Source organism: Halictus rubicundus, chromosome 4 (genome assembly GCF_050948215.1).
Source record: "Halictus rubicundus isolate RS-2024b chromosome 4, iyHalRubi1_principal, whole genome shotgun sequence".
NCBI classification, from domain to species: domain Eukaryota; kingdom Metazoa; phylum Arthropoda; class Insecta; order Hymenoptera; family Halictidae; genus Halictus; species Halictus rubicundus.
In genome coordinates this window covers 1,503,981-1,648,159 of record NC_135152.1, presented here as the reverse complement: position 1 = coordinate 1,648,159, position 144,179 = coordinate 1,503,981, and the positions used below count along the sequence as shown (strand labels likewise).

Below are 144,179 nucleotides of genomic sequence, written 5' to 3'. Positions count from 1 at the left end.
ATTGCAAAAACCGCCATTACTACTCCCTTCGGACTATTCGAGTTCCCCTGTATGTCGTTCGGGTTACGAAACGCGGCACAGACGTTTCAGCGTTTTATCGACGAAGTGCTACGCGGTTTAGACTTCGTATTCGCGTATATCGACGACATACTGGTGGCATCATCGACAGAAGAGGAGCACTTGCGCCACTTGGCGGAGGTTTTTGCGCGCCTCAACAAATACGGCGTAACCATCAACGCGGCAAAGTGCAATTTTGGCCAGGCGCAGGTCAAATTCCTGGGATACGCCGTATCGTCAGGAGGCACCAGCCCGTTGGAGTCCAAGGTTGAGGCCATCAACAACTACCCGCAGCCGACCACCGCAAAGCAGCTGAGGCAGTTCCTGGGTATGCTAAACTTTTATAGACGTTTCATGCCCAGGACTGCCCAGGTACAAGCGCCTCTCAACGACCTGCTTCGGGACAACCTCAAGGGCAGCGCCAGGTTGAGCTGGAACAGTGAAGCCGTTGCCGCCTTCGCCGAAGCGAAGGAAAGTCTAAGGCGGGCAGCGTTATTAACGCATCCCCGGGACGACGTACCGCTCGCCCTGTTCTGCGACGCGTCCGATTTTACAGTCGGAGCGGCCCTGCAGCAGCAGATCGGAAAAGACTGGCAGCCGTTGGCGTTCTTCTCCAAGAAGCTCAGTGCCACCGAGCGGAATTATGGCGCATACGACCGAGAAATGTTGGCCATATATTTGGCGGCCAAACATTTCCGGCACATGGTGGAGGGGCGAACGTTCACGGTCTACACAGACCATAAGCCCATAACGTTCGCCTTTCAGCAGAAGCCCGAGAAATGTTCACCCAGGCAATTCCGATACCTGGATTTCATCGGGCAGTTTACCACCGACATCCGCTACATCGCCGGGGAGGAGAACGTCGTCGCCGACGCGCTGTCCAGGTTGGAGGAGGTCACAGAGCCCTTCAACTACGTCGAGTTGGCGGACTCTCAGCGGCACGACGCAGAGTTCCAGGCGTACCTGTGCGGAAAAATAAAAAACAATTTGCGCCTCGAATGGACGCGCCTTTCCGGTTCGGATACCGAGGTGGCTTGCGACGTGTCGACCGGAACTTCGCGACCTTTCGTCACGGGACCTTTCAGACGAGCCGCGTTTGACTCCGTGCATCGCCTGGCGCATCCAGGTGTTAACGCGACTGTAAGGCTCGTGACGGAGCGATACGTGTGGCCGTCCGTCAAAGCCGACTGTCGGAGTTGGGCTCGCGGGTGTATTCCGTCCCAGCGCGCCAAAACAAGCAGGCATGTTTCCGCGCCGCCGGGAAGTTTTAACGCGCCGACCGGAAGATTCGAACATATACACATAGACATTGTGATTCTTCCGGTCTCAGAAGGGTTCAGGTATTGCCTGACCTGCGTCGACCGATTCACGCGTTGGCCTGAGGCTTTCCACATCAGGGATCAAGAGGCCTCGACCGTGGCACGGGCCTTTTACGAGGGATGGATTTCCCGGTTCGGAACCCCGTTGCGCGTGACTACCGACCAGGGTCGGCAATTCGAATCCCGTCTGTTCCAGGCATTGTCGCAGCTGACAGGTGCGACCCACTGGCGGACAACGGCCTATCACCCGGCAGCAAACGGGATGGTGGAAAGATTCCACCGTCAATTCAAGGCAGCAATCCGCTGCCAGCAGAACGTCCGCTGGACAGAAGTCCTTCCCACCATCTTGCTGGGCATCCGCGCAGCCTGGAGGGAAGACTTGCAGTCCACAGCAGCAGAGCTGGTCTACGGCGAAACGCTGCGCCTACCAGGGGAATTCCTGACGCCACGAAGCGGAGAGTCGCAACCGCTGCCAAGGGACTTCGTCGCGGGGCTGCGCGAGCATTTCGCGACCCTCGCCCCGACGCCTGGCAGTAATCATTCGGCAAAACGGGTTTTCGTTTTTAAGGACCTCGCTACGGCGGACCATGTGTTCCTGCGGAACGATACCGTGCGGGGAATCCTCCAGCTGCCGTACGACGGTCCATACAGAGTCCTCAACCGAGGTGTTCGGACCTTCTCCCTGGATATCAGGGGCAAGCCAGTCACCGTCACCGTAGATCGCCTAAAGCCGGCGTACTTGCTGGCCACAGATCCAGCACCGCCGACAACAACGCGGGCAACGCGGTCAGCGTCACCGGGCCAGTTGGAAAGACCACCAACACCCACGCCAACCGAGAGCACGGGGCAACCGCTCTCATCATCATCGCCATCATCGCGGAGGCCGGCGCTGCCGCCTCCCATCCTGACCTCGACAAATGCGGGCGCACGCATTACACGGTCCGGGAGGAAAGTCCGATTTCCGGACCGTTTACAAGTTTCGTGATTGCACCAGTGACAGTTACGAGTTTCGTGTGTCAATCACTGGCGGGGGGGTGATGTGGCGGCGACAAGCTGGCGCCACGTCTCCGCCATGTGTTTAGTTTTAAGAAAGTATGTTTGTACGAATGAATATCGGGTTGCGTGCTGCGCGAGAGCGTCGAGTGGATGTTTAGATGACTGGGTCGAGTGTCGCGTAGGGTGAGCGTGTTTAGTTTAGTTAAGAGCGAATGCAGACCGTGAGAATGAAGAAAGAGGGATTGTTGTGAGGATGCGTTAGCGAGCGAATGGTTAGTTCGTAAGTTTAGTTCTGTAAGAGAATTGGCCGAGAGCGGACACGCGGGCTACGCGGATGTATCGTCCCTCTCGCAAATAAAGTCTAGTCGAACCACGAGCGGTACACCTTTAATACCCGTAATCTATCCCGACAGTACGCACCATCCACAGTAGCGTTAAGTAATAAACCAGTGTTGCGATTATATAATGTAGGTGCAGAGACACAATTACATACGGACGCGTGTAGTATGGGGTATGGCGCTATTTTATTGCAGCGCGATAGTGTGGACGGAGCGTTTCATCCAATATATTTCGCGAGCGGGAAAACTTCGGTGGCGGAAGAAAAGTATGCGAGCTACGAGCTCGAAGTGTTAGCAATAATTAAGGCGTTGAAAAAATTTCGAGTTTATTTATTAGGGGTAGCGTTTAAAATCATAACGGACTGTCAAGCATTTGCGCTCACAATGAGGAAGAAGGACCTTTGTGTACGGGTGGCGAGGTGGGCCCTTCTTTTAGAAGAGTTTGATTACCAAGTCGAACATAGGTCAGGTAGTAGCATGCGGCACGTCGATGCCCTGAGCCGACATCCGTTACCTGCGGTAATGGCGATAGAAGAGGACGCAAGAGGCATTATTGCAAGGCTGAAACGCGCGCAGGTACAAGACGATGAATTACGACAACTCCGGGACGACATTGGGCGCCACGAAGCAGAGGGGTACAGATTAAGAAATGAGCTGTTATACAAAGAAGCCGGTGATATACTACTAGTAGTTGTACCAAGATCGATGCGTATTCAAATCGTTCGACAAGCGCACGAGCGCGGTCACTTTGGCGTAACAAAAACAGAAGCTCTCGTAAGAAGGGATTATTGGTTTAAAGGAATGCGCCATATAGTAGAAAAAGTAGTGCGTAATTGCGTCAACTGTATTCTCGCGGAGAGAAAACATGGGAAACCAGAAGGCATGTTGCACACCATCGACAAAGGGGAGGTCCCTTTCGACACCTACCATGTCGATCATCTCGGACCGCTAGCTTCGACGAAGAAAAGCTACAAACATATTTTTGCAGTTGTTGACGCGTTCTCCAAATTTGTTTGGTTGTATGCTACAAAGTCCACAAGCTCGGCAGAAGTAGTCACCCGTCTCAAAAACCAATCCGTTAACTTCGGAAATCCGAGGAGAATTATTTCCGACCGGGGAACAGCTTTCACCTCCGCAGTGTTTGAAGGCTACTGTCAAGACGAGAACATACAGCGTGTATTAATAACAACGGGAATCCCGCGGGCTAATGGTCAAATTGAGAGGGTGAACCGTTCGCTAATACCTTTTCTAACAAAATTATCTGCACCAAACCCCGAGCAATGGTATAGACACCTTAACGTAGCACAAAAATATTTGAATGCTACACCGAGTAGAAGTACGAAGGCTACGCCGTTTCAGTTGTTGTTTGGAACACATATGAAAATGCGTGAAAATCCACAAATCCGCCAGATGATCGAAGAAGAATGGATCATGATGTTTGAAGAGGAACGGAATCAGTTGCGAGCAGTAGCGAGGGAGAATATTTCTCGAACGCAGGCGCAAAATAGGAAGGATTTTAACAAGAAACGCAAGAAAGCAACAACGTACAGCGAGGAAGACCTAGTGGCAATCAGAAGGACTCAAGGCGGACCAGGACTAAAGTTCTGCCCAAAATTCTTGGGACCGTACCGTGTAACTGCTGTTTTACGTCGCGATCGGTACATGGTCGAGAAAGTTGGAGAACATGAAGGACCACTAGCAACATCTACAGCGGCCGATCACATGAAGTTGTGGACCAGCGGCGAAGAAACTGATAGTGTCAGTGAGAGTAGTGACAACAGTGATCGCGAGAACATCTGAGGTCAGATGTGATGTCAGGACGGCCGAGTGTGGTATCGGGAATATGCGGGCACCCGGTACATAGTTTTAAGATATAGACTTTAGGTGTAGACTTTAGAGACACTTTAGAACAGGCATGCAGCGAAGGCCGGAAAAAGGCCATAAAAAGGGAAAGCGACAGTGACCAGCGTTAGATTGCGAGCGACGATGGGCCTTCGGCCCATTGACGATGTTCATGCCCATATTTGGGCATGGTGAAAACTCCGGAAGGGGCGAGCGTGGGGATGAACCGAGTCTTGCGAGATGAGGGATGAGTGAGTCGTAGCAGTAGTCGTTGTCTGGTAGTCGTAGTCGTTGTCTGAGAGTCGTGTCCGAAAGTTGTAGAGTAAGTTGTAGGAAGTTGAGGGTTTTAGTTCTATAGTTGTCATCGTGTAGTTTAGATTAACAGTTAGTAGCTAAGCGCGCATCTATTGTACACTTAAGTTTATTTCTTTTCGGTTCCTTAAATAAATAATTAATTATACGTGATACCACAATTTTATTAATTCTTATAGGGCTATGGGAACATCAGACCCTTTCATATCAACGATAAGTTTAAACAATCGAAGACAGAAACAGTACAATAATAAGCTAAATTTACCTTCTGAAGTGCTATCTCTACTATGTCCTCCGTCTATTGAGGAAGAACCATCTGCATCTTCTACAATTGATACGGAATCAATTGACGAAGATGCAGAAGATTCAGATAAAAAGGAATTACCAATGCTTATGTATTTGGATAATTTAGAATTAACGTCAGAAACATAATTATATAATAATATAATTATATGTGTTGTCACGTTGCCCTGATTTTCGGGCCCGTCCGACGGGAGAAAACTTGGGCAACGGCGGGTTTTTATAGACCGTGAGGCTGGGCCACGCTCGGCCGCGCGATACGTAGTCCACCCGTGACAAAAGGTATCTCGTAGGCTCGATTTTCCCGACGGATCTTACAAGGTTCGGGACTTGAAACGGGCGCCAGACACTCGCAAGTGTCACACGAACAATTCGTAACGAACGCGAGACGCGAATTATAATACCGAACCTACGAGAACCGCGCGAGGACCTGAATAGCGGCAGCCTGGGCCAGGATTCTACGCGGAGGGAATACGGGACGTTTCCCGCGGCGGAAAGGTTTGTCACAATGAAGCGTACACGAGTGTGGGCTTCGAGTTAACATTTATTCATTCCGGTTTTTTACAAGGAGCTGCCGGGATCGCCCGGCAGCGGTGTAATCGAAGCCCGCGCGATTTTACAAACTCGTACGACAAGTAGACGGTCGCTCGCGCTATTTGCACCCGGATATGCTTTCCTACGCGTCGAACTCGATCGCGGGCGCGATGTACGGCAGCCTCTATCGACAATTAGCCGGTCGAGAAGCGACCGGGTTCCGATGAAATACGCGGCAGCAAATTCTAATTGACTGTGGCCGTCGGAAGTAGTCGGAAACGGCGATACGGCTTTCGTCGCGTCGTCCCACCGTGGGACATCCCCAGATTGGATATATTCGCCAAAAATCGGCAACGATACGGGCCCCCCGTCCGTTCACCGACCGTCGGCCTCACCCCCTTCGCGATTCACGGCGAGCGAGGTCACGTCTTAAATTCGACTCGAACTCCGGCCGATTCGCAAAAACGCTAACCGAGCCAACGCGAAATTCACAAGAGTGCGGAAAAACCTGGTCGGCACTTACCACTCGGCAACGTGGTCTCTCAGCGGCTTTAGTTGTCTCGGTGTTCGGCAGCCGGCTTCTTAATCGTTCCGGCAGCACTAACTTCTCAAAATTACTTTATTGCTGAAGCGATCGTTAAAGGACTAGCCCGGACTACTTTCGGCGATACAGTGACCTACTTCGCGAAGACTCGCCAACGCGGAAGCGAGGCGTTCCCCACTATCCTAGTTTTCCCTGCTCCCGCGCGACGCTCGGACCTATCGCTAGCTCTCGCGCGGCAGGGCCGCGCCCGGCGGTCCGGGGCCCTCGGCTACGGATTTATCGGCTAACGCTTTCCCTGATGACACGCGTTGATTGGCCGATTCCCACGGAGGAAGACATCGAGCCATTCCGTCGACGGGTCCTTGCAGCTTTCCGGGACGAGGCGGCGACGAGGTTGAGATGGTGTGCTCCTCAGACCCGTAATTCCTCGGCGGCGCTTCTGGGTTGACAAACCCGGGCTCGGTGTCCTCTTCGATGTTTTACTGCAGGGTGTCCCTCGTAGCCGTCCCCTGAACGTTTCTTTTCGAATTTTCCGCGCTCCTGGGAGAAGGGAAAAGAATCCGGGCCCCCCTGGGGCCCGGCCACAGACCTGCAACTTCTCATCGCGCCAAGTGGCGCGGCGTTTAAACTGCGTTAAACTCCAACCTGGGATCTCGGATGCGCCCAGGGAGATCGATCACGACAGCCGTTATCGCGGTGGCGCTGCTAAAGGGCGGCCCGGTCTTTCGATCTCAGATCGGAGGGACGTGGACAACTTTGCCACGTCACAGTATATAGTTAAATAAATATAATTATAAAGTAAATAGCATATTTATTTATGATTACATAATTATAATTATAAAATAAATCATATAATTATATTATACATATTAGTTATATTAGTTAACTGAATAACTAAAATATATTGAAAAAAATGTTAAAAAATGTCGATATGTGTGTCTCTTTAATTTTGACCGCACAAAGCGAATTTCCAGACTATTTGTGCGCAGTATTGAATGCGCCATTTTGAATTTTGAATTTTTGGTATCAGATTCGTTATTAGTGACCTCAAAAACACGTGATTACCAACTTTTAGAAAGTTCCAATGACATTTTGATTTTTGGCCAGTAAAATCGCGTTCTCAGACCACTGTACGCTGTAAGACTAGATATTATGCCAATCACATGTTTTGGTTTTCCTGCAGATTGGTACGCAGAGTCGATGGGTAAAGGTGAATTTTGCTAGGTGCGTTGATATGCAGCGTTTTGCGATTCTCAGGCCTTTTAAGGTCGCCACACACAAGAAAGGCAAGATGCCGAAGTTGTTTGGGCGCCTAGATTCAAGAACAAGGGTTAGAAATTTGCCGGCCGAAGAATGGTCTTCGTGCCAGAAATCTTTTCCGACGTCGTTGGGGCCATAACTTTGAACGTTTTATTGCTTCCAGATGGCCCTTCGAGAGTACGTTGACAATTTTCGGCACTTGGCCTTTGTTGCGAGCACCTCGAGCGCCTCTCAAGTAGCCTGCGGATACGCTCAGTCCTTATCAACGATTTTAGGAGCCCAAACAACTTCGGCATCTTGCCTGTCTTGTGTGTGGCGACCTTTATACTCCATTCGTCAAACTTCGTCAGACGCGATCGCATGCGACTGCACCTGGTTTTCCTAACCGCGTTTTCCTAAATTTTCCTATGCGCGTCTGCGTCGAGGCGCGTGCGTCTGAAGTTCAGACTCTGAACGCAGTTTTATGCGTGTTTATCGGATCCTGTAACGTCGCGTTTCGCCCGAACAGTCCGCTGCCGGCTCGTAAACTGGCAGCTCAACGAATTTGCAAATAAACATCTTCGAGTTTCGGAAAATATTTCAAATTCTCTTCAAATCCTGCGCCCTTTCCGAGCTATTCCAGCATTCGTGACCGTGCCCTCGGAGACTACAACTTAGATTCTGCGATATAGTGCGACACCCGCCGGTGTCTGACGCCCGAAATTTAGCGAGCAAATTTTCTATCGCGATGTCGAAGTCTCCGAGACCACGTTTTATCCAGGGTGAACTACGCTTCGCGCGACTGTGCGTAGCCCGGCCACAACGCCTGTAAAACCCCGGAGTCGCCTGTTGTTTCGCCCCTTCTTGGGAGGTCCGGAAAAATAAGCGACGTGATAAATTTAATGGAAAAAATGTTGACACTTTATTTGACATGTCTGTAAAACCAACAATTTTTAAGAGATCTAATAGTTTTCTGAAAAGTATTCTGAAGAATTGGGTCGCAAAACGCGTGCGACTGCGTCTCGACTGCTTCGGAAGCAGTGTGCCCAAAACGCGTTCGTCTGTGTCTGGGGTACCATTCGGAAGTCTCAAAGCGTAGGTATAAACGAAAACATGCGTGTCGAGCGCCTACAGTAAATCGATCGACGTATCGATCCTCTTTCCTCTTCCTTCTCAAGCGAAAAAGAAGGAAAGACATACCAAATCGAATCGTACGAACGCAAACTTGTGCGTCCAGATGCACAGCAGGGAGTTACGACGAATGAAGTTTGGATCGCAAAACCCTGCGTCCAGACGCGCTTAGGAAAACCCACCTTAACCGTTCTAATGCATCGTTTGCCCTTTTACCCAGCAAAAGGTAGAAATTTCAGGTCCGCATCTTTAAAAGGGTAGGGACTGGTATATGACTTTGACGGAATGATCGTTATGCTATGAACGAACGAACGGCAGCTAAAAGAAACTAAATAGTAACATTTCTGTCCCGTAGGGGAGCTAGGTACACTGTAACCGTTTATTTTGCTATTTGGGTACTTGCACGTACTACTGCTTCGTGATCGTCCCGACGCGCCCAAACAACTATCCCCACGTTACTGAGGACCGTCGCAACACACGTGTGGCGACACGTACAATGCTACGATCGCTCAGACAACCCTGAGGAGAACACTCACGATCACTTCGCAGTGGGCTTGGACGCTCTCCGGTGTTGGAGGGGCGATTTTGATCGCAGTTAATCCTATCGTCGCGACTCCACCGGACGACTCGGGTCGTTGTAACATACGTGCACACAGCCGAAAGGTCGGGAAATGTGCACGGATGACGACGCGTACGAAGCTTCTTTCACACGGCCAACCCTGGGGATCGCACCCATCGTCACGATACAGTGGGTTCAGATGCTCTCCGGTGTTGGTGGAGTGAATTAGGCCGCACGGAACCTGTTCCCGACTGGTCGCGTTCTCCGCGCGAGATCGTGGATGGTCGCGGATCACACGTACGCTGCCAATCTCTCAGGAGACGGGCGGGCGTTAGTGTACGTGTTAAGACCCGTATGCACGATCGTAAAGGGACGGTTACAACACTTGTATGACGATGTTCCTTCCTCCAGGCCGGAGAGGTTCTAACTAATCATCGAATTAATCGGAGACGATATCGGAGGTAGAATGACAAACATATTCTCCCCCCAGAACTGTTTACATGAATCGTTGTGTATTGTAATATACGCGCTACACGGTCCGTGATTCACGGCGTTTCAACAGTATGAATGTGTTAGTATTTATTGTCGCGCGTCCCTGATCTATCTTGCCACCGCGTAAGCACTCGCACCAACCCTGCTCTAATTCCACGTCTGGGTCTTGATATTCTTTAAAAATTTCACGTTCCTCACGTCATGAGATTGTCGGTAGCAGCGCGGATTCGTCACGACCTTTCTGAACGAACTTGAGTCGTCGTAACACACGAGCACCCCGCCGATTACTCAGGAGGTGTGCACGTATGGCGAACCGTGCAAAGCGTCGGTCAGGCAGCCGACCCTCAGGATCGCATCCGTCGTCACCTCGAGGTTGTTTCGGATGCTTTCCGGTGTCGGTGGAATGACTTTAACTGTACTAACTCGTCTATGAACGCGTCACGGTTTTCCCGAGCGACGGTAGGTCGTCGCAACACACATGCACTCTACTGAATCCTCAGGAGGCGTGCATGTATGGCGTCACGTACAAAGTTTCCGTCAAGCTGCCGACCCTGAGGATTGCATCCATCGTCACCTTGGTGGGTTCGGATGCCTTCCGGTGTCGGAGGGATGACCTCAACCGCACTAACTCTCTTGCGTACCGCGACGCGATTTTCCCGAACGATGGTAGGCCGTCGTAACACATGTGCACTCTGCTGAAATATCAGGAGGCTTGCACGTATGACGACACGTACCAAGCCTCAGTCGGCAAACGAATCCTGAGAATCACACCCGTCGTCACTAGGCAGCGGGTTCGGGTGTGCTTCGGCTTCGGTGAACCTTCCTCGACTGTACCAAACCTGTCGTGATTTTCGACGCCGTATTATGGCGTAACAAACTCGGGATCAATATAATTCCTCTCATCTCGCCTTCGACTTCTACCTGGTCACGGCCGTATCTTACGGCCTGCAAAAATCACGGCTACGCTGTCGTGCGGTTTGCACGACAAGCTCCTCTGTTTGAGGCGTGCTTGAGACGAGAGGAACGCAGTCGGTTTGACTGTATCGTTCCTGAGTCGGTTTGACTCAATCGTCGTGTACCGGACCGCCCGAAAGGGCCTAACAGGATAAGAATGGTCCAGCGGCCTCGGCCACAATTTTTATTGGTATTGTGTGGAAAACAATGGTTTTAGGTTGAAAGATAATCCCCCAAAATTTTAAATCGCTAACCCTTCACTTAAGGATAATAAAAGGGTAAATACCCTTAACTGTATCATTTTTTCTCGGTTGTTAATTAAGATATTCAGATGGAAGAAAAACGAAAATATTCGAGTTTACCTCCTTCATATCATATATTTTTTCACAATTGTGATCAAATTATTAAGGGTAGAAAAAAATTATTTAATTTTTTAGGGGTGGGGGTTGCAAACAACCCTTCGAGTGACCACATCCAAAAAATTCAAGAACAATGTTCTGTTACCTATCGATGTGCGCGTATACTAATCAAGTGATTAATTCAACCTGAATATTTCATCCCTGTTTAAATACAATGGTTTCTGTTTCCATACTCATTTTAAAGCTAAATAAATGCTTTTTCAATTTATATAAATAAAATTTTATTTATTGATAGCAAACAAAATAATGATTCATATAAACTGTTTTTGGCTTCTTTGAACCTTCTGCTACCAAATACAATTTTGAAAATGACGGAAAAATATTCAAAAGATTGTCAACAAGAATTTTAATGACAGTAGTTATGCGAGGTTCCATATTCGTTACAAGTTGCGGCGTGTCTGCGATTATATGTTAACATTACGTATGCAATTATTAGTTCTTTTTCCTAAACATTTTCATAAGTTGTACAAGAATTTATTAATTATAAACACTAAATCTGTATAAAATTCTGTTTATTGCTGATCTGACTTATCGTTATATCGTAAAAGCATACATCTTTTACCATTCTTGCTATCAGTTTTGAAACAATTGTTTATCGACAATAATTATCGATAATAATAGACATGCCGCAACTTGTAACGAATATGGAACCTCGCATAAGAACTGTCATTAAAATTTTTATTGACAATCTTTTGAATATTTTTCCGTCCTTTTGAAAATTGTATTTGATAGCAGCAGGTTCAAATATAAATAATATATTTTATAATGTTAAATTAATTTTAATTTCTGTCGTCCGTTAATTCCAATCCTACTTCTCCGTATTCAATTTCCATTAAATGTATGTCGTAGATTAAGGGGAGGGAACCGAACCTGACCAGGGCAAGCTCCGAATGCCCCGACACAATAATGATCGTCACGCTATGAAAGAACGAACGGCCGCTAGAGGAAGCTAAATAGTAACATTTCTGTCCAGTAGGGGAGCTAGGAACGTTTTCCACAGTTCAGTATCGAGCAACAAACTGTATTGGTAAAACAGAGGAAGAGATAATGTACGAACGTACGACAGCGTGGATAGCGCTGTCGTAGCTTTGTTCGAATAGCCGTGCCGCGGCACACTCACACACCGCCTGGTCGGCGTGCACGTGTGCCTACGCGGATCGCAAGGGTCCGGTTCAGAGTTGGGCAAAATATTTATCTAAATAAAAATTTCGAATAACGAATAAAAGATAAAAATATTTTTATTCGTTATTCGAAGGTTCGAATAAAAAAAGTATCTTTATCCGACGAGTATCGGATAAATACTTTTATCCGACGAGAATTTATCCGACGAATAAAGATAATTTTTTTTATTCGAAGCGGATTTATTCGAACTTCGAATAATTTTTTCATCTTTTATCTGTATCTTTTATTCGAAGGCTTCGAATAAATCTTCGAATAACTTTTGCCCAGCGCCGAGCATCAAAGACCCAACGACGACAGACGACATACAATGTAAGCGGATGGAGAATCGCGCACGAATGAAAGTTTAAACTTTTAGATTTTTCAACATATCCTCATCAAATTGTGACGAGCGAATGGAGGGGATTTTCCTGAAGAAAATGAGGTCAAATTCGAGTGTAATCGAACAAGTTTCACTGATACGTAATGTTACGATAAAAATTACAGTCTCATTAAAGACAGTCCAAATGATGTCGTGTTTGGACTCATTTCGATCGGAACAAGCTCTACAACTCGTTCGTTTTAACAATATTGTTCTGATTAAAAACATACAAGCATAAATTGCCAATAATGCACGATTCTCCATCTGCTTACATTGTAGGCTGTTGGTCGGTCGCTGGTATTTGAAGTTCCGAGCTGGTAGAGTCACGAGATATCGGTGTGAAACAACTACCAATCCAATTGCAAAACTTCTTTATTTTTCATTATTTTTTTATGGGACTTGCGCCAACTAATTCGTGGCATTCTTCTGATTAAAATGACACTAAACGCAGTACAAATTGGACTGCATTTAGTATTTTGCCAGCTCGACAAATAAATGGCGACGACGCCCGACGAAGACCGACGAGCGCCAAACGTCGAAGACCCAGCGACTCCCAAACGGCCTACAATGTAAGCGGATGGAGAATCGTGCATTATTGGCAATTTACGCTTTTATGTTTTTCATCAGGACAATATTGTTAATACGAATGAGTTGTAGAGCTTATCCCGATCAAAATGAGTCCAAACACGACATTATTTGGATTGTCTTTGTAATTTTTATCGTAACATTACGTATCAGTAACACATGTTCGATTACACTCGAATTTAACCTCATTTTCATCAGGAAAATCCCCTACATTCGCTCGTCACAATTTTATGAGGATATGTTGAAAAATCTAAAAGTTTAAACTTTCATTCGTGCGCGATTCTCCATCCGCTTACATTGTATGTCGTCTGTCGTCGCTGGGTCTTTGATGCTCGGCGCTCGGCAAAAGTTATTCGAAGATTTATTCGAAGCCTTCGAAAAAAGATACAGATAAAAGATGAAAAAATTATTCGAAGTTCGAATAAATCCGCTTCGAATAAAAAAAATTATCTTTATTCGTCGGATAAATTCTCGTCGGATAAAAGTATTTATCCGATACTCGTCGGATAAAGATACTTTTTTTATTCGAACCTTCGAATAACGAATAAAAATATTTTTATCTTTTATTCGTTATTCGAAATTTTTATTTAGATAAATATTTTGCCCAACTCTGAACCGGACCCTTGCGATCCGCGTAGGCACACGTGCACGCCGATCAGGCGGTGTGTGAGTGTGCCGCGGCACGGCTATTCGTACAAAGCTACGACAGCGCTATCCACGCTGTCGTACGTTCGTACATTATCTCTTCCTCTGTTTTACCAATACAGTTTGTTGCTCGATACTGAACTGTGGAAAACGTTCCTAGCTCCCCTACTGGACATAAATGTTACTATTTAGCTTCTTCTAGCGGCCGTTCTTTCATAGCGTGACAATCATTATTTTTCGGAGTCAGGGAGGTCGCGAACCGGAGCTCCGGGGGGGCGCGTCGTTTTTGAACTGTGTTGAGATATTTAGTCAATATTAGTTGAGATACGCTAGTAAACCTTGTATTTTGCATCTTATTATCTTGTTTGAGTATATCCTCAAATAGTTGTGATCTGGGCAACAGTGTTTCAAGAGGAGAGTTCATTAGATACCTGGGCCCGTGAGGCCCAGGGCCTTAGCGTCGCCATCATGGCGTCCAAACAACCGCCTTCAGACGAATCATCCATGGAATGGACCACCGTCAAATACACAAAATTAGGATCGGCAGACTCAAATCTGAAAAGAAAATCTGAAGAATTGCTTCCTCCCATACCTGTAGGCAAAGTAGGTAAGAACCACGAGATTAAGACTGACATCGCCTCTGCAAAGAAAAGACGCGATCCTCCTGCTATTAATACATACCCATCGACACATAAAGGGCCGGCCTTTGTATCAGCCTCCTTTGATAAAAACGAAGTAAAACAAAGGAATTCTCAAAATGCACTTTTGTTGGCTAAAGCCCTAAATAAGATAAATCAAGGTGTGGAGGAAATCAAACCAGAGGGGTTTGGAAAGTTCTCTATTAAATTCAAATCAGCTATGGAAGCAAATCAATTTGTTAAAGCAGAAAAGCCCGAGCTCAAGGGTGTTAACACCTTCATTCCGAAATATAGAACTACGAGAAGAGGAATTATCAAAGGTTTCTCCACTGACTGCGAAATTGATGATATCCTTAAATTTACTGACTCTCCAGTACCCATAATAGACGCCCGTAGATTAAATAGAAGAGTGAGGGACTCTCAGAATGAGAAATGGACATGGGTTCCAAGTGAATCCATTGTTCTTACCTTCGAGGGGACAATACTTCCAGATTACATTAAATTATACAACTTGATACACACCTCAGTTGAGTTATACATTGAACCAATAAAAATTTGCTATGGGTGCTTCAAATTTGGCCACACCACCAAGTGGTGCCGAAGTCAAAAAATTTGTAGAAACTGCGCTTCATCAGGACACACTCAATTAGAATGCCCAAATAAGGACTCGCCTAAATGCGCTCACTGTAAGGAAGACCATCCCACCTTGCATCCAAGCTGCACCCATCTAAAAAATACGAAAGAAATTAATAGACAGATGTCATTACTAAATATTAGTTACTACGAAGCCCGACAAGTAGTCATGGGAAACCCCAGTTCGATAAATGGAGCACACACACTTGGAACTAAAGAGAACTTCCCTCCTCTGAAGAGTAAAAGTCATGAGGATATTATAACCTTAAAGTCAATCGGTGGGCAACAACGTCCAACCTCCTCCCCTAATGTCTGGTCACAGCACCCTACCTATCCAACATCCAAAATATCAAACAAACCCTCAAACCTCTCCTCCAGACTTCTCAATATATCCAAATCTGTCACTTCGCTGAAAGAAACCCAAACCACTATCAAAACAAATCCCTCCGCTTCCTCTGCTCATATCAATAAATTAGTTCCATCCACATCCTCCCCGTCTTCCCATAATCCTATTTCATCTTCATCTAACACCATTAACTCACCCCATAATTCACAGACTCTGCTCACCAGAAAAACCAACCAGGCTCCCATTAAACAGTACAAGCCAGCCGTAGCCTCAAAAAATACTTAGAGTAATATATATACTATTTCACACATCATGGACAGTCCTCTCCGTATCACTCTCTGGAATTGCAGGAGTATTATAAACAAAAAAGTTGAAATCGCTGGCTTAACCACTAGATCCGACATAATAGTATGCATTGAAACCTGGCTCCGCCCTCAACAAAACTTCAATATTGCAGGATATAACGCCATCAGAAAAGATCGTCTTCTCGGCAAGGGTGGAGGCATTGCCATCTTCATTGCCAAAGGCCTCAAATATAAAGTTTTAAATTCCATAGAACACAAAGATGCGAAAACTGAATTCTGTTGTGTACAGCTACTGAACACACAAGTAAAGATTGTCATAGCTGCTTGCTATAGACCTCCCCATGGTAGACTTTCCACCTCTCACTGGGATACCTTTGTCCAGGATATTGAAGACATTGGCCCCTATTTAATTATGGGAGATCTCAACGCTCACCACACAGAATGGAACTGCTCCAAGGAAGATGGCCCTGGCAGAAACCTCCTTCAAGTCATAGACGATCACAATATAGATATTCTGAACCACAACCTATCCTCTCACTATGACCCTCGAAACAACTCGTCAAACAACCTTGACTTGATACTGGCTCCAAGAAGCCTCTCAGATTCCCTCTACATAACACAAGAAGAAGATCCGTTAGGATCAGACCATTATCCCTTATTCATCACATTCTCAACAGCCAGACACTATTACACAAAGGAAACGAACAAACTGTCCTCCATAAGAACCGACTGGAACAAATATAGTAACCTCATGGATCAATACACAGAGTCTCTACCATGCATAGGAGAAACCACAGGTCTTGTGAACTACACCAGATTCACAGATTGCATGAGGGAATCTATCTACGAAAGCACGCCTCGGAGAAAGCTTGTCAACAGTTACCGTCAAAGGAACCCAGTCCCGTGGTGGGATCCAGATTGTGACAGAGAAGTTAGACTCAGGAAGGCTCTGTTCAAAAAATGGAAACACCAGTCCTCCTCGGTGAACTGGCAAAATTACAAAAGACAAGTCGCTGCTACGAAGAAGCTCCTCCAAAAGAAAAAGAGAGACAATTTTAGAAACTTTGCTGCCACCTTATCACACAGAACCTCAATCTCACACCTATGGAAGCACATCAAAATACTTAAAAACAAATGGACACTTACAAGAAGTACAGAAGATATCGGATCAGATACCATCAATTTGCACAAACAGTTGGCAGTTGACAAAATATCTCCTCCGTGGGTACCAGTCAATCCGACAATAAATCTGACAGTCTCCTCGAATCCTTTCTTGGACTCTCCTTTCAACTTTGTTGAATTCAACGCTGCAATAGAACGTGCCAATCCAAAATCATCTCCTGGTCCTGACGGGTTAGACTACCAAATGCTTAAACATCTTTCCACCAAATCCAGACTGTACCTGTTGGATATCTTCAACGATATCTTCCAAAATACACGCTTACCTGAAGAATGGAACAGAACTCAGATCTTGCTCATAAAAAAGGCAGACAGCAATAGCTTCAGACCTATTTCGCTTACTTCCTGCATGTGCAAAATCATGGAGAGGATGATTAATAACAGGCTTCTATGGTGGTGCGAAACTACCGGTCAAATTCCCATCACTCAATCAGGATTTAGGAAAGGACGATCTGCCACCGATAACATCCTCAACCTCACTGCTCACATAAGAACAGGATTCGCTCGCCACCAAATTACCACCGCTGCATTCCTAGATGTTAGTGCAGCTTATGATAACGTGCTATGGAACATTTTAATGGATAAACTAGCGAAATTAGGTGTTCCAATCAATACTCTGAGCTTCATAGCAAATTGGTCCTATTGTCGATTCGCCAGCTCCCCAAGTTTCGAAGGAATGAGGGCTATTTACAAAGGACTTCCCCAAGGCGGAGTACTAAGCCCCTTGTTATACAATCTGTATGTGGCCAACATATTTAAAAGGGTTCCAAAGGAAGTCCACATTTCGCAGTATGCCGATGACATCGCCCTATTCTCAACTAACTCTGCTCTGTCTGTCGCCAAATGCTCCATTGAAAAGGCTCTAAAAGAGGTGAATCGTAATCTAACAGAAATAGGCCTTGAACTCTCCTTACAGAAAACCAACCTCATAGTATTTAACAATAGTAACTTGCCAAGTGGTCGTACCCTCTTCCGAGTAGGCCAGTTTTTGATTCCAGATTCTCATAGCACCAGGTTTTTGGGGGTACACCTAGATCACAGGTTATCCTTCGAATCTCACATTACATCACTTCACAAAAAATGCTTGTCCGCACTCAACATAATTAAATTTCTAAGAGGTGTCTGGTGGGGAGCCCATCCTGATACTCTCATCCTCTTATATAAGGCCCTTATCAGATCTAGACTTGATTATGCAGCTCACATCTACTTCCCAAGCAACCGAACGCTGATTGCCAAACTGGAATCTATTCAGGCTCGTGCCATCAAACTATCCCTTGGTCTCAGAATGTCCTCTCCAACAAGTGTCGTTCTTGCAGAATCTGGATTTACATATCTTGAGAATAGAGCTTTATACCTTGGAAAATCTCACTTAACAAAAATCATATCTAATGCCAATCATATCTCCAATAGATACATCAAAGAACTCTCTGATACTATCGCCTTGCTCCCTTCTACCATAGCCAAGGGGAAGGCCAAGCTCCTCATAAACTGCCTCATAGAAACGCTAAAAGTCAAGGATATTTGCTATATATCTGACAACTTCCCATGTATATCCACACCCTATAACACTACAACTTTTCAAGCAGCATGTGACCTTGACATAGGTCACAGGTTACAAAGTTCCCCAGCTCCCAACCTAGAATTCACAGATTTTATAAGAAACCACTATAGTAACCACCTCTGCATCTTTACGGATGGGTCCAAAGTGGAGGATGGACTATCTACAGGTGCAGCGGTTGTCTGTCCTGAGAAACTGATGTATATTCCCTTCAGTATAAATCTCTCAGCCTCAGTCTTCACTGCAGAATGCGCAGCTATATCACAGGCCATTAACATCTTTCATGATAGCGATAAGCCTCTAATAATTTGCTCTGATTCCCTCAGTGCAATAATGAGCCTCGACAATCCTTGTATTAACACCAAAACAAACTTCCACATAGTAGATATTAAACAGAAGAGTATAGAATTGGCCTCCTTACATCAAAATGACAAATTTGTAGTCTTTATCTGGATTCCTTCTCATTGTGGGATTCGTGGTAATGAAATAGCCGACCGACTTGCTAAAGAAGCCACCCAAATCACCCACTCTCCTCTCCACAAGATTCCCTATACTGACTTTAGAGAGAGGTACAAGGAAGAAATGTGGAAAGATTTCACGGACAAATTAATATCTATATTTTACAGTAAAGGAACGCTATACTGGCAGAAATTTTTCAAATCGCAGAAAAAACCCTGGTACAGCGGACTCGACCTTTCCAGAGAATTAATAGTTAGATTTGGCAGGATGAGAACCAACCATGTCAACACGCGGGAATCACTTGCAAGGTTTAATATAGTTCCGGACTCCATATGTGAGTGCTCTAACCCGACACAAAATATAGACCACCTTTTATGGGAGTGTCCTCTGCGATCTGAAGAAAGACGGGAAATGAATCGACAGCTTCAAAGAACTTGCAATATCCCTCCAGGAGAAATTGATACTATCTTGAAAAAACTAAATATTAAAGCCCTTAATATTATTAATCATTTTTGTAACAATAACAAGATTCATGTGTAAACAGAGAGGAATGAGAGTGCTCACGCCCGGGGTTTCGGCGTTCCCACTTTCGTAACATCGCCGCTTTAGCATGGCACAGAACCGGTCAGTCTTTCCTAGAACAGAACCGGTCAGTCTTTTAGCATGGCACAGAACCGGTCAGTCTTTCCTGGGACAGAACCGGTCAGTCTTTTAGCATAAAACTGAACGCACATTATTTTTTTAACCAGGATTAGAACGTACAGCTTAATTGTTGTATATGAAATATGTAACTAACATGTAAATCTTGTGTACAAAATCTCTAATTAATATAAATTAAGAATAATATTAATTGTAATGATACGTATTTTATTTTTTTTCCAAGTTTGTAGTTGCAAACTTTAGTTGTAAAAAATGGAAAATCCGGAAAAATTCGAACAAATACAGATCTCATATCGAAGTTTAAAAGCGACCATTGTCATCAACACTATCTTAAATTTTTTCATATATATAGCTACTGTTATTATTAATTAAAAAAAATTTTCTTTCATGAATAAATATTTTTTCCACCTCAGCACCATAAGATTTTTACTAGATGACTTTAAAAACACATTAGAACTATTTTTAAATAATTTTACTCGAAAACATTCTAGTTTACTCTTTATTTCACCGTTCTACTAATTTTTTATGGGCTGCATTGCAGCTCTGTTTAACACCCCTTTACAACCCAATACCATGGTACCATCCATATTCAAGGAAGAACAATTTTTTGCGACGATCATTGAAAAAATAAAAGTGTTTCCTTCATTTCAGTCCTTTAGTGCGTTGGTGACGTAGCGCCCAGCACACCTACCTGTGTTCTGTGTCACATCTGGAGTTTTATGGTACGCTAACAATCCCTATTGAGTCGCAAGCCAGACCATACAAACGAATGCATCCACAACTTCCAGAGACCTGCCTCCAAAACTAATTAAAGGAAGGCTAGACATGCAGTGTGTACCAAACTCCTCAAAAGAGGTGGATTCCAGTCGCTCGTGTCATAAACCGCATTCGATACTTCATCGACAGGGTGATCTTACATATTTCTGTAACAGTTCCTGAACACATTATCATTCATCTGAAACTGCTTTGTACGACATTACACACGCCACATAATTTTTATTTTCTAATTTTATCAAAGTAGTATATATAACAGAATCATACAAGTGTCTACAATTACTTGAAATCCAAAATACAGAGCGTTTCTTCCTCTGCGACTGTAAAAAAAGGACTTTAAAAGAATGTTTAGATAACAGGTGGGCTGTCCTTCCAAAAGGCACCTGTGACCAGAGTTGGGCATTATTTAGATAAAAAATTATTTAAATAACGATTCGAATAAAAGATACTTTATCTTTATTCGTTATTCAAAGGTTCGAATAAAAAAAGTATCTTTATTCGACGAGTATCAGATAAATAATTTTATTCGACGAGAATTTATCCGACGAATAAAGATAATTTTTTTTATTCGAAGCGGATTTATTCGAACTTCGAATAATTTTTTCATCTTTTATCTATATCTTTTATTCGAAGGCTTCCAATAAATCTTCGAATAACTTTTGCCGAGCGCCGAGCATCAAAGACTCAGCGAAGACAGACGACATACAATGTAAGCGGATGGAGAATCGCGCACGAATGAAAGTTTAAACTTTTAGATTTTTCAACATATCCTCAAAAAATTGTGACGAGCGAATGGAGGGGATTTTCCTGATGAAAATGAGATCAAATTCGAGTGTAATCGAACAAGTTTCACTGATACGTAATGGTACGATAAAAATTACAATCTCATTAAAGACAGTCCAAATGATGTCGTGTTTGGACTCATTTCGATCGGAACAAGCTCTACAACTCATTCGTCTTAACAATATTGTTCTGATTAAAAACATAAAAGCATAAATTGCCAATAATGCTGGATTCTCCATCTGCTTACATTGTAGGTTGTTGGTCGGTCGTTGGTCTTTGAAGTTCCGAGCTCGTAGAGTCGCGAGATATCGGTGTGAAACAACTGCCAATCCAATTGCAAAACTTCTTTATTTCTCATTATTTTTTTATGGGACTTGCGCCAACTAATTCGTGGCATTCTTCTGATTAAAATGACACTAAACACGGTACAAATTGGACTGTATTTAGCATTTTTATCCGTAGATTTATTCGAAGGCTTCGAATAAATCTTCGGATAACTTTTGCCAGCTCGACGAATAAACGGCGACGACGGCCGACGAGGACCGACGAGCGCCGAACGTCGAAGACCCAGCGACGACAGACGACATACAATGTAAGCGGATGGAGAATCGCGCACGAATGAAAGTTTAAACTCTTAGATTTTTTAACATATCCTCATAAAATTGTGACGAGCGAATGGAGGGGATTTTCCTGATGAAAATGAGGTCAAATTCGAGTGTAATCGAACAAGTTTGACTGATATGTAATGTTACGATAAGAATTACAATCTCATTAAACACAGTCCAAATGATGTTGTGTTTGGACTCATTTCGATCGGAACAAGCTCTACAACTCGTTCGTCTTAACAATATTGTTCTGATTAAAAACATACAAGCATAAATTGCCAATAATGCACGATTCTCCATCCGCTTACATTGTGTGCCGTTTGGCAGTCGCTGGGTCTTAGACATTCGGCGCTCGTCGGTCCTCGTCGGCCGACGTCGCCGTTTATTCGTCGAGCTGGCAAAAGTTATAGCAAAAATTATCGAAGCCTTCGAATAAATCTACGGATAAAAATGCTAAATACAGTCCAATTTGTACCGTGTTTAGTGTCATTTTAATCAGAAGAATGCCACGAATTAGTTGGCGCAAGTCCCATAAAAATATCATGAAAAACAATGAAGTTTTGCAATTGGATTGGTAGTTGTTTCACACCGATATCTCGCGACTCTGCGAGCTCGGAACTTCAAAGACCAGCGACCGACCAACAGCCTACAATGTAAGCAGATGGGGAATCGAGCATTACTGGCAATTTATGCTTGTATGTTTTTAATCAGAACAATATTGTTAAGACGAATGAGTTGTAGAGCTTGTTCCGATCGAAATGAGTCCAAACACGACATCATTTGGACTGTCTTTAATGAGATTGTATTTTTTATCGTAAAATTAGGTATCAGTGAAACTTGTTCGATTACACTCGAATTTGACCTCATTTTCATCAGGAAAATCCCCTCCATTCGCTCGTCACAATTTCATGAGGATATATTGAAAAATCTAAAAGTTTAAACTTTCATACGTGCGCGATTCTCCATTCGCTTACATTGTATGTCGTCCGTGGTTGCTGGGTCTTTGAAGCTCGGCGCTCGGCAAAAGTTATTCCAAGATTTATTCGAAGCCTTCGAATAAAAGATACAGATAAAAGATGAAAAAATTATTCGAAGTTCGAATAAATCCGCTTCGAATAGAAAAAATTATCTTTATTCGTCGGATAAATTCTCGACGAATAAAATTATTTATCCGATACTCGTCCAATAAAGATGCTTTTTTTTATTCGAACCTTCAAATAACAAATAAAGATAAAGTATCTTTTATTCAAATTTTCATTTAAATAATTTTTTATCCCAAATAATGCCCATCTCTGCGAGGGCCGTTAGCACCGTGAAAGATTTACTTAATATTTAATTGAATTTAATAATTACAAAGAGGGTATCATGAACAAAGTGCATGCACTTGGAACTGTTACAGAAATATGTAAGATCACCCTTTCGATGAAGTATCGAATGAGGTTTATAACACGAGCGACTGGAATCCGCCTCTTTTGAGGAGTATAGTACACACTGCATGTCTAGCCTTCCTTTAATTAGTTTTGGAGGCAGGTCTCTGGAAGTTGTGGATGCATTCGCTTGTACGGTCTGGCTTGCGAGTCAATAGCAATTGTTAGCGTACCATAAAACTCCAGATGTTACACAGAACACAGGTAGGTGTGCTGGGCGCTACGTCACCAACGCACTAAAGGACTGAAATGAAGGAAACACTTTTATTTTTTCAATGATCGTCGCAAAAAATTGTTCTTCCTTGAATATGGATGGTACCATGGTATTGAGTTGTAAAAGAGTGTTAAACAGAGCTGCAATGCAGCACATAAAAAATTAGTAGAAGGGTGAAATAAAGAGTAAACTAGAATGTTTTCGAGTAAAATTATTTAAAAATAGTTCTAATGTGTTTTTAAAGTCATCTAGTAAAAATCTTATGGTGCTGAGGTGGAAAAATATTTATTCATGAAAGAAAAATTTTTTAAATTAATAATAACAGTAGCTAAATATATGAAAAAATTTAAGATAGTGTTGATGACAATAGCTCATTATTAAATTAATATTCAGGTTGGTCGCTTTTAAACTTCGATATGAGATCTTTATTTGTTCGAATTTTTCCGGATTTTCCATTTTTTACAACTAAAGTTTGCAACTACAAACTTGGAAAAAAAATAAAATACGTATCATTACAATTAATATTAGAGATTTTGTACACAAGATTTACATGTTAGTTACATATTTCATATAAAACAATTAAACTGTACGTTCTAATCCTGGTTAAAAAAATAATGTGCGTTCAGTTTTATGCTAAAAGACTGACCGGTTCTGTGCCATGCTAAAAGACTGACCGGTTCTGTTCCAGGAAAGACTGACCGGTTCTGTGCCATGCTAAAGCGGCGATGTCACGAAAGTGGGAACGCGGAAACCCCGGGCGTGAGCACTCTCATTCCTCTCTGCTATGCTTAAGTATTTGTCGCTAAATGGAAGTTGCCGAAGTCGGCTGCCGAGTGCTCGCGCGTGTATTTACATTGTGGCGCGGCCGAGACGTTTGATCGGCTGCGACAATCAGAATCGACTCCTTTACAATGCGTGCACGTGGACGGAGTGACTCTGCGGAGTGAGGAAAATGCGAGGCAAGGCACTCGATGGCCCTAGACCGGGCGGCAGATTTTGTTTAGCTCTCGAACAATCGTGATCAGCGTCTCCGTAGAGTCAAACCGTCACACAGTGGTCCGGATTGCAGAATTTAGTGACATTTGTGTATAACTTTTGAATCGTTTGAGATATTGAAATGGGGTTTGAACTAAAAAATATTGTAGAATAATCGAGATCCGAACCTGGTCCAAAAAGTCTTCAGCGGTTCCGCAGTTGGAGACCATAGATACTGCACCAACCGGCGCCGTTGAAAATACCTTCGAAATATTGGGATATATCCTGCGTAGTATAATTGTTGTTTTTTGTATTACGCAATTTTTTAAGTCTGGACGATGTTTCCCTGAACTTAGAGATGTTTAATATTACATAATATATTTTTACGATAATTATAACTTAGTTTTTCACGGAAAAAACGCTGAAAAAAGTGGTTTTTATTTTTTCCTACTATGACGCACCAATCGCAGGAATTTGAAAAAAATTGAGCATAATACTTAGGACAATATCTTATTGCTAAATTAATTCTGATTGGGTCACTCTTACATTTCCATATGAAATCTGCATTTTTTAGATTTTTTTCGTGTTTTTCGATTTTTACAGCCAGAGTTTACAACGGAAAAATCTGAAAACTACTCAAAGTATGTGGTTTGGTGTCCGAAATGTGTCACATTTTTTTCAGAATTTTAAATTGTCATTAAATGGGGAAAATGGGCCAAAAACTGAATTTTCGTTTTTCCTCTATAACTACCCTTACAGATGAGCTATAGGGCTGTTACGAGCCAGGGCTATGAGCAGCGCGAGAGGCCGGCGAGGGGATTTTTACCCCAGGAATATGGTTTCAATTGTTAGTTAGGTACGCGGACGCACCCGATGCGAAATCGAGGAGCCGCTAGGATAGTTGACGTCGAGGACGCACCTGATGCAAAATCAGGGAACCTCTGGGAGGTTGGTGTCAAACGCAGACGCACCCGATGCGAAATCGAGGAGCTACTAGGAGGATGAAACTTCGTGCACGCACCCGATGCGAAATCGAGGAGTCACTAGGGAACACGCGGCGAACCCGATACGAAAAGAGGTTGTATAAGAGCGCGGACGCACCTGATACGAAATCAGGGAGCTGCTAGGATGCGGAAGAACCCAATGCGAAATCGGGGATCCGCCTAGGATGGTATAATTTCGTGGACGCACTCAATGCGAAATCGAGGAGCCACTAGGTTGGAGAAATCTTCGTTGAATCGAATTTAAGTATTAGTAAGCCTCGTAACTTCTATATAATTTAATTGATACAATCCGAGCGGTTAGATTGTATCGTGTGGGAACGTTCAATTATTATATTAGGATTTTAGGCAATAATTAAGGGTACGCGAGTTAACAAACAAGACAATTTATTCTGAGTTGAAATTACTACAAGTGTTGTTGTTTGTGTCGCGAATGAATATAATAAATGTACAATTAGAGGAATTGTTTACCTATGTTGCACGGTGTTGACGCACTGGCAATGCGGGGTTAGATGGCGATTGTTGAATGCCAAATAGAATATATACCGAACTAACGGAATCTATAAGGTTATGAATTGATTCGAAAGGGACTTTAACCCGATCTCACTAGACTTGACTCTGTAACGCGACGTGACTGCACGATTACTATAACGTTACGGAACCGTTTCAACCGCAAAGTTGACAATTGTATCAGGTGTAAGGTATCGAAGCCCCAATCAGGAACCAAGCTGAACTTCATCCCATTCCCAAAGTCAGCGTACCGTGGCATACCGTCCATATCGACATAACCGGAAAACTTAGCGGCAAAAATGACCTTAAAGAATACGTCATAGTCCTTATCGATGCCTTCACTAAATTCGTTTTACTCTATCATACTTTACGCATCGACACCGCTAGTGTCACTAACAATAAGGCTTTGCAATCGAGTGTTTCCTTATTTGGATCCCCAAAACGATTAATCGCCGATCAGGGGAGATGCTTCGCGAGTAAAGAGTTTAAAGACTTTTTCGATTCTTGTAACATTCAGTTACACTTGATAGCCACGGGTGGTAGCCGTGCCAATGGGCAGGTTGAGAGGGTCATGAGCACGTTAAAATCTATGTTGACGTCTGTCGAGACAGGCGAAGGATCATGGCAGGACGCGTTGAGTGATATTCAGCTAGCCTTGAATAGCACTATTCATCGGGTAACTAAAGCGAGCCCTTTAGAGCTCCTGATAGGACGCGTAGCCAGACTCTTGAATTTATTGGTTTCAGACGATGCAGAAGCCGAAGTAGATCTTTCTGAGGTGAGAGAGTGTGCGGCGCGCAATATAACGAAAAATGCTGAATGCGACAAAACCAGATTTGACAGCACAAAGTCCAAACTAATTAAATTTAAAACAGGAGACTCCGTGTTAATTCGAAATGAAGAACGAAATCAGACCAAACTTGACCCTAAATTTAGAGGCCCATTTAAAATCATTGAAGTTCTTGATGGAGACATATACTTTTTAAAATCTCATGATCGTGTATGCTCATGATCGAGTTCGAAAAATGCCCGAGTGCCAGGTTTCGAACGAGTTTAATGAGTCAGATTAACACTTATGTAAGATGTGTTCTGTGTGACCTGTTACGACTATCAATATAGTCGGCGTTGCTGTGTGCGACAAGTTACGTCTATGCTATGAGTATAGACGGCGGTCTGTGTGACCAGTTACGACTATCAATATAGTCGGCGTTGCTGTGTGCGACAAATTACGTCTATGCTATGAGTATAGACGGCGGTCTGTGTGATCAGTTACGACTATCAATATAGTCCGCGTTGCTGTGTGCGACAAGTTACATCGATGCTATGTGTATACACGGCGGTCTGTGTGACCTGTTACGACTATCAATATAGTCGGCTCTCGGTGTGTTACGGCTATTTCATAGAGCCGGCGTTTCCGTGAAACCCGTTACCATGTTCGATTCCCTGCTATGTATAATTTCCTACAACTATTTTATGAGCTGATTAAAATTGTGCAATCCGCAATGAAAAGTCAATACTTCCTTTACCTCTTGTACGTCAGGAAGGCCGAACAGTGAATGTAACATGGAGGAATTGTTCTGTTACAGGTACACGCGAGGACGCGTGACATGTCAGTCCGGCCGTGTCGTAGATTAAGCATAGTAGGTTAAGCATTTGTCGCAAAATGGAAGTTGCCGAAGTCGGCTGCCGAATGCTCGCGCGTGTATTTACATTGTGGCGCGGCCGAGACGTTTGATTGGCTGCGACAATCAGAATCGGCTCCTTGACAATGCGTGCACGTGGACGGAGTGACTCTGCGAAGTGGGGAAAATGCGAGGCAAGGCATTTGTTACGGTGAAATGGCTGGTTTCGCGAAAGAATGCCGTATTTCACTTTCGCGATTGAATACTTAAAGATTTCGGGAATTCGAAGTTGCTTTTTATTTGAAAGTTGGATCGGCGAGACGTGCCGTAGCAGAGGTAATCGTCGACTGCCGGGTACATGAGTTTGGGGTCTTATATATTAATGGGTAATCTTGTTTGGGGTACAAAGGTTTGGGACTGTTTAATGGTTCAAAATGTTGGGTGCGTGAGTCATGAACTTGGGCCTGGTGACGTGTTGCGAGGGTTGTTGTCCTGGTCTTATCGGGCCGTAACACACTCGATGGCCCTAGACCAGGCGGCAGATTTTGTTTAGCTCTCGAACGATCGTGATCAGCGTCTCCGCAGAGTCAAACCGTCAGATCGCTTAGCTTCCCGACACGCGACAATGAAACGAGAGAACACCGAAGCGCACGGGTCGCGTTGCAACGCTCGCGCTACGACATGTATATACTTGTTCCGTTCTACAACGAAATCTCCAGAGTTCTAATCCTGACATTCTTCGACACGGCTCATTAGGTTATTTGCCATTGAAAGCAGTGTACACTTTCGATATAATCTTTTTAGTGCAAGACAATGTCCATTCTTCAAACGGACGCGGACGGACGGTGCGCCCGTTGAAACTAGGTTTTCTTACCTACTATGCAGCAATAAAACAATCAGTGCACTTACGCACAATGGGGTCATTGGGTCCATCATCAGTGACCCAAAAGAAGCCATCTGGGGATGTTTTGAACATTTCGGATAATCCAGCAGAAAAATGTTTCCAACAAAAATTAATCGAAAAACATTTTTTTTAATAAAAAATTATGGTCACCTTAATTTTTTAAATGCCACTAAGTATTTTTATTGCATATTGTTGTAGCTGATGTCAAAACGAATCTTTTATTTACTGTTAACAAATATAGTAATAATTGGTGTTCAAATTTCAAATATCTATGGCTATTTATATATAACCAAGTTACGTTCAATGTTTGGCTTTGTAGTTTTTAGTAAGTTATTAAAACATTTGTTTTGTAATGTTCATGAAAATTTTCATAAAAACTACTTGTTATAATATAATGCACATATGATTTATATAACGATACTTTTGTTTATCTGTTTTCTTGTTGTTGAAAGTGTTTGGGATTGGCGGAGCGTGACGTGCGAACGCCGCACGGTCATTGGTTCTTAGCTCGTCTTCGCGAGATCGCGGGTCGATTCTCAGCGCCCCGCGTGATAGGCCGTCACCGTCGGATCGATTATCGACGCGATAATAGATATTCTATTGGCCCGTGTTCAAATTCGGCAAGTAATCGTTCCGGCGGTGCTAGGAAACCGCTCGCCGATCTCCGAAGCATTCATTACTCTATCGTTCTTCAACGCTCTCGCAAGCAGTTCGGTTCGGTTCGGTTTCTCTGTTTTCTAAGGGCTTCGTGCGTCGTGTGACCCGTCCTTAGAAGGGGTTAATCTTAGCGTGATTCTATTCTCGATACAGGGAATAATCAGATTAGCTGTATAATTCATACTGTTTATTTTGTGTACGTATACATTCTGTGTAGAGAACGTTCGTGTTGACGAACCGCGAGCCGGTAAAATAAAGTGTTCTCGTGCAGTTCCGAGTTTTCCTCTAACCGTGCCCGCCTACACAGTGGTCCTTCAACCCTTCTATATTAAAGGCTCGATCCCAAACAGAAAGCAATGTAGGTAATCAATAATAGGAACAAAATTATGTCATCCTATAACAATAACAACCAGTTCTAAACAATGAATTTATTCGGGTATATATTACATTTATAAAGTACATATTAATATTTGGCTGTTTATACAACATTTCGAATTTTGCAGTTAAACATATTCTTTATTGTGCGTACAGTTTCATTCATTTGTTATTTATACCCAACATAAAGTTTAACTAATCATAACCGAAATTAGTATTTGAAATCGTTAAAGTGTTTTAGAAAACAATATCAGAGACGATAGGAGAGTGCTCACGCCCGGGGTTTCGGCGTTCCCACTTTCGTGACATCGCCGCTTTAGCATGGCACAGAACCGTGTCGTCTTTCCTGGAACAGAACCGGGCCACCGACGAGATATATATAAAGACCACAGACGAGGTATAGGAGTAGACCAATCACGCAATGTATTTTTCTGTCTCACGCTCGAGGGGCTCTAGAGCCCCCGTACCATTCCGTGTCACATCCTACCGTATCATTCAGAACTAATATTGTGGAACCGATATTCTGCTATGGCGCTGTTGCTGATATAATTTTAAATCTCATGTCGAGGATTCATATGATGAATGAGACAAAAGAATGTTGTTTCCTTTTAATTCCATTACGGCTGACACGCGAGTGCATCGAAGGAGACGTAATGTAATAATAATAATAACGTAACGTCTCCGGCTGAGAATATTTTGGTCCCGGATCGAATCCCGCATGGAATGATTTTTTTTTTCGTTAAACACTTTTTTCTTGTTCTTTCTACTAGATCAGTCTTCTTTCCTGTGCCATTACAACTAGAACAGTGTAATAACATAATTATACGAAATTAAATTAGTTCAATATTAGCCAAAAGTAAGAATGTAGTTTAAATTTAATTTAATAAAATACGACGTTGATATCACTAATTTCATTTGACTATTTAATAGCTACCTATTCAATCTACTTCTGATATTGCTTTTCAGTTGCAGCATATATATTCTAATAAATTTAATTATTTGGGACTGATAAAAGATTGAACAACAATATTTATAATAACTAGTTTTGAACATTTTTTAAGGGTAATTAAATTTAAAAAACAAAAACAATTATTTAAAAATACAAAATATATTTCAGTACATACCATTAAACCCGATTCTTTTTAATTTTTTCAGTTTAAATTTCACTTTGATATCTTTTTTAGTTCAAAAGTTATAGCAAAATGTGCGCCCCGCCGAACCGGGAATCGAATGCGCTACTTCCAGACAGAGTTGGGCACTATTTAGATAACAAATTATTTAAATAACGATTCGAATAAAAGATACTTTATCTTTATTCGTTATTCGAAGGTTCGAATAAAAAAAGTATCTTTGTCGAATAAATAATTTTATTCGACGAGAATTTATCCGATGAATAAAGATAATTTTTTTTATTCGAAGCGGATTTATTCGAACTTGGAATAATTTTTTTATCTTTTATCTGTATCTTTTATTCGAAGGCTTCGAATAAATCTTCGAATAACTTTTGCCAGCTCGAATAAACAGCAACGAGGTCCGACAAGCGCCGAAATTCAAAGACCCAGCGACTGACAAACGGCATACAATGTAAGCAGATGGAGAATCGCGTACGAATGCAAGTTTAAACTTTTAGATTTTTCAATATACCACCATAAAATTGCGACGAGTGAATTGAGGGTCTTTTCCTGATGAAAATATGGTCAAATTCGAGTGTAATCGAACAATTTTATTGATACGTAATGTTACGATAAAAATTACAATCTTATTGAAGATAGTCCAAATGATGTCGTGTTTGGACTCATTTTCATTGGGATAAGCTCTAGAACTTATTAGAATTAAAATTATTATTCCCATTAAAAATATAAAAGCTTAAATTGCCAATAATACTCGATTCCCTATCAACATTAAGTATCAATAAAAATTGTTCGATTACACTCGAGTTTGGACACATTTTCACCAGGAAAAGCCCCTCATCAATTCACTCGTCACAATTTTATGAAGGTATATTGAAAAATCTAAAAATTTAATCTTTCATTCGATGCGGGATTTGATCCCGGACCAAAAGATTCTCAGCCGGACATTTTTTTTTTTTTTTTTTTAAACAAGAGTTTATTATGCTTATTTGTACATCCTTATACATTTAGTAACAGATCAAATATATAAACATGTATATTAGGCACCTTGTGTGTTTTGCGCAGTTCCTACCTAATAAGGTTTACCTGCTCCTTACTTTCTAAAACATGTGTGTTAGTCTACGGATGGCGGTATTTTTATATTGCACGCTGTTGGTTTTGTACATTATGTGTTTGGTACTTTTTTAAGTATAGGAAACGCTTATGTGTAAAAACCTATCTACGGCACTTATATACTAATTCTATATTACCATTTTAGTATTCTATTATACGCAATACTATCAGTTGTATTCGTGGAATATCTTTAGGGCTTGGTATGGTAGTTTGTGTTTTATTTTAAATTGTTGGTTGTGGCTTCTTATTGCTGTTATTTCTGTTAGTAGTGGGTTGCTGTTTGTTTGGGTCTTGTAGAAATGTTCTGCTAGTGTTTTGATGTAATCTAGGATTTCTGGTAGTTCCGCTTCTTGATGCATGTCCTTAATTTTCGCATAGTAATTTTCTGATAATATCAGTCTAAGGCACTTATTTTGGTAGGTTTGTAGTGGTTTAATGTTGGTTGGTGCTGCACTACACCATACTGCTTAGTGGTGATAGTTTTGAGTTGGCGACCATTAAGGGATATAGTTTTTTTTTGTACTGCATATGCTTTTCTAAGCACTTGTTTGATATGTTCTTTGAACAGCATTTTGCTGTTGAGATGTACTCCTAGATATTTAACTTTGTTGGTTGGGTGAGTAGTGTGGTTGTATACTTTTATGGGCTGTATTATTTTTATACCCTTGGTCTTTTTTGCAAATATGATTACTTCGGTTTTGCTTTCGTTGAGTGCAATTTTCCATTTTGTGTAAAAGTCTTGTAGTATGTTTATATGAATTTGTATTTGTTTTGCTGCTATTATGACATTAAATGAGTGGGCATATATGGCTGTGTCATCTGCAAAGAGTGCCAGTTTTGTTTTGGAGAATGTTGGTATATCATTTAGATATATATTGAATAGTTTGGGTCCTAGTACTGATCCTTGTGGTACGCCTGCTCTAATTTTCCTTTTTCTTGATATGCTATTGTTTACGCTGACTTGTAGTTTTCTAATTCTTAGATATGAGTTTATAAATTTAATCAATGCTTTGGGATATTTGAGTTGTATCATTTTGTATATCAGGCCATCTGTCCACACCCTATCGAATGCTTTTTCAATATCCAGCAGCAGCATTACGGTCACATTATCTTTATTGTAATTTATGGCCACGTCATTGACTATACGTACTACTTGTTGCACTGTGTTATGTCTCTCCCTGAAACCGAATTGTTGGTCCACTATTATTTTATTATTCTCCTCGTAGTCGTTTAGTCTTTTTGATATTATTTTCTCTGTTAGTTTGCTCATTGTTTGTAGGAGGCTGATTGGTCGATAGCTGCTGGGGTCTGTTTTATTTTTTCCAGTTTTAAATATCGGTGTTACATTGCTCGTTTTCCAGTGGACTGGGAAGTGTGATAATTTGATTGTTGCATTAATTATGTATGTAAGTTGTACTATTGTTTTACGTTCTAGATTTTTAAGTACTATTGTTTGAAACCTTTCGGATTTTGCCAGAATTGGAAAAATCTCCGATTGATTTAAGAAGGCTGGTAGGAATCGACGAAACAAGGGGATCGAAATCGATGCTCGGTTGTTGTCGGTATTCACACGTGAACTAGACTGTTCTCGTTGCGCGCGACACCTCTCGCTCGCCCCTTGCCCCCCGCGGTGTTCGAGCTGCTCGGTCCACCCGAGGCACTCGCGGGTTCTGGGGGGCGAGGCGGGAGGCCGCGCAACGTAAACAGCGTCGTTCGTGTCGGTTTATTGTCCTGAATATATGTACAGTTTTAAAACAATGTTTATATATATTTGTAATTAAATATATGTGTGATTAAATATCTCAAACATGCCGCCCGCCTCGATGTCGATTTGTCGAGATCGAATTCGAAGTGCGAGCTCGAGCGGCTCGGGCGTGGTCGTTGATGTTCGTGGCTGGCCGGCTTCATTCATCTGCGTCGTAGTTTCCGACGTAGCGTGCCGCCCGCCGTGAATACACGGGGTCGCGTGAAGCAGGTTAGCCGTCCGATTTCTGCTGGGCGGGAAGTGGCACCAGCTTCGTAATGGCTCGGTCGAAAGTGTGTGCTCCCCGTCTTAGTGTGACCACGCGAACTAGGCCGTCGGGACCCGGGTGGAGGCTCTCCACCTTAGCCAGCGGCCAGCGGGTCGGCGGTGTGGAGTCGTCCTTGACGAGCACGATTCTGCCCGGGCGAAGGTTTTCTCGGCTTCCCTGCCACTTGGTCCGTGATTGTAGTTGGTGCATGACCTCACGACTCCACCTGTGCCAAAAATGTGAGTGCATGTTATGGATTAGTTTCCACCGTGAGGTAAGTGGTACAGTGCAGTGTTCCGCGGGTGGTTCGGGGGGTGAAAGTATCCGATCTCCGACTAGAAAGTGTCCTGGAGTTAACGGTTCTAGGTCACGAGGTTCGTCGGGGAGCGGCGTCAACGGGCGTGAGTTCAAGCACGCTTCTATGCGACAGAGTAGTGTTGCCATCTCCTCATACGTCAAGGTGGCCTCCCCGATGGTTTTCCTGAGGTGAATCTTCATGGACTTCACGGCTGCCTCCCACAAACCTCCCATATGAGGTGAATATGGAGGGATGAACGGCCTCAGCGGTTACTATCGTCGATTTATTGAAAACTTTTCCGGTATTACTAAACCCTTAACATCACTTTTGAAGAAAGGCAAAAAATTTCGCTGGGAAGAAGAGCAAGAGACAGCATTTAATCAATTGAAAACCGCTCTTTTCCAAGAACCTATTTTGCAGTATCCAAATTTCAACGAACAGTTCATAGTAACCACGGATGCCTCGAATCATGCGATTGGAGGAATTTTGAGTCAGGGAGAAGTTGGTAAGGATCTCCCTATCGCGTACGCGTCTCGATCTCTAAACCCCGCGGAAATTAATTACTCAACCATCGAGAAAGAATTACTAGCCATAGTTTACTGCACACAACATTTTCGTCCTTATTTATATGGCAACAAGTTTTTGTTAATCACTGATCATCAGCCGTTGGTCTGGTTACACAAGGTGAAAGACCCCACATCCCGTCTCGTCCGTTGGCGATTGAAACTAGCCGAATTTGACTATGAAATTAAGTACAAACCCGGTAAAGTAAATTTTAACGCGGATGCACTGTCTCGGAATCCGCAAATCCTCGTAACGCATGCCCGTGAGCAAGAAGACGAAGACGACGACTCCCCAACATCCCCCGCATCCTCAGGATCCCTCTACACCTCTGGCAATAGCCAAAGAAAACTCCCACCGTTAATTCTCCCGCTGCCAGAACCACCGGATGAAAGTGAAGATGAACCATCCGACGAAAGAGAAATCTGCTCAGAAGCAGATTCGGAATTCGAAGAGGAACCCTCCGCCTCCAACATCATGGAAACACGAGATTGCCTACACCTCCGGAAGGATAATCTCATCTATTTTATTACCTCCGCGGGAGATCCCTTCGACGAAGGAGCCCGCCAACTCCAAAACCTTGCTAAATTTCCACTGCATAGGAAAGTCCATTTAGGAAAACCAGATATCCGCCAGATTAACAGGAAAACGTATATTGGATTGCCAATTGCCAGACGACCCCGAGAGTCAGTCGAAAAAGAAATCTTAAATAAATGCTTCGAGCAATTACAGAACGTTATCTACCAGGAAGCAATCAGTTCATTCTCAATCAGCAAACCATCCAAAGATGATAAAATCAGCAACAATGCACTCCAAGATCAACTGGAACAGAGATTCCTTAATGCTCCAGTCCAAATTACGGTCTGCCGTAATCTAGTAAAAATTCCACTCATTTCGAAAAGGCAAAAAATCTTGGAAGAATTTCACATAGCCGCCCCCTCTGGACATCAAGGAGTTACAAAAACGTTTTCCCGCATCAGACAGTATTTTTACTGGGATAATATGAAGAAGGACATACAACTTGTTTTAGACTTCTGGGGGATTTCAGTATTGAAATCTTACCGGTCAGTCTAAGATAAATGCGATAGCTAACGATCGACGAAACTCTTGGTGATCAGGCGGGACGGGTTTGAATCACGTAAGAACTGTCGGTTGTAGTGTCAATAGACGAACTGATCGATCAGCAAATAAATCTCTAACACAACTTTTTATCCAAAATTGCCTCAATTGCCAACTGAAAAAATTAGTCCGAGTAAAGAATAGACAACCTATGATACTCACAGATACGCCAGGAAAGGCTTTTGACAAGATCGACATGGTAGGACCTTTACCCATCACACGCAAATACAATAAATACCTACTAACGATCCAAGATCTGCTCACGAAATACTCAATGGCAATCCCTGTAACAGACGGATCCTCATCAACAATAGCAAAAGCATTCCTAAACCATTTTATTTATAAATTCGGCACTCCGAAATGTCTCCTTACCGACCAAGGAGCAAATCTGACCAGGTCGGACATGAAGAAACTATTTAGGAAATTCAAAATACAACACGTACGTACATCCCCGTACCACCCTCAGAGCAATGGGTCGCTAGAACGGGCTCATCATGTATTCGTAGAACATCTAAAACAGTATATTAACAACAAAAACCAATGGGATGATTGCATCGATGCAGCAATATTCGCGTATAACACCGCAGTCCACGAAGGAACAAAATTTTCGCCGCATCACTTGGTATTCGGTGAAATCGCCCGCCCCCATTTCAAAATGACATTCTGGAAGAAGACGAAGAGGAAACATACGAGTCCCATTTAATCCGGCATATTAAAAACCTCCACAACCTCCAAAAGAAGGCAAGACCTAATTTAATGGCAGCCAAGGAAAAATTGAAGTATTACTACGATAAAAAGATCCACCCACAACAATTAAAAATCGGAGACAGCGTTTTTACACTAGCCTTAAAGAAAAATAAATTTAGCGATCAATATTCTGGCCCCTACAAAGTCCTGGACATACTTCCCAACAACAACGTAAAAATTTCCATTCGAGGAAAACCCAGGATCCTGCATTTGGACCGATGCAGGATATCAAGAATTCCAGCCCCATAAGAGGGCCTCACAAAAAATGAAATCCTCCGAATTCCATTTTTTTCCCGGGGAGGGAGGTGTCACGTTCCCATGCATTAGTACATGTGCACGTGCCCGATTCCTATAAAGAATCGTACGCTTTCCTCCTATCTCCCTTGCACGCACAGGTAGATCCTGCAGCGGCACGCTCTCTCTCCCTCGCGCGGACGGCCAGCATATGCCTAGTGCTCTCTCTCACACCCACAGGAAAAACCCCAGCCAGTACTCTCCCTCGCGCGCACGGCCAGCATAGGCCTAGCGCTCTCTCTCTCTCTCTCTCTCTCTCTCTCTCTCTCTCTCTCACGCACAGGGAAAACCCAAGACGACACGCGCCCGCACAGCAATTAGCCTGCAAAGAACTCCACCCTCACTAAACACCCCGTACAACAGTTCCGAAAATATCCGTCAGATGCTACTTGAGACGAAGACTTTCTCGAAGTCAAAAGTATGCTCTGACGGATATACCTCCCCCGAAAAAAACAGGGAAAAGCGGAATTCACTCCGACAAGCATTTCGCTTAAGAGTCAACCCCAGATACCGTGCAAGAACGTTTAGCACTGTCTGTCCGTACCCTTCATCTCCGTGCAACAGACGTTTAGCACGAGTTTCCCTCATTCCCACCAATAACCCACCAATGACAACCACCTCCGCGAAGAAGGATACCGCAGCATCAGGACCACCCACAAGAAGGAAGAAGATTCGGAGAGCAAGGACGGAAGGTTCAGGAGAACCGCCGTTTCAAGATCCGGAGACGAGCCCAGCAACTGGAAACAGGATCATCGTCCAACCCACTCCCTTCCCGCACTGGAAACTCACCCCTCTTACCCCTTGCTATCCGAGTTTTCTAGAGATTTGTCAGATCGCCGAGACGGATCCCCGCTTCAACTTTTACGCCAACAAATTGTTCCCCCAGCCCCCTTGTTACGGATTGGGACGGAAAATAAATTATGCTGTACGGGACGAGCACTTTATTCTACCGTCGAACGGCCGTCACTTACACTGAGTAAATTTACAAAGAATATGTACAATGTGAAGCCCACCGGTTGGACTTCAGGTTACAATAAATGTATGAAACCGAGAGAATTATGATTATTCTCAGCTGAGCTGAGGAGAATCCCGAAACCGAATTGAGGTAGCTAGACCGGTCCCACGACGCGCGACGTCTGAGCTACTATTTAACGATTTGAGAGAACTATTTAGCGATGTTGCCGTTGAGAGATGAACTAACGATCTGATCTTTGGCGAGCCGCGAGCGGTTTCCTATCACCGCCGGAACGATGACTTGCCGAATTTGAACCCGGGCCAATAGAATGTCTATTATCGCGTCGATAATCGATCCGGCGGCGACAGCCTATGGCACGACTCGCCGTCGATCGACCGTCGATCTCGCGGCGACACGAGCACCCGCCAATAGTGGGGCGGCGCGGTGGATCTCGCGTGCGAGATCTGTCGTCACGCGCAGCCAATCCCAAACACCCCTAGTAAGCGTTAACATTTGTTTTATATCCATACTTACATTTATATTTATATTTCGTTCCTTATTATTGTTTTTATATACTTAAATCTATATTCTCTCTCCCCGTTATATTTTACTTTTGTTATCCTATCATCGTTATTATTTTGTAACCTCTATTATTATTCCAAAGAATATATACAGTGACTCCCAAAAATATTCGGACACTAGCTATAACTAACTTTACGACTTGATAATTCCTTTGTTAATGAAGCAATCGTCCCGGGAATTGTTTCTAGCAATAAAAGATCTATTAATGTTGATAAACATAAATAATTTATTTGAAAAATGTACATAAATTCCATAATAAAAATTAGTAAAAGAAATAATGTACCATTTTTGGCTCACAAAAATATTCGGACAATATTAATTTTTCAATTTAGATAATGTAATTTAGCATTACAACATTTGTTTAATACTTCGTGGCATAACCATCTTGTTTAAGAACATGTCTTAACCTGTTTGGCATATTGTTTGTAATTTTTTTTAAATATTCAACAGTTATAATTCGACCACTCAGTTGCAAGTCTTTGTTTTAATTCAGCTATCGATGTAATTGGGGTTTTTCGAATTTTTCTATCCAATTCATCCCATAAATTCTCGATAGGATTAAGGTCCGGTGATTGGGGCGGCGAATGAAGAATTTTGGGGCAGCGGTATAATACAAATTCTTGCACAGTACGTGACTTGTGCTTGGGGTCGTTGTCTTGGTAAAACTTAGAAGTATTATTAAGCCCCATCTTTTCAGCACTTTGAATTAAATTATTTTTGAGTATATTTAAATAATGATTTTTGTCCATGATACCGTCAATAAACACTAGGTTACCGACTCCATATGACGAAATGCAACCCCAGACCATTACGCTGTCTCCGCCGTGTTTCGCTGTACCTCTTGTATTTTCAAAATTAAACTCTTTATTCGCTTTCCGCCGCACCATAGTTCTTCCGTCGGAATTGTACAGATTGAATTTGCTTTCATCAGCAAATATGACATCCTTCCACCACGTCTCAGCCTTAGAAATTAGCTCTCTTGCAAAGGTTTTTCGTTTATTCCTATTCTTTTCGTTGATAAATGGTTTCTTTCTAGCTACTCTTCCATTGTAACCAGCTTGCCTCAGCACTCTCCGAACTGTTTCGGCTGAAACATTTTTGGAGCTTTCGCCTAATAGTTCACTAACTAGTTTTGGTAGTTCACTAACTAGATTTTTTTTCACTTTCCGAATAATTTTGCTTTTCTCCCTCGTACATAAGAGACTTGGTATCCCAGTTTGCGGAATAGAATCAATGCGATTCTCAATATAAAATCGTCGACAGATATCTGCAGCAGTACTCTTACTTATACGAAACATTGCACTAATTTCGCGATAGGCGTTTCCTTTTTCTCGATGAAAAATTACAAGCTGTCGCACATCGAAACTCGTATTCTTTCCTTTGCGACCCATTTTGAACGAATTCACATTTACTACTGACAGTAGTGAGGTGGCATGGACATCTAATGGTCCACGAGATTCTGTTTATAAACAAACGTTTTCCCGATCTTCGAATATCGCGTCCCCAGAAGGCGATTGCCAGAGAAATATAATACGTGTCCGAATATTTTTGTGAGCCACAAATGATCCATTATTTCGTTTAATAATTTTTATTATGAAACGTATGTATATTTTTCAAATAAATTAGACATATTTATCATCCTTAATAAATGTTTTATTGCTAAAAACAATTTCCAGGGCGATTGCTTTATCAACAAACGAATTATTAAATCATAAAGTTAGTTGTACCTAGTGTCCGAATATTTATGGGAGTCACTGTACATGTTTCGTTACTCCTGCTACCAAAGAATCGTTTCGAAGAGTCCATTTATTTAGCAAAATAACCTAGAACCTGCGACATCTTTCCTCTCCTTACGACACGGGTTCTCAGCCCCTTCTCCATAAGCAATATCAAGCGATCCCCGTCTCGAGAACGGGTTACCGCTCGTCCGTTTTCGGCTCTAACGGCTTCCGATCAATCCCAAAGGGAGTCGGAGGACGTAACAGATTAGTATATCCCTAAATTTTTCCCAGTCCGCATTTTCATAGTCATATACTTTTCTTTTACTTGTGCTTTTGTGTTGTGATCCTAGCGTAAATATTATGGGATTATGATCCGATGAGAGTTCCTGTAGCGTGTGGATGTTGCTTATTCCTGTCACATTTTTGTTTATTCCTATATCTATCGTTGTTGGTGTTGTGCCATTGTCTGGGTAGTGCGTTGGTTCGTCTGGGAAGAATATGCTGCAGTTATTTTTTAATGAATAGTTATATAGAACTCTGCCTCTCCTATTATTTATGTGACAGTTCCATACAGTGTGTCTGGCATTTAGATCACCAACCACGATCACTTTGTTTCCTATATTAAGTAGCGTATCTAAATCCTTTGGTGTAAAGTTTTGGCTGGGACTATTATATCCTGCTATTATGTGTACATTACTAACTAACTTAATACATATGCATTCTAAGGCTATGTTATTACTAATCTTAACTTCTTTATATGGCACTCCGTTTTTAACTAGTATCACAATGCCTCCTCCGTTACTATCCTTATCTTTCCTAATTACTTGGTAGCTACTATTCAGTCTTGACTCGTTTATGATCATTATGTCAATGTTATTGTTGCTTAGAAAGTGTATCAATTCTGAGATCCTACCCCTAAGTCCATTTGCGTTCCAGCTGCATATTTTTATATTATTCATTGTTAATTTTTTGGCAGAATTCTATGAAGATTTTCTCTGACTAGATCTAGCATTTGGTTTATGTTAACTAGTTCGTTTAGTTGATTAATTTCATTTGTTAGACTTATGAAGTCAGAAAGGTCACCTTTGTCTTGGTTCGAGTTTCCCTGTGCTATTCTTGTTCCTAGTATATTTGGTTGGTTTGGTTGTGGGTTGGTGTTTGTGGTTACTTCGGTAGTGGCAGTTGTCCCAGTCTGTGTCCTCGTATGTGTTGCCTGGTGTAGCCTTCCAGATTTGGTTATTGCACTATACTGGATGTTGCTGTTTCTGTTTTCCGTGTTGATGTTTGAATATTTGTTCATAAGCGGTTGACATTCATTGCTGCTGGTGTTAGTTGTGGCATTGATCATTGGGAATTGCCTGCCGTCCATTATGTTTAGAGTTTTGGTGTGGTTGGTTACGTTTCTTGGTTTTTTAATATTGATTAATTTTACTCTTTTTGGTATTCCTCACATTTTGTTGAGTTGGCTGGATGATCCTTACCACAGTTGGCGCATTTTGCTGGTTCTTCTCTGTTCTTGGTGCATTCCCTGGTCCAGTGTTCCCCAGCACATTTCAGGCATACTATTCTGGAATAACAGTTTGTTGTTGCATGTCCCCATGCCTGACATCTATGGCATTGGGTTATTCCTTTTTTACTTACATAGTTTTTCCAGGTTACCCTCACGTTATTGATATGCCTAATCTCTTGTTTGAGTTTGTTAATATTTGTATTTCCCACTATTGTTACCATGTGTTTAGGTTGTTTTGTATTTTTCATTAGATTTATTTTTTGTATCGTATATCCTAGCTCTTTTAGTTCTCTTTCGATGTCCTCTATTTCTGTTTGATTGTGTAGTCCTTGTATGACATATGTCTTTCTCTTTTCTGTCTTGTTTGTATACGTATGAAATTTGAAATTCTTTTGTATCCATATGTCTTTAAGTAGTGTATATTGCTCTTGTGTTGTTGTAAATACCTCTGTGAAGTTTTCGTGATATTTTACGTAATAGTTTTCCTTTAGCAGGTCTTTTAGTGTCTTCATGAATGCTGCATGTGTTTGTATGGTGCCATGCAGTACTAGCGGAGGAGGTTTTTTGTTTTTCTTTGGTTTTGTATCCATACCTTCTCCAGTATCCATTTCCATTTCGTCATTTTCACTTTCTTTATCTGACAGTAAATCATATCTATTGCTACATTCGATTTGAGTCTGCAGATTTTTGGAATTTTTCATTTTTGTTTCTCCCTCTGGTAGTTTTCTTTTTTTATTATTTATTATGACCTCATCAAATGCTGTTTCATTTTTATGATTTTGGCCCTCTTTGGAAGAGGTTATGTGGTTGTGTTGCAACGAGACACATGTGTCTCGTTGCGAGCCGAGTTGTACCTTAGCCCGCACCAATCACCGGTGCGGGCCAGCCGCGCGCCAATCCGCGAAACCGGCCCGGGCGCGGACCAATCGACGTGCGCCGAAGGCTCGCGAACGAGCACACGAGGTCCGCGCTCGGGCTATAAAGATCGCGACGGAACCAGCCGAAGCCGGAGTTGGTCTGGAGCAGCTCTCGGGTGAACACCCGGGCCCAGATCCTCTCGCAGCCGCGCCAACTCGTGCTAGCCGCGGTATACTATCGGGCGAATACGACGAGGCGCTGGAATCGGCAGAGCGTAAGTGGGTCTACGTCCCCTACGCGAAACCGAGACCGCGACCAGGATCCTGGGAGGCAGTCGATCACCGGCTTGCTCTTTTCAGAGCACCGAGGATACGACACTCCGGACCGTCATCCCTACCACTTGAACCTGTTCCCGCGTCCCGCTCTCCCCTCAGGGATCCAGCGTCGCGCTCCGCACGTTAGTCGTCGATCGGCCGCAGCAGCGTGTGGAGCTCGCCTCTCGGTATACTACCGGAGACGAGCGCCCTCGCCGGTTTCGGGCCGTAGGCATTAGGTTTACGTCTGTGCCTACGTGCTCGAGCCGCGGTCGGGCGGGGACGACGGGTGGGGGGTTCCGCGGATTCCTTACCCTCTCCTCTCCGCGCCCCGCGTGCCCAGCCACCAGGAAACAACCGATTCACTATCGTTCGCTGGGCCGCGGTGGATATACCATCTCGAGGATCGGGAGAGCTCGGGATCGCGCCGAGAGCGCCCGATTCAGGACCGCGTTAGCGAGCACGGCTCGCCCGCGCTCCCCGCACACCGCGTTCTCTACACGCGTCGCGACCGTACCCGAACCGCGCCGAGGCCGTCCGACGGCAGGCACCGTTCCAGCGAGCACGTCTCGCCCGCGTCGCGTATTTCCCGCGTACACCGTCGAAGTCGAAAACCGTGCCGGCGTCCCGCGGTTACCATAGGTTATTTTTCGTGTAGGCTAAGTAGGATATTTAGAAATAAGCTACCCACGTCAGACTCCACCGTTACGGTCCACTGATTGCCAGTCATTACACTGTTAATAGGCCAGGGGAGAGGCAACCGGCCATCACCAGCCCATCGCCGGACCGTCGGGAAATCCGGGCGGATAGCCCACGGACCGCTCCGCGTTTTTTTTCTATAGCTTATCTTTTCTCTTTCTTGCACCTTAGTTAACGTTCCATGAAATAGTAAATTAGTTTGTTCTTTTCTCCAGTATTAATTAGCGTTTTATAATAAATCATTTTGTTTGTTTTCTGGCATTGATTAGCGTTTCGTTTAAGAATAAATTAGTCTGTTTACCACCAACACAGCCTGCTTTATTAAACCATTCCCTTCTCCCTCCCCGACGAACCCTGGTCGCTGAGCGAATCCAGGGGAGGGATCGCGCGCCTCGCTCGCGCCTTCACGCAAGCGAGACGCAACCGTCACAGTGTTTTAGGTTGTGTTCCGCTATATTACGATATATTGTATCCTGCGTGTCTCTTTATCAGGTTTTACTGTGTTTATATTCCACTGGTTATTGTTTCTCTTACTTGTTATTTCGATACTTTAACTATCCCTGGGTTCACCTCAGCCGGAGATGTTACGACCAGCGCCAACCGAAAATGTTGAGAGTCACAGTCATATATTGAAATGTAAGGCAAATAAAATATTTTATATTGCAGTATCTACACTGTTTTCCTGAATATAAAAATATTCAATATTACATAATACACCTACAAAACGATCAGAAGGCATCGAAATAATTGATTTTGTTTTTTTTTAACGACGATGCAATTTATACAAAATTCTGAAAAAATTCGGAAAAATTGTTTCAATAATATCTAACTACTGAATTTTTATAAAACTGGTATCTCTGAAACTTCAATTCGAAATGTGCACTTTCTCCAAATGGTTGGATATCCAATTATCCAATTTTCTTAAACGCGTTTGCATAATCTGGAAAATCTGTAAAAAATACGACCAATAAAAAATAAGACCAATAAACGTGGTCAACCGAAAACTTCGATATAAAATCAGCAATTTTATGCATTCGGATTTGTTTAAAAATCTGAAAAAATCTCAGTCGTGTATGATATTAGGTAGAATACTCATGAATTCTTTCGTAATTTTTTGTTGAGCATGGTACGACTAAAAATTAATTCAGTTTGGAGACACTTTTGACTTTTTTTAACAAAAAAAAGTATTTAAAAAATATAGAACATATTTCAGTATATTCCATTACACCCGATCTTTAAAAAAGATTTCTATATAGTTCAAATTTCGCATTGATATCTTTTATAGTTTAAAAGTTGTAGCGAAATGTGCGCCTCGCCGAACCGGGACTTGATTGCGCATCGTGAATTCGGTGGAACGCATCGAACAGTCGAGCAGGCAGCTCACACGGACAGAATAAAGGTACGCTTGCGTAGTAGAAGCAACGTAAGGAGACGACGATACGTGAGAGTGCCCCACCCCGGGGTGGGGGGCGGCGCACAGTGGTGCCAAATGGCCAAAAAGCGGCAAAAATCTGTAAAAACGAAACTATCCAACGAATTTGTTTGAAAATTTGTGGAGAGATTGCCACAGGCACAACGCTTACTTGGCAAAAAATTTTTGCAAAAAGTTGTTAACATTAAGTAATATGGGCTAATCGAAAATCCCTGTTTTCTGTCCATTTTTTATTTAGGAAAACATACAACAAATTCTTTAATAGATTTTGGTCTGGAACTAATCGTTTTGGCAAGGTGTAATATTGATCTAACCTTGAGCAAAAAATCATGAGACCCTTCGAGATGCTTTCGCCGCAATTTAAGTTTAAATATCAACTTTCGGAATTTGCGAGAATGAATCGCGCGGATGTCACGATTATTTGATGTTTCAGGTGAAATTTTTTAGGGATATATCATTTATAATGGAGGAAAAGGTGAAATAGTTAGTTAGAATTAATTGTTTAAATAAAAAAAATTTTTAAATAATTTCTTTATGTGGACTAACCTGAAGCCTCTTTGCGTTACGCTTATTTTATATTTATGGGGGAATACAAAAAATCCTTTGAATAGCTTCGATCTGGAACTAATCGTTTTGGCAAGTTATAATATTGATCTAGCTTTGTGCAAAATTTCATGAGATACTTCGAGATGCTTTCGCCGCAATTTAAGTTTAAATATCAACTTTCGGTATTTGCGAGAATGAATCGCGCGGAAGTCTCGATTATTTTATGTTTCAGGTGAAATTTTTAAGGGATACATATCAGATAATTAAAAAAAAGTGACATTCGTACATATAAAAAAATATTTAATAACAATTTTTTATGTTAAATAAACAGTTTTCGTTCACTGGACCACTGTCGCAAAAATGCAACAGGTATTTTTTGGTAGTGCTCCAATGAACCCTATAAAAATAATTTATGTAAGATAAACAAAATTGTTATTAAATATTTTTTTATACATAAAAAATTAATAAATCATATGCACTTCACATTTTTCTTTACTATTTAGAAATATTCCTAAAAAATTTCTCCTGGAACATCAAATAATCGTAACTTCCGCACGATTCATTCTTGGAAATTCTGAAAGTCGATATTTAAACTTAAATTGCGGCGAAAGCATCTCGAAGTATCTCATGAAATTTTGCACAAAGCTAGATCAATATTATAACTTGCCAAAACGATTAGTTCCAGATCGAAGCTATTCAAAGGATTTTTTGTATTCCTTCATAAATAAAAAATGAGCGTAACGCAAAGAGGCTTCAGGTTAATCCACATAAAGAAATTATTTCAAAATTTTTTTTATTTAAACAATTAATTCTATTTCACTTTTTCCTTCATTATAAATGATACATCCCTAAAAAATTTCACCTGAAACATTGTACGCGCGGTCAACGGGAATGGAGATACGTAGGAGTCTTGAGAGGAGAAAATACACTCGCGGTTGCAACTAAACGTATATTTAACAGAGACGATGACAATGGTGTACAGCACGCGAACACAAAGACGCGGACAACTTAATTAACAAACGCAGACCGAAGATACGAAGACTAGAACGCGGTATCTCGTGAGTTGAAAGTCGTCAGTAGCTCAAGAACGCTGTATTTTGACTGACTTTTGGAAAACGGCTGGTTGCCGTGTTCGCTGACGCCGGTGACGGTTACGCGCGTGACGACACGATGACGTCGGCGCTCCGCGGTGAGCGCCGTGTGTTTTGAGTCAGCGGCGGAGAGGAGACGTGACGGGAATGCCGGTGCTCGACTTTATTTTCGGTTGCTCGCTTGCATTGCCGATACAAACATCAAATAATCGTGACATCCGCGCGATTCATTCTCGCAAATTCCGAAAGTTGATATTTAAACTTAAATTGCGGCGAAAGCATCTCGAAGGGTCTCATGATTTTTTGCTCAAGGTTAGATCAATATTACACCTTGCCAATACGATTAGTTCCAGACCAAAATCTATTAAAGAATTTGTTGTATGGTTTCCTAAATAAAAAATGGACAGAAAACAGGGATTTTCGATTAGCCCATATTACTTAATGTTAACAACTTTTTGCAAAAATTTTTTTGCCAAATAAACGTTGTACCTGTGGCAATCTCTCCACAAATTTTCAAACAAATTCGTTGGATAGTTTCGTTTGTACAGATTTTTTGCCGCTTTTTGGCCATTTGGCACCACTGTGCGGCGTCGCGCGATTCTGGCATCATGACTGAACGAGTCTGATCGAGCTCGATGAATGCGGTATAGTTCGTACGTGTCGTACTGTTGCGTTCGTCGTTTATTTTCTCACTACAAACGCGAAAGAAAATAATACAACTACGTTCTCAGTCAGCAGTGAAATAGATTGACATCTTGCAAAAAAGATCAACTACATAATTATTGATTAATTAATTCTTAACTCTTTCGAATTTCACAATTAATATTAATTGATATTTTGCATGATTCTTTAAAGCTAAATTGTATGTTGTTTAAATGAAATATACATGAAAATATATAGTAAATTTCAATTTAATTTCTTTTTCATGTTCAGTTTCAAAATGTATTCAAAATGGTTGCGTATTAATAGTGTTAAAAAATTGTAGAATTGGGAATAATAATTATACGTATGGAGAAATGTTATTTACGTTCAAGATTTATTCTATAATTTGGAAACGTGGTATCTATATTTATTAATATTGTACTGATAAAGATAATTGTAGATATATAACATAATGACATCAAATAAAAAATTATAATTTGAACATATAGTCATAGCATCAGATATGTAGATGTACATAACTCGTCAATCATTTGTATTTGACCAGATTTGATCATTTTTGTAGATCTAGTTCCAACATTTATCGTTCGTCAGCGTAGAAAACCAGTTGTGTGGGGATTTTTATGGCGAAACGCGGGTCCTCCACGATTCGTGGGGACCGTAGAGACGAAACTCGCAGCAAGCGAGTTCTCGGGGTCACCAGTGGCCAAGGCCACACGTTCTCGGACGAGAACGTTCGCAATGCAATCGTCCAAGATGGACTCGCCACGTGGTCGCGGCGGAAAAAGAGGTTACGTTCGCGCGGCCCACACCGCGCAAGTAACACACACGGGAGAACGGTAACGTCAACAGTATTTATTGAGAGCACGGGCGGTCGGTCGCGATCTTCGACAAGAATCGCGACGATACACAGCATCGACCGGCACGGCAAAATATAATCGTTTAGGAAGCAGCTATGTGGCACGTCTAACTCGTACTATGGACAAACGTCGAGAGAGCGAATCGACGACGAACGCGACTCGTCCCAAGAGTATGCAACACGTCGCAGGCGCACAAACGCGCAACACACGCGCCACCGTGCCGCCGCCCCACAGTTGTTTACATGTGAGACTCGAAACCCCATATGGTGATTGGTCTACTCCTATACCTCGTCTGTGCCACAATCTACGCTTGCAGTTTCCTCCAATCCCACTTCGACAGTCCTTCTACTTAGGCGCCACCTGATGAGCTCCAGCTCAACTAAACTTGTCACATTTTTTGCTCTATATTATCGATATCATGAATTCTGACGCTAGAAAGCCATGCCGAAACGGGAAATAAGTTTTCGCCTTTATTTCGCAACAGAATCAAGACAAATTATAGCTCAATTTGTAGCTGGAGATATTTTCCAATGCGGGCTGGTCTCGACATCATCCAGAAAACTCATCCAATGGCATAAAAATGCTTGAATTCCACGGCACGTGCATCGTCAATGTTTGGCCTACTTCTAACGCTCATATTTCTAAATATCTCCATAATCACGTCAGCTCATGACCAGCCCGCATTAGATTGAACCTTCCTCTTTCGAATGAGCCCTTTACCAGCGACAAAATATTCCTTTTTAAGGACGAAAACTTGATCCCCGTAAAACCATATTTTGTCGGTAATGTAGTCACTCTACTTTTGGCGCTCCGGGCCCTTAAGAATAATATTAATTGTAATGATACGTATTTTATTTTTTTCCAAATTTGTAGTTGCCAACTCTAGTTGTAAAAAATGGAAAATCCGGAAAAATTCGAACAACCTGAATATTAATTTAATAATGAGCTATTGTCACCAACACTATCTTAAATTTTTTCATATATTTAGCTACTGTTATTATTAATTAAAAAAATTTTTCTTTCATGAATAAATATTTTTTCCACCTCAGCACCATAAGATTTTTACTAGATGACTTTAAAAACACATTAGAACTATTTTTAAATAATTTTACTCGAAAACATTCTAGTTTACTCTTTATTTCACCCTTCTACTAATTTTTTATGTGCTGCATTGCAGCTCTGTTTAACACTCTTTTACAACTCAATACCATGGTACCATCCATATTCAAGGAAGAACAATTTTTTGCGACGATCATTGAAAAAATAAAAGTGTTTCCTTCATTTCAGTCCTTTAGTGCGTTGGTGACGTAGCGCCCAGCACACCTACCTGTGTTCTGTGTCACATCTGGAGTTTTATGGTACGCTAACAATTGCTATTGAGTCGCAAGCCAGACCATACAAGCGAATGCATCCACAACTTCCAGAGACCTGCCGCCAAACTAATTAAAGGAAGGCTAGACATGCAGTGTGTACTAAACTCCTGAAAAGAGGCGGATTCCAGTCGCTCGTGTTATAAACCTCATTCGATACTTCATCGAAAGGGTGATCTTACATATTTCTGTAACAGTTCCAAGTGCATGCACTTTGTTCACTCTTGTAATGATACACTCTTTGTAATAATTAAATTCAATTAAATATTAAGTAAATATTTCACGCTGCTAACGGCCCTCGCAGAGTTGGGCATTATTTGGGATAAAAACTTATTTAAATAAAAATTTGAATAAAAGATACTTTATCTTTATTTGTTATTTGAAGTTCGAATAAAAAAAAAGCATCTTTATTGGACGAGTGTCGGATAAATAATTTTATTCGACGAGAATTTATCCGACGAATAAAGATAATTTTTTATTCGAAGCGGATTTATTCGAACTTCGAATAATTTTTTCATCTTTTATCTGTATCTTTTATTCGAAGGCTTCGAATAAATCTTCGAATAACTTTTGCCGAGCGCCGAGCTTCAAAGACCCAGCGAGGACAGAGGACATACAATGTAACCGAATGGAGAATCGCGCATGTTTGAAAGTTCAAAGTTTTAGATTTTTCAATATATCCTCACGAAATTGTGACGAGAGAATGGAGGGGATTTTCCTGATGAAAATAAGGTCAAATTCGAGTGTAATCGGACAAGTTTCACTGATACGTAATGTTACGATAAAAATTACAATCTCATTAAAGACAGTCCAAATGATGTCGTGTTTGGACTCATTTTCCAATTCCATAACGCTATTTCCGAGCGCTTCAAGTACCTACAACTCGAAACTTCAAACTGTTATATCTCATCATGGAAGTATCTGACAAAAAAATGTTTCAGACAAAATTGACTTGTTTGTTCCGGTAGAATCTAAATATGTAACATTTTATAGGGGGTTCCATTTAAAATTACAAAGTTACCTCCCCTCCCCCGTTAAGGGGGAAGGGAGGCCACTTCACGTTTATGTAGTCAGAAAGGCCCTTCAGTTCCATGCAATTTAAGACTAAGAACTTTAAAATCAATGGCATAGTTTTCGAGATATTGAGTTGATCAGAGTTATGTGGGCCACCCTGTATATACTACTTTGACAAAATTAGAAAATAAAACTTATGTGGCGTGTGTAATGTCGTACAAAGCAGTTTCAGATGAATGATAATGTGTTCAGGAACTGTTACAGAAATATGTAAGATCACCCTGTCGATGAAGTATCGAATGCGGTTTATGACACGAGCGACTGGAATCCACCTCTTTTGAGGAGTTTAGTACACACTGCATGTCTAGCCTTCCTTTAATTAGTTTTGGAGGCAGGTCTCTGGAAGTTGTGGATGCATTCGCTTGTATGGTCTGGCTTGCGACTCAATAGGGATTGTTAGCGTACCATAAAACTCCAGATGTGACACAGAACACAGGTATGTGTGCTGGGCGCTACGTCACCAACGCACTAAAGGACTGAAATGAAGGAAACACTTTTGTTTTTTCAATGATCGACGCAAAAAATTGTTCTTCCTTGAATATGGATGGTACCATGGTATTGAGTTGTAAAAGAGTGTTAAACAGTGCTGCAATGCAGCCCATAAAAAATTAGTAGAAGGGTGAAATAAAGAGTAAACTAGAATGTTTTCGAGTAAAATTATTTAAAAATAGTTCTAATGTGTTTTTAAAGTCATCTAGTAAAAATCTTATGGTGCTGAGGTGGAAAAAATATTTATTCATGAAAGAAAAATTTTTTTAATTAATAATAACAGTAGCTAAATATATGAAAAAATTTAAGATAGTGTTGATGACAATAGCTCATTATTAAATTAATATTCAGGTTGGTCGCTTTTAAACTTCGATATGAGATCTGTATTTGTTCGAATTTTTCCGGATTTTCCATTTTTTACAACTAAAGTTTGCAACTACAAACTTGGAAAAAAATAAAATACGTATCATTACAATTAATATTATTCTTAATTTATATTAATTAGGGATTTTGTACACAAGATTTACATGTTAGTTACATATTTCATATAAAACAATTAAGCTGTACGTTCTAATCCTGGTTAAAAAAATAATGTGCGTTCAGTTTTATCACAGACGAGGTATAGGAGTAGACCAATCACCCAATGTATTTTTCTGTCTCACGCTCGGGGGGCTCTAGAGCCCCCGTACCATTCCGTGTCACATGCTACCGTATCATCCAGAACTAATATTGTGGAACCAATATTCTACAATGGCGCTGTTGCTGATAGAATTTTAAATCTCATGTCGAGTATTCTAGGACTATATGATAAATGAAACAAAATAATGTTGTTTCCTTTTCATTCCATTACGCCTATTACGCGAGTGCATCGAAGGAGACGTAATGTAATAATAATAATAACGCAACGTCTCCGGCTGAGAATATTTTGGTCCCAGATCGAATCCCGCATGGAATGATTTTTTTCGTTAAACACTTTTTTCTTGCTCTTTCTACTACATCAGTCTTCTTCCCTGTGCAATTACAATTACAACAGTGTAATAACATAATAATAAGAAATTAAATTAGTTCAATATTAGCCAAAAGTAAGAACGTAGTTTAAATTTAATTTAAAAAAATACGACATTTATATCACCAATTTCATTTGACTATTTAATTGCTACCTATTCAATCTACTTCTAATATTGCTTTTCATTTGCAGCATATGTATTCTAATAAATTTAATTATTTGAGATTGAAGAAAGATTGAACAACAATATTTATAATAAGTAGTTTTGAACATTATGTAAGCATAATTAAATTTAAAAAACGAAAAGAATTATTTAAAAATACAAAATTAAGCCCGATTCTTTTTAATTTTTTCAGTTTAAATTTCACTTTGGTATCTTTTTTAGTTCAAAAGTTATAGCACAATGTGCAACCGGAAATCGAATGCATAGCGCATTCCAGACAGAGTTGGGCACTATTTAGATAAAAAATTATTTAAATAACGATTCGAATAAAACATTTTATATTTTATCTTTATTCGTTGTTCGAAGGTTCGAATAAAAAAAGTATTTTTGTCGAATAAATAATTTTATTCGACGAAAATTTATCGGACGAATAAAGACAACTTTTTTATTCGAAGCGGATTTATTTGAACTTGGAATAAATTTTCATTTTTTATCTGTATCTTTTATTCAAAGACTTCGAATAAATCTTCGAATAACTTTTGCCAGCTCGAATAAACGGCGACGAGGTCCGACGAACGCCGATCTTCAAAGACCCAGCGACTGACAAACGGCACACAATGTAAGCAGATGGAGAATCGCGCAGGAATGAAAGTTCAAACTTTTAGATTTTTCAATATACCACCATAAAATTGCGATGAGTGAATTGAGGGGCTTTTCCTGGTGAAAATGAGTCCAAACTCGAGTGTAATCGAACAATTTTATTGATACGTAATGTTACGATAAAAATTACAATCTTATTGAAGATAGTCCAAATGATGTCGTGTTTGGATTCGTTTTGATCGGGACAAGCTCCACAACTCATTCGTATTAACAATATTATTCTGATTAAAAACATAAAAGCATAAATTGCCAATAATGCAGGATTCTCCATCTGCTTACATTGTAGGCTGTTGGTCGGTCGATGGTCTTTGAAGTTCCGAGCTCGTAGAGTCGCGAGATATCGGTGTGAAACAACACCAATCCAATTGCAAAACTTCATTGTTTTTCATGATTTTTTTATGGGACTTGCGCCAACTAATTCGTGGCATTCTTCTGATTAAAATGACACTAAACACGGTACAAATTGGGACTGTATTTAGCATTTTTATCCGTAGATTTATTCGAAGGCTTCGAATAAATCTTCGGATAACTTTTGCCAGCTCGACGAATAAACGGCGACGACGGCCGACGAGGACCGACGAGCGTCGAACGTCGAAGACCCAGCGACTGCCAAACGGCATACAATGTAAGCGGATGGAGAATCGTGCATTATTGGCAATTTATGGTTGTATGTTTTTAATCAGAACAATATTTTAAGACGAATAGGTTGTAGAGCTTGTTCCGATCGAAATGAGTCCAAACACGACATCATTTGGACTGTCTTTAATGAGATTGTAATTTTTATCGTACCATTACGTATCAGTGAAACTTGTTCGATTACACTCGAATTTGATCTCATTTTCATCAGGAAAATCCCCTCCATTCGCTCGTCACAATTTTATGAGGATATGTTGAAAAATCTAAAAGTTTAAACTTTCATTCGTGCGCCATTCTCCATCCGCTTACATTGTATTCCGTTTGGCAGTCGCTGGGTCTTCCACGTTCGGCGCTCGTCGGTCCTCGTCGGCCGTCGTCGCCGTTTATTCGTCGGCTGGCAAAAGTTATCCGAAGATTTATTCGAAGCCTTCGAATAAATCTACGGATAAAAATGCTAAATACAGTCCAATTTGTACCGTGTTTAGTGTCATTTTAATCAGAAGAATGCCACGAATTAGTTGGCGCAAGTCCCATAAAAAAATCATGAAAAACAATGAAGTTTTGCAATTGGATTGGCAGTTGTTTCACACCGATATCTCGCGGCTCTGCGAGCTCGGAACTTCAAAGACCAGCGACCGACCAACAGCCTACAATGTAAGCAGATGGGGAATCGAGCATTACTGGCAATTTATGCTTGTATGTTTTTAATCAGAACAATATTGTTAAGACGAATGAGTTGTAGAGCTTGTTCCGATCAAAATGAGTCCAAACGCGACATCATTTGGACTGTCTTTAATGAGATTGTAATTTTTATCGTAACATTACGTATCAGTGAAACTTGTTCGATTACACTCGAAATTCACCTCATTTTCATCAGAAAAATCCCCTCCATTCACTCGTCACAATTTTATGAGGATATATTGAAAAATCTAAAAGTTTAAACTTTCATACGTGCGCGATTCTCCATCCGCTTACATTGTATGTCGTCTGTCGTCGCTGGGTCTTTGAAGCTCGGCACTCGGCAAAAGTTATTCGAGCATTTATTTGAAGCCTTCGAAAAAAGATACAGATGAAAGATGAAAAAATTTCTCGTAGTTTGAATAAATCCGCTTCGAATAAAAAAAATTATCTTTATTCGTCGGATAAATTCTCGTCGAAGAAAATTATTTATCTGATACTCGTCGAATAAAGATACTTTTTTTATTCGAACCTTGGAATAACGAATAGAGATAAAGTATCTTTTACTCGAATCGTTATTTAAATAATTTTCTATCTAAATAATGCCCAACTCTGGCCACAGGTGCCTTTTGGAAGGACAGCCCACCTGTTATCTAAACATTCTTTTAAAGTCCTTTTTTTACAGTCGCAGAGGAAGAAACGCTCTGTATTTTGGATTTCAAGTAATTGTAGACACTTGTATGATTCTGTTATATATACTACTTTGATAAAATTAGAAAATAAAAATTATGTGGCGTGTGTAATGTCGTACAAAGCAGTTTCAGATGAATGATAATGTGTTCAGGAACTGTTACAGAAATATGTAAGATCACCCTGTCGATGAAGTATCGAATGCGGTTTATGACACGAGCGACTGGAATCCACCTCTTTTGAGGAGTTTAGTACACACCGCATGTCTAGCCTTCCTTTAATTAGTTTTGGAGGCAGGTCTCTGGATGTTGTGGATGCATTCGTTTGTATGGTCTGGCTTGCGACTCAAGCATACCATAAAACTCCAGATGTGACACAGAACACAGGTAGGTGTGCTGGGCGCTACGTCACCAACGCACTAAAGGACTGAAATGAAGGAAACACTTTTATTTTTTCAATGATCGTCGCAAAAAATTGTTCTTCCTTGAATATGGATGGTACCATGGTATTGGGTTGTAAAGGGGTGTTAAACAGAGCTGCAATGCAGCCCATAAAAAATTAGTAGAACTGTGAAATAAAGAGTAAACTAGAATGTTTTCGACTAAAATTTTTAAAAAATAGTTCTAATATGTTTTTAAAGTCATCTAGTAAAAATCTTATGGTGCTGAGGTGGAAAAAATATTTATTCATGAAAGAAAATTTTTTTTAATTAATAATAACAGTAGCTAAATATATGAACAAATTTAAGATAGTGTTGATGACAATAGCTCATTATTAAATTAATTATCAGGGTGGTTGCTTTTAAACTTCGATATGAAATCTGTATTTGTTCGAATCTTTCCGGGTTTTCCATTTTTTACAACTAGAGTTTGCAACTACAAAATTGGAAAAAAATAAAATACGTATCATTACAATTAATATTATTCTTAATTTATATTAATTAGAGATTTTGTACACAAGATTTACATGTTAGTTAAATATTTCATATACAACAATTAAGCTGTACGTTCTAATCCTGGTTAAAAAAATAATGTGCGTTCAGTTTTATGCTAAAAGACTGACCGGTTCTGTGCCATGCTAAAAGACTGACCGGTTCTGTTCCAGGAAAGACTGACCGGTTCTGTGCCATGCTAAGGCTGAGCAGATGTCAGCACTATATCGGGAACGCCGAAAACCCGGCCGTGAGCACTCTCATTCCTCTCTGTATGTACATAACTCGTCATCATTTGTATTTGACCAGATTTGATCATTTTTGTGGATCTAGTTCCAACATTTATCGTTCGTCAGCCTAGAGGGCGTAAGATAACCAGTTGTTTACATGTGAGACACGATATCCCATATGGTGATTGGTCTACTCCTATACCTCGTCTGTGGTTTTATGCTAAAAGACTGACCGGTTCTGTTCCAGGAAAGACTGACCGGTTCTGTGCCATGCTAAAGCGGCGATGTTACGAAAGTGGAAACGCCGAAACCCCGGGCGTGAGCACTCTCATTCCTCTCTGCTAGTATATATATATATCAGTGACGAAACCCCATATGGTGATTGGTCTACTCCTATTCCTCGCTATGCAGTAACGTATGTATACAAACCACAGATAACCAAGATCTAAAAAATATTATGTGTATTGAATGAGATAGAGATATTCAGAAAAACTTTCGCAAATATCAATTTCAGCAATGATTACATTTTATTTTTGATTGTGTACTTCTTTATCGACGTTGTCCTATCCTTATGGTATATCTGTGAAAATAATAACTTTAAATGTACATATGCTAAAAAGCTGATGTATTAAAAATATATTTCTCTTCTATTATAAATAGAAATCTCTCGAATGGAAATAAAATATTAATAAATCCATGATTAATATTGTTAACGATTGTACGTTACTGTAATGTAGTAAACATGAATCATCTTTATCTAGAATGTAGAATGTAAATAAAAAGATAATTTTTAAATTTGTAAATATAAATCGTTATGCTTAATACAGTAAACAATAATCAGACAGTTTTGTGTTGCGACTAACGTAGTCAACACAACCAATTCAGAATACAGTTGTATACACTATACACGTATGATCTCTATCCCGTTTGTGATTGACGTTTTTATTCAACTAAGCGTTTTCTGAAGGTAAAGGATAATAATGGGTTAAATTACTGATATTTAGATAGGAGTGTATCGAACATGAAACTATTATTAAATGAAGCAATAACGTTCGAAGAAATTTTAGTAAAATTAGAAAAATACACAATATACTATATGAGAAAAAAACGTAGATACATAGAGTGAAGTTACGAGTCTACATTTCTGTTTTGACTGTGTAACAGTAACGCGACGAGGGCAAAGAAGAAGGAGAGAGAGAGAGAGAGAGAGAGAGAGAGAGAGAGAGAGAGAGAGAGAGAATAAAAGATTGGATAAACGAGAAGGGATTAAAAAAAGATGGCCGTCGCGAAACATATGACAATGAACGGCGGACGACTGTCACGACAGAAAAAAAGTTTGACGGAAGGTGTTTCGCGGTATCGTTGATTTTCATGTTCGCGTAGAGTGTTGTGATATTTTACATTGGGGATCGTGGCTACAAAAGTCAGTGATCCTGTGAGCAAAGGAGCCATGACTACGTGTAGAGAATGGGCTCAATTGCATCGGTGCTGCAGTGGCATTGCTCGGAGTGCACTCTGATAAATCCAACAGAGAGCACGCGATGCACCAGGTGCGGCCTAACTCGACTTAGAAGCGATGAGAAGGCAAACTTCAGACTCAACCTAAACTTTGGGTCTGAAGAAATTCCAAAACAAGAAGGAGACGGAACTAAAAGAAAGAAGAGAGAAGCTGATTCATTCTCGGTATCCGTCCCGCCAACACCTCTACCAAGGCTTCGTCTGGATAACCTAACAGTAGACAACACACGTCCGGTAACTCGTCAACACATCGAAACAGATCTCACACATTCACACCGGTGAGAAAATTTTCAATTTACCACCACTCTATCCCCTTCATTTATCTTCTTAACAGATCCTCATATGTTTGTTTATATACAGTTCGTCGAACTTACACATTCAAAGTTTTTTATGATATTTAATTCGTTCCTATATTTCTGTTTTATATTATAAACGTCACGACCCAATTCATTAACTCATTTTTTGGATGAAATACTTCATAATATGCATTTCAATCTTTCTTTTTTCTTTAGGTCAGCTTATTTGTAGGGATAAGTGCTTACAAAAATTATACGCAATCCATTTTTAAATTTTATTTACGAGCATCCTCTTACAATTCAAACTTTTCTATATTTACATATTCGAGTATGCTATTCTATAATAATTTCTAAGGGATATTGTTATCACTTCATAACTTATAAAAAAAAAAGATAATTTATATTATCAAACAAACCAAGTTAATTTGTCCTTTATAGAATTTAAAGACTCTACAATATTACATTGTAGAGAAAGTTATAGTCAATGCATATGAAGAAAATGTGTTTAAAGTATTGATATAGCAATCATCTGTTCAATTCAATCACAATGTATCTAATCGCAGAGGCGTTAGGGTAGTGGAAAAAGTTTGTGCAAATTTAAAGTACAAATATTAGAACATTTAAACTTGTTTAGAAAACATAATGTTATTTCAATGTTAGTGTATATGCTTATACATTCTATTCATATAAATTGGTATAAAAATGTTTAGTTTTACTATATGAATATGAAGCAAATAATACATTGAGATAAAATGTAGACTATGTATAAGAAAGATATGATAAAACTTCTCATTTTCCATTGTTTATTTTTTAACAAGTTAGAAAAGTATCATGAAATTATGTATTTTTGTGCTCTTTTCGTGTTCACAACAACAGTAACAAAATTTCATAAAAACTATTAAAATAAAGTTGCTTTGTTGTCACATTTGACTATTTTGCATGTGAACTTCAACATATGTATTCACACAATTTCTCGTACCTGATTATACGATTACAGATAAACATCCTAAATGTAGTTGATTCTCCAGGGATTCATGGTCTTCCTTAACCTGTTTCAATTATTTTTATGTTGTTCTTTCACTCAAAATCTTTATCATAAATACTAGAAATGCATCTTGTTATAATTAATTTACTACAGTATTTCTAAGTTTAGATTCATATAATTTAGAACAATTGAATATTGTGTTATTATACATCAAATTTTCTGTTGTTTCCAATTTTGTACATGAAATTGATTAGAAATGCATCTTGTTATAATTAATTTACTACAGTATTTCCAAGTTTAGATTCATATAATTTAGAACAATTGAATATTGTGTTATTATACATCAAATTTTCTGTTGTTTCCAATTTTGTACATGAAATTGATACGTTAATATTGCTCGGTTTAAATTTAAAATTGATAGTGAAACCCGATGATATTTTTCCAGTACTTAATATAATTAGTAACTCTTTAAGATGTTTTATATATAATACATGTACATGTATGTATATGTATATATATTAATGTTTGAAATAACCAATATGTGAACAGTGTGTTTGGTTTCATTTATTTATCTTGTAGCTACATAAAAAAAAAGAAAGCCATATTTTGTTTTACTTGCTAAGATAAACTTGTTTTTATTTGGAAGATATTTTATAAATATAAGCTTGTGCTGTAATTGTAGTTGTGTATATAATGCACATCCTTCTCAAATTTGTTTTGTCTTTAATCGTAGAAGTTTTACAATAGCATCATTCTGTTTAGTCTTATTGGACTTTCATGTCATTCATCTGAACAAGTCAATATGTATAGAAGACACACTGTATATGTGTGCACAGGGTAAGGCACCTAAAACTTTCACCGAAAATATCTCCATTGTTTTTAGTAATACGAAAAATGTTTCAAGAAGAAAATGTTTGGATCAGTGGAGTTCTAGGTCATATTTTCCAATATTTCAACGTCATCGTCATTTTTTTAAATAGAACGTCGTATTCTGATTAATGTAACATTATAGCTAACGAAAATACAAATTAAACCATGTATAATATTTTATACATGTTATTCTTCAAAAAGCATAACTTAATGTACGAAGACCATGTTCATGCTTACCATATTCTACTAGGGTTCCGTTGATGTATTCAATCGGTAAAAAATGTGATATTGTAATTGTTTACTGCGAATGTAGACAAAATGCAGTGCAAGCTTAATTATAATATGCAAGAACATATCCTGAACGGAGACATCCTAGAGTTTCAACTATCAGTAGCGTCTTTAAGCTCTTTCAAGAAACTGGAAGTGTAGAAAAGAAAAAACGTGTACGAAAGAAACCAAAAACAAATGTAGATAATGAAATAAATATTTTAGGTTCAATAGTTGATGATCCACACATTAGTACACACGAAATTGCTGGACAGTCAAATCTTAGTCAGAGAAGCGTGTTAAGAATTCTAGACTGCCATAAACCATCACTACCATTTTGAACACATTCTTGAAAATGCTAGGCAGCTTGTAAATAAGAAATGTCCTTCGATAATGTTTCAGTGTTCACATCAACGGAACTCTAGTAGAGTACTAGCTCTTCATACGTTAAGTTATGCTTCTTGAAGAATAACTCCTTCGAAGGTCGTTTGAAGGTCAAAATATTATACGTGGTTGTATTTGTCTTTTCATTAGCTATAATGTTACACTAATCAAAATACATTGTTTCATTTAAAAAAAAGACGATGACCTTGAAATATTGGAAAATATGACCTAGAGAGAAGAATTTTTTCTTATTACTAAAAACAATGGAGATATCTTTGGTGAAAGTCTTAGGTGCCTCACCCTGTATAATGGTGTTTGTTATTAATTGTTGTAAGACTCGTACCGACTATTATTTTCATTTTTATTGATTTCTAGCTTTGAGAAGAATTTAATAGCTCGCAATAATTATCCAAGGAAGTTACGTCGTGATTCTTGGAATGAAAGGTCTTGTAAAAAGGAGCCAATTGAACGATCTTCTTCTTTACCTTCCTTAGTGACACAATGGACTTGTGTTCGTTGTTTATTGAAGAATAATTGCAGTTCTGCATTAACTTGTGCAGCTTGTGATGCTAACTTGTCATTACTTGAAACTGGCAAGAGGCAAATTGGAGTACGTAAAGGCAAAAAATTAAATATACACAAAATAAATCGTGTCACAGATGCATCTGAACTTTTAACAAATATTTTGAACGGATCTAATGCTACAAGTATTTCTACAAACAATGCAAGGATTATTAGTAAGGGTACATACTACTTAGTTAAAAATATTCGAAATAATATTTGTATTATTTGAGATTTAACGTTTCATTTATACTTTATACTCTACAGATATGGCACAGTTAACAAGTATAAGTCGTAATGGAAGGAGACAAATTGATAGAGAAAATTGGACCTTACCATCAATAGAAACAATGGATTCAACTACATTTTCTTATACCAGCACTAATGATGGTTCAGAGCGTTCACCAAAAAGACACAGTCCCTCAATATATGAAAGAGTTAAATCTAAAGTTAGTCGCTCCTTATCTAATGGTTCTGTGGTGCATAAATTATCTGAACAAGCTATACCAAGGCCAACAAGTTTAGTAGTTTCAGAAGCACGACAAGATGATGCACTTTGGAGTTGCGATAATTGTACTCTTGATAATGCTCCTGGCCTAGAACAGTGTGAAGCTTGTGAAGCTCCTAGAAGTCCAGCTCCTTGTAGTGGAGTAGTTATCAGTGTACCCACTTGGGAACCTCGTGCTTTATCTTCAGCAGGTCCACTGTCTTATAGGCGATCTTTTTCTGACATTGAATCTGTTACAAATGTATCTCAAAAGAAAATAGTCAATAGAAGAAGTCTTAACGAAGATGAACCACCTGCAGTACCACCACATTCTACTGGTTTTAGTACAAGACCAAAGTACTCATATATTGGAATTACTGGCCCAGACATACCACCACCATTGCCAAAGAAACAAAATACTAAACTAGGTCTAGTACCTGTAAAAGCCCACAGCGAAGCAACAAGCCCTGTTGGAGATAATGTGTCAGGTGTAAGTTCCTTGAAACGTATGTGGACTTGTCAAAAGTGTTCTTACGCATATAATCCACTATGGTCAACCGGATGTGATATATGCGGATCTTTTCGATCTTCTCCTTCATTAACTCAACGTAATTTAATAACTGTTACAAAGGATGGAACAAGCTGTGCAATGCATACTCAGTCTCCAATTGTAGTATCTAGAGATAGTGTAAGATACATCCCACAAAAAACTGCTACATTGGCTACGGCAGAATCTGATTTAGATGATCAAGTTGATCCACCTTCTCCAGTATGGACTTGTAAAAAGTGCACATTATTAAATGCTGCTTCGAGAACTACTTGCGAAGCATGTGGCGGTTCAAAATTAAAAAGTATTATGCATTCAGAAGACGCTACATTAAGGAAAGGAGAAAGCTGGGTGTGTCCATCGTGTACATTAAGAAATCCATTGTCAGCACAAACTTGTAATGCTTGTAAGACGTTAGCAGACTTTCTAGATGTACCAAAAGAGACTAGAAGTTTTGGATCAAGGAGTCCAAGTCCAAGACTCTGTCCCACTGCTATGAATTCGAAAGTTGTCACGCCAAGGCATAGAAATTCCGTAAGAAGAAATAGTTCTTCAGTTGGTGATAAAAGGCATACAAGAGTAAAAGATTCTACTCATGGTCAAGTACGATCCAGTCTTACTCATTTTTTATATGCATAGCTATTATTCGTTTCAAAAGGAATATGTATAATACTTTTTGACGTAGTACTAAGTAGGTATTGTGCATCCATTTTGTATAAGTTCGATCAAAATAACATGTATCTTTTATTATAGTGGCAGTGTAAGTTGTGCACATATGAAAATAAGAGTACAAATGGAATATGTGAAATGTGCCAAATTTCAAAGACCTTATCCCAACTATCGGGTGATAAGCCTAGAATTATTGAATCTGGCACAAATACTCTTACAATACAAAGGCAGGAAAGTGTGGTGATGGAAAATTTAAGGCAAATCGAAGAAAGAGAAGCATTGGAGAAGTGGGAACGAATTGTCCGTTATTGTAAAGAGGTAATATTGATTAACAAATATATACGTAGGTAATTTTTGTAATTAAAATGTATACTTCGCATTCTTTGGAGGGGATAGAAAAAGAGTAAAGAAAAGTATTGCACAATTACAATACAACGGTATACATATAATATTATCTATAGTCTATACTCTATGCTCTATACAAAGGGTTTAGTCAAATAATTGTGTTAGAAGTTCCTTTGAATCGAGTTGAACTGGCGTTGAAGATAACACATTTATAGTTTATTCAGAAGATATAAACATATTCGATCAAATTTCTACCTATCTTGATTGAGAGAGAAACAGTTCCAAAAAAGTCTAGTATATTCAATTCTACAAATAAAAACGTTAAAAAGGTTTCTTCGTTGATGTTCTTCCAAATATTAATTAAAAAGTTAAAACCCACTTTTTATATGTTTTTAACGTGGTGTACACAGTGTGTTTATGTTAATTCGATTCGCTGGAATATGTCGGAAGGAATTGAAAGTGTTCAAGTATGTCTTTATAAAAGTTGCTTGACGTGAAGGGGAACATAATATGGTGCAGATATTTCTTTTATAGATGAAGTAATGGGGAAGATGTAAAGGTCAGATTATTTATGATATTATAGTGTATTTTGAGATAAATTCAAGGAGGTGGTGCCCAATGATATTTTATTTTCTGGAAGGTTGTAAAATAATTAAGAATCAAGGGGTTTAAATTACGCATGTCCTTCGCCTTTGGCAAATTACTTGACCACTAAACTCGAAACACTCAAACCAGACTACTCAATTGTTAAAAAAATTCTCCTCCAATGAAAGTACTTTGTAGTAATCAGTAAAAAGCAATAAATATTTATGTGGCAGGCAAATGTCTGCGATACTGTAAACTAATTATTTTCAATTACATGTATCTAACTTAGAATCATTTATTGGTTTGTTTGGGATAATCCTTTAACATGTCCTTCGTTTTGATAAATGCAGTTTTACAGCAGATTCCTTATGAATTCTGCTTCAACATTTCCAAGTATTTTTTGTGCGATTGTCGTACATGCACTTATAATATAATTATTCTCTATAATATACCAACATTTTCAGCAGAGGGTTTTAAAAACATTGTTTTCCAAATATTCTTACAAAAAGAAATTACATGATGGTCTAAATCTGGTGATGTTAACGGTCATGTTATGCATTAGTGGCATGGTCAAGTAAAGTTTAGTTGTTTAGTTTACTTTTAAGTGCCAAGACTCCGTAGATTCGCGATAAGGTAGAGTAACCACGTTACCGATAAAATTAGGCGAACAATGATTTCATGTCCCTCAACTTTTCGTCCTTATATGAGAATATTTTTCGCTGGGAAAGAGTTTATTCGAAAGAGGAAGGTTCAATGCAGCGCGCGCTGGTCACGAGCTGACGAGATTATGCAGATATTTTGTAATATAAGTGTTAGAAGTAGATCAAAAATTGATGATGTGCATGCCACGGAATCCAAGCATTTTTATGGCATTGAACGAGTTTTCTGGATGAAATGAAGTGTAGCGCGGGCTAGAAGATATCTCCAGCTACAAATTGAGCTATATTTTATCTTGATTCTCTGCGAGATAAAGCCAAAAACTTGAAGCACGTTTCTGGCGTCAGAATTCATGATATCGATAATAAAGAGCAAAAAATGTGACCCGTCGGATCAAGACTAAGACGGATCTTAACCCTTCCGGTACGAGCGCCGGATATATCCGGCATCCATGTGGCAGCCTCTATGTACGAGCGCCATCTATAGTGACATTTGTTAGAAGAAACATTGTTTTATTAAGCACAGTTCTTATTTAACGCTTAGGAAAATCTTCACACAAAAGAGGACTGATCACGTGCTATGTGTGCATTTTCGGAGCGGTGCGGCGTCCCGTACAGCAGGAGTGTCACGGCGGACAGAGCGCTCGTACCGAAAGGGTTAAATCTGTATCTGAAGGCTGTAAACGGAAATTATAAAGCAGTTACCGACCTGCTGACTCTGCAAAAGTCATGTGACTACCCTTGGCCCTTAATTATTTTATAATCTTCCATAAAATAAAATATCATCGTGTAGCAAGCACTTCGTTGAATTCGTTTCAAAATGCACTACAACATTATGAACAGAAAGATACAGCGTTCCATGTAAAAGAACTAACTTTACTTGTGACTTGAAATGTGTAAACAAAAAATATATTTGTACTACATTATGTTTCCCTTTATACCAACAAATTTTTGTAAAAACATTTTTTAAATATTTTCAGTTTCCACTGAGATATTCCAGTGAGTCGAGTTATAATGGACACACTATATTCTTCATGGCTGAAAAGAAGTCACCTGTAAGGAATGCGAGCCAGATTGGTTGTTAGGCATACACAATTTTACTATTGGTCAAAGTGACAATGTCAACGAATCAAATTATGAACAGGCAGGGTTTCTCCTTGCCCCTGCGCTGCCATCCGGCGTGACTTCTTTCTAGCAGCAAATAGTATGTAGCAACATATCCCTTATACACTGTCCAGAAAATTGTTACACACAGTTAATGAAGAAAACTGTTGACAGTAAAATAATAAATATATTTTCAGAATAAGTACTATCATTAAAGGTAAGGTCGCTATCGAGTCAAATTGTCCACGACAGTGCATAAAGGATATACGTTGACTTTTCCGTTTTTTAAATGTATATAACATACGAAATGAAGAAATTAACTTAGGTCAACTAATCGAAATTATACCATGGTTAAGACAACAGTTCTGACTACAAAATTACTGCTAACGTTTCAAACGTGGTTTCTTTCTATTCTAATTAAATTCTAGTTTCTTTCTATTTTAATTTAATAGTTTTTCATTTCTAACTACACGCCAATGATTAATATTTATTTAGCTCTCTGATACTCAAAGGCCAAATATGTCTCGTTTAAGAAAGACTAACAAAATGAATAAAATAACATTAAAAAGTTAGTCGAATATATTTTCTGATTTTGGTTTTTCCTCCTATATAAATGTAAAAGATTGAACTCTTAACTGATTGGTCCATTTATGTAATGTAGATAGAGAGTAAGAATCGGTTACGTATGTTTTTATTAAAGTAAATAGTTTATTTCTAATATGAATTTTCCAAAATATTCAGATTTTTTAAAAAATTTATACATATACTGGGTTATATTCTCGATTAAATGAATTAGTGTTCATTGCAGATATTTTTCACAGTTGTCGGATTAGTACTTAAATACCCTTAACGTATTGACGACGGATGACGCATAAATGCATCATTCAAGATTTTTACTTGTGTACTTTTACCTTTGGTATTTTTACTTGGGTGTATGTATATTCAGTATAACGTCGCAAAGTAAATTTATAATTAAAGTTATATTAATTAAAAATGCCCTGGCGCCAATGTGTTAATTACACACGCACACAGGGTGGTCCACACAGCTTGTACACCTCTATAAATCCCAAAGTATACGTTGTACGAAGAAGTTCTATATTAAGATTCTTATAGTTTAAACTTTCAAGTATTTCAAAACATTTTTCAGCTATATTATCTGCTACGTATGAGGCAGTGTGATACTTTTCATACTAATTGATTATATGTATAAGTTTTAAAGGCACTTCAGCTTGATTAAAGGATACTTGTATTCCCTTATCCGTTTATATACATTTTCTGGAGACATTTGCTACTTCTACATATGGTATTCATGATATCGTAAAATTTATTGTGCTTCTCTTGTTGTACACAGGGTGTCTCACCTAACTCGACTATCTAAAATATCTCGCTTGTTTTTTATGATAGAAGAAAATTTCAGAGGAAAATATTAGTTGGTTCAGAGGAGCAAATGTTATGATAGGCAAACAAATTTGTTCAATGTCATATTTTTTGAGATTTCAAGGTTTTCGAAGTTTCTTTAAAGGGAATGATATATTTTTATTATCACTATATGATAGCCGAGGTCAAGAAGAATCTAATAACCTGCAATATTACGTGAGTATGAAAAATTCATAAAAGAAGGGCACTTGATGTAAATAGTGAAATAACGATGACACGATGCCCCTTGGGTTTCAAGAAATGTTCTTGAACCTTGACTAATGACTGTGAACACGCTTAAAATAAATTGTAAACACTGATACAAATTCTTCTCCTTTCGGTGACTTTAATCAGTACGTTTAAGAAATTCATCGTGATTTATTCGATTGCGAAAGATAACGTTACTTCTCTGAAACGATGGAGTACAGTGATGTAGAAAAGATAGAAATGATTTTAGTTTATGGCGAGGCTAAAAATAACTCGGTACAAGCATCTCAACTGTACGCAGAAAGATACTCTGAGAGAAATCATCTTACTCGAAAAAGTTTTGACCGCATAGTTCAATTGTTTTGTAAAACAGGGAGTATTAAATCATTGAAAAGAAAACTATCAAAGCCCGTTACTTGAGAAGATGCCGAAACTTTTGTATTGGCTACAGTCAATATTGATCCTATACAAGTTGTCGAAAAATTGGACGTTCTTTAGGCATTTCCAAAGCAAATGTGTACCGAATATTGCAACGTCATAAATTTTATCCGTACCATATTTCCTTATATCAGGAGCTTCATGGCAACGACTTTGAGAGTCGTGTTGCTTTTTGTACATGGGCATTGCAGCAAATACAAAGAAATGAATATTTATTTTATAATGTTCTCTTTATTGGGGAAGCTACTTTTTATAACCATGTAATACACATAATATGCATTATTGGTGCACTGAAATCCCGAAATGGCTTCGACAAGTTATACACCAGCGTCCATGGAGTGTAAATGTATGATGTGGAATCGTTGGTGATAACATTATTGGGCCATTTTTTATCGATGCCACTTTGAATGGTCTAAAATATGTTAATTTTTTAACTGACGTTTTTTCGATGTGACGGCTGTCTGGCTCACAATGCATTAATAGCTCGCCAAGTATTAGACCAAAAATTTCCGCAAAGCTGGATCGGTCGTGGTGCACATATTCCATGGTCTGCACGTTCGCAATATCAGTGATCAAGTTATGAGGAGGGTCAGAGAATCGTTCATTAATCGGTTACATCAATGTATTGAAGTTAATGGCATCATTTTATACACTTTCTGAAGTAAATTTTCCTTCATTATTTATTCTGTCATCGTTATTTCACTATTTACATCAAGTTCCCTCCTTTTATGAATTTTTCATACTCAAGGTCACTAAGAAGATCACGAAGATCATAATATTACATGTCGTTAGATTCTTCTTGAAAAAATATAACATTACAATACAAAACTAATGTTTTCCTCTGAAATTTTCTCCTATCATAAAAAAACAAGCGAGATATTTTAGATGGTCGAGTTAGGTGAGACACCCTGCATATTTTCACATATTGTTGAATTTTTTTCGTTTTTATTTGGAGTTTCAAAAACATTTTAAATTCTAGAACGTAAAAATAAATGTATTTTCGGCTGAATTTCACTTTCAGGGATAAAAAATTTTGCATTTTTTTATACAATCCTGTAGATTTTGCCGAGAAAATTACAAAAATGCAAGTTTTAAAGCTCGGAGTTCATTCGTTCAAAAGTTAGACGCGTGTAAAGTTGAACGATTTCGAGCGTTTTCGACAGGTAAGGACGCTGCCATAATAGTATATACTCAGATATCGTCCAATGAGCGGAGCCACCGAAAGGTTTGTGAGGCGGTGGAGAGAGCCTTGCAAATCTATGATATCGACATCACATTGTGGGAACAGCTAGACTGATGAGACGAGTGTTTGAATATGAGCTTTTATCTCGAGAGCCCACTCTATCTCGGCTGGTGGTTGTGGCAGGATCACCGTCAGAGTCAACAACAGAGATTTAAAAAACTGGACGTTTATTAAAGCTAGTTAGGAGACACTGCTACGGTACAAGCGACAGTGATAGACCAAACTGGAAGGCGATATGTTTTCAGTACCAGAGACTACAACGATGTGTGTATGCTTATAGTACCAGCAACTACGACCAAGTGTCTGGATGGCCGTAATGCCAGAACAGTGATGAGATATCAGCCAATTTTTCTCGCGCATGCGCGCCCGAAACAGTAACATATCTATATTATGAGGAAAAGGTAGTGGGGCAGTGATATTGTCGGGAAAGTACCGTAATAATCTCTTCCGAGACGAGACGAGTATCCTACGAGTTTACGACAAGGTCTTGTAAATATTTTATTATACAATAGCAGCTAATATTGGAGAAGGACCTACAAAGAGGCGTAGAGTTCGTTATTTTCCAAATCAAATCATAACAATTTTTGAAAATTTTGCAAGGTTATTAAGGTACCCTATTTTATCCAGAATTTCACTTTACTGAGGCTAAAATCTCCGCGCATGCGCGAGAAATCTTGGCAAATATCTCATCACTGTGCCAGGGAATCATGGGACGTCATCCCACGGGGGGACGAACTCGTCCGCCGGTTTGGCTGGCTGGGCTCCCCCCAGTGATGCCAGAATTGTGGGACGCCGTCGCAAGGGGGGACAAACCCCTCCGCCGGCTCGACCCCCACTCTGACGTACCGTCATCTCCTTACGTTACTTCTACTACGCACGCGCCACACACAAGCGTAACTCTATGTACTCAGTTCGTGTGAGCTGCCTGTCCGACTGATAGACGCGTTCCTCCGAAATTCACGTTACCAAAGTTTCGAGCGCCTGAGCGGCAATCGATTAGCGCAATCGATTCCTGATTCGACGAGGACTCACATTTTGCTACAACTTTTAAACTAAAAAAGATATCAATGCGAAATTTGGACTACAAATTTTTTTTTAAATCGGGCTTAATGACGTATACTGAAATATGTTCTATATTTTTTAAATAATTTTTTTTTTGTTGATATTTAAGATATAGGCGGATAAGATGGTCAAAAGCGCCTCCAAGCCAAATTGATTTTTAGTCGCACCATGCTCAACAAAATATTACGAAAACATTCATGAATATTCTACCTAATATCATACATGACTGGGATTTTTTCAGAATTTTTGGTTGCAAAATCGATTTCTAAACAAATCAGAAAGCATAAAATTGCCGATTTTATATAGAAGATTTCAGTTGACCACGTTTATGTTATTATTTTAGTTGTGTCTCATCGAGATTATTAATGTGTATTTTTTACAGGATTCCAGATTATGCAAATATGTTTAAGAAAATTGGATATCTCCAATCATTTGAAGAAAATGCACATTTCGAATTGAAGTTTCAGAGATACCAGTTTCATGAAAATTCAGTAGTTAGATATTATTGAAACAGTTGTTCTTAATATTTTTTTAGAATTTTTTATAAATTGCATCGTCGTTAAAAGAAATCAAAATCAATTTTTTTGATGCCTTCTTACCGTTTTGTAGTTGTATTATGTAATATCGAACATTTTTATATTCGGGAAAACAATGTATAAACATAGCAACATTTCGACACTTCAACTGTTGGACGCCTTCCTCCACAATTCGCGTTACCGAAGTTTCGAGCGCCTGAGCCACAATCCGGAGGTAGTGCATTCGACTCTGTTTGGCGAGGCGCATATTGTGCTATAACTTTTGAACTAGAAAAGATGTTAAAGTGAAGTTTGGACTAACAGAATTTTGTTGCAACAATTGCATGGTTAAGAAAGAAAGAGAAAGAAGTGTTTAACAAAAAAAAAAATTATTCGATGCGGGATTTGATCCGAGCCCAAAATATTCTCACAGCCGGAGATTTCATCGCCTGCGTCAACTGAAACTGTTGATAATTATACCCATATATTGAAATGTAACACAAATAAAACATTTTATATTGCAGTTTCAAGTTTATACACTGTTTTCACGAATATAAAAATGTTCGATATTACATAATACAACTACGAAACGGTAAGAAGGCATCAAAAAAATTGATTTTGATTTCTTTTAACGACGATGCAATTTATAAAAAATTCTAAAAAAATATTAAGAACAACTGTTTCAATAATATCTAACTACTGAATTTTCATGAAACTGGTATCTCTGAAACTTCAATTCGAAATGTGCATTTTCTTCAAATGATTGGAGATATCCAATTTTCTTAAACATATTTGCATAATCTGGAATCCTGTAAAAAATACACATTAATAATCTCGATGAGACACAACTAAAATAATAACATAAACGTGGTCAACTGAAATCTTCTATATAAAATCGGCAATTTTATGCTTTCTGATTTGTTTAGAAATCGATTTTGCAACCAAAAATTCTGAAAAAATCCCAGTCGTGTATGATATTAGGTAGAATATTCATGAATGTTTTCGTAATATTTTGTTGAGCATGGTGCGACTAAAAATCAATTTGGCTTGGAGGCGCTTTTGACCATCTTATCCGCCTATATCTTAAATATCAACAAAAAAAAAATTATTTAAAAAATATAGAACATATTTCAGTATACGTCATTAAGCCCGATTTAAAAAAAAATTTGTAGTCCAAATTTCGCATTGATATCTTTTTTAGTTTAAAAGTTGTAGCAAAATGTGAGTCCTCGTCGAATCAGGAATCGATTGCGCTAATCGATTGCCGCTCAGGCGCTCGAAACTTTGGAAACGTGAATTTCGGAGGAACGCGTCTATCAGTCGGACAGGCAGCTCACACGATCAGAACAGAGCTACGCTTGTGTATAGCACGTGCGTGTGCATAAGTAACGTCAGGGTGGGAGAGCTCAGTCGACCGAGCCGACGGTGGGGTGTGACACCCCTCCCCGTGTGACGACGTCTAGCGATTCTGACGTCAGCGAATACTCGTTACGAATCAGTGCCAACCTTACAATTTGGAGTCAGTGGAATTACCCACACCACCGTGGTGAGGGGCCGAAGCTCGAGGGTCGTCGCCGCCGAGGAGTGTGCCACAGCATTGTCGGGTATATCGGTTTGAGACCAGAAGACCACTACTAATCCAATTACGAAACTTCTTTATTTTTTGGTATTTTTTTTATGAAACTGTCACTGACATATTCGTGGCATTGTTCTGATTAAAATGAAACCAAATATGATGTAATTCCGATGATATTTACTTGTGTCATGAGCGAGGAATGTTTCTAACATTAGAAACATTCTTCGTTCATTGAAGATACGTCTTCAGCGTATGGGGAAGAAAGAGACGCGGATTGTGGCGGCCGCCGTCACAGATCAAAGCCCACGTGAGCGCAGGTCTTTAAATAAAAAATTTAACTTCCTTATTATTAATTATTTTTTATGAGACTTTCAACAATATATTTGTAGCATTATTGTGATTAAAATGACACCAAATGCGACATAATTCGGATCACATTTACTCTAATTTTCGGTTAATGTAATTGTAATGGGAAGTAACTTTTATCGTTAATTACACAAGTAAATATCATCGGAATTATATCATATTTGGATTCATTTAAATAAAATAAAACAAAACACAAAAAATTAAGAAGTTTTGTAATTGGATTAGTAATTGTCTTCTGGTCTCACACCGATATACCCGACCCGTGTCATGTTCGCACTTCTCGGCGGCCACAGTTCTCGAGCTTCGCTGTACGTTTCTACGTGCAACATTGTATCGGAGAAAGACATTTTCTCAGTCTTCTTGTCATTATCAGTTAGTATTCATAGGCTTATGAATTATAGACGGATGTGACTCTTAGGTTTTCAGCGTGCACTGTGTATTTCAAATGCGACGATCTGCGAGAACCTCAGATTTCGTCTAAACCGCGCAACTGACTCGTAACGAGAATTCACTATACTGATCCCTCTCTCTCCCTCCCTCCCCCCCCCTCTCTCTCTCTCTCACTGCATTTATCGCGGCGTAATACCGGCGAAAGTCTCACATTCTGCGATTCTACCACTCGGTTGTTATCTAAACTAGGAGACGCATACAAATCGTTAGAGGTAAGGTGATACACGGGTTTGAGGTTCTTTACCGAGATATTGCGCTTCGCACCATTCGAGAGGAAGAGCTTCAATCCATCTGATGAACCGATGGATCATCGTCAGGACGTATTCGTAGCCATTGCTTCTGGGTAGAAGGCCCACTAAATCAATGCGCACGTGATCAAAACGACCATCCGGGGCAACAAAGTGTTCCGGAAATAGTCGGACATGTCGCGCTACCTTAGACTGCTAACACTCGAGACAGTTCTTGCACCATAGCTTAACATCCCTCTGCATATTTGGCCATATGTAGCGTTGCCTGATGAGACGTTCGGTCGATTTCGGTCCTGGGAGCGCCGCAGAGCGAAAGAAATCAAAAACTTGCTTGCGCAGCGCCCGAGGGATGTACGGGCGAATCGATTCTCCGGACATTACACAATAAACTGAGTTGTGGGACGGTTCCATAATGTGGCTACCCGTAAATGTGCGTTACAGCGGCGAAATCTTAGAAGAACAGCGTTGCTAAGGTGTTCTTCGTTAGTTCGAACGCCTAGTCGGATTTCGAAGTCCAGGCAATCTCTCGCGCATCCTTCCTATTCGAGTCTTCGAAGTACGCGTTGAGCAGAGCTTGATCCGTCGCGGCATTCGGAAGGTTACAATAATAGAGATTCACCATGCCCAGAAAGCGGCGAAGTTCAATGACAGTGCTAGGTTTGAGAAAGTTTACTATCGATTCTCCTTTTTTGTTAGAAGGGCGAATACCACGAAAGTTCACTATATATTTCAAGAATTCTAGTTTCTCGACAGCGAAGATTCATTTCTCAACGTTAAAACGGAGATGAAATTTCTTCGGTTGCTCGAGCACGACACGAATGGTTTCGTAATGTTCTTCGCGAGAAGAGGAAGCAATGAGAATGTCATCGATGTAAATGTAGGCGAATTCTAGGTCGCCAAGCGCATGGTTAATATATCTGTGAAAAGTTTGACTCTGATTCCTGAGACCGAATGTCATGTAACAGATCTCGAATAGCCCAAAGGGTATAATTATGGCTGTTTTCTGCACGTTTTTTTGGCGCAAACAGAATCTGGTTGAAAGCCTTATGAAGATCTAGGGCGGAGAAGAACTTCTTGCCCTGGAGGTTGCTAGAAGGACGACACACGCAGGCCTCTACCCGGGCTTTGAATTTGCGCTTGGCCGCATTGAGTTTCAGCGGCGGAAAACGGCGCGAACGGTCTGAAACGGGAGGCCTGGTAATGATGATGTGATGATACACATCACCTACCTGAGGAGGTGCCAACGGCGAATTGTCCGTTAGCTCCGTAAACTTTTCGAGGATCTGCGCAATGGGCGATCCAAGGACCAGAGTATGACAACTGCGATACATACTGGACAGTGCCTGCGGAAGATAGGCTCGTCCTGGTATCAATGAGGCGACCAGTGTGAAGATCGGGAATTAACCCGTAGTGGGCTACAAGGTCAGCACCGATTAACGGTTGCTCGACTTCAGCGATGCAAAAGTTCCAGTTCAACGGGCGGCGTAAACCTAAATCTGGCGTGCGAAAGGATTCGCCATACGTGTCGATTGATGAACTATTCGCGGCAATCAGCTAAAATGAGGATGAATTACCGCGGACTCTACGATCGGCCGGAAACAGAGAAATATACGCCTCTGTATCGATCAGAAAAGTTTGACCAGAAAGCTGGTTACGCATGTGGAGACGTCTGAACGAGTTCCGACTGCTCCCTACTATCTCTGTGACGGGAGGTCTGACAGACTTTTGGCCTGAAATTGGGTGTATAGTGAATTCTCGATATAAGTCCCTTACACTGTTCTGGCGAGGGACATATATGGTATACGAAATCTATGATTCACACCGAACGTTGCATATGAATTACACAGTGCATGCTGGAATCGTGTGACCCTACTCGTCGAATGTCCCAAATACGGGACGTATACAAGTTGTTCACGCTATTACAAGCCAGCGTTTCTCTTGTAAATAGTAAATATTAGAAAAAAATGAAAGAGGAAAAAGTAGTACTGTTTTTTATAGGCAACACAATGGCGTATGTAATTTGTTGTGTTTATACTATTTTGTTAGATATGAAGGTGACCTTCAATTTTTTAAATGAAATGCTATTGTTTTTTTATATCACATGAAAGCGTGTGTTTAGACGAATTCATTCGTATACTGCACAGTGACCTTCAAGGTCATGCAAGGTCAGAAATGGAAGAAACATTTTGAATATTTCATACCAATATGTTTACAAGTATTCTTTATTGGTGAGGCTAGAGTAAATGTTCAATATGACTTCCTTGTGCATGAATGCACATTTCGGCTCTTTTAATTATATTTTTGGTAGTTTCCTCTAATGTAGTCCGAGATAATAATGCACATGCTTCTGGTATTTTGCTTTTTAAGTCGTTTACATCTCTGGGCGGTGTATCGTAAACGAACTCTTTAATAGCACCCCATAAAAAAAAGTCCAGGGGTGATAAATCTAGAAATCTTGCTGGTCACTAGACAGGTCCGTATGTTCCAGCCCATCGGCCTTGAAACATGTCGTTGAGATAATTTTTTACGATTCTGTTGTTATGCGGTGGGACTCCGTCTTGTTGGAAATACATATCTTGCGTAATAGACAGTGGCAGGTTTTCCCAATAGTCTTTAAATTGCGTACTTAAAAACTCTAAATAAAAAATAAGGTCCTAATAGCACATAGTTAATTATGCTAAACCATACATTTATGCGAAATTGCACTTGGAAACTTGTTTCCCTTCTCTTGGGTTTTCAGTGCACCATACATGAGCATTATGAGTGTTCGTCATCATATTGTTATCGAAGCTTGATTTGCTGCCTAAAGAACTTCTTTATAAAAATTACAGTCGTTTCTGTTCTTCATAAGTAACCAATCGCAAAATTCAGTACGCCGCGGTATATCACTTTCTTGTATCCCTTGTACTTTATGGTATTTAAAGGGTTTGTAATTATGTAATTTTAAGATGTTATGAGTTGAGCCAACTGAAACACCACACGCGGAAGCTACTTTTCGTACCGAAGTTGTCGGATTTTCTTCAAAATGTACGAGGACTTCTAACTTTTTATGTTCAGAAAGAAGACATTTCCGATTATGACACTTATTTTGGAAACAACCTGCTTCCTTTAAACGCTTGACACACAAAACAAACTGATTTTCATTTGGTTTCACTCTGTCTGGATATTTTTCTAGGTATTTCAATTTATTTTGTCTTTTACTTCCATTGCACTGATAATAAATGCGTACCATATCCGCCTTCTCGACCGCCGAATAACGATACATTACTATTATGCGATACAGTAAATTCTCATTACGAGATAGTGCCAACTTTACAATTTGGAGTTAGTGGAATAACTCGCGCACCACCGCGGTGAGTGGCCGAAGCTCGAGAGCCGTCCCCGCCACAACACTGTCGGCTATATCGGTGTGAGACCAGAAGACCACTTCTAATTCAATTACCAAACTTCTTCATTTTTCGTTATTTTTTTATGAAACTTTCATTAACATATTCGTGGCATTTTTCTGATTAAAATGAAACCAAATATGATATAATTCCGATGAAATTTACTTGTGTAATGAACGATGAAAGCTATTTCCCATTACAATTTCGTTAACGCAAAATTAGTGTAAATGTGATCGGAATTATATCGCGTTTGGTATCATTTTAATCAGAATAATGCCACAAATATATTGGTGCAAGTCTCATAAAAAAAATTAATAATAAAGAAGTTAAATTTTTGGTTTAAAGCCCTGCGGTCAAGCAGGCTTTGATCTGTGTCGGCGGTTGCGGCTCTCCTCGACTCTTTCTTTCCCATACGCTGTCCTTCTCTGCGTTAGAAACATTCATCGCTCATAACTCAAGTAAATATCATCGGAATAATATCATATTTGGTATCATTTTCATTAGAAAAATTCCACGAATACGTTGGTGAAAGTCCCATAAAAAAATAAAGAAGTTTTGTTATTGGATAATAACAAGTGGTCTTCTGGTCTCACATCGATATACCCAACCGTGTTATGTTACACTCCTCAGCAGCGGCGGCTCTCGAGCTTCTTGGCCCTTCACGGGGTATACCCCGTGATGGTGTGGCGGACTTATATCGAGAATTAACTGTATTTGGAGCACCATTTTTTACACAAAATGGAGTTTTCCGGATATTTAAGATGAGTCCGGCAGAGACTGGAGTCTTGTACTTGATCGCGCCTGTAGGAAGAGCGCGAACCGGAATAAACCCGATATGACGATGAGCGTTGAAGGGTGCATATGCTTTCCGGGCGGAAAGCTTCTGAATTTGCTCTTCCGAGGAAGGCAGAGAGGCAGAAGAAATGGACGGGTTGCGCTCAGCAGACACGTTAAGTACGTGCTGGTTGGAAGGACTGCATGATTCTATAATTTTGTCCGCGAGCACAGCTAACTTGGTTTAGTCCTTAATGTTTACCGCAGCAAGAATCGCGCGGTGCTGCGCTGACATTAGGCCCAAGAATATGAACCTGATTACGAGATCGTCGCATTGCCTGTTATTGAGGTTCCTCAACCGGTTAAGGGTGAGGGTCAGTTTCCCATCGCTAAGCATTTGTTCTTTCAGAAGCCTACGCAACCTAGTCTCGGCGGACGCGGCGAAGGTCGCGATGATGCGCTCCCTAAGTTGCGAATATATGTCGGCGGATTGAGAAGCAACTGTTAACAGATCCTTAGTGCTAGCCACAATTTCAAAATCTACAGCTCCGACGACCATATCGGCCTTCGTTTTCTTAGAGTGGATATTGACAGATCTGAGAGTCGCTTCTACCTACATGAACCAGAGACCTCCAGAGTGCCTCCTCCATACTCGATCGACGAGACTGACTCATGGGACGCCAATGAAGGGATAAACCGAAACCTGCGCACGCGGGCGCGAACAGTCTAACCTAATTCATACGCGCAGGTATGTCACATACATCAGAGGTACTCATTATGTCGATCCTCAACGGAAAGTCGAGCACGGCACAGCAAACACACAAGAGACAGGAACAACGCTATTGATACCGGGTGACATCGCGCACAAAATTGTTTACACCGCGCGACTGACTGCGTTTAACATCTCACTAAAATTTGCGAACACTAGAAAACGAGAAAAAATGTCTTCTAGCAACAGTGGGGCAAAGTAGTTATTTACGCGGCGAGATGAGGACAGCCAAAATAACTACCGCGCAAGGTGGAAGAGGAAGAGGAGAGCAAGAGGGGTGGAAGAGGTGTTGGGATTTTTTTCAGGAGGTCGGGTAAACGAAAAACACCACAGCACTTAACTGTATGTAACTATATATTTAATTGTACGTAAATAGACTGCCGGTCGCGCACGTGCTCATGGTTCGGCGGTCGAGAGCAGAGAGAGCTCGGCGATCAGGCGGCAGCGGTCAACGTGTTACAAAACAAAAGAATACCGCACGCGGTTCAGGTGTCTTACGTGCGGGCACTTTGAAAATCTTAACAAAAAGAAAACATGGTGGTCGATCCAGCCGAAGCGCGAGCGTTACGTCGTTCAAATTCTACGGGTGTAGATTTTTCCCAGCGTAATGCAACGATATTCCGCAAATTGCACGTACGTGCCTTACAAGGAACGCTCAATCGGAACGAACTGAAGGGCTGCGAGGAGGTGCTGCTCATTCCGGTGCCGGTGTCAATGTCTTCCGCACGAGGCTGCAACAGAAACGTAGATCTCGTAAAAAGGCGCCGGTGACGTTGGCTTCATGCAAGAGGCGACAGCATGACCTTCAACCACGTAGAAGGCACCGGAGACGTTGCTTTCCCACACGAAGTAGCTGCAGGTCCCGACGTCGAAGGCTCGTTCGCAGCAGCATGCAGGATACGGCGAGCTGAATATTCGCCGCCAGGGCTTATTCACGATGTTGTCCAGGAGAACTGGTCAGCCCTCAGGGTAACGAAGCGTGCGTCAACATCCACCAGATCGTGGAGAAGGCACGACAGCAGTTGGATCCGTGAAGCAATATGTCGAAAAAGAAAATCACGTCGAGGTCTCCAATGTCGGAACAACTAGTCTGGTGAGACGAGTGTTTGAATATGAGTTTTAATCTCCAGAGCCCACTCTCTCATTGGGGGTTCTGGCAGGATTACAGACAGACTCAACACCGGAGATTAACAAAACTGGATGTTTATTAAAGCAGTTAGGAGACACTGCTACGGCACATGCGTCAGTGATAGACCAAACAGGAAGGCGATATGTTTCCAGTACCAGAGACTACAACGATGTGTGTATGCTTACAGCACCAACGACTACGATCAAGTGTCTGGACGGTATGGCCGCGCACAGGCGAGCCAAGATGGCTGCTGTCTCCACTCCACACTGTGGGAGAGAGTCAGCGATACTGATCTCCACGACATGTGTGGGGATTCCAGACCGTCTACCACATCCGTGGAACGTAGATCTCGTAACGAACGAGAGTTCGGGGTCACCAGTGGCCAGAGGTCACACGTCCTCCGGAGAGAACGCTCGTACAAAATATCTGAGTACGACTGCGTCCAAGATGGACGCGCCACGTGGTCGCAGTAAAGACAAATTAAGTTATACGCGCGAGGCCCACACCTCACGTGCAATAAACACGTTGGTTAATGATCGAGCAACAATATTTATTCAAACTGTAACGGAAGGAGAGCGGCGCAACTCGCGACTCTCGAATACGAGACGCGACGAAAAGTACAAAGAGCCGACACGTCGACACGATGCTACGCGGCAGAGTATAACTCGAAAGAACGATGCGTCTGTACGCAGTGAAGTTCTGGTAGCGAAGAGGAACTCATCGGCACGACGATCCGACGTCGTCGGCCGAGAGACGAGGCGTAGAACGGAAACTATAAGACACGTTCGCTTACTTCAAGAAGCGTCGCGAGAAGAGAACGAAAGGACTCGTTGGCGACACGCTCGTTGCCGCGATCGCGTGGTCGCGCAGGCGCAGTAGCGCGGTACATGCGCTTTGTGCCGCCGGCCCCACACATGTGTGCTTGTGGTGTCACCTAGCGGCTCTGCTCATTAGACGATGAGCGACGCTAAGCACATACCAATATATCTTACCTGTCAAAAACGCTTGAAATGGTTAACTTTACACACATATAACTTTTGAACGAGTGAACTCCTGTCCTTAAAACTTGCATTTTTAGATTTTTCTCGTCAAAATCTATAGGATTGTATAAAAACAAGTGCAAAATTTTTGGTCCCAGAAGACAAAGTTTAACTGTTATAACATTTTTTCGATTCTCGTAAGTGTTTCAAGAACCGGAAACGATATCATAACTGTTTTTAGCCCCTTATTTCTGATGAAACAGAATTAAATTATAGAAAAAGAATAATTTTAGTAGTTTGCGGGTTCCTGACATTACGGAATTGAACGATCTTGGTGAAATTCGGGTCATTTCGAACGATTATCCACAATATACATATAAATGCTCAAAGTATTATACGAATGATACTTTGCGGGTAGACCGATTTTCTCATATCGATTTGGAAGAAGTTTTTTCACTTTTTTCTCTTCCGAATTGATCGGTAACTGTCGAGCTACCCGTGAAATATCAAGTATGCAAAGTGTTCGCATGTGCGGTTCCCCACTAGAAACCAACTTACTTTTTCATTTCTACTAATTCAGTAATCGTATAGTATTGCGTGTTATGTTAATTACTCGAACTAAATGTATCCATGAATTAAATATGGTGGAGCCTTGGGACTTACGTACTACAGTGAAACCTTCATTATAATTAATTGGGAGACAAACGTGTTCATATAATAGAATTTTTCATATAATAAAACAACTAAGTGTTTACTAGTTTGATGTTTGGATATTAAGTGAAGATTCACCCAATACAACAATAACCATTTATTAATAAAACAACAAAAACTCAACAACGCAACAAGAACAAAAGAAACGAAATAACGATGAAACAAGAACTTCGGATAGACGACTACGAACAACTGACACAACTGACGACAACTGACGACAACTGACGACAACTGACGACAACTGACGACAACTGACGACAACTGACGACAACTGACGACAACTGACGACAACTGACGACAACTGACGACAACTGACGACAACTGACGACAACTGACGACAACTGACGACAACTGACGACAACTGACGACAACTGACGACAACTGACGACAACTGACGACAACTGACGACAACTGACGACAACTGACGACAACTGACGACAACTGACGACAACTGACGACAACTGACGACAACTGACCCCGTCATCAGTCAGAATCCGCGCTTATATCTATTCCCCGTGCCTTCAGGAATTTACTTCGAACAAGGAAACTTCTGGAGTGAGGATGTCGCTTTCCTGTACGTGCCCCTTGGAGAAAGTTCGTGTCCTTGCACCGAACACCCGTGTCCTGGCGAAAGTCAAGGGTTGGCGGCCAAATGTGCACGCCAAGGAAAAACCCCGAACCTGGTCGCCAAATGTGCACCCCAGGTAGGAACAGACTTCCGGCGACTAAGTGTGCGCTCGGGAAGAGCTTGGGCCTGGCGACCAAATGCGTCCAAGGTCCCAGCCCGCAGACGACGCTCCTACCTGGGTCCGATCAGCCCTTCTCCAAGGGGTCCGCCACAATGCGTTTAGCACTCAGTTTGACTTAATAATCAAGAAAAAATGAAATAATATTAGAATACAAACTCTGGAGAAAAATGCTTTAATATTGCAGTCTTAATTAAAGTGACGTGAAGCTATTTACAAAGATGTGAGCAAAGTGTTGTGCTCACCCGAACGAAACAAATCCAAACTTATAATACACTGTAAAACGACGGTCGATTGAAACTTCATGGTGAACAAAACTTCATCGCGCGCTTAACCGTAGATCGAGAGAAAACATGGTCGATGAACACGAAGAAAAATCACACTAGATCGGCACGCGAAACGCAAAACGGCCTACACGCATTCCGCCCGCAACGCCATCTATCCGATACACGTTTCTAACAAATAACACGAATACAAATTATACGCAATCAAAAAGAAACAATATTTCTCAATATTCCCTTTTTTAAACAAAATCAAACTATGGGTCCCAAATTCTTGTTAGCAGTCGAACCACATAATTTATTTAATGCCATTAAGTCCGCAGTATTCACCATTACTTGCTTTGAAGTTTGGATCTCCGCTCAATTTTTCGTTGAATACTTGAACATTTTCACATACATTTAATTGGTCCACTTATGGTTATTCTTTCATTTCTGCAGTGCAGAAACCAGTGGAACACAACAACGTTCAACTTGTTTTTCACCACTATAGTCTTTCGACTTGTTGAAATATCTGTTATTTGCATTTGCTTTACATAGTCTTCAGTATCACGTTTCTACATTTTTATATTGGCGATAGTTGATTTCGCAGCACCATACCTTTGTGCTTTTATTGCAGACTCCTCATTTTCGAGTTTTGTTTAATTATTTCACATTTTTTCCCAATTGACAAAACTACGTGTTCCGTCTTTGTGACATTATGATATAACATTATAGCACATATGTCACTTTGAAATTGAATCATTATGATGGATTTAGTCCTACAAAGGCAAATAATATTTCTGCTTACTTACAGTACTGTGATAGGAATACTGGCCATATAATAGAACGCTCAAATAATAGGGCGAAGGTCATCGATGATTTTTAAATAGCACCATATATGTTTAACTTCACGGTGTAGTAGCTGATGTCAAGACTAGTTCATTTATGTGGTACACTATGACTTTCAAATTACCTTGAACTAGGAAATTTATGATAAAGCAATGATAACTTCAAAATGTGGAATCATTTTATTTGAATTAAATTAAATGTTCCAAATTATGACCTTGAGCAATGACACAAACATTTAAACGTTTTACAAGGTAATTAACTGTACTTTCAATTATTTCTGTTGGAATTGATCTACAAGATCTAATTATTCCTTTTTGCATGTCTCTGGTGTAGTCAAATGGAAATAACCGGTCTCATTCTCCTTTAACCCTTTGAGCGCTGAGTTGCCAGACGTTCAGCGTGCGCCGTGGACCGCCCACTCCGTACGAGGAAGCTCACCGTGGACTGCGTACTTTTTACAAAAGAGCGCACGTTGAGCAGACGTTGTCGACGTTAAGCGTGCGCCGCACAGTGGGCAATTTGGACAAAATCGGATTCAAAATCAAGGAACTTTCGATAGGAATGAGGTAGAGCGATGAAATTTTGTTTAAATTAAAGCTGAAACTTTGTAGAATATGGGAAAAAAATAGGGAGATTATTACCATCCAATCATTTCAACGAAAAAATGATTTCATTAGTTTTTGTCACAAAAATCTATTTTTTGCAAAATCCTGAGGTCGTAGACAATCAGTTGAAATCAGCGTGAAAAAATCTATGGGAAATGATGTATAGCATGTTAAAAAAATTTTTTCCGCACGTGGTATTGGAAAAACTAAAATTTTCTTGAATTTATGCGCGTTTAACGAATTTTCTCGAGGTTAAAAAACGTTCGTACCACAATCTCTCTATTTTTCTCATATTCTACAAAGTTGCAGCTTTCATTTAAAAAAAATTTCATCGCTCTACGTCATTCCTATCGAAAGAAATGGACGGTCGTCCGAATGGTTGCGTGAGAACGCATATGTGGGTTCATAGCCAAAAACGAATGGTTATGTGAAAACGCATATGTGGGTTCATAGCCAAAAACGATTGGTTATCTGAAAACGCATATGTGGGTTCATAGCCAAAAACGAATGGTTGTGTGAGAACCCATATATGGGTTCATAGCGCTCAAAGGGTTAAGTAACGCATCGTTACACGGTTATCGATAAACTGATTCACTCGCAATATTTTGATGACCATAACTGACTCGACATGCATACCTGTAGTTTGTGGATAATCTTGTTTGTGTACGCTTAGAGATCACCTTCCGTTAGCGGTATACGTGTTATGAGATCTAAGGGCTGAAGAAATCAAAGTTCCGTTGGTCAAATAGAGTAGTCAAAGTATATCTATTAATGAGTCCAAGGTCATTTGAAGGTCATAGTGCACCACATCATTGAACTCGTCTTGACATCAGATACAACGATGTGAAGTTAAACATATATGGTGCTATTTAAAAATCATCGATGAATTTCAAACGACCTTGAAAACGTCTACAATCGGAACATTTTTTTATATCACCATATCTGCCCCCTTTAACAATACAACTTTTCTCTCAAACATTTTCTTCTATCTCTAAGCCTAAAGGAGCTATTTAGGTGGCCTATTTCTCGTGAACCACCCGGTATGTACCAAGATTCATAGAGATCGAGTAATCAGTTTTTGATCTACGTTGCACGGCGTAAGATCCGCCTTGGTCTTGATCCTACGGGTCTTAAGTCTGTGACTGAACTTCGCAGAAAATCAAGACAAAATATAGCTGAATTTGTAGCTGGAGATATTTTACGGAGTCTTAGCTCGTAAGACATGGACGTCGCCTAATGCAGACACTAAATTTCGAAATTGTTATTTATAGGGTAAATATTTACGGAATAAAAGGGCGGAAAAAAGGTAAATCTTCTCCTGCTCCATCCCTTCCCCTAGAGAATCTAGTAATCTAACATAGCTTAATGTATCTCATTCTTGAAATGGAACAGAATAGTTTGATCAATTTCAAGGATACATTAGGTTAGGTTAGGTTAGATTTGGATTGAATCTACAATCGATTCTGAATCGGAATCTGAGAATGAATCGGTTCTGTGAGACTTAATCTGAAAAGAATCGACTTTTTCTTAAAGGTTCCGTTACACCAAAGTAGAGCTGTTCGAATTCTCTTGAAAAAATCAAGGAGTCGATATACATGGACAGTATGTTTTCACTTTAAAAATAAATAGAGTCGATTTTTTCCTGATCGATTCTTCCGCAAATAATCGTTCCTTAAAAAATCGAAGTGCAGAGGATCGATTCAAAACATTGATCATTTCGCCCAAAAGATTCCATTTTTTGATGAATTAAATCGGAATCGAACATTCGGACCATACCGTGAAATACCATAACGGCCACGCCTTGCGACCGGGGGAGGTTTGAAACCTCCTCAGAGTACGACCACATCACCCACGCCATAAACCCAATTTTGGACTGGGTAAGACGGCGACAGGACCGCGAAATGGTCGGATGTTCGATAGGGTGTTTTCGTCCAGCGTCGGCGCCTCCGGGTTGTCTGGCCCGTATACGGTAGTCCCTTTTCCAAATTACCCGTGCAGGGGATATTTCTCCAATGGCTATAGTTTAGTCGTTGGACGGTCCCATGAAGCGAAGCGCCTTTCGGTATCGTCGCAAGAGTCGGTGGTGCACGCAGCACGTCCCTGAAACTTGGTCGTACCACAGCCGAGATATAGGAACAGACCTGACACCTTATGGGACTTGGTGTCCATAGGAACCTGCAGTACCATCACCTTAACCCTTTCGCTTCGGCAGTCCAGTCCGCCGAAGTACCGTCACCGAACGGAAGCATGCGCGAGAAATGTGCACAGTGCGCGTGGTTTTTGTATATACGTTCTTCTAAGTCTTAAATAATTACTATGCTTAATAAAACAATTATTGCTCTAATATAGCACGTATTCTTTATATTTTTAAAATGAAAAGATTTATACAATATTATATTAATTATTCTAAAAATATTAAACCAATTACAGTTGACATGTTTTTAGGTATTTACATATTTACAGGACTTTAAAATTAAAAGTTTAATATAATTAATAATGTAACGCAAATTATTAGTACAATTATTAGTACTTCTATACACTTATGTAGATGCCCGATATATCCGGCGCTCGAAGCGAAAGGGTTAAAATGCCAGTGATTTTAGCGTCCTTTACGCCTTGAGAACGGTGAATTCGAGAACTATATCCAGTGCGACTCGCGTTCGGCTGTTCAAACTTTTGCAGCGTTGCCAAGTTAAAGGCTTGTACAGACCTGAACATTTCGACGAACATTGCGCCGAACGGCGCGTCGAACAGCGAACGAAACGCAAAATCGACATATATGTATATCTATATCTATATATTTATATATTTCTATATACAGGGTGGCCCACATAACTCTGAACAGCTCAATATCTCGAAAACTATGCCATCGATTTTAAAGTTCTTAGTCTTAAATTGCATGGAACTGAAGGGCCTTTCTGACTAAATAAACGTGAAGTGGCCTCCCTTCCCCTTAAACGGGGGAGGGGAGGTACCTTTGTAATTTTAAATGGAACCCCCTATAAAATGTTACATATTTAGATTCTACCGGGAAAAACAAGTCAATTTTGTCTGAAACATTTTTTTGTCAGATACTTCCATGATGAGATATAACAGTTTGAAGTTTCGAGTTGTAGGTACTTGAAGCGCTCGGAAATAGCGTTATGGAATTATACGCGCTTGAGTCCTTTGCTTATTCGTGAAGAAATAAAATGTACTTTAAATTAAATGTTCAAAATGTCCACCACGGGCTTGTAAACATTTATTTACTCGAAACATCAAAGTTGGTCCAACATTTTTTAACATTTCGGGAGTCACTGAAGCGCAAGTGTCACGTATTCTTTGTTTCATATCCTCTTTTGTCGTCGGTGGTTCAAACATAACTTTGTCCTTTACATATCCCCATAAGAAAAAATCTAATGGTGTTAGATCGGGGGATGGAGGAGGCCATTGACGAGGTCCCCCACGACTTATCCATTTGTTCCCAAATTTTTTGTTCAAAAATTGCCTGGTGATGATTGCAAAATGTGGAGGAGCGCCGTCTTGTTGGAACCACATTTCTCTTCTAACGTGCAGTGGCACATCTTCCAAAAGCGCAGGCAAATGATTTTTTAAGAAATTACAATAACTTGCAGATGTTACAGTTTCTTGAAAAAAATAAGGTCCAATCACAAAATCTCCTATTAGGCCACACCAAACATTTAAAGACCATCGATGTTGAAAGGCAACACATTTCATCCAATTTGGGTTTTCCACGGCCCAATAATGCAGATTATGTCTATTTACATGCCCTGAATTCATAAAAGTGGCCTCATCGGAAAAAAGTATTTTGCACAAAAAGTCGTTTTCCACAACACCCTGCAGCCACTCACAAAATCTTACGCGGTGATCGTAATATGCTATCGAAAGCTCTTGTGATAAAACCATGTGATATGGATGATACTTTTGCCGTTTCAAAATTCGTTGAATTGATGAACGACTAATATGTGATGTTTGTGCAAGTGTACGTTGACTAATATGAGGATTTAATGTAATTGCAGCAAGAATACTGGCACTATTATTTTCATTAGTGACAGCTTTACTAAGCCGCTTTTCTAAATTATGAAATGTTGCATGACATATTTTGATCCCATAACGTTCAAAAAACATCACTGCTGCACGCCGATAATTTTTTTGGCATTCACCTAACGTTAATAACATATTCACTTCTGTGTCAAATGTAGCCATAATCACAATGTTACTGCTTGAATAACAGCTCTAAACCGAAAACGTTTTCATAGATAAGTGAGTCAAACTCAAGAATTGTAAATATTATTGTTTGTGTTTCTTCACGAATAAGCAAAGGACTCAAGCGCGTATAATTCCATAACGCTATTTCCGAGCGCTTCAAGTACCTACAACTCGAAACTTCAAACTGTTATATCTCATCATGGAAGTATCTGACAAAAAAATGTTTCAGACAAAATTGACTTGTTTTTTCCGGTAGAATCTAAATATGTAACATTTTATAGGGGGTTCCATTTAAAATTACAAAGGTACCTCCCCTCCCCCGTTTAAGGGGAAGGGAGGCCACTTCACGTTTATGTAGTCAGAAAGGCCCTTCAGTTCCATGCAATTTAAGACTAAGAACTTTAAAATCGATGGCATAGTTTTCGAGATATTGAGCTGTTCAGAGTTATGTGGGCCACCCTGTATATAGATATATAGATATTGGGATGAAACTTGCACTAAACTTAATTAAAAAATTATTATAAAAAATATATATTCATAACGATAAAAAAATAGGAATAATTTTTCAATGATTTTAGCACGTTCGCACATTTGCCGTTTTTTTGTGTTCCGAACATACCTGCAAACAAAGGGTCTAGCAGGATAAGAATGGTCCAGCGGCCCCGGCCACAATTTTTATTCGTATTGTGTGGAAAACAATCGTTTTAGGTTGAAAGATAATCCACCAAAATTTCAAGTCGCTAACCCTTCATTTAAGGATAATACAGGGTGGGGCAATAACTATGTCCAGTTTGAATATTGCCGTTATTTGTAATAATATGAAAAAATGTTATATAGAAAACTTACACGGTATAGAGGGGGACATATTGTGACACAAACATTTTCTGCGTGGGTGGAGGCATAGAGAAGATTTCAAGGTCAACTCTATTTTTTTAAATGGAATGCTATGTTTTTTTTATCACGATGTGATAGCCAGTCTTGAGACGAATTCAGCGAGTTATCAATGAAGGTCATGCAAGGTCAAATATGGTAGTAAAATAAACTTTATTACATTACGGGAGATGCTCGAATTGATGACTGTTTGCGTTAATGCAAAGTTGCAATCTTCGTATCCCTGCATCACGTGCATGTCTTATCGTTTCTGAACTTATTATTTAATGATCCTGCAACAGATCCAGATTATCAAACTCGAAACAATACCGAATTGACAGGTTTACTTGAACTGCCATTTAAAAGAGTAGTAGCGACTCATGAATACCGTGTCTCATATCGATCGACGAGGCAACTGATTCTCATACCATTAGAAGCACGTCTCCAAGCGTTTACGCAAAAAAGGATTTATATCCCGAAAGGCGACCGATGTTGCTCTACACACATTATTAGAAAACGACGAGCTTTGCTCTTTACGTATTCATTCTATGTATAGTGCAGTGGAAGCTAGTGAACTTTCTTTGTTTTTGGACCAGTTGGCTTGGAATGTGGATTCTTCTTTATTTGATAAAATATCGGATGGTTCCATAAATGAGGAACAACTACATGCTTTCACTGGCTTTAATAGGAACAATATTGAAAAGCTAGAAAATATGTTGAAAAGTATGAGAGACGAAATCACGAACTGTGAAACAAGCATTGACTATATTTTTATTTAAACTCAGAAGTGGCAGTTCTAATGTAATGATTAAAAATATATTCGGTCTGCAACATGAACAACACGTGTCAGAATATTTCCATCAAATAATTAACGCATTTGAAAAGGATATTTTAGCAAATCACTTCGGAATAAATGAAAAATTCTGAGCCGATCTCATTTTAAATGAAACAGCGTACGCCCCAAGGAAACTTTTTGAAATACAAGATTCTTAATTAGTAGACATTTTTGATGGAACATATGTTAGACATGAAAAAAGTAAAAATAATGTATATCAATGAAAATCATATTCTGGACAGAAGAAAACATCATTATGTAAACCGTTTACAATTTGTACAACAAATCTTATTTACAGATAAGCACATGCTTTAACACTATTCTTTACCCATCTTGTATATGTATAATATTACTATATGTAAAATTATATACTACTTATGTAATATTATGTACAGGTACCTATCAATTAATCCAGGCAAAATGCTATCTAGCGGTATTAATGAGGGATGATAATATTTTAAATACTGAATATTTAAAGGAAACTAACAATATTATAAGGGTGAAAGTTCATTCGAGGCATATTGATCGCAAAAGTTACAATGCTACATTGAATATGTACCACATTCGATTAATTATACCGCTATTACACGATATACATGTGACTGTGCTAATAGCAACAGAACAGTAGGTTGCTGTTCTCATGTCGCTACGATTATTTACTATTTATCTCATAGGCGATTTAAATCGAAAATTGTAAAACCATCGGAAATATTAACCAAGATATTTGATGTAACACATACTGTACCAGTAATTCAGGAAAATACTGACGAAGACTGAATAAATCTATATTATGATTCCTAAAGTTCTCTTTTACACCTACGTAATGTCTATTTATAAATTCGGGAAGATAAGAATAGAATATAATACGATGCGTCGCGTTTAAAAAGGAATAATTGATCAAGAAAGGACTTAACCTCCTGATAAATATTATTAATTAGTGTCGTAAGAAACACTGCACAATACATTATACTATTGTAATGGCGTAATTTAATTTATTTTTCAATATTTAACTATGTTCCACCAATCCGATCATCTTGAAACTTTTGTATATATTAGATAGGTAACAGAACATTGTTCTTGAATTTTTTGGAAGTGGTCACTTGAAGGGTTGCTTGCAACCCCCACCCCTAAAAAATTAAATAATTTTTTTCTACCCTTAATAATTTGATCACAATTGTGAAAAAATATATGATATGAAGGAGGTAAATTCGAATATTTTCGTTTTTCTTCCGTCTGAATATCTTAACCCTTTGCACTCGGCGCTATTTTCATTCTAAAACTAAATTTTTCTTCCGTCTTAGAATATTTTCATTTTATTCATACGAAACTGATCCGATTTCCACATATAATATTTAAATGTTTAGTGATCTATTAAATACAAATTTTGTAATGTAACAAATATTTTGTAATATTTTTTGTAATTTCGTTGAAATAATGCCACAACAATTTCTAGTGTTCTAGTAGCTTCAGAGTCACCATTCGAGTGCTAAGGATTAATTAACAACCGTGAAAAAAATGATACAGTTAAGGGTATTTACCCTCATATTACCCTTAAATGAAGGATTAGCGACTTAAAATTTTGGGTGATTATCTTTCAACCTAAAACCATTGTTTTCCACACAATACAAAAATTGTGGCCGGGGCCGCTGGACCATTCTTATCCTGCTAGACCCTTTGCGCGCATTCCCTTTGATGTATGTCGAAAAACCGGCAAGTGATGGATCGACCGCGCGCACGAACGCAAACGGGTAGGACTTTTAAATCTGTTTGCAGGACAGATCGCATAATTGATAAAATCGACGGTTCGCACAAGTGCGCGCACAAATGTGTGCACAAATGCACGCGGCAGCCTTCGTGTATATAAATGGGTTTAGATTTTCTGTGTTTATCTTTCGCGGTTAACGAGTAGTGAATGTAAATATATGCTGCTGCAGCTTCCATAGTTTGCAAGAAATTTTGGAAATTACACAAATGCGATCCGTTCGTTGCGCTGGTCACCGAATTAATGTCGATCTCTGTCCCGTCCGCCGATCGGCATGCCCTCCAGCGCGCCGTTCGGCGCAATGTTCGTCGAAATGTTCAGGTCTGTACGAGTCTTTAAAGTACGCAACGTTGTCAGATTATGAGTTTTCAATATATCCGAAAATCATTGGAGAGCGCGATCGCAAAGAGGCTCCCTTTTGCCCGTTCGCCGTAAAGAGGGCGTATTAGAAAGAAATCTCCTTACGTTAACAACCTTACGCTAGCTAATATTGAACTTAATTTCTTTCCATTTAACATTGTAAAATATTTGAAATGTTTCTATTTCTATCTATTATAAATTTTGTTATTGCATTATTCAAAATTTTATGCGTAACTTTTACTCAGATTTTTTATTTTTGTTCCTGTATTTGGCAAGATGCACAAATACACAACTGTGCGCTCGCAACAAATAAAAATTAAAAGACCGTTCGAAAAATTGTTTATAACATTGTAAATTATTGTTAAATTTGTTTGTTTTATACATCAATGCATTCTCCGCATTGAAAACAGAAAAAGTTTGAGAGGACCATACACCGCAAACGAACCATTTGGTTAGGTAGAATTGTAAAAGTTTTCACAATGTTTTCAGGTGAAAATGCACCTTGCTAAATTCTCTGTACCTTTAAACGTCGTATTGTGTTTATTAAGGACACGTACACAACCATTGAGCCAAGCCTCACTGTTCAGGTCCATCTTACTCAAGCGGCAGAGTAGTGGTGGGCCTATGCCTCTATGTCTACCTCTATAAAATTAAAACGTTATGAAATTTTTTTTATTTAAGCTGTTTAGACTCTTAAATGAGTCCATTTCGTTTTACAATTTTGGGGTTACAATGCTACAGAGAAGGAAAAAGGACAGATTTCTTTCTTAGAAATTAAGAGTATCACTGAGACATAAATAAAGAATGGATATAAACGCTGGCCATAACATTAGGTTCCACCATAAACATATCAACATTTAGGGGTAGTTGGTAGTCCATTTTACGCAGAGATTTTAAAAACGTTATGAAATCCTTAACAATTTTTCTTGACTAAACGGTTCGTTTGCAGAATATAATTTCTCTCAAACTTTTTCTGTTGTCAATGCGTAGCATTCGTTAATGTAAAACAATTAAAACTAATTATCAATTTTATAAACAATTATGCATATATTTTTTTACAAATGTCCAACGGCCCAAAGGTGTAGAATCTCACTGTGGAGGCCTTTAGGTATAACTTTTATATGTGTAACTTGTGTTCGATGAGGGATAGGTGGAATTCAAATACACACTTTGGTATCGTACGAGCTTTGTTGACCGTCCGCGGCGAGCACTGGTCGGAGAATGACACGCGCAAGAAAAATCGCGCCGCGGCCCAATTCACGACCGCTCCGGTCACCGGGATTACGGCAACCTCCGCGCCGCACAGTGGGCAATTTGGACAAAATCGGATTCAAAATCAAGGAACTTTCGATAGGAATGAGGTAGAGCGATGAAATTTTTTTAAAATGAAAGCTGCAACTTTGTAGAATATGGGAAAAATAGAGAGATTGTGGTACGAACGTTTTTTAACCTCTAGAAAATTCGTTAAACGCGCACAAATTCAAGAAAAAATTTAGTTTTTCCAATACCACGCGCGGAAAATTTTTTTTTAACATGCTATACATCATTTCCCATAGATTTCTTCACGCTGACTTCAAATCTAGTCTCAAAATTTGTCTACGACCTCAGGATTTTGCAAAAAATAGATTTCTGTGACAAAAACTAATGAAGTCATTTTTTCGTTGAAATGATTGGATGGTAATAATCGCCCTATTTTTCCCATATTCTACAAAGTTTCAGCTTTAATTTAAAAAAAATTTCATCGCTCTACTTCAATTCTATCGAAAGTTCTTTGATTTTGAATCCGATTTCGTCCAAATTGCCCATTGTGCGGCACACAGGTACCAAAGGCCCGTGCCCTTTCTCGAGATTTTCTTTGTTTTTTTTGCATGCGGTACCAACTCTGCCGGTTTCGCCGGTTGCCTGACGGTCCCGGGAAGACCTCGTATTCCCGTGCACACTTTGACCTTCATAAACTCAGGAGCCTACTCCTGCGGGGGTCTGGCAGCCTAGGGCCGACCATGCATGGACCCTAGCACGCGGGGGGCTTATACTGCCACAAACAACCTTTTTGTTGTTTGCGCACGCTGGGCTACACCGTTTAGAATTTGCACCCCTCATTATTTTCGAATAAATAAAATAACATTCCCTTCGTCGTTCTCGAACCAGCCTCACCGTTGCTTTATATATCGTGTCACTTACAGCTACTTTTTACAAAGAATTACAACCATAATTCTTTCCGCATCAATATGTATAGCTCCGACATCAAGTATTAATTCGATTATATGCAGCTGAGCAGTGTAATCAGTTATAACGGTAAACATTATAGTGTAACTAAAACTGTCCCGTCGAAACAATGAAATCGGTAACATGATCTCAAAGTTCATTATGCATTTTTAAATCTCCATCAGAGCGTGCTGTGTCGGATTGAAAGTTCTCCATTTTATCTTTCTGTCATTATTTAATAAAGTTATTTGTATACCAGCGCTTAATTTAAAAAAGTAGAACTCATAATTTTCTTATTTTGAAAGCTAAGTATTAACATATTTGCTCATTATTTAGTTTATTACTTAATTTCTCACAATATATAAAGTTATTGTAAATAACCAGTGAGTAAAAATTTATTAAACGACAGAAAATCTGTGCGTATTATTTATATCTGTTTATTACATTTACTAGATCGAAATGTAATAAAAAAGCTATAAAATATGCATATTATATAAAAATGTAATGAGAAAACTATAAAAACGAATACATTAGGAAGGTGTAAAAAGTAACATTATTAAATTGTCCGTTAATGCGGACAAGCTTTAAAAATGCTTAAAAAGCTTTAAAAATGTTATATTCAACATTTACACCGAAGTATCAAGTGTGTTTGTTTCCGCCAAGTCATATTAAACACACGTACTGTGAATGGAGTATAAAATTTTTTCTTCGTGCTAATAATGTTCAGAAATCGTGTTTTATCGGTAACGTTGGGTGTTGATACTGAATGGTAATGGGGCCTCTATGGGGCGCTAACGTTGCAAAACCGACGGACACCAAAATACATTGGGTGTTAAGTCTATTCCTATATCTCGTCTGTGGCCGTACTCGGCGCGCGCAATATATGTTAGCTATCGATCGATAATCGATATGGAGGTTCCTCGGGGAGCGCTCCCTAATCCTGCGAGCAGCCGTTCGGCCCGAAAAAGGGTGTTCCGGTTCCTTCGAAAGATCGTTACGAGCAGGAAAGTGACGTCGCAAAATTTGCAATGTCACACTGTATATTTTCGGTTTCGTTTTTAATTAGACCGTTTATTTTGTGTTTGAACATAAGTTTTATTGGCCGACAAAATCTGGTAGAAGAAGGACTTGAATTTATTTACAAAACATACCCATTCGATTTTAAAATTAAGAGAACTATTGTCTGAAAATTCTTGATTATATGTGGAGTGACCGGAACTCCCATCACAACCCCATTTAAATAAAAAGTTAAGAGATTGTGGTATATTTTCAGACTCTACAGAATTTTCTAAAATCTTAAATAATCTTTCGGTTGTGTGGTCAGCAAGATTTTGCATATTTACTTGTACAGAAATGTCGGTTACTTTAATACAAGTTGCTAACAATTTTTTTGGTCTCACGAATTAAATTGTAGGATGGATAAATGTCGGCATTTCTTTCTTTTTTTTATACGCATAAAATTGTACAACTCCTTAGTTTGTTTTCGAGTATGAAAATCAAGTATGAAAATTCGGCGAACACGAAGGCTACCGAATAGGATCCATCTGACGTGATCAAGACCTACTCTGTTCCTACTTCTTACAAATGCTAGGCACGCAAACTGGACGGATCTTCAAAGTCGATTTTCTCAAAAACAAAGCCTCAAACCAAAAAAATTGGTCCCGTATTTTCGACTTATTTTCTCATGTAGAATCACCCCCTCCACAGCTAAACTATCAAGTATATTGGCGATAAAAGACAATACCTTTACACCGCAGCGGTGATTACAATTAATTGATATATTGGTTGTATTCCAATGTTGCGAGCATACTTCCAATAGCGCTGATGGTTGCAACGGTAAGGTCTTTTTTTTCGTGGGGAAAATGTCTTTCCGCATACCCCGGCTCCCTGGGGGAACGTGGGACTACCCCTGGGGAAGTCCCCAAAGGCTACCCACTAAAAAACCCACGCCCACCTAAGCTAAAGGGGAGGTGCCTGGATCACGCGAGTACTCAACAGGACACCTCCCAGATATCATCATACTCCGGGGGAGGGGTTAACCTCCCCCATTTCCTACGCTACAAGACCCCGGGAGGAGAGACCCGCCCGGTGTCCCCATCCCTGGAGCCTTCGGATTGGGCTTCCCGAGCTCGGTCCACCCACAGCTCCTGGAGTTTTCGTGCCCCGCTCGGGGCCGGTATCCCGAAGGAACCAGCCCCGGCCGAGGCAAGAAGACGCCGCCACCGGAAGGAAGGGCCGTCGGAGGCGAGATCCGGCACGCCCCGACCCTTCCTTACCCAAAACCCCCCACGGATCCGCCTCCCCTAGGGGAGGGACGGACCGACCCCCCCCCCCCAATACTGGGAAACTAACCCGGGGGGTGTCGTCCTATCACGGGGGGAGCTATGCTCCACCCCGGGGGCCCGGGTCAGCTCGCACCCCGGGCTCCCAAATTCACCGCCCCCAGACGTGGGGGCACCTCAAGACGCAGGGAATCCCCCCGCGCCAACTCTACTCCGCCCCCTCTCCCGTGGGGGGAGCACGCGGGCGCCGGGGACGACCCCGCGCCCACACCCTCCTCGCGGAGCCGTGGTCCCGCTCCCGGGCCCGCTCGGTGGCCTCCTTCTGGGTCATTACAACATCACAGGAGGAGGCCACCGCTCTCCACGACCCCTCGCTGTCGACCATGTGGTCGACCACGGTCGGTAGCGAGAGGTCCCACCCGCCCACTGCGTGTCCACATCCTCGTCGCAGTGGTGGCACTGCGTGGTCGGCTCCCGCCCCATCCTATGCAGGTACTCTCCGAAACAACCGTGACCGGAGAGCACCTGCGTGAGGCGGAAGGTCAGCCTTCCCCACCTCCCGCACCATATAACAAATATGGGCAGGAGGGCCCGGACAATCGAACGTGTAAATAGGTCCGCCAGGCCTGGCGTTTCTGAGCCTCGAGCTCCTCCTCCTCCTCGCTCGTGAGTTCCACCCCCGGCGGGCGGCGAAACGAGCGGGCGATATGGTATAATTTCGCCCGCTCCTCCGCCAAATGGAATGGTGGAACCACGGCGAGGAGACCCGCCACCTCACCAGTGACGGCGCGGTACCCCCGTATGGCCCGCAGAGCCAGCCGACGCCGCACCCTCTCCAAGAGGTTTTGTCTTTTCTGGCTGGCCCCGAGCGAGCGGTGCCACACGGGGGCCCCATATAGGGCAATGGACCGCACCACCTCCATATGGAGGTGGCGGACCCCCAACTCCGGCCCCCCGATATTAGGCAGCAGCCGTGCAAGGGCGGATGCTGTCCTCTCTAATCGGGAAGCGAGGAGCCCGAAGTGCTCCACGAAACGCCAGCGGCCGTCAATGACCAGGCCCAGGTATCTCATACTGGGCCCGATCTCTACGGAGGTCTCGGCTACACGAATCCGGAGGTCTTGACCTCGGGGCGGCCGCCACGACCGAGACGGTCCATACAGCCAGATCGCCTCGGTCTTTGCGGCGGCCACGGTTAGCCCCATCCTCCGGATTCGCTCGATCACGCAGTCCAGGGCAGCCTCTGCCAGGTGCCTGGTTCTCCTCCAATCCTCCCCCTCAGCGTATACCAGGGTGTCATCTGCATAACAGATGACACCCGTGTCCGGGGGGAGGACAACCCGCAGCACCGCGTCGAATGCCAGGTTCCACAGGAGCGACCCGAGGACCGACCCCTGCGGTGCATCTCCCTCATATGCACGGTCTTGTACCGGCCGGTAACTCCACCCCTTTGCCGCGGAGGTAGTCGCCGACCACCTCCCAGAGATAGGGGGGCACCTGGAAATATTCCATCGCCCCCGTTATCTCCTTCCAGGGCAGGGAGTTGAAAGCGTTGGAGATGTCCAACGACACCGCAATCAACACCCTCCTCTGAGCGACAGCCAGTTCACGGAGGAGGCGCAGACGCTCCAACGCGTCTATTGTGGAGCGCCCCCTCCTGAACCCATACTGGCTGTCGCTCAGGTCGGGACCACCTCGCGACAGGTGCCCGACGAGGCGGGCAGCAATTATTCTTTCGAACAGCTTGCCCGCCTCGTCGAGTAAACATACCGGCCGGTATGCAGAGGGAGACTCTGCGGGTTTCCCCTTCTTGTGGAGGAGAACCAGGCACGCACTTTTCCACACCGTGGGGAAGACTCCCTGGCAAAAATTATTGCGCATTCGCGAGAAAAACCATCCAATGTCCCATCTCTACTGGCCAGGTAACCCGGCTGCCGAAATTTGGGAGTCATTGTTGTGCCATCCGTCGTCATTATTAGATGTATTCATCGTTAGTTTAAACTACGAATGTGATACAGACTGGTAACACGGGTCTAGCCATATGAAAATTAATTCGACCAGAAACTTGCGCCACTACAGATTGTGGAAAACTTCGTGCATATTCACTAGGGAAATTGCATGTAGCTGGATTCGAACCCTGGCCATCACGGTAGCAGTTCGACCAGCGGGCTCATGAGCCACATACACACGCAACGGTAAGGTCTCTGACTTGCGGAACCTCTGGAGACTTTTTTGACGAGGTTCGAGACCTCGTGAAAACTTAATTTTTTTCTTTCGTGAATAAAATATTTGAACTATTTTCAAATAATTTTACTACTAGCATAGGGAGCAAAGACATACTCGAGTGGTACCAACGTCGACTACGCATAGCGACGGCCCTGGCGAGTCGTAAAAAGGCTGCAATAAAAGTGTAAAATAGTAAACTAAGGGAACCAAATACTTTTCGTGAATGGTTTCGTTACCAGAAATGTCTGTAGAATGCATTCCTGTATAGTAAATTTCTGCTAGATAAAGGATTTTTCACATAAATACAAAAATACAGCGTACAAAGTACCCGCGTCGGCACATTTTCAAACTTTAACAACCATTTACAACTATTAGGAAGTACATAAAAATATAATCGGCTATATAGATATGTAGAGGAGAGTCCCCGCTATTTCTTGATTCAAACTTAAACTTTCTCGCGTGTTTAGTTTTTGCGTAACACGTAATTTTTACAAAAACCAATATTTTTCGAAAACGTTGCGTGATAGAGCAATTCTGCTTTCGGATTTGATTTTAGAATGACAAAGTGTATAAGAATCACCCAACAGATATTGCAAAACTCGAAAAAAGTTTTATTTTCTTGGACAGTGTTATATGAAAAACATAAAAATGAGTATATTTTATGCATATTGTGTTATTTACATATTTACAGATTTCTCTATTATTATAAATAAAAATACAATTTATGGTAATAAAACATCAAGTTATAATTCTTAGTAATTTAATTCAGTATTGTGGGATATAGAGTTAGCAGTGACACGGGGTTAATTATTTTACTGGAGCGTCTGTTGGTGTTGTTTATTAGAAGCTGTTCTCTTACACGCTGTTCTCACTCTTACTCTCACTCTTACTTTACACTCTTACTCTGTAACTCTGCAGACTTTGACACTAAAAAGGCGCTCCGTCCTCCGTGGAGGCTTTCTTTATAGGCCGCCGCTAGCCTCACGCACGCACACATACACACACGCTCACCTTGCCGATTTTCGCGGTTAACCGGCATTGTTTTTCCTAGTCTCGTGTTCTCGATCCTAGGTCGTTCACCTGTCTGCTGTTTGTCACTCGGACAGTGACCGCTCTTTTTGTCAACGCGGAGCTGAAGACCTGCCTCGGCGATGTTTACGCGATTGTGCCCGTTTTGCGATTAATTTAACCGCCGCTCTGACCTACGATCGCTTACATCCATATTTCGCTTCCTATAGTATGGTAAATTTTAAAACAAGGATCGACGCATAAACCTACATTACAACTTTTGCATTCATATCTAGATTCGCGTCTTTTGTCGTTTGCCGTGCAAACGACGTACCTTCTAGCTCGGTTTTTTCTTGCCGGGACATAGACCGAAAGAAAATGTCGTTCAATTAGTCGCAATGGATTATTATCGTCTGTTCGATGATGATAATTTATATACTTATGATATCTTTTCAGGATTTCCCTGATTAATTTTAAATGAAATTTGGCCATGGATATGGTTTTTTGCATTTTATGTTTGTAGAGATAATACGAATTCCGTACGCATATGTCTAGTAAATGAACAAAAATTTTCGGTACCACTTTAAAGATTTGCGTGTTGACTTCACGGTGCTTATCACCATATCTGCTTTATCTACGGTACCCATCGAATTATTGTAATCTAATATGCAGACCGGTTTTTGAACTACTTTTTTTCCTCCATTCCTGAAGACCGTTGCAAAATCTGCTGTGTGCATGGTGGAAAGCATATACACTTCTTTCTTGTCAACCCATTTTATAGCTAATAAGTTATTGGATGAGCGAAAAGATGCCTCCCCTTTTTTTAGTCGATCATTGATCTTAGGCATTCCGCTCCGCCTTTTCCTTGCAGATCCGCAAGCATTTGTACGATTATTGTGTAATACGTTGAACAAGGCTGGACTTGTGTACCAATTATCTACGAAAAGGGTATGGCCCTTTCCTAGATAGGGCTTCATAAGTGATAAAACTATTGCCCCTGATTTTCCAATACCCTTATTTTCGCTGTCCACTATGGTCGATGACCCGGCATAAACAATAATGTCCTGAATAAACCCTGTCTGACAGTCACTCAAAATAAACGATTTGATCCCAAACCTACTCCTTTTTGAAGGGATTTATTGTTTAATAGTTTAATATAATAGTATACTTTCATCTATACATAACTGTTGGTAGGGCTGGAATATTTGGCTAAATGTTTTTCGAAGCATATCAATGACTTTCCGTATTTTGCATAATCGATCGTTGGCAGGTCCGACATCACGAGTAAAATGTAACATCCCTAACAATTTAAAATATCGGTCTCTAGACATAATTTCTCCGAAGATGTCGCTACGGAGGAGTTTATCCACACTTCAATATGCTGCTAACGACAATTTCTTATTGCCTGTCATTAAAAATGATACGGCAAAAAAAAAACAGTACAATTCGGATAATACGGTTCCTTCTCAATTCTTCATATTGTTGTTATTTTTTTTTTACACCAATACTGATTTGTTTCGGTTACGATGAATTGTACAAACTCCTCAGAGACGAAGAGTTGAAAGTAATCAATAACTTTTGCTGATCGACTAATATTTTTTATGATTCTCTTTGAACTTCGCTGTGGCATTCTAACAAGGGCGCAAAAAGTATTTTACAAAACAAGTTTTAAACAAAGCTTCAAACAAAATTTTCGAATAAATGTTTCTAACCTAAAAATAATCTCTAAACTCTAAAATTATACAATAATTCTTCCAATTTCTACCGCTCTTTTTCAATTTCTTTTAGCGGTTCAAGAGAGATTTTGTATTACCCTTGTTATATTCCTTATTTTGTATTTCAATTCCGTTTTGTACAGTTCAAACTTCACTATGGATCAGAGAAAACAAAAGAATCTTGTTTCACATCAAAAATATATTTTTATTAGGATTAATCCAATATGAGTCGATAGAATCATGAGATACTCTACCGATTGTGGATTCAACTTTGCCGAGGATGGGAAGAACTGGGCGAAATAACGGACGGCAGAATTCTTTAACAAAAATGCCTTTACTCTCTGAAGTGCTCAAGATGATGGTTGCGCGGAATCTGCCGTCTTCGGTTCTGCTTCATTTTTGCTTAGGCGCTATGGAGGAGTGACATGTTCTTAGTGGGAGTGAATCCTTCCTTGCCCTGACTGCCTGCTGGGGTGCTGGGAAAACCCAAGGGTTGTAAACTTCGGGCCCCCCGGGCACTACTCGCCAGATGGCTCGGGCCCATCCACATTTGGGTTGCAGATGCCCGAAGGTCCCGCTCCACGACTTGGGCCCGCCGAAGGTCTTCGGTTTATGACACGGCGCAATAGAGTGTCCCCTTGTAGGAAATGCCCACACGATACAGTAAATTCCTTTTTGCCGACGAGGGACGGTGCTCATACATGCAAGTTGCCGGATATATACGGCACCTGTACACACAGGTCGTCACGTGGATGCCGGATATAGACGGCACCCGTAACGAAAGGGTTAATTGGCCAGCTCGTTCGCCCGATCTTATTGTAGCGGCTAGCTGGGCGCCGGAAGAGAAATCTTCAGCGCATCAGCATTAAGCAAGATTTATGGTTTGCACGGTATAAGACGCTATTTTTGAGAAAACGTTTTTAACGACTTTGGCCAGTTGGCGGACAGATGTGTCCTTGTAGTTCCTAGCGACGAACTCAATAGCGCAAGTGGACGCCATAAATTTTGGGTAGTCGAAGGGTCTCCAGCTTAGCGTGTCCCAGCGGCGCGTGCCTGCTTTCTATCGATCGGGAAAGCTGGGCCCGTTTGACGTAAGCCAGCAGCCACGTACCGCTCTTAGCACTGGGCCCGGAAGACACCCCGCTGCACCACCAAAATTAGATTTTAACAAAACGATCCGCTCACCCTTCTCACGCACGAGGGGCGTGGAACGTGAGCGTGTTATGCTAAATTCACTGATTAAGGACTTCCACCAATCAGTCGACAGGCGTTTTTCGGATATAAGGTAGCGGACTATCGACGCGAGGAGTCCAGTTAGAGTTCAGCTACAGTTCAGTTAAAGTACAGTTACAATCGAGATAGTAGAACTACCCCGGACGCTGCCGCGACATCGCTGTATCACGAAAATAAACGACTCAGTCATTAAACCCTGATTTGGAACATTATTCTAAGGCATTCGCCTACGACAACCCAGTCCCTTCAAATTTTTTCTCGACCCAAATTGAAAAAAAGTTATGTTCCGATATTTACCGAATTCGTCTTGAAATTCTCTAACAGATAGGCGTAAAAAATTATGTTTATTTGCAAAAAATTCAAGGTGACCTTGAAAAAACATGAAAAAAAAGAGTCGACAAGTAATGTTTTATAATCACGTTAAAGCTCTCTTGAAACCATGCAAAAGCTGATAAAAACATTTTCGATCGGATTGCTAACAACAGAGTAATCTCTACTGATCACGATTTGTGATTTACTCTGTATACCGCCGATTTCGTTCGAACCGTTCTCCACGACGGCGCCAGACACGTAGGCGTCTATCGTTGCCATATAAACAAAACCTTGATTCGTCTGTAAATAAAACATTGTTCCATTGCCTCTGTCTCCAGTGTACATATTGACAGGCATAGACTAAGCGCAATCGTTTGTGATTTTTATTTAATAGGGGAACACATACTGGTCTGCGAGAACGTATGCCCCTTTCACGAATTTGATTTCTGACGGTCTGATCAGATATAACACGTTGTAATTGGCAATTCATAACGTTATGAGACACATCCTTTGCAGATACTGTACGTTTTCGAAGAACATGTCTCAAAATGCTCCTGTCATCTCTATCAGTTGCCACGCGTTTGCGATCCTAACCCCTACGTTTGCATAATTTGTCAGTCTGTTGATATCGAAAACATACTCGAAAAATAACAGACTGAATAACACCCATAACATGAGCAATCTGCCTTTGACTCCATCCATCCTCTGTAAGTGTAATGACACGCACTACTTCCATCTCAGTAAGATGACGCCGGCGCATATTAGAGTACAGTACTTTTATTCTTATTCTTGAAATCGCATCTACTGTTATCACAAGTCGAAAGCTCAGTTATCTGCGCATTGGCTTGCTGTGTATACGTACGCAATGTAATGTTCGGCGTACCTTGTTCCAGTGTCGCCAGATCGAAAAAATCGAGGGGAATACAATGTACCCCCTCTCTGATGACCGGAGTAATATGTGACACGTTGCGCGTGCGCGATGGGGACGCAACAATGACATGACATGTCGCAAGTTTTAGGTTATTGCCGCGTATCGTACCTATTACCTACTTAACGAAATTAATCATACGAATCGTTCTAGACATTATAAACATTCTTTATTATAAATAAAATGAATTGTAACTACCGGTTCAGGCTTGTCCTCAAGGTACGACTACCAAATGCAATATGATTCAAATTGAACAGTACGATTCTGAACGCCACCTCACCGCCAAGCGTCGCCTCACAATCAGTCGCGCGCGGCATCACGCGGCACATCACGTGACCAGTCTACGGTCTTAGTGGGGGACGTTGGAGTGTGCTCATCGTGATGGAATGGGATTGTGGAAGGGGAAAGGAGGAGAGGAAACAGATACCCAACAGGGCATCTTCGGGCGACACTACCTCGTTCGTCTTCGGGTGCCTTCGTCACTACGTCAGTAGATGGGGACGCGAATAAAGCCTAGTTCAGACACGGCAGAATCCGCGCATTTCCGACCGCGCGGTTTGAAACGCGTGAAAATTGATAGTTGTTCAGAAAGAGGTGACGACCGTGCGGATATGCAGGAGAGAGGTCGAATTGATTTATGCTAGCACACATCCTAAACGTGTGAAATCCGTCCAAAAACTGAACGCTCTCATAAGAACCATAATAAAATAGAATCGCGCGGATTTTGTTTCCTGCAGTCCAACGGGGGCAGCCGCGCGGGCCGGCGGTCCGCGCGTGCAGGTGTGAACGAATATGAAGACGCTAATGTAAATAAGCACCGCGCAGTTCCCGCCGTGTCTGAACTAGGCCTAAGAGAGAGCACGCGTAAGCGGAACGCCAACATGACCAGCTAGCGCGATTAGATTCATTTTATGCAAACCGGTAACTTTAAACACAAGGGCCACAGGTGAAAAATTGTCGCAACGGGTTCATCAGGTGCTCAATCGAATCGGCAGAATCTCGGCTTCAATCTGATCTTAAGATGTGCATATTGCGATAATTTCTCGCCGAGATATACAGAGCTGAATGAAAAATGGAAAATATGTCAATTTTAAGCATGTTTTCAAAAACACCTGGTATATCGAAATGTTAATTAAACTGAAAAAACAAAAGAAGTGCCTTAAAGAGAAAGAAATGCTCTTTTTATTTCTTTTTTGCACAAGATTTTACGATGATTTCTTCGCTTTTTACAGCCAGTTAAAGTTAAAAAGACCATTTGTTTGCTTCAATGTTGTATAACTTGTATAAAAAAAAAAAATCGCACTATGCGCGACAACCAGGTTTTTCGTACAGGCAAGAAGGCGCTTTCGAATGATGGTAAAGCGATTTATGAAAAAATTTATCTCACGCATGTGATGTTTTGAAGTTGAACAACATTTTTTTTAAACTGTCAACGTCTTCTTTATAACGCTATAACTATGTTAAAAAACAAAGTAGCTGAAAATTTGAAAAAGCATCTGAAGGTAGAGACTTCAAGCTTTCAAATGATTTTTTAACGATATCGATTACAACAACTTTTGCCAGAGTTATGATCACTTGAAGTTGACCCAATTTTTCGGGTTCAAAAAGGTGATCCTTTAATTTTTTTGAGGAGTGTATTTGATATATGTATAATATATTGAAGATTCACAACTGATTGGTTCACAACTGATTCGGTGTAATTAATAGATTTGCTGTAATTAAATTTTTTATTTGTTTTATAGACAAATGAGCCTTTTGTCGACGATTCATTTCCACCAGCTCCAAAATCTTTATATTATAATCCAACTGAAACGAAGGATAACCATGTTGTTCAATGGAGAAGGCCTCATCAAATCAATGTTGATTCTACTGTTGATTCCAAACTCCCTTGGGCTGTTTTTAGAACACCTTTGCCTTCTGATATCTCGCAAGGCGTATTAGGAAACTGTTGGTTACTTTCAGCTTTAGCTGTTTTAGCTGAAAGCGATGAATTAGTAAAAAGAGTTCTAGTAATGAGGGAAACTTGTCCCGAAGGAGCCTACCAAGTACGATTGTGTAAAGATGGAAGATGGACTACTGTACTTGTTGATGATTTGTTACCCTGTGATAAAAGAGGCCACTTAGTATATTCTCAGGTTGGTGTATTTTTAATATTAATAATTAGAAGCCTTTTGTTTTTTTAGTAGCCTTGAATACTTATTTAATTTTGAAAATTTAACAATTTTATGTGTAACTATGATTAAACATGTTTATAGGCAAAGAGAAAGCAATTGTGGGTGCCACTAATTGAAAAAGCAGTAGCAAAAATTCATGGTTGCTATGAAGCATTAGTATCTGGACGTGCTATAGAAGGTTTAGCAACACTTACAGGCGCTCCTTGTGAGAGCGTGCCTTTGCAGCCATCTGCTTTGCCAAGCGAAGATGAACTTGATAAGGATTTAATATGGGCACAACTTTTATCTTCTAGACAAGCTATGTTTCTGATGGGTGCCAGTTGTGGAGGTGGCAACATGAAAGTCGACGAAGAAGAATATCAACGTAAAGGCTTAAGACCAAGGTGAGTTAAATATAATAATTTCGATAAAATTGAATTTAATATGTTACTTACTTTTGGATGTGTGTAAAATGGTACTTTTATGTTTTTAGGCATGCATACTCTGTTCTTGATGTGAGAGATGTACAGGTAAAAATAAAAAATTAACGTATAGTCACCATTGATGATTATAGCCATAAAATTTGAATTCAGAGGATCACGTCCTCGATCTGAATAACTTAAATGATTAAAAGTAATTCTTGGTTAAAGGAGTGTGGATTCAAATTCGTTCATTTTCTCCAAAATGAATTGAACCAAAAAGGGTGCTTCTAATCCAGCAATCCTTTTATGGTTCAGTTTACTGTAGTTGACATACTAATATGTATTTTGATTAATACAATACTGTGACTTACAGGGAATACGATTGCTAAGACTTCGAAACCCTTGGGGTCATTACAGTTGGAAAGGCGATTGGTCTGACGATAGTCCCATATGGACACTTGAATTGCGTGAAATGTTGATGCCACATGGTGCATCTGATGGTGTTTTTTGGATTTCTTTCGACGATGTTTTAAAATATTTTGATTGCATTGACATTTGTAAAACTAGAGTTGGATGGAGTGAAGTGAGATTACGTGGAACACTTCCTCCTTTGTCTTCTCTTCGTCATTTATCTTGTGTACTTTTAACCGTGCTTGAACCTACTGAAACAGAATTCACGTTATTTCAAGAAGGTCAGAGGTAAGTTTTATTATATTATTTCAATTCACAATGAATAAGTTATAGAATAATAGAGTGTAATGTCTATATCCATATTATTTAGGAATTCTGAAAAATCACAACGTTCTCAGTTAGACTTATGTGTAGTTGTGTTTCGTACACGTTCTCCCGCAGCACCAGAAGTGGGAAGACTAGTAGAACATAGTAAACGACAAGTACGTGGGTTTGTTGGATGTCACAAAATGCTAGAAAGAGATTTGTATATTGTTGTATGTTTGGCTTTCAATCATTGGCATACAGGAATGGAAGATACTTCCAGCTATCCTGAATATGTTCTTGCCATTCATAGCTCAAAGAGACTTCTAGTTGAACAAATTTCTCCACCTGCATTTGTCTTAGCAGATGCCATCATAAGTTTAACTCTAGCAAAAGGACAGCGACACGAAGTAAACATTTTCAGATATGTTCGAAATAATGACTATTTTTATAGTTGAAGTATTTTCAAAATTGTCTATTTACAGGGAAGAGAAGGAATGACTGCTTATTACTTAACTAAAGGTTGGGCTGGGCTTGTGGTGATGGTCGAAAATCGTCATGTAAATAAGTGGATTCATGTAAAATGTGACTGCCATGAAAGCTATAACGTTGTATCCACTAGAGGACAACTCAGAACTGCCGATAGTGTCCCCCCACTTCACAGGTAAAATATTCGTAACTCTCTCTTTTCTATGTCATACGTAAAACTTCTAAGAATTGTAAAGTTATATATGTTGATCTAATCATTTTAGACAAGTCATCATAGTCTTAACACAGTTGGAAGGTAGTGGAGGATTCTCAATAGCACATCGACTTACGCACAGACTAGCTAACAGCGGAAACTTACATGATTGGGGTCCGCCAGATACTCAGCACTGTCCACAAATTGACACTCAAGTTGAAGGTTTACATAGTCCTCGTTTAATCACGTGAACAAACAAGTTTTATGTACAGTTAAACAAAATTGAACAATGTGCAAAAACAGTGTTTGTTGAGTAAGAGAGTTTATTGTATACTTGTGGTATTCAAAATTTGCTAAAACCAAAGCAAGCTAGCAAAATTAGTACAACATAAATCATACTGAAATCATAAAATTCTTGACGCTTTCTAGCTGTTCATACTGTATGAAAATTTTTAGCGTCAAGACAAGCTCATTAATGAACACAATACAATAATTAACAATTAATATGCAATGATTCTGAGATCAGTGGTTAAGGACAGTTTTTTTAAAATTAGGTAATTATTCGTTACACCATTGAAAACGGATATACTTTAAAAATTGTGTGCAAATTAAAAATCTCCGTGGGAACCATTGATCTATAAAGACGACTTAAGAAAAATTAAATATTTATAAAGGAACAAATTAAACACATTGCTTGTTATATAAAAAAAATTATTTTCTCAACTTAACATTTAAGCCTCATAAAAAATGACAAAGCGTAAAGATTATACAGTAATGTGTAAAATGAAATAAGTAACAGCCATTAATAATATTATAGAAAACATATACACTCTTTTCGGAATTGCTTAGAGTATGATAAAATTATGGATAAAAATGTTACCAATTTTTTCGATTTAAATAGCTCCTATTTTCGAATTACATAAAGCCACATTTGGAACCTATATTTAAAAACCACATGTACATGTACATTATGCATGAAGAGCAAATATTATTCAGATCACTTAAACAAGTATTTTGAATACTGATTACATTATGAAATGTTTATTCAATTTAGCTTTTACTTTTTCCATTTTGTAACTTGATAAAGTGCTTATGTATAATACTATAAATTGATGTAGCGCGTAACTACAGAACCAAAGATCTCTCTTGAAGGTTTTATAATAAATTAACTCGTTCACTGCCAATATTTATGCAATATTCATTTGACACAATTGCTGTTGTATATTTTTGTAGTAAATCATTCACAAAGTTATAATCTATAATTGTTATAGTACTTTATATTTGGTTAACTTGTGATTGGACTGTGAATTCTATGCATTTAGGGTATATACATATAAATGTGCAAAATGTAATAAAGTAAAAACTGTATTATACACATTAAGTTCTTTTATATTTCAAACCTACTGAGACCCTTGATGGAGAAAATCAATGTACATTTCATTAAAATTTTGATAACCTTACAAAATGTGTTAATTGTTAATCTATAAAAATATGAAATTGCACTTACATACACATACACATAAACATGTATAATTATTGTATATGCAGGCTGAGGTGAATTTAAGAAACTTTTTCCTCTGCCAATTCACGAAATCCTCTTAGAATAATAAATTATTTTTATCTAATTTTTTTAACTATTAACAATAATTGCACGTGTGCTGACTGGATTATACAATACAATTATTATTGTACATGGCTTCAGGGGATGAATCTACAATTCTGAGTCGGTGATCATTTGTAAACAGATTCGCCGTAACATTTTTTATAAGAATGAAAAATATTAGATTTTTGTATTAGATGAACACATTGTACTCATTGAAAAGGGAGAACGTTTGAAAGGATCAATGTGCTGCAGCAAATAGTTTTTAAGATATAACCCAGTCAGTCAAGCTTACTTCGAGCAAATTTTGATGAATGTATGTAATCGTATTTTGGGAGCAAAGGCTGGTCATTTTGGTGTCAAAACCATGCTTGAAGCAGGATTTGGTCCCTATTTGCAAAGAATTTGCCAACAAAATTTTTCGATAAATTCCGAGCCTAATATGGAAATAGATGGCTCGGTATTTGAGTTCAAAATTTGCATGCAAAATTTCATGCCAAATGGAGGGCAAACCGAGACCAAACTTTGGCCTTCTGATTGAGACCAACTCTTGGCCTCCTTATATAAGGCAGGTCGGTCGCACGAAGAGTAAATATCGGGCAAAATCGGAGGAAATCTTTCTATAAGTGGGAAAACGAAATTCGATATTAAATAATTTTAAGTTTCATTTGTGTTTTTCCTTCTACAGCAAGATTTCCTCCGATTTCTCGTTACGAGTCAGTGTCAAACTTACCATTTGGAGTCAGTGGAACTACCTACACCACCGCGATGAGGGGCCGAAGCTAGAGAGCCGTCTCTCGAGATACGTGCAACATTGTATCGGAAAAAGACATTTTCTCAGTCTTTGTGTCACTTTCAGTTAGTAGTCATAGGCTGTGACGTGGCAGATTTGCCTACGTCCCTTCAAGCAGATACCGAGAGACCGGGCCGCCCTTTGGCAGCGCCACTGCGATAACGGCTGTCGTGATTGCTCTCCTTGTGACAGTCCAAAATCCCAATAATAGAGAGTAACGTGTTTTTGAACGCTGCGCCACTTGGCGCGACGCGCAATTACAGGACCATAGCCGGGTCCCAGGGGGACCCGGACCCGTTTCCCTTCTTTCAGGAGCGCGGAAAATTTCGCGGAGAAGCGCTCAGGGGACGACTGCAAGGGACATCCTGCTGTAGGCCATCGAAGGAGAAATCGAGCACAGGTTTACCAACCTGGAGGCGCCGCCGAGGCCGTACGGACCGGAGAAGAAGACCATCTCAGCCTCGTCGCCGCCTCGCCCCGGAAAGCAGCGAGGGTCCGACGCGGGAGCGGCTCGTAATCTTCCTCCGAGGGATACCTCCAATCATCGGAGAGCATCGACGAAGAATTAGTTCATAAGTCGGATGCCGAGGGCCCCGGACCGCCGGGCACGGCCCTACCGCGCGGGCGGTAGCGATAGGTCCGAGCGTCGCGCGGGAGCAGGGAAAATTAGGAAACCGTACCGTTGCTGATTTTAGTGAAATGTTGCCAAGCTCGAGACATCCTACGGTGGTACCACGCGACGGTTCCGTATCGCCGTTTCCGACTACTTCCGACGGCCACAGTCGAGTAGAATTTGTTACCGTGAAATCCAGCTGAACGCGGTCGCTTCTCGTCCGGCTAATTACCGATAGTAGACGCCGTACATTGGTTCCGCGACCGTGTTCGACGCGGAGAAAGTAAATTCGGGTGTAAAGAGCGCGAGCGACCGACCATCTGTCGTATACTTTGTACCACCGCGCGTGCTTCTCTTTCCATCGCTACCGGGCTTTCCCGGCAGCCCTTTGTAACAGCCGAATTAAATAAATGTTAATTAGAAGCCCCTACCCGTTTACTCTTTCTTGTGAGAAACCTTCCCGCCGCGGGGAACTTCCCGTATTCCCTCCGCGTAGAACCGCGATTCGCCCTTCGCGTTCTTTTCGAAATTGTTCGTGTGGCACTTGCGAGTTACTGGCGCCCGTATCCGGGTTCCGAACCTAAGAAATCCGTCGCAAATATCGAGTCTGCGAGCTGCCGTTTGTCCCGGGTGGACCACGTATCGCGCGGCCGAGCGTGGACCGGCCTCACGGCCTGTAAAAACCCGGTGTTGCCCACGTTTTCTCCCGTCGGACGGGAATGAAAATTCGGGTGACGTGACATGGCTTATGACTTATAGACGGATGTGACTCTTAGGTTTCCAGCGTGCCCTGTGTATTTCAAATGCGACGCTCGGCGAAAACCTCAGATTTCGTCTAAGTCAGTCACCAGATCCGCGCAACTAACTCATAACGAGAATTCACTGAATTTACTCTTAGTGCGACTGATCTGTCCTCTATAAGGAGGCCAAGAGTTGGTCTCAATTTGCTATTCATTTGACACGGAATTTCGCCTGCAAACTTTGCACTCGAATAGCGCGTCTAATGCGGAAATAGATGGGTCGGAATTTCTAGACAAATTTTGGTGATAAATTCAAAGCAAATCAAGAGCAAATTGTTTACTGAGAAATTATGTACTAATACCATAAATGTAGTCGTACAACTGAAGCCCACCCCAATGGCGTGTGTGATTCTACCCGAACGATCTCATGGACACCACCATTGGGGGTGGATAGTCAGGGTAGTGCCGCAATCGGACCAGCTAAAACCTCACGGTGGATTACTTTAGGTGTTTTGGCGGAGGCACCAGGCAAAAAATTCATTTTATAAATTTTTGATTTTTATAAAAAAAATTATTTTTATATTGCCCTAATAGTGAGTGCATAATGAGCCAAAGTACGAAATTAAAAAAAATGTTTTTACGGAGATATACGCATGATAAATAACCTTTCCTTTTCTCCTGGGAATTCATCAGTTTTCAGTGAGATAGTTACGCAATTATTCCGCCTATAATTGAATACTTAGGGGTCTACAATAGATATATCATAAATAATAAAGAAAAATGTAAAATAGTTAGAATGAATTGTTTAAATAAAAAAATTTAATATTAATTTCTTTATGTTAAATAAACGAAGTTTTCGTTCATTAGATCACTGTTTTTGGTCAAAATGTGGAAAAAAATCCGTAAAAATGAAACTATCTAACAAAGGCTATAGCCGGTTTTGGGGGTCAAATTCGAATCATTCGATAGCCTACCAAAAAAGAAACCTTTCTGCCAAGTTTCAAACCAATACCTAATCTGTAAGGGTAGTTATACTGGAAAATCGAAAACCTAGTTGTTTGGAACTATAGCGCAAGGAACGAGGTAGAGAGGTTGCGTGAGAGTTGGTTTAGAGCAGAGTTGGACATTATTTAGATAAAAAATTATTTAAATAACGATTCGAATAAAAGATACTTTATCTTTATTCGTTATTCGAAGGTTCGAATAAAAAAAGTATCTTTATTCGACGAGAATTTATCCGACGAATAAAGATAATTTTTTCATCTTTTATCTGTATCTTTTATTCGAAGGCTTCGAATAAATCTTCGAATAACTTTTTCCGAGCGCCGAGCTTCAAAGACCCAGCAACGACAGACGACATGCAATATAAGCGGATGGAGAATCGCGCCTCCATCTGCTTACATTGTATGCTGTTTGGCAGTCGCTGGGTCTTCGACGTTCGGCGCTCGTCGGTCCTCGTCGGCCGTCGTCGCCGTTTATTCGTCGAGCTGGCAAAAGTTAAATAAAAATGCTAAATACAGACCAATTTGTATCGTGTTTAGTGTCGCAAGAATTTGTTGGCGCAAGACCCATAAAAAAATAAAGGAAAATAAAGAAGTTTTGCAATTGGATTGGTAGTTGTTTCACACCGATATCTCGCGATTCTACGAGCTCGGAATTTCAAAGACCAGCGACCGACCAACAGCCTACAATGTAAGCAGATGGAGAATCGAGCATTATTGGCAATTTATGCTTTTATGTTTTTAATCAGAACAATATTGTTAAGACGAATGAGTTGTAGAGCTTATCCCGATCAAAATGAGTCCAAACTCGACATCATTTGGACTGTCTTTAATGAGATTGTAATTTTTATAGTAACATTACGCGCTCGCAGTTCAACAAGATTCCGCGTTTGAGCTAAGCTCAGTTGTTACTCTGTCTTATATTTACTACATTATTCTTACATTAGTATTAAGATTACCATCATTAAAAATATTTTTCTTTTACTACTTTATATATTATCCTTCCTTTCTCACAATTATAATTTTTATGTATAGCCATTTAGGTGTTATTCATCCTAGAATTAAATATTATAGTCCGTGTGGTTACGCTCCACGTTCTTCCAAAACTATTTTGGTATTACTTTACCATATTTCATATTATTGCCATTATATTAATTTGTAATATTGTTCATTTAAATTGATATCCTACCAGTACACGGCGAACATAATCCTCACGGTGTGCTCGTAGCTTAACAAGATTCCGCGTTTGAGCTAAGCTCAGTTGTTACTCTGTCTTATACTTACTACATCATTCTTACATCAGTATTAAGATTATCATCATTAAAAAATATTTTTCTTTTACCACCTTATTTTGTCATTCTGGATAAAATGCATATTTTATTTCACGATAGCTTTCCTTTCTTACAATTATAATTTTATGTATATACATTTAGGTGTTATTCATCTTAGAATTAAATATTATAGACCGTGTGGTTACGCTCCACGTTCTTCCAAAACTATTTTGGTATTACTTTACCACATTTCATAATATTGTTTATTATATTAATTTGTAATATTGTTCATTTAAATTGATATCCTACCAGTACACGGCGAACATAATCCTCACGGTGTGCTCGTAGCTTAACAAGATTCCGCGTTTGAGCTAAGCTCAGTTGTTACTCTGTCTTATATTTACTACATCATTCCTACATTATTATTAAGATTACCATCATTATAATTCTCCCATAATTATTACCCACATATAACAAATTTTAATTACCTACTCAATAAGATTATCCTTATACACGTGGCTTTTGCTCCACGTTTCACAAATTCATTCTCTAACCAGTTGGTAATACTCCAATTACACTGTTAGTTCTTCAACACAGGATAGGAAAATCGCACGTTGTTCCGAAGACGGGTGAAATGATACAGCAATTAATCGTATCTACATATAACACTTTATTCCACTTTGTATATTAACGCTGTAGGGAAATCGCACTTGCTCCGAGGACGGGTGACACGATACAGAGAGAAATTCCTCTCGGTTCGCCGCTATGTTCACTTTCGGCGCGTACCGCTCCCTGCCGGCTCGCAGGCCTACCGGCCCCGGTCGACCCTTCGGGTCTGACCGTGCACGTTGCCCCAATTCGCAGAAGGGTGATCACATCCTTCTCCTTGGGTCATAAACGGGCCTAGATCGCTGGTGTCAGCGATCTTACCACGCGGCCTTTTGTTCTTTCCGACCTTTCGAGGTGTCGAACACATGACGCGATGCCGGCGAGAATCCCCTTTTCAGGAGACCGGTGAACACAACGGTTTCGCTCTGTCTCTCTCTCTTCACACACACACTTTTACAATCATCATTCATATAAGCCATACAACGCATTTCTTATAACTAACGCCAATACAAATGAATATACCAGAATACACCAAAACAGCCGAACACGCCAGAATACAACAGAATACGCATAATGTTTCACACCACTTTCGAACACATGTAGTAACAAACGGCGGATCCGTAACACTCTATAAACATAAATGGCATTTCGTCCGCAACAATAAACATAAACGGCATTTCGTCCGCAACATTCCCCCCTTCGTATAAATCGCAGAGTTTATACTTCCTCATTTTTTAATAGTCGGACAAGTTTTCGCGCCGGACGCGTGAAGTCACCCAACGAAGTACGCACTTTCGCTATCCTCACTTCCCCATCTGACCCAGGGTATACCTCGATGATCGTCCCTCTTTTCCAATTATTTCGTGGCGCTTGCAAATCGACAATGAGCACGAGGTCACCCCGCTTTAGCGGATCCGCCCTTTCTGACCATTTTGGCCGTGCTATTATCGACGGGAGGTACTCCCGTAGCCAACGCTTCCAAAAGGCGTCGGCAAAGCTTTGCGCCGTCCTCCATTGCTTTCGCAAACACTTGGATTGAGCATCGTATCTCCCCAATTTTATGTTTCCTGACGAGGAGCCTATTAAAAAGTGGTTCGGCGTCAGTGCTTCGTCATCCCGAGCATCTACAGGTACCTGGGTTAACGGGCGCGAATTCACAGAGTGCTCTACCTCTGTCAACATCGTATATAGCACTTCTTCTGTAGGAGCTTGTTCGCGCAAGACCACTTGTAACGCGACTTTCACGGATCTCACTAAGCGTTCCCACGCCCCACCCATGTGTGGGGCGTCCGGTGGATTAAAGACCCATTTCATGCCCTTCGTCAACGCGTATCCTTGCTGTTTCTCTTGGTTGATCCCGGCAATCGCTTCTTTAAGTTCTCGACTTGCGCCCTTAAAATTCGTCCCATTATCGCTGTACATGATAAGGGGGTTGCCTCGACGTGCAGCTAACCGTTGCAAAGCCATTATGGTGGAGCTCGCGCTCAAGCTGTGGGCTAGCTCCAAATGAATAGCTCGTATAGTGAGGCAAGTGAAGAGCACTCCCCAACGTTTTTCTCTTCTCCGGCCGATTTTCACTAACATGGGGCCGAAATAGTCAATCCCACAATGGCTGAACGGTCTTTGTCGGTACGCTACACGCCCCACGGGTAGTGCAGACATCATGGGAGCGTGCGGTTTGGCGCGCTGCAACCGACACACTATGCATCTCTTCGACAACGAACGCAGGGCCTTCCTTAACCCCACTATGTAAAAGGTTTGTCGCAGCTCGTTCATGACCGCATTGCTGCTTCCGTGATAAAAGCGCCTGTGAAACTCTTTTATGAGCATCCGCGTGGCCGGGTGCTCGCCGTCCAGGATTATTGGATGATTATTAAATTCGGATTCGCGAATGTTAACCGCTCGTCCGCTTGCTCTCAATATCCCGCATTCGTCTAAGTATGGCCTTAACCCCGCGATTTTACTGTCTCTATTTAAGTCTTTCCCATTTTTGATGGTGTTGATTTCCTTCTCGAAGTGCTCGGCCTGGATCACACGATACCAATATCGCTCGGCCGCCGCTACGCTCTCGATGCTTATTCCCGTTCGCGGTTTACTTCGCCAGCGGTCTATCGCAGCTTGTACTCGTCTAGCTACGGCCAATAAACCCCTCCATCCCAAAACTCTTATCGCTAGTGGAAAATTCGCCAACGGCAATGAACGCGAAGCGCACACGAGGGTCTTGCGGATTTCCATGTTATCTATCGTCTTCTTCTCGGTATCGTTGAGTGGCTTTTCCACCGGCCAATGGGTTTCCAGTTTCTGCAGGAATTCGGGCCCACGATACCATTGAGTAGCCGTGCGGGTTGCTTCGTTGGACCAACGCGTCGCGCTATCCGCGGGATTCTGTTTCGACGGGACCCATCGCCATTCCGAGCCCTCCGTGATGTCGTCGATCTCTCCTAGTCGGTGCGCAACGAAAACCTGCCGGATTCGCGGTTCTCCTTTTATCCATCTGATAACTGTGGCCGAGTCGGACCATAGGAAACGCTGATTAAAGTTGAAATCAAGTTCTTCCGAGAGGGTTTTTGCTAATCTTGCCGCCAGTAACGCAGCCTGCAGTTCCATCCGAGGAACGGAGAGCGGCTTGAGGGGTGCTACTCTTGATTTCGCCATAATTAAGACGACATTAGTCGGACCGTTCTGCACTTCTGTTCTCAAATACGCGGCCGCAGCATACGCTTCTAAACTCGCGTCGCAGAAAACATGTAGCTGCACTTTTGTCTGATTGCAGTTGGTTGGCATTAGGCAGCGCGGAACGCGATCGCCTCGTACCTGGTATAGTGTTCGTAACCAGGCTAGCCAATTGACGTTTTCTTCGTCTCGTAATGAGTCGTCCCAGCCGATTCCGCTACGCCAAATTTTCTGCATTAATATCTTGGATCTCACCGTAAAGGGGGCGAGGAAGCCGAGAGGATCGAAGATCGACATGATGACGCGCAAATATTCGCGTTTCGTTGGTTTCCTGAGTCCACGCGTCACCTCTACGGGGATCCTTTCCGTATCCGCTTTGAATGCCAATTCGTCCGTCTTCGTGTCCCAGAAGAGGCTCAACACCTTCTCTCCTCGTTGGTCACAGAGTCGCGTTTCATCGCCATCCCTCATGGACTCCTCCCTAGTCATCGCGTTGACTATCGCCGACGCGTTGCTTGCCCAACTGTGCATCTTGAAGTTTGCGCGAGCATTAATTTTCGTTATGTTTCGAACGAGATCTAGCGTTTCTTTCACACAACTTCGGCTTACTAGGAAGTCGTCCATGTAGCTATTTTTTTTATGCTTCTGGCGGGTGCGGGTTCCGAATGCTTGTATTCCTCCGCGTTACGATTTTTTATATATATCGCGCTGCACGGTGATGATTTCGCCCCGAATATCAGGCTTGTCATCGTGTAAACCTCCGGCTCTATTTCGCGACTACGACCGCGCCATAGGAAACGCTGCGCGTCGCGATCTTCCTCCCTCATCTTTACACGTAAAAACATGTCCTTGATGTCTGCCTTGCACGCCACCGCGTATTGGCGAAAGCGTAGCAATACACCTGCCAATGGCTGCAACAGGTCCGGCCCAGTCTCGAGCATGTCGTTTAGGGAAACACCCTTTGTTTTAGCGGCAGCATCGAACACCAGCCTCAGTCTTCCCGGCTTGCTAGCATTTTGTACCCCAAAATGTGGCAGATACCAAACGCGCGCGTTTCGCGTATCATCTACCCTCTTTTTAGCGTATCCGTCATTGATGAGCCGCTCCATTTCCTTGTAATACAACGCGGCGTATTCCGGATCGCGGTCCAGCCTTTTCTCCAACGCAAGGAGTCTCTTCCGCGCCGTCGTGAAACTGTCAATACTTGAAACATTATCGGATCTCCAAAGCAGGCCGGTCTCCCAAGCATCGCCTGTGTAGCGACTCGTTTCTTTCAACGTCTTCCAGGCATGATCGTGAACGCTTCTAGGTTTAGCATCAACCCGGACGCCAAAATCGTCCATTTGAAAATAAAACTTGACTAATTCGTCGAGCTCTTGGCGGCTCTCGCGTTTCCTTACGTCTAATGTGTTGACGCGGTCGGCTAAGTATTCTAGCGAATTTCGGTCGACACCTCTCTGCGACTGTATCGTCCCGTGTAAGACCCAGCCTAGAAGAGACTTCGAAAGCGCGAGGCCATGCTCCTTTATATTTCGTAACTCACGTGTAACTATTAGAGGCCAATTATCTTGGCCCAAAAGTAATTTGGGCTGTGCGTCTTTATACGCGTTCAAGGTCACGTGATCCGTATCACTTACGTGTTTTACAAGATGATCTGGAAGAGATTGACTGGGAAGATCTAAATCCTGTACCGCTAACGCGTGCTCAATGCGATGGCTCCCTAGTGTTCCGCGTAGAACCACACTAACTTTCTCGCTGCTCGAGACCACAGCATCTCGATCATTTATTCCTTTCAACGCGAGATTTACCTTCGGACCTCTCACCCCCACTTGACGTGTTAATTTCCTGTCAATCAGCGTGACCGTAGAGCCCTCATCGAGTAGTGCATAGGTATCCCTAGAACCCCCCGGGCCAAATACGCGGACTGGCAATATTTTTAAGAGTACGTGCGGCGATGCGGGTCACCCTTGATTGACGTCATTGGTCGGCGATGAGGCGCCAGCTGCTTGTTCAGGTGCACCTTTGCCGGCTTTCGTCTCCCTTCGACCTTCTTTACTTGTCGCTGTAACCGACCTCTTCTCGTGCAAAAGTGCGTGGTGTCGCGCCCGACACACGGCACAACCTCCTTTCCTACAGTCGTCTCGCATGTGGTCACGTCCCAAGCAGTTAAAGCATAATCGCCGTTTCCTAACTAGGCGCCAACGAATGTTCACTGGTTCCCGAAGGAAGCGTGTACAGGCTTCGGGCAAGTGATTCGATCTTCGACAAAACGCGCAACCCACCGCGTCGCTATCATCCTTTCCCGCGCGCGGTTCGTGTCTCATCATGTAGGACGTGCCCGCCTCGGAAGGCCGCGGTTTTTTCGTCGGCATCCTAGGGTCCGACCGCGAGGTTGATGCTAAGCTCAACGTCCCCGCCGCTGCCGCCACTTCTACCTCTCGGTGCATAAAGTCGGCCATCTTTTCCAAGATTGTCTTTTCCGGGGACGTTTCGGCCGCGTATCTATTAAAGGCGTATATCAAGGCCGATGGTAATTTGCCCGTAACGCTCTTCAGTAGATCAAAACTGTGTAGATAACCGACAAGTCCTAATGATTTGAAGGCCGCGACCGTGTTTTTCAGCTTCGTAGAGAACTGCACCATGTTAACCTTTCCCGAGTTTAGGTGAGGCAATTCCTTTATTGCGCTGGAGAGTTTCTCGGCGATCAAATTCTTGTTGCCATAATGTAACTCAAGCGTTTGCATCACTTCCTTAGCGTCGCGGGTCGTCGCTAGTAACACTCGCACGGCTTCGCGCGCTTCGCCTGTCAAGGCTCCGAACAACCGCGCGGTATTTTCGCGTTCGCTGAAGCCGCCGAGCTCCGACGTCAGCTCGTACGCTTCCTTGAAATGAAGCCACTCAAACGGATCGCCCGAAAAGGTTGGCAAGGCTTTCGCGGAGGTTAGTCGGTTGACGAGCCGCGAATTCGCCTCGCTCGCGGAAGACTCCCTCACCGCGAGCAGGGTGTTTTCTATTGCTTCCGCCAAACGCGTCGCCGGATCGACGGCTGGACGCCTGCTTGCCGAAATACCCGAATTACCTGGCAATGGGGTGCTGTGACGCTGCGCGGATGTCCCATCCCCTGCGGCGTCCTCGAAGTTCGATGGCCCAGGGCTGTCACTCGGGTGCGCCGTCGGTGAACAGAAGGTGGGCATGGCGTCACCTCTCGTTCCCTGCGGCGATTGATCGGATTGACGAAAAATCCCACTTGATCCTGGAACAGGCGGTTCTGCAACTTCCGGTGGCAGTGGGCGCCGTGGTGGCTCCACGACCGCTGTCACTCTGCCCTCTTGCACCGCCCGAGTCCTCTTCGTTGGCGGCTGGACCACGCTGTTCCCCTTTTGATAGTTCTTCTTCCTTTTCGCCGTCATCGTCACGACACTTCACTTGTTACACACTTCACCCGAGCGATCGATTCTCTATCCTGCTATCCCCGAACAAATTCCCGGGTTTCGGCACCAAATGTTAGTTCTTCAACACAGGATAGGAAAATCGCACGTTGTTCCGAAGACGGGTGAAATGATACAGCAATTAATCGTATCTACATATAACACTTTATTCCACTTTGTATATTAACGCTGTAGGGAAATCGCACTTGCTCCGAGGACGGGTGACACGATACAGAGAGAAATTCCTCTCGGTTCGCCGCTATGTTCACTTTCGGCGCGTACCGCTCCCCGCCGGCTCGCAGGCCTACCGGCCCCGGTCGACCCTTCGGGTCTGACCGTGCACGTTGCCCCAATTCGCAGAAGGGTGATCACATCCTTCTCCTTGGGTCATAAACGGGCCTAGATCGCTGGTGTCAGCGATCTTACCACGCGGCCTTTTGTTCTTTCCGACCTTTCGAGGTGTCGAACACATGACGCGATGCCGGCGAGAATCCCCTTTTCAGGAGACCGGTGAACACAACGGTTTCGCTCTGTCTCTCTCTCTTCACACACACACTTTTACAATCATCATTCATATAAGCCATACAACGCATTTCTTATAACTAACGCCAATACAAATGAATATACCAGAATACACCAAAACAGCCGAACACGCCAGAATACAACAGAATACGCATAATGTTTCACACCACTTTCGAACACATGTAGTAACAAACGGCGGATCCGTAACACTCTATAAACATAAATGGCATTTCGTCCGCAACAATAAACATAAACGGCATTTCGTCCCAACACCAAAAAAATTTTGCAATACCTGTTGGGTGATTCTTATACACTTTGTCATCCTAAAACCGAATCTGAAAGTAGAATTGCTCCATCACGCAACGTTTTCGAAAAATTTTGGTTTTTGTAAAAATGCCCGATTTTGATACGAAACGACGTGTTACGCAAAAACTAAACACGCGAGAAAGTTTAAATTTGAGTCAAGAGATAGAGGGGACTCTCCTCTACATATTCATATAGTCAATTATATATTTATGTACTTCCTAATAGTTGTAAATGGTTGTTAAATTTTGAAAATGTGCCGACGCGGGTACTTTGTACGCTCTATTTTTGTATTTATGTGAAAAATCCTTTATCTAGCAGGAATTTACTATACAGGAATGCATTCTACAGACATTTCTGGTAAAGAAACCATTCACGAAAAGTATTTGGTTCCCTTAATGTACGAGAAGGATCAGAAAATGTTAATTGACAGCGTGTGCGCCACGCGTTCGCGCCAGACGGCCATTGCAGCCTTTTCGCGACTCGCCAGGGCCGTCGCTATGCATAGTCGACGTTGGTACCACTCAAGTATGTCTTTGCTTACTATGCTTAATTAAATACATTTTTTTGTCTTTTTGGGTGCCAACCATTACAAAAGATTATAAAAATACGAGTTATATTCACATTTCATTGTGGAAATGCTTAATAAAGAAAATTGACCGCAGCAATGCGGTGACTGGAAAATTTTATTTTCAGTAATTGTTGTCTTATCTTTATAATTGTAATACCAATGGACATTCAAGATTCTTCCGATTAAAATAAGTCCAAAACTATGTAAATGGGACTATTTTTATCGATTTTATTGATCGAAGTACATAATTAAGACATAGATCGCTCTATATTAAATCGATAAAATCTCGCGGAAGTGTATAAATCAGTCGGACTGTTTTTGTTATATTCATGACGAAATTATTTTAAAATCAAAACAAGGAATACAGTTCCAGCATTAATCTTTCATCAAGATATTTCAACAATGGAAAAACGTTACAAAGGAAAAGACTTATGTGCGGATGCTTGCTGATTACTGCTGGACACTTATCATTGAAAATCGGGATACCCGGAACAAACGTCAAGCAAGGCGGAAACATTTTTAATTTGTTTACATCAGAAATAGGTAAGTTTTTGTATTCAATTTTCTTTATTAAGCATTTCCACAATGAAATGTGAATATAACTCGTATTTTTATAATCTTTTGTAATGATTGGCACCCAAAAAGACAAAAAAAATGTATTTAATTAAGCATAGTAAGCAAAGACATACTTGAGTGGTACCAACGTCGACTATGCATAGCGACGGCCCTGGCGAGTCGCGAAAAGGCTGCAATGGCCGTCTGGCGCGAACGCGTCGCGCACACGCTGTCAATTAACATTTTCTGATCCTTCTCGTACATTAAGGGAACCAAATACTTTTCGTGAATGGTTTCTTTACCAGAAATGTCTGTAGAATGCATTCCTGTATAGTAAATTCCTGCTAGATAAAGGATTTTTCACATAAATACAAAAATAGAGCGTACAAAGTACCCGCGTCGGCACATTTTCAAAATTTAACAACCATTTACAACTATTAGGAAGTACATAAATATATAATTGACTATATGAATATGTAGAGGAGAGTCCCCTCTATCTCTTGACTCAAATTTAAACTTTCTCGCGTGTTTAGTTTTTGCGTAACACGTCGTTTCGTATCAAAATCGGGCATTTTTACAAAAACCAAAATTTTTCGAAAACGTTGCGTGATGGAGCAATTCTACTTTCAGATTCGGTTTTAGGATGACAAAGTGTATAAGAATCACCCAACAGGTATTGCAAAATTTTTTTGGTGTTGGACAGTGTAATGTTCGATTCTCCATCTGCTTACATTGTATGCCGCACAGTGGGCAATTTGGACGAAATCGGATTCAAAATCAAAGAACTTTCGATAGAAATGAGGTAGAGCGATGAAACTTTTTTTAAATTAAAGCTGAATCTTTTTAGAATATGGGAAAAATAGGGATATTATGGTACGAACGTTTTTTAACCTTGAGAAAATTCGTTAAACTTGCACAATTTCAAGAAAATTATGGTTTTTCCAATACCACGCGCGGAAAAAATTTTTTTTTAACATGCTATACATCATTTCCCATAGATTTTTTCACGCTGATTTCAAATCTGGTCTCAAAATTTGTCTACGACCTCAGGATTTTGCAAAACATGGATTTTTGTGACAAAAACTAATGAAGTCATTTTTTCGTTGAAATGATTAGATGGTAATAATCTCTCTATTTTTCCCATATTCTACAAAGTTTCAGCTTTAATTTAAAAAAAGTTTCATCGCTCTACCTCATTTCTATCGAAAGTTCTTTGATTTTGAATCCGATTTCGTCCAAATTGCCCACTGTGTGCCGTTTGTCAGTCGCTGGGTCTTTGAAGCTCGGCACTCGGCAAAAGTTATTCGAAGATTTATTCGAAGCATTCTAATAAAAGATACAGATAAAAGATAAAAAATTAGTCGAATTTCGAATAAATCCGCTTCGAATAAAAAAAATTATCTTTATTCGTCGGATAAATTCTCGTCGAATAAAATTATTTATTCGATACTCGTCGAATAAAGATAATTTTTTTATTCGAACCTTCGAATAACGAATAAAGATAAAGTATCTTTTATTCGTTACTCGAAATTTTTATTTAGATAAATATTTTGCCCAACTTTGCATACGAGCATCGACGGCGTTTGTATGAATATGATGCGGCAACATTGCACTTTTAAAAGCTGACAACGCAGTAAAATCTAGCTTCCTCGTCACACACCTCTTGTGTTGCAACGTCAATCGAGTTCCCTTTCTGATTCATAATAGATGTAGGGATATTGACGCTGCCGCGCCATTCCCCTAGGCACGCGCCTAGAGAATATGCTCCGACGAGGTTGGCACCGCCAACCTCGGTCAATGCAGGCGAGAGAACCGCTTATGTACTCTCTCGCTGCCCGACTCTCGATCGAGACAGACGTCTCGATCCTACGCTCTCGAAGAGAAGTCGAATAAAGTTTTCGTTACATACACGAGTTAGGGTCGACCCATACAAGACGGGTCTCACCGGGACCGGGAACGGGGCACGTTTTCCCTATGCCATACAGACTTGAGACGCGCTCAAGATGCTCGCAACAAAGGCCAAGTGCCGCGCACCACGGGGGTTAGCTACCAGAACCCCAGCACCGTTTACTCCCCGCATACCCCTGAGGATCCTATGGTAGAGCCGACCGGGCCCGGCCCGGGGTTTCACGAAATATTCTTGCGAAGAATACTCAGCGATCCCGGTCGCCGTGGCGAAGGGAGAAAAACATTATAAATGTTGTATTATTTTAAAAACTACTTCACCGATGATGATGACCTATCAATCGAATCTCAATGGTCTTTTCGATGTTTTAAAAATTGTTGGTTTTACAGACGCGTAAAAATACGTGTCACCCTTTTTTCATTATATTATAAGACTAGAACTGTCACACCGATGAAAATGAGTTTTTGGAAGCTTATAGCGAAAACATAAAACTGTTTACCGAAAATGTTGTCATTTGGAGAAAATGTTTTTTCACCATTTATTTGGCAATTATTTTAAACAAGTGCTATGTTTTCGTAGCAGGTACCTTTGTAAAAATTTGAAAAAAATTGAGGCTATAGCCCCAAGAATCCTTCGAGATTCGATTGACAGGTCAAAAAGTGAATATCATAGTTCTTTTAATATAATAGTTACAGAGCAGTACTTCTATGATGCCTCTTTGAAATTTTGGTTTTTAATTTATGGAGCCTCCAAGGTTTCAATCAGGTAAAACCAGGTAAGGACGCGACGTTCGGCGATTCAGGTAGCCAATTATAAGTGCACGACTGATCGACCGCTATTCTCCGACAGGTTTGGAAAAACCAATGTCCTCTGTGCTAATGCTCGTCTGCCGTCAAAAAGAAGGCAATGTCGCGGTGCAGCGTACACTTGAAACCATTTTAATTTCGCCATTTTTAAAGTGTCACCATTCTTGAGAAGCCCACCGTTAGGTATGCCTATCCCCACCACAGCTGCGCCCGTAGTCCCATTGTTTTGGCTTCGACGTCACCCGCTACATAGTATGTGTGACCGCTGTAGCCAATATCTCGACTGTAGCCGAAAGTACGCGTGAAACGAGACCTGTCCCTTGCACTCTGATCCAATCGGCCGCGCATTCGTACCTACGCTCTGTCCAACGAGACCAAGGCAGTGAAGCACCCAGCGTGCGTCCTTTGCTAATTGTCTTGTAAGGGTAACTTCAACTCTGTCGCACTCGAGCGCCTATGTTTACGTCTACTGTCTCGTCTCATTGGACAAGATATAGATACGCCATCGCATTCCTGCCAGGGAACCTTCCATCTAACCATGTGTAGGTATGGGGCCTACCATCCAGGTTAAGAACTAGGCACGTGTATGTTGGCAAGAGGAACTTTATTTGTATCTGCACGTGGCGGCAGACTCAGTGCGACTCGTGCCTAGGGAGGACGCCGAGCGTGTCTCGGGGAAAATCCCTAGATACATAGAGTCGTGCTCCTATTTATTGGCGCCCGCTGCGTCGCCTAGCGGATGCACTAGGGAGTCAACGATACTCCCTACACCACACCCCTCGCCAGTAATGGCGGGTGAGACGCAGACAGACATGCTAATTCTGCTCTTTGGTTATCACGCTATATATATAAAAACAAAATATAACATATATACATAAATCCACGGTGCTATAACTACGAAATATATACAAACGACTATTTAAACTTTGCAGGAACAAGAACTTAGATGTAAACATAATATTTATCGGTAGACAAGAAAATTGCTCTGTCTTTGGGAGGCTCTAGCTGGTATTGCACATGATGGTTCGGTACCACTAGTTCTCGCTGACCAGAAACGCTGGCTTAAGCCTGTCCTTGCTAACGTTTACGTCGCGTTGTCCTATTCTAAGTACAAAGTTCTTATCACTACGGCTTAAAACTAAATATGGTCCCTCGTACGGTGGTTGTAGCGGTTTTTTAACCGCGTCGCGACGCACCAACACGTGCGATGCCGTGTCGAGGTCTTTGAACACGAACACCCGTCGATGACCGTGATGCGCCTTCGGAGCCGGCTTAAGCGACTTCATGTGGTCTCGCAGCTGCTCCACGAAGACGGATAGCCCCACCTGGTCGTTGCCCGCGATCAGGTCGCCGGGTAGACGCAGAGTCTCCCCGTAGACCACTTCTGCTGGTGTCGTCCCGCTGTCCTCTTTGACTGCTGCCCGGATGCCGAGCAGGACTGCCGGAAGCGCCTCCGACCAGGTTTCCTCCTGGCGGCACATGATGGCCGCTTTCAGCTGCCGATGAAGACGTTCTACGGCCCCGTTGGCCTGTGGGTGGTACGCTGTCGTTCGATGGTGTTCCGCTCCCAGCGCTCGTGCCCATGTCTTGAATAGCACGGACTCGAACTGCCGACCCTGGTCCGTCGTTATCCTCAGTGGAACGCCGTAGCGCGAAATCCAGCCCGCGAACAGCGTTCGCGCGACGGTCTCCGCGCTGATGTCAGCCACTGGAAACGCCTCCGGCCATCTGGAGAAGCGGTCGATGACGGTCACGCAGTGCGTGTAGCCCCTGGAGTGCGGCAGTGGTCCAACGATGTCCACGTGAATGTGGTCGAAACGCGCGGTGGGAGCTGTGAACTCCCCGACCGGCGTCGACACGTGTCGTGAAACCTTCGCCCGTTGGCACCGCATGCACGTCTGCGCCCAGGTGCGGCAATCCTTCTTGACGGACGGCCAGACGAAGCGCTGCGTGACCAGCCTCACGGTTGCCTTGGGTCCGGCGTGTGCCAGACCGTGTAGGCTGTTAAAGATGGCTCTGCGAAAAGCTGCTGGCACGAGTGGGCGTGCCTGGCCGGTGGAAATGTCGCAGTACACGTCCACGCTGGGCTGCTGGAGGCGGATCTTCTTGATGACCAGGCCTCGGGGGTCTGCCATCAACCGCTGCAGCTCGGCGTCCGAACCTTGCGCGTCGGCGAGCTCGTGAAAATCCACCGGTGCAACCACTTCCTCGATGCGCGATAGGGCATCGGCGGTGGTGTTCTCTGCGCCCTTGACGTGCTGCACATCTGTGGTGAACTGTGCGATGTAGTTCAGGTAGCGGAACTGAATGGGTGTGCATTTCTCCGGCTTCTGGCTGAGGGCGAAGGTCAGCGGCTTGTGGTCGGTGAAAATGGTGAAATTCCTGCCTTCCACCGCGTGGCGGAAATATTTCACCGCCGCGTACATTGCCAGCAGCTCTCGGTCGTACGCACTGTAGTTCCGCTGCGCCGGGTTCAGCTTCCTAGAAAAGAAAGCAAGCGGTTCCCAGGTACCTTGCCGGAACTGCTGCAGCACTGCTCCCAACGCGATGTCCGAGGCATCCACCATCATGGCCAGTTTGGCCTTGGCTGACGGATGCACTAGTGTGGTTGCAGCTGCCAAAGCCGCCTTCGTCCTCGTGAACGCCGCGTCTGCCTCCGGTGTCCACTCCACGGGCTCGCTCTTCTTGCCTGATGTCAGGCAAGCCACGAGTGGAGCTTGGATGTTCGCCGCCCCAGGGATGCACCGCCGGTAAAAGTTTACCATGCCCAGGAACCTGCTGAGTTCGGCTTGGTTTACCGGCTTGGGGTAACGAGTGATGGCCTCCACCTTATCGGCCAACGGGCAAATCCCTGCTTTGCCGACCGCGAACCCGAGGAAAGGCACCTCCGGGACGCTAAATTCGCACTTTGCCGAATTTATCACTACCCCGAACTTGGCGAACCTCTGGAACAATTGTTCCAAGTGTCCGAGGTGTTGCTCTTTTGAGTCCGACGCCACCAGCACGTCGTCAATGTAAACATAAACAAAGTCTAACCCGCGCACTACCTCGTCCATAAAACGTTGGAACGTTTGCGCGGCGTTACGCAGTCCAAAAGTCATTACCGGGAATTCGAATAACCCGAACGGCGTAGTGATCGCGGTCTTATGAATGTCTGCTTCCGCGACCGGGATCTGATGGTACGCGCGCACTAGGTCTATTTTCGAAAAAACCGTTTTCCCGTGCAAACTCTGCGCGAAGTCTTGAATGTGCGGCACTGGGTACGCGTCGGGTACCGTCCTAGCGTTCAACGCGCGATAGTCCCCGCACGGACGCCACTCACTATTCTTTTTGGGCACCAGGTGTAACGGCGATGCCCAGGCACTTTTTGACGGACGAGTGATGCCCTGTTGCAGCATATACTCGAATTCCCGTTTCGCCGCCTTCAGCCGGTCCGTCGTGAGACGCCGCGGTCGATGCGATACGGGAGGTCCCGGTGTCGTCACGATGTGATGCTTCACATCGTGTTTCACCGCACTGCCACACACTGAGGGACGCGTAATACCCTGAAATTGTTTTAACAGCGCGTATACCGCACTGTCCCGCACTGGTGCCACGCATTGAGCCGATTCGACCGTGCCGGTCGGTATTGTTCCGGTTACCGATAGGCCGGTGATTTTGTCGATCAACCGACGGTCCTGAACGTCCGGCAGGAGACCGAATCGGGCTAAAAAGTCCGCACCAATAATGGGTCGCGAAATGTCTGCAATAACAAACGTCCACGGGAATGCCCGGCGTAATCCTAAATCTACACTAATCACTACGTGCCCGTAAGTGTTAATTAGTGAACCGTTCGCCGCGGTCAGCAGGTAGCTCGATTTCGTTCGCGCACCGGTCACTTTTTTCCGCGGGAACACGCTGACCTCAGCCCCGGTATCCACCAGGTACTGGGTCTTTGTCGTCGCGTCGGTTACGAAGAGGCGACGTGCTGTCCTCTCAGGGCCGCTTGTCGCCATCAGCGACTCTGTAGGTCGTTTCCCGACTGGAAGGTACACGGCTTCGTGCACTTTGTCGCCTTGTCTCCGAATCGCCCGTGATACCAGCAGATGCCGCTGGGGCGAGATTCGGCCTTGAACTTCGATCGGGAACGTCTACGGTACCGGCTGCTGGGCGTGCTGCTCCTTGGTTGGCGCCCTCTGCCCTCCAGCTTGGTGGTCACGAGTGCGGCAATTTGCTCCACGAGGGCGTTGATGTCGCCGAGCGCTGCGACATTGTTTGCCGCCGCTGCTGGGTGGATCCGCGCCGGCGTGACCTCGCTGATCCGGTCCGCCAGGGCCGCCACTTTCTCGAGCTCGACGCCATCTTGTGTGGCCAGCACCGATTGCATGGCGACGGGTAACCTACTCATCCACAGAGTCCGGATGAAATCCTCCGGCACCTCGTTGCCCGCCAGGCTCCTTATGTGCCGCAGGAACTGCGACGGCGTCCGGTCTCCTCGTTCCTCGTGTTCGAGGAGCTGCTTAATCTTCCTCTGCTTGGAAGTGGAGAGCCGCGCGATTAATTCCTGCGTTCAGCAGGATATCCTCTACTTCTTGCGCGGTTCTTACATCAAGTTGCGCCACCACGTGGTGGTACTTGGTGTCCTCTTGCGTTATCCCGCGCAAACCGAACTGGGCGTCCAGGTGCGCAAACCATAATGCTGGTTTTTCCGCCCAGAATTTCGCCATGTGCACGGCTACGGCCATGTTTTGCGCAGGCGGCTCCATATCAATCACGTCGGGGTCACCAGTTGTAGGTATGGGGCCTACCATCCAGGTTAAGAACTAGGCACGTGTATGTTGGCAAGAGGAACTTTATTTGTATCTGCACGTGGCGGCAGACTCAGTGCGACTCGTGCCTAGGGAGGACGCCGAGCGTGTCTCGGGGAAAATCCCTAGATACATAGAGTCGTGCTCCTATTTATTGGCGCCCGCTGCGTCGCCTAGCGGATGCACTAGGGAGTCAACGATACTCCCTACACATGTTTAGGCCATCATGGACAAGAATTTAGGAGTTTTCCATATACATACATTTTTTCGCTAGCGACCCTTACTTCAGAATGTCTAAAGAATATCCAGCAATTTTATGAACCTAAAATAATGAATAGTACAATAAATAGTTTTGCGGCTCCGCGAATTACAAAACGAAATTTCAAAGAGAAACATGAAGAAACGTAAAATACAGCCATATTTATTCAAATTTTTTCACACTTGAACCAGTGGTAAAATTTGCAAAACAAAGATATTTCTAATATTTTTTAATTAAGAAATGACATTCACCAAGGAAAAAATAAATTATTTGAGAACAGCAGTCTTTTGTGATAACCCGGCTCACCCCCCGCCTCCCATTTTCTCTTGGACCACAACGTACTTCAATGTCATCAAAATTCGAGACATAGTCCCCAAAAAATGATCGAATTCACATGGAATGATCCCCTTCCTAATGTGGATATTTCCTTAAAAAAAAAGTAACAACTATTCTCGTTTTTACAATATATGTATGTATAATTTACATACAATACAAGGATGTATGATGTTTCACCAAGAGGTAGGAAGGTTTCCTATTTCCATGGTATTGTAAAGGGGAGATACCGATAGTTTACCTAAGGAACCGTGAAGGCCCTAAAAACATTTTTTTTGTGCCATGCACAGCAGGGAACTGTCAACGCGCTCCCGAAAGGCCTTCTGGAAATGGTCAAACGCTCGAGATAATGACCCAACCGGGGCGAGCAGAAATATAGTTTGGAACACTGAAGCCCCGTCGACTCAAACCCTACACCCTGGTTTCGAATCTAGCGGCCAAACGTCCCCGGTCCCGTCCCGGTCTTGTATGGGTCGACCCTTAATCATTATCGATAGAAAGTCTCCCAGTGGTTCTGTGCAGAGTAGGCTGCATCTTGGTTCCGCATTTATCCGCGGGACCCTTAAACCTACATAGAATACAACGATAGCTCCATCTCGTGTTCATCAATCAGCTACACGTTTGTAGGCAATACCATTTCTGTAAAGAAAACTGTATGGCAGATACCGACCACCGAATCTTGAAAAGTCACGTGATTATCCCGGGCCCTTCAGGGGGCCGGCAGGCATTTTTGTCACGCCAATCCTCGAACGGTCCTCGAACGGTCACTAGGGAAAACTGATTGTGGAATGGTTAAAATTTTCTGTGTGGAACTACGTCGCATCTACGACGTATCGGTAAAAAAGAATATATGAAATGCCGACTTTAGTAGTAGCGGAAGAGAGAAACGAGAATTGAGAGAGAAAGCTTGCGACTAGACATGGTTGCCACATATCATCCTTCGCCTCACTGTTGCCATGTCATCAAACCTGTAAATGTACAAGCGTTTCGTGAAACTGATTCCTGCCTCATGAGCCCGATTCAGCAGATCAACACATGCTAACACATACATTGCCACGGGCGCGTAGATATACGCAGGACTCGTTGTCACATTACCTCTGCAGTTTTTTGCTAATATCTCTGTTCGGGAACCCGGCCCGAGAATTTTGGGGAGTGGACTGTATGGGAAATAGGATCGGGTACGAACACAGGAGGGAGCTCGGAATTTCAAAGGAGTGAAAAGTGTGAGGGAAGGGACGGTAGATAACGGCCGATAGAGCGAAGGAGGAGCAGAAAGATTCACTATGCACGTGTGTAACGGAATATACAACGTTTATTTTGACGCACTCGCGGAAACGACAATAAGATGTGTTCGAGCAATCAGCTGTTCGGTGCCGCTGTGCGTCCGCACGCACACACAGCAAATTAGCGATTGCCGAACTTTGTTTGTATCGAGGACTCGGCCGTCGTCGCGGTTCGTCTGTCTCTCTCCCCGCACACTTCGGGCGGACCGTGTAGTTCGGGGTGCGCGGCGAGGGGAGAGAGCCGCGTCAATACACACGACAATCCGTCGAGCCCTCGACCTCTTTTCCGAGAATCGCAGTGATATCAAGAATAAATCAGTTAGCTCTCCCACAAATTCCGACTTTATTTCTCAAATCATTCGGGATCGTAAGTTAAAGGTTCCTCGTTACGGAACCCAACGAAGATCCAAAACAAGATGGTTAATCAAGTTGGCTTGACGCGATCGAGATGAGCGTGAAGTCGGATGCCGAGAAGCAGAAACGAAAAATGATTAAACCAAAGATGGACGCGAGCGTGTGTGTCAATAAGTGTCGAGCACGAGACGGAGCGAGACAATAACGGCTACGGTAAGGAAGCGATCACCGGTGATTCCCATCGATCACGTGATCGCGTATCGGCTGCGCGCGATTCCGAGAAACGCCGAAAACAAAAGGCGTCGCGCACAGGTGATTCGCAGGATCGAGACGACATGGTATACGTGGCACGGGGCGCTCCCTAGGGCCGTAGCGCGTGGTCTCGAACAGACTTAAAATTAACTGATATCTACGCTTAATCCTAAACAATCTCTGAAATGAAACTCGAATGGCGGTCACGTCTATGCAAAAGCTAAGGAAATCATTTGATTTATATTAAATTGAATCAGTTTATTCTTAACATTATAATAATACCGGAATTCACTTCCTGTCAGAAAGAAAATTATATTCAAATATCATTTAAACGAAATTTAAAGCAGCTTTTTTTATGCCACGAAGCGCATAAATGTAATAATGTATGTATATTATTATATATGTGTATATTTATATATGTCTCATATTACGATATTATAAATTATATATATAAATGTATATACCATACATGTAAAGCCGTATTTTTTCTTCACTACAGGAATTGGTGTGGGGCGACGATAGCATGCCAAGTTTTCACCCGGACGACCAGGGTTCAAATCCTGCCTACTAACGTTTTTAAATTTTATTGTTTTATCATTATGTATTTATATTTTTAATTGATTAAGTTTCACGCATAAAATTGCATTCTGAATTATAAATAACATGTATTTATTTACTAATGTTTGGGATTGGCTGCGCGTGGCGTCAGATCTCGAACGCGAGATCCACCGCGCCACCCCACTATTGGCAGGTGCTCTTGTCGCCGCGAGATCGACGGTCGATCGACGACGAGTCGTGCCATAGGCTGTCGCCGCCGGATCGATTATCGACGCCGCTAATAGAATTCTATTGGCCCGGGTTCAAATTCTGCAAATCATCATTCTGGCGGTGATAGAAAACCGCTCGCGACTCGCCAACGATCAGATCGTTAGTTCATCTCAAACCGTGATTATTGCGAAATAGTTTCTCTCGAAATCGTTAATTAGTAGCTAAGACGTCGCGCGTCGTGGGACCGGTCTATCTACAGCGATTCGGTATCGGGTTCTCAGCCGCTAAGCTGAGAATAATCATAAGTTTAATTCGGTTTCATACATTTATTGTTATTTTGAAGTCCAACCGGGCAGTTGGCTTCACCCTGTACATATTCGGTGTAAAGTTCGTAAGTGACGAACCGCTAGACGTTAATAAAGTGCTCGTCCCGTACAGCATAGTTTATTTTCCGTCCCAATCCGTAACATTTGGTCCTTCGAGCCGGATTCAGTGCTGCAGTCCACTGAAAAGTTAACAGTTAATACCTCGTGACCTTGGTGTAGTTTGAATTAGTGAACCAAACAATGGCTGACCTTGTGGGAAATCAACGGATCATCGGCCAACGGATCTCCCGAATCGTTGTAAATCTGAAGAAGCGGGGAAAAGCCAACATCTCCATGGGAATGCTGCAAGCTGGCCTTAGTACGCTGCAAGAGCTGTGGGCTGATTATCGGAAGGGAGATTCTCTCGTTAGAGCCGCAGCTGAGACGGACACGAAGGTTCGGGAAAGCTCATACCTCAAGGCCGATGAGTACGAGGACGTCCAGCAGGATTTCATCGAACAGTCTGGATTGTTACGAGACATGATATCAGAGCTGAAGGCCGCGGCTACCGTTAAGGAAGCTACAAATTCAAACGCAACGGCAGCCGAGACGAGCTCCGCAAGGTCACGCGCCGTGTTGCCCAAGATGTCTCTTCCAACGTTCGATGGACAGTACAAGGACTGGCCTTCGTTTTGCGATCTATTTACGTCGCTTATCATTACGGACGCTTCTCTCTCGCCGGTCGAGCGTCTCCATTATTTAAAGGGATGCATGAAGGGCAGCGCCGCTTCCCTCCTGAAGAACGTCAAGACGACAGCTGAGAATTTCCAAGTCGCCTGGGAGAAGCTGGAGGATCGCTTCGAGAATCGGCGGTTGCTGGTACAGGCTCAAATCCGACTGCTGGCGAAGCTCTCTCCGGTCCATAAGGAGTCCTCCGCCGAGATGCAGCGGCTTTTCGACGAGACCTTCGACGCCGTCGACGCTCTGGCCAATCTGGATCGTCCGGTCACCAACGCCGCAGATTGGATCGTCGAACTAACCGTCGAGCGGCTTGACCGGCAGTCGCGGCGTGAGTGGGAGGAGTCGGTGAAGTTCTGTAAAGAATTACCCACGCTGGAGCAACTGAAGACCTTCATGATCGGTCGCATACAAACCTGCGAAGCATTAGAGGCTCCCCAGTCGGAAAGTACAGCACCCCAGAAAACCTCGCAGGCCCGGGGGTTCAAGGTGCACCAAGTGTCCAAGGTTGGCGTTGCTGGGAGGTCCTGCTGTCTTTGCCAGGACCAGCATTACATACAGAACTGCCGACAATTCCGCGAACAGACTCCCGCCGAGCGCAAGGACACGGTCCGAAGACTGAGCCTCTGCTTTAACTGCCTCGGCAACCATCAAGCGCACGATTGCAAGTCCGCTAAACGCTGCCAGCGGTGCGAGGGGAAACACCACACGATGATTCACGATGCAGCTCCACCCGCTCAGGAGAATAGCTCAGCTGGAATTCACGTGCAGCAGGTGTCCACGCCCGTAAGTAGTTCCGCGGTTATTCTCGGTACCGCTCGGGTGTCAGTTCTAGGTCCTCTTGGTCACCGCAGTCTTGTCCGAGTACTCATAGACCCCGGAAGCGAAGTCTCACTAGTCTCCGAAGCACTGGCGCAGCGGCTTGGCCTCCGGAGAAATCAGGCCCGTATTCCTCTTCGCGGAGTCGGCCGCTCAAGGGCTCAGTTCACCCGGGGGAAGACGGAGCTGACCATCTCGCCTCATCACGGGCAGGAGACACCGTTAAGGATTCAGGCCTACGTGATCTCCGAACTTTCAACGTATCAGCCTCGGCATCTACCATCGCCCGGCGGCTGGCCTCACATTCAAGGGCTGAAATTGGCGGACCCGGGCTTCCATCATTCCGACCCGGTCGACATTCTCCTGGGAGCCGAGTCCTACGACCTCATACTCCTCGAAGGTGTCAAGAAGGGGCCCCCACACACGCCAGTTGCTCAGGAAACCCTCTTCGGCTGGATCTTGACAGGAGGATCCCGGTCGGCTAGCTGCAGGGGTTCTGCGGATCGGGTCGAGGCCCCCGTTCACCAGTGCCGAGTAGATCAAGTGCTGATGGCCTCCTTGTCTAGGTTCTGGGAGCAAGAAGAGATCGAGGTGTCGATTCCTGTCACGGAGGAGGACCGCAGAGCCGAGGACCACTTCGCCGCGTCCTACAATCGGCAGCCAGATGGACGGTTCCTGGTGCGTTTGCCGTTCAAGACCCGACCGGAGTTGGGAGAACCCAGGCGCACCGCCGTGCGGACTCTCGACGGCCTGAGCTCCAAGTTTCGTCGTTCCACGGAGTTCAGGGTAGCTTATCAGGACTTCCTGGCCACCTACGAGGCGCTCGGGCACATGTCCTCGACATCTCCCTCTTTGGTGAACACCTACTATCTTCCTCATCACGGGGTGCTGCGGGAGAGCAGCACTACTACCAAACTGAGGGTAGTTTTTAACGGCTCCATGCCCTCGTCGAACGGGAAGTCTATCAACGACTTCCTCCTCCGGGTCCCGAACCTGCTACCGAATCTGGCGGACGTGCTGCTGAAGTGGCGTCGGCACCGATTCGTCTTCTCTGCTGACATAGAGAAGATGTACCGGCAGATTCTCGTTCATCCCGAGGACCGAAGGTGGCAGAGGATCGTGTGGAGACCTGCACAACGAGAAGGCATCGTCGATTATGAGCTGAGTACCGTAACCTACGGGCTCGCCTGTGCTCCTTACCTGGCTATTCGCTGCCTGCACCAACTCGCCCAACTGGAAGAGCATCGGTACCCACGAGGCTCGCAGGCCGTCCAGAGGGACATCTACATGGACGACGTCCTCACCGGAGCTGACTCCCTTCCCGAGGCTCGGAGCAAGCAGCAGGAAATTCGAGAGCTCCTCATGGCGGGCGGATTTCCTCTTCGGAAGTGGACAGCCAACTCAAGGGAACTCCTGGAAGGACTCTCCCCCGAGGAGCGGAAGGGGATAGTCGAATGGGACTCGCCTACGTCTCACAGCGTCCTAGGTGTCCGCTGGCTCCCTTCATCGGATTGCTTTTAGGTCTCCGCTGCCGCCTCGACCCGGAACTCAGGATACACAAAGCGAGCTGTGCTCAGCGGTATTGCGCAGCTGTTCGACCCGCTCGGCTGGTTAGCCCCGGTCACTATCGTCGCCAAGGTCCTGATGCAGTCCTTATGGCTCCTGAAGGTCGACTGGGACGCACCACTGCCCGACAAGGAGGAACTCCTCTGGCAGAAGTTCCAACAGCAGCTGCCGACACTTCAAACCGTCAGCGTTCCTCGATGGCTCGGAATCTGTGGACCCAACCCGGCGCTCGAGATCCACGGGTTCGCCGACGCATCGGAGCGTGCCTACGCTGCCGTCGTATACTCCCGCACCGTCAACGAGGAGGGAGCAGCTACCGTCTCATTGATCGTCGCCAAATCGAGAGTTGCGCCGCTCAAACGAGTCTCGCTGCCCCGACTAGAGCTCTGCGCCGCCTTCCTGCTAGCTCGACTCGTCCAGCACGTTAGCAAGGTGCTCGACCTGCAGGATGCCGACCTACACCTCTGGAGTGACTCTTCGGTGGCCCTCAGCTGGATTCAGGGTCATCCATCCCGCTGGCCTACATACGTTGCGAACCGAGTCGCAGAAATTCAGCGGATGACGCCCTTCGCCAAGTGGCATCACGTCCGCAGCGCTGAGAACCCGGCTGACTGCGCTTCCCGAGGCCTGTATCCTTCGGAGCTTCCGAGCTTCGATCTGTGGTGGCGAGGACCCGGATGGCTCACATCACCCGGCCACCCTCCGGCCTCATCGGACCAGGAGGCTAGCGACGAGGGAGCTGAACTCGCAGTGCACCACGTGGTTCGCAGGTTGGAGAGCTCATCCGGTTCCATGATCGAGCGGTTCTCTAACCTGACTCGCCTGCTCCGAGTCCTGGCATGGTGTCGTCGTTGGATTTCTGGAAGGAGAAACGGAGAGTCAACCCTCTCAGCCTCGGAAGTACACGCGTGCCAACTCACTCTTTTGCGGCTGGAGCAGGCTTCACATTTCAAGGAGGATATTCGGGCGCTCAGGAAGGGCCAACCAGTCCCAGCCAAGAGCCGGTTAGCAAAACTCAGCCCGTTTATGGATGCAGACGGAGTGCTGCGTGTTGGAGGCCGCCTTCAGGTCACCAACCTCGCCTATGACAGGAAGCATCCCGCCATACTCCCCGATGACTCACCCTTGGCCAGGTTGTGGGTCGACGCTGCTCACAAGCGATGCCTCCATGGGGGGACTCAACTGACGCTCGCCACTCTGCGGCAGGAGTGCTGGATACTCAAGGGTCGGCCAATGGTCAAGTCCTGTATCAGGCGATGTATCACCTTGTCACGTTCCCATGCATTAACACATGTGCACGTGCCCGATCCCTTTGCAGAATCGTACGCTTTCCCCCTATCTCCGTCGCACGCACAGGTAGATCCTGCAGCGGCGCGCTCTCTCTTCCTCGCGCGGACGGCCAGCATAGGCCTAGCGCTCCCCCTCTCTCTCTCACGCACAGGGAAAACCCAAGGCGATGCGCCCGCACACCAATTAGCCTGCAAAAAACCCACCCTCAATAAACACCCCGTACAACAGTTCCGAAAATATCCGTCAGATGCTACTTGAGACGAAGACTTTCTCGAAGTCAAAAGTATGCTCTGACGGATATACCTCCCCCGGAAAAAACAGGAAAATCGGAATTCACTCGAACAAGTACTTGGCTTAAAAGTGAAACCCCAGACACGTGCAAGAACGTTTAGCACTGTCTGCCCACACCTTCCTACTCCGTGCAAGAACGTTTAGCACGAGTTTCCTCATTTCCGCCTAAACCCCCACCAATGAAAACCACCTCCGTGAAGAAGGATACCGGACCATCAGGACCACCCACAAGAACCAAGAAGATTCGGAGGGCAGGACGGAAGGTTCAGGAGAACCGCCGTTTCAAAATCCAGAGACGAGCCCAGCAGCTGGAAACCGGATCATCGCCCAACCCACTCCCCTCCCCGCACTGGAAACTCATCCCTCTCACCCCTTGCTATCCGAGTTTTCCAGAGTTTTTCAAAATCACCGAGACAGATCCCCGCTTCACCTTTTACGCGAACAAATTGTTCCCCCAGCCCCCTAGCAAGCGTTAATATTTAGCTACAGTTACATTTATACCTCGTTTCCTATTATTGTTTATATTCTCACTCTCCGTTATATTTATTATTTTTGTAAAACTTTCATTATTCCAAAGAATATATATATATATACGTTGTTTTCGTTACTCCTGCTACAAAATCGTTTCGAAATCAATTTATTTAGCGAAATAACCTAGAACCTGCAGCACCTTCCCTCTCCTTACGACACGGGTTTTCAACCCTTCTCCATAAGCGATATCAAGCGATCCCCGCCTCGAGAACGGGTTACCGCTCGTCCGTTTTCGGCTGTAACGGCTTCTGATCAATCCCAAAGGGAGTCGGAGGACGTAACAACCTGCATACGCTGGAGAGGACAAACTGCGTTAACAAAAATGGGAAACTTGCCGGTAACTCGAGTGACTCCATGTCGTCCCTTTTTCAGGTCTGAGATTGATTACGCGGGACCAATCCAGCTCCGAGCCGGTCGTGGACGTGGTCAGCGTACCTCGAAGGGATACATCGCTGTCTTTATCTGCCTCTCCACGAAGGCTGTGCATCTGGAGGCTGCGTCCGACGGGTCCACCGATGCATTCCTGGGCGCTCTACGGCGGTTCACGGCACGGCGAGGACGTTGCGCCGAATTGTACAGCGACTGCGGACGGAATTTCGTCGGTGCCAATCACGAACTTCGGGCACTTCTTCGTGAAGCAGAGAACCAGGGGGGAGGCCATTTCGCCGCAGCCTCTCGTGAGGGCATCCTCTGGAAATTCAATCCCCCATCGGCTCCACACTTCGGCGGAATCTGGGAGGCTGCCGTAAAGTCCGTGAAGCACCACCTCCGCAGGATCATCGGCGAGCAGCGACTGACCTTCGAGGAGCTGACCACGCTCCTGACCGGTATCGAGGCTTGCCTCAATTCCAGGCCCTTAATGCCCTTGTCCGACGACCCGGAGGACCCAGTGGCTCTTACACCTGGTCACTTCCTGATCGGGGAACCGCTTACGGCGATCCCGGAGCCCAGCCTCGCGGACCTTCCCGCATCTCCCTTAACCCGGTGGCAACTCGTGCAGCAGATGCAGCAGCATTTCTGGAAGCGCTGGTCTCGGGAATATTTAAACTCGCTGCAACCTCGAGTCAAATGGCTCCAGGATAAGGCTCGGATCAAGGCCGGAGCTCTTTGTCTAATTAAAAGCGAAATTCTTCCGCCTACGCAGTGGCCGCTTGCTCGCGTCGTAAACGTGCACCCGGGACCAGACGCTTCCATTCGAGTCGCGACAGTTCGCACTGGCACGTCGCAATTTCTCCGGCCGGTGCACAAACTAATTCCCTTGCTGCCACCGGACGATGGGGAAAGGGGTACGAGCGAGGCCTCCGAGACTGACCGGATGAGCAGTTCTCCCGATCCTCGCCTACAACAAATTTCATAACAGCCACATTGTAGGTTAAGTGTTCACTCTAGTTTAATGGTTCACCTCATCCGCTCATTGTAATTAGAACTCACTCCCCTCATTAATGCACTTCATCCTCACTGTACATTCACCTCATCTTCATTTGATTCACTGTACATTTCCATTTATTCATTCACGACACATTGTTCACTTTACTACGCCACTCGTTGCCGATCCATTCATGCTGCGCAGTTTCGTCAATGAATGACGAGGCGGGCAGAATGTTTGGGATTGGCTGCGCATGGCGTCAGATCTCGAACGCGAGATCCACCGCGCCGCCCCACTATTGGCGCTCTTGTCGTCGCGAGATCGACGGTCGATCGACGACGAGTCGTGCCATAGGCTGTCGCCGCCGGGTCGATTATCGACGCCGCTAATAGAATTCTATTGGCCCGGGTTCAAATTCTGCAAATCATCATTCCGGCGGTGATAGAAAACCGCTCGCGACTCGCCAACGATCAGATCGTTAGTTCATCTCAAACCGTGATCATTGCGAAATAGTTTCTCTCGAAATCGTTAATTAGTAGCTAAGACGTCGCGCGTCGTGGGACCGGTCTATCTACAGCGATTCGGTATCGGGTTCTCAGCCGCTAAGCTGAGAATAATCATAAGTTTAATTCGGTTTCATACATTTATTGTTATTTTGAAGTCCAACCGGGCAGTTGGCTTCACCCTGTACATATTCGGTGTAAAGTTCGTAAGTGACGAACCGCTAGACGTTAATAAAGTGCTCGTCCCGTACAGCATAGTTTATTTTCCGTCCCAATCCGTAACAACTAACAACAGGATTATTTACTATCATTATATATTATTATTTATATAATAATTATATATTAAATTTTATAAATTTCCTGTGATTTTCCGGATTTCGAACAAGTTACTATTACGTTTGTGTGATGTGACATAAATTCATCTACCTTTTCTTGAACAAGTGCGGTCTTTTCTCCCTTATATGATATTGTCCTTTCGAACGTTGATTAATACTGACATCCTGGCTGATCCGAATTAGAATTGCGAGGTGATATATTTTACTACTTTCCGATAATTTTCGGCGGCCTGCTATATTTTATCAAAATGAAATCGGTACTTATCATTACTTGTTTCCTTTCAGATAATAATGATGTTCTGGCAACTTTTGCAACAAAAGAAGAAGTCCCAGATCCGATTATGGTTGTAGAATGCAATCATTCTCCTACAACCAGCAAGCAGACACGTACGTTGAAGTAAGTTTCAAATATCAAATATGTTCAAAATCATTGCAGGCGTTACCGGGAACCCCGGTAACGCAAGAAACAGCTCGACACAAACAGACCCGTTATAAAGTTTTTGCGCTAATCCGCAGGCGAGCGGCCTCGGTTCTCGGGCGACAATAGACAGCCGATCGAGCTCGGCGCCGAAACCGGGTCAACGCACGCAGACGTAAACTTTATGTTTACGTCTGACGGATTACTAGTCGCGTGGGCCACCGATTCCCATACTCCAAAATATCAAATCCGTTACCCATCGTCCTTGTTTCCTGTGCAGCAGCGGCCGCTAGGGCATTGCCCTCGTACGCTAACTAACGCTCGACACTGCCAAATCCTTTGTCATTTTCAAAAACCCCACTCCTTATTCCTTCCGCTGTCGGTGGCCCCGCACAGTATAAATAACCCGCGACAACCCCAACGCGGGGTCCTTAGGCAAATACTCGGATCGACTGATCACGGTATTTTCACACGTCTTGTCACACGATCGACTGATCGCTGTATTATACAATTCTGTACTCGCGGGCTTCGCATATAGTACGTATTTTCGTGACGACGTCTCATCTCATTGTACGTGCCTTTGAATCCAACTATTGTTTAATATATTTAAGTTTCCAGTATACTCGTACTCTACTCTACCTGCATCTTTCCTACATCCATTCTCCAGTCACCTGCCTACATCACTTTCCTACCGATCCTGAGTCACCCCGTGCCTCAGTCTCCTGTCTATATTTTGAACAACAGAGTATCCCATTTTAATCTATAAATGAAATTATCTCTTCCAATTTTTCTTATTCATAAAGCAAAAACTTACTTTAACATATTAAAAGTGGCATATAATGTTACTATTTGAGGATTAATATCTGTCTACAGTACTGAACAATATTTCCCATTGCACTTCGTAAAGATTTCCCTTCACCATGCACACCAAAGACTGCAAATGTAAGGGAGAAGTGTCAAATTGCAACACTGCATGACAAAATACAACACGATCATCGTTACCAAAATACACCACGAAGTACGATGAAGAAATTAGATCATATGCGAAGAAGATTGCAGTCCATAACGCAGGAGAATAGAATACTCAAGCAACAGGTCACACGACTGAAAAAAAGGTACACTCTTTACGAGATATGATACAAGGGTTAAAGGAAAACAGACTTCTGCCTGATAGTGCATATTATTGCCTTTTTGCTAATGCCGATGCTTCATTAGAATTGTTCAACCGCATGCTTAAAAATAGGAAAAACATAGGCAAACTCACGCGAGACAAATACCCCCCAGCACTGCGCGCGTTTGCTTTGACTGTACACTTTTATTCACCGAAAGCGTATTCGTATGTAACAGACCTGGCCGCGCCAGGCCTGTTCCTAGCCGTGCTCACCCCGAACGCGAACCGCCCCGAACACGACCGACGGATACCGAGATCCGCCGGTACCCGCGAACGCCCCCCGCGATCCCCGCGCTGCCGAACCGATCTTGGCGGGAACCGGAACCCGCCATGATGCGATACCGTCCCGCCGGATGCGTGACGCCACCGGAAAAACCGCCCGCGAACCGCACCGCACCGGACCCCTCGCCTAGCAAGACGAGAGAGACGAGCCGGAAAACGGCCTCTTTGGATTTCCGCCGTCATCGCGAGTAGACCGTCCGAAAAGATCTCTAGCCGCCGATAACGACCGCACCGATCCGACAACGGAACCGTTCGACGCGAAGTCCGGAGACCGAAAACCGATACGAGCCACGCGAGTCTGTGCGAGAAATTGCCGAACCGTTTTCACCGTATCTTCGCGATACGCGAAAACCCGAACACGCCGCCGCGTGCAAGACTGCCTGGAGGTGCCGTCCCGAACGCCGAGCGATCGAGGACCGGAACCCGAGGCGCAACCGCCGTAAACCGAGACGTGAACGTCGGGACAGTGAGCGATACTCGCAAAACCCGTGTTGTTGACCGCCCGTTCCCGACCGCCCGTATCCCGCCGCGAACCTCGCGTTATCCCGCCGCGAACCTTGGCACGGCGAGCCAAACCCGGCCGCGAGGACCCGTTGTACGAGATCCGCCGGGAAACGGACTCGTTACACGTATATAAGGAAAACTTTCAATTTAGCGCTACCGCGCGCAGACGTCCTCAGAACCTGGTATAGTAGTGTAAATGCAGAACCAGGTTTTACTGAGGAATCTTTTGCAACATTAAAAGAAAAATCTAACGAACTAAAAGAAAAAGGGCAAAGACTGCTTTGTGCTGTGATATTTGATGAGATGAATACGAGAAAGACAGAGCATGAAAATATTTATGAAATATTTAAAGTTCATTTCGCACATCCTATGCCTGGCGAGCCAGACATTAATGTAATATTTGATGCTTGTCATATGTTAAAGAACATTAGAAATTGTTTAGGCGAATACTTAGTCCTCTTTGATGGAGAAGGAAAGAAAATCGAGTGGCGGTATATACAAGCACTTGCTTTACTGCAACAGAAGGAAGGTCTACGTTTGGGTAATCGTCTTTTAACAAAACATATTGAATACCGGAAAATGGTAATGAAAGTGGCCTTAGCTGCGCAAACACTGAGTTCAAGCGTGGCAAAGAGCATTGAGTTTTGTTGGAACGTGCTTAAAATTCCGGAATTTGAAGGTGGTGGAGCAACAGCACGTTTTTTACGCTGTATCGATACAATATTTGATTTTTTGAACGTGAGAAATCCATGGGGGAGGCACCTCAAATGTCCTCTAAGACGCGATAACGAGGATATTTGGCGTCCACGTTTAATCGTGGAAATTCAATATTTATCTAAAATTAAAGATAAAAATGGAACTTCCATATTCCTCTCCAGGCGAAAAGCGGGATTCATTGGCCTTTTTACCACAGTTTTATATATTTTTAATATATACGACATGTTTATCAAACCAAATGAATCGCAAATGAAATATTTATTATCTTATAAGACGAGCCAAGATCATTTGGAACTCTTTTTTTGCGCTGTTAGAGGCAGAAGTGGGTGGTGCCCAAATCCAACAGCTTGGCAGTTTGTTTCCGCTTACAAGCGACTGCTTGTGCGGCATGACATTTCTATTAATACAGGAAACGTGAGGGCACTAGACAATACTAAAATATTAAATGTATCAAGCGAATCCAAAAAAATACGTGCAATAATAGATAGGTACGACGTAAATGTTTATGACCAGGTACATAATTTGAAAATACGAAAAAAGTGCGGGCTCAGTGAACATGTACAACATACTGATTACTTCCCCGAAATTACCGAATTTTTAAATTTCACATGGGCACAGTCTCCAAATCTAAGTGAATTTTCACAGCAAGCAATTGGATATATGACTGGCTGGGTAATTTTATCTTTAAAAAAAAAAAACACAAAAAAATGAGTTGCATTGAATGTTTACTTGCGTGTGAGGAAATAGATAAAAGCAACATTTCTGTACATAAACAAGATCCCACGGCATATATTAAAGCAATTACGCGTAATTTTTTAATTATACCATCGCCGAGTGTTGTACAAATTTGTATGACTGCAGAATCTCTTTTTCGAAGAGCATGTAACATAAATTCCGGGAAACCTCCCGTAGAGCAGAATTTCCCTGCTGTTTTAGCCGCTAAAGCTTTCGAAAAAATAACTGAAGATACTCACATTTTTCATGAATTATAACAACACAATTTAGAAATGTTAAGCGTCGAAGAATTCGTTAGCCACACATTCAAATATACTGATTAAAACCAAAGCTGCATGCTACATAGAGCTACGCATGTACGCGGAAACAAAAAAGTATGCTTTAGCTGTAACTGGAACAAA

The 144,179-nt window shown here is 42.2% G+C and overlaps 1 protein-coding gene and 1 long non-coding RNA gene across 3 annotated transcripts; both read left to right on the top strand.

The window, feature by feature from the left end:
* The first annotated feature begins 45,129 nt into the window (after nt 1-45,129).
* On the top strand, nt 45,130-45,668 carry LOC143353846 (uncharacterized). Its single transcript, XR_013082216.1, has 2 exons — nt 45,130-45,209; nt 45,555-45,668. It is a non-coding gene; the product is annotated as an uncharacterized LOC143353846 (long non-coding RNA).
* Nucleotides 45,669-56,744: 11,076 nt separating this feature from the next.
* Nucleotides 56,745-108,155, top strand: LOC143353106 (calpain-D). Of its 2 annotated transcripts, none has more exons than XM_076786169.1 (11): nt 56,745-57,656; nt 60,556-60,917; nt 61,009-62,378; nt 62,529-62,762; nt 104,552-104,944; nt 105,065-105,366; nt 105,456-105,492; nt 105,758-106,083; nt 106,166-106,508; nt 106,584-106,762; nt 106,851-108,155. In XM_076786169.1, exons 1-11 carry the CDS (start codon nt 57,328-57,330, stop codon nt 107,029-107,031), a joined length of 4,056 nt encoding a protein of 1,351 aa, XP_076642284.1. In that variant the 5' UTR covers nt 56,745-57,327; the 3' UTR covers nt 107,032-108,155. The 2 variants fall into 2 exon arrangements, with proteins under 2 accessions (XP_076642284.1, XP_076642282.1); XM_076786167.1 differs by having other exon boundaries at nt 60,556-60,923.
* The last annotated feature ends 36,024 nt before the right edge of the window (nt 108,156-144,179 follow it).

Bases quoted from the DNA above. Each gene is read 5' to 3' on its own strand.
- LOC143353106 (XM_076786167.1), top strand. From the start codon at position 57,328: ATGGGCTCAATTGCATCGGTGCTGCAGTGGCATTGCTCGGAGTGCACT. The intron at 62,379-62,528 runs GTACGATCCAGT...CTTTTATTATAG, and splicing joins AAGATTCTACTCATGGTCAA to TGGCAGTGTAAGTTGTGCAC. The intron at 106,763-106,850 runs GTAAAATATTCG...TAATCATTTTAG, and splicing joins AGTGTCCCCCCACTTCACAG to ACAAGTCATCATAGTCTTAA.